At 51.2% G+C, this 138,297-nt stretch overlaps 7 protein-coding genes, 3 long non-coding RNA genes and 1 other non-coding gene across 13 annotated transcripts; 5 read left to right on the forward strand and 6 right to left on the reverse strand.

Annotated features, from left to right (window-relative positions):
* Positions 1-24,442: 24,442 nt before the first annotated feature.
* Positions 24,443-52,477, reverse strand: LOC106498835 (uncharacterized). The gene is made up of 5 exons (XR_001295056.2): positions 51,976-52,477; positions 48,194-48,458; positions 31,458-31,609; positions 26,967-27,218; positions 24,443-25,905 (listed from the first exon to the last, which is right to left on the reverse strand). It is a non-coding gene; the product is annotated as an uncharacterized lncRNA (long non-coding RNA).
* Positions 35,882-40,189, forward strand: LZTS1 (leucine zipper tumor suppressor 1). Its single transcript, XM_013960171.2, has 3 exons — positions 35,882-36,343; positions 36,852-37,667; positions 39,197-40,189. The coding sequence occupies exons 1-3, from the start codon at positions 35,993-35,995 to the stop codon at positions 39,875-39,877; spliced, it is 1,848 nt and encodes a 615-aa protein (XP_013815625.2). The 5' UTR covers positions 35,882-35,992; the 3' UTR covers positions 39,878-40,189.
* Positions 52,478-52,683: 206 nt separating the features above from the next.
* Positions 52,684-63,260, reverse strand: ATP6V1B2 (ATPase H+ transporting V1 subunit B2). Its single transcript, XM_067312533.1, has 14 exons — positions 63,147-63,260; positions 59,887-59,942; positions 59,057-59,155; positions 58,315-58,408; positions 58,137-58,214; positions 57,479-57,618; positions 57,237-57,338; positions 56,741-56,838; positions 56,366-56,489; positions 55,796-55,946; positions 55,336-55,418; positions 55,139-55,243; positions 54,465-54,594; positions 52,684-54,336 (listed from the first exon to the last, which is right to left on the reverse strand). The coding sequence occupies exons 1-14, from the start codon at positions 63,253-63,255 to the stop codon at positions 54,194-54,196; spliced, it is 1,512 nt and encodes a 503-aa protein (XP_067168634.1). The 5' UTR covers positions 63,256-63,260; the 3' UTR covers positions 52,684-54,193.
* Positions 63,261-69,273: 6,013 nt separating this feature from the next.
* On the forward strand, positions 69,274-78,306 carry SLC18A1 (solute carrier family 18 member A1). The gene is made up of 15 exons (XM_067312534.1): positions 69,274-69,523; positions 69,806-70,172; positions 71,031-71,089; positions 71,564-71,647; positions 71,940-72,032; positions 72,400-72,489; positions 73,484-73,527; positions 73,752-73,812; positions 73,960-74,055; positions 75,930-76,008; positions 76,116-76,167; positions 76,725-76,788; positions 76,893-77,012; positions 77,225-77,358; positions 77,666-78,306. The coding sequence occupies exons 1-15, from the start codon at positions 69,400-69,402 to the stop codon at positions 77,777-77,779; spliced, it is 1,581 nt and encodes a 526-aa protein (XP_067168635.1). The 5' UTR covers positions 69,274-69,399; the 3' UTR covers positions 77,780-78,306.
* LOC136994495 (uncharacterized) lies at positions 69,553-80,786 on the reverse strand. 2 transcript variants are annotated; one of them, XR_010886569.1, is made up of 5 exons: positions 79,759-80,786; positions 79,494-79,647; positions 76,065-76,240; positions 73,778-73,865; positions 69,553-69,596 (listed from the first exon to the last, which is right to left on the reverse strand). It is a non-coding gene; the product is annotated as an uncharacterized lncRNA (long non-coding RNA). The 2 variants fall into 2 exon arrangements; XR_010886570.1 differs by lacking the exon at positions 69,553-69,596 and adding an exon at positions 72,106-72,258.
* An 88-nt stretch (positions 80,787-80,874) lies between these two features.
* Positions 80,875-85,262, forward strand: MAK16 (MAK16 homolog). The gene is made up of 10 exons (XM_067312342.1): positions 80,875-80,937; positions 81,515-81,564; positions 81,796-81,905; positions 82,110-82,174; positions 82,320-82,471; positions 82,865-82,919; positions 83,001-83,075; positions 83,439-83,549; positions 84,304-84,360; positions 84,666-85,262. Exons 1-10 carry the CDS (start codon positions 80,923-80,925, stop codon positions 84,873-84,875), a joined length of 900 nt encoding a protein of 299 aa, XP_067168443.1. The 5' UTR covers positions 80,875-80,922; the 3' UTR covers positions 84,876-85,262.
* A 28-nt stretch (positions 85,263-85,290) lies between these two features.
* Positions 85,291-89,922, reverse strand: TTI2 (TELO2 interacting protein 2). Its single transcript, XM_013960166.2, has 7 exons — positions 89,120-89,922; positions 88,254-88,440; positions 87,247-87,339; positions 86,704-86,888; positions 86,453-86,596; positions 85,714-85,876; positions 85,291-85,431 (listed from the first exon to the last, which is right to left on the reverse strand). Exons 1-7 carry the CDS (start codon positions 89,920-89,922, stop codon positions 85,351-85,353), a joined length of 1,656 nt encoding a protein of 551 aa, XP_013815620.2. The 3' UTR covers positions 85,291-85,350.
* Positions 89,923-90,141: 219 nt separating this feature from the next.
* Positions 90,142-90,236, forward strand: LOC136994501 (small nucleolar RNA U13). The gene has a single exon (XR_010886575.1). It is a non-coding gene; the product is annotated as a small nucleolar RNA U13 (small nucleolar RNA).
* LOC136994474 (uncharacterized) lies at positions 90,157-100,655 on the forward strand. The gene is made up of 2 exons (XR_010886547.1): positions 90,157-90,643; positions 99,908-100,655. It is a non-coding gene; the product is annotated as an uncharacterized lncRNA (long non-coding RNA).
* RNF122 (ring finger protein 122) lies at positions 91,746-101,825 on the reverse strand. 2 transcript variants are annotated; one of them, XM_067312437.1, is made up of 6 exons: positions 101,727-101,825; positions 95,544-95,700; positions 93,263-93,308; positions 92,952-92,993; positions 92,478-92,557; positions 91,746-92,395 (listed from the first exon to the last, which is right to left on the reverse strand). In XM_067312437.1, the coding sequence occupies exons 1-6, from the start codon at positions 101,749-101,751 to the stop codon at positions 92,281-92,283; spliced, it is 465 nt and encodes a 154-aa protein (XP_067168538.1). In that variant the 5' UTR covers positions 101,752-101,825; the 3' UTR covers positions 91,746-92,280. The 2 variants fall into 2 exon arrangements, with proteins under 2 accessions (XP_067168538.1, XP_067168537.1); XM_067312436.1 differs by having other exon boundaries at positions 92,478-92,560.
* A 3,025-nt stretch (positions 101,826-104,850) lies between these two features.
* DUSP26 (dual specificity phosphatase 26) lies at positions 104,851-109,679 on the reverse strand. The gene is made up of 5 exons (XM_013960169.2): positions 109,661-109,679; positions 109,255-109,351; positions 106,840-107,112; positions 106,085-106,293; positions 104,851-105,610 (listed from the first exon to the last, which is right to left on the reverse strand). Exons 3-5 carry the CDS (start codon positions 107,016-107,018, stop codon positions 105,411-105,413), a joined length of 588 nt encoding a protein of 195 aa, XP_013815623.2. The 5' UTR covers positions 107,019-107,112; positions 109,255-109,351; positions 109,661-109,679; the 3' UTR covers positions 104,851-105,410.
* Between the last annotated feature and the right edge of the window lie 28,618 nt (positions 109,680-138,297).

Genomic DNA, 138,297 nt, shown 5'->3' on the forward strand with positions numbered 1-138,297 from the left:
TAAGTAAAAGCGAGACGCTGATGCACAGCCTACCTGGAAGGAAGGAAGAGCGGAGGGACACAATTTCGTTAGCACAAATCCCTCCTCCCTCTACGGAGACATGTACGTGCATGCAAAGCAGGAGAGAGCCGGAGGTGGCAGGGCATCACCGGGTACTACCCAAAGCCACCATGCCCATCTGGAGTCCACGTGCCTCCTCACCTTCGAGGCTTTCCGTCCTGCATCCGAGATCGTTCTGCCAGTGGAAATTCTCATCTCTTTCCAAATATTCTTAAGACTTCTTTTCTTCTGGCTAATGAAACAAAACCTTGGAGGAGGAGAACTTTTTTAAGCAGTCATCTTTTCAATAAGTAATCACCTTTAATGAATGGTCGTTGATACTGAGCCAGCTTCACGAAGCCTTTGACTTCGGCAGACCTCCCTCCTCACGCTGGCAGGAGGTGTCAGGCCGTGTCACCGCAGCTGGAGACCTGATCACCGACTGCAGGGAGCGAGTCGGGATTTGCACTGGTATAATGAGAGCAGAGTCCAGAGCGCTGCCTACAAAGCGCGTTAGGAGCTGGTACCCCGCGAGCTATTTAAGCTGTTAAGTTTCTCTACTTTTCAATGAGCTCGAGCACAGGAAGGAGTAAATTGGCATTTTTTTTCCATCCATTTTTCCATGGTTTTGAGGCCTGAGCCTCCCTTAGCCAGCACGGTGGCGTGCACCCGGGTGCAATCCTGTGCTGCAGCCGGGCAGCGGTGGAGGCGGCGGACAGGGCACCGGGATGCCCCACGCGCCCCTTTCCACCGGCACACCGGCCAGCGTTTCTCGCCACGTCCAGTGCACCGAGACGCTCAGACCTTGCTCTCCCACAGAGTGAGAGCGAGAGGGACGGTCGGGGGCCGTCACCCCGGGAAGGGAAATTAGCCCCCGGCTTCCGGGCTTGCGCTTTCCCTTCCCTTTCCGTCGGCGAAGAGCCGCAGCACTTTGGAGGAAGCTGCCCACAACGAGCACACGCTTGATTTACGGGCACGCCGCTCTGGAGACGCCTGCGTGGAGGGGTATACATCGCCGTAATTAATCCTCCGGGGGCTCTAATGGCGCAGGCAGCGCGGCTGGGCGTAACTCAGTCGCTGCTAAACAGCTTGTGTTATCTAACGAAGGAAGGTGTTTCACCCCCGTGAGCGTCCCTCGCGACCACGGCCGCTAAACCAGCTGTAAATCCGCCGTCGCCTCCAAGCGTGCGCGCGCGCGGACGAGCACGTGCGGGCCCAGGCGCCGAGCGAGCCGCCCTCGCTGCTGGCCCGCTCCGACCCCGCTCCCAGCGCTTTGCTTCCCCAACCAGGGAGACGTCGATTTTGTTGCAGGTTCCTGAGGACAGGAGCCACCTCTGCGGGTCAGTCCCGGTCACAGGGTCCTGCTATCCCGGACATACCCATGACCAAACGCTGCAGCCCAGACGGGCCCCGTTGGGTTCTGCACAACACCACCTTCCTTCCCCAAATTCACGCCTGCCATGGGGCGACAAGCAGCGAGCACCATCCTCCTGAAGCCGCCCGTGCTGCAGCCTCCCCGGGGCTGCGGGTGCCGACGTGCTCCGGATCAGCCAGGGCTTCGGCGTGATCTGCATGGAGATGCAGCCCGAGCTTTTTGAACACCGCTCTCGCGCGGAGATTTCCAGCTGAGCTGAGCTAAGGCTCGGCAAGCCCTTACAAATCTCAGCTGGATCCCCTCCTTCGGCTCCACCTGGGAGAAGCACTACAAAAGATGTCCTAGCAAGCTGCAGGACACAGCAGGATCACCGGCACCGCGGCGTGCTGCGATCGCCCTCGGAGCCGCAGCTCCCGGAGCCACGTGGTTACAGCAAATTCCCTCATTCTGTCTCTCCTCTTTCTTCTTTTTTTTGAGAGAGAGAGAGAGAGAGATCAAAACCAAAAGACCACATCATACTTAAAACCCGTGATACAACAATAACAAGCTCTATAATAATAACAAGCTCTGGGATGATGGAAAGAGAAAAACAGTAATATCTGAAATACCGAGTGAGCAACGTCCTTTCTTAGCTCAGTTAATACTGCTTATGACACCCGTATGCAGACAGCTCTGCCGCAGCAAGCCGGACGAAGGGAGAGCGTCAGCGGCGCCAGGGGCCCGGGCTGCGGGGCAGTTGCATTAGAGCGAGCGGCTAAACTCGGCGCGATCATCTGCTGCCAGAAACTGCTGTGTCCATTTATGTTCGTGGCGTGATGCTGCTTTGCGCCGACTGAGAGCCCAGCTCAAGCCTGCTGGAGATATACATGCGTACACACCGACACACAAAACACACTGGATTAAAAATCACTAGAGTATTGATTTTCATGATTCAGGCCATAATAACGGTCCGGGATGGGAACTGATATCTCCCCCTACCACGGTGCTGTCAGGCGCGTTACGGGCACGGGGGAGACGAGGGGGCCGGGCCCCGGGGCGCCGCGGCTGGAGATGCGATCCTGCACCTCGGACCGCTGCCCTGGCACGGCACGGCCGCTCCTATAGCAGCGACTCCTATAGCTTCGAGCTGCTTTGCAGCAATCCTGGTCTTTGCCGGGGGCTCGTCCACTATTTTTGGCCCCTTGGTCTCCCTGGAGGAGGAAGGGCCTCGTCGCTGAGGACGAGGGGTTTTATCTTCTTCGGAAGGAAGGCGCAGCGAGCTGCCTGTACGCCCAGGATAACAGCGAGGGCATTTTCTAGCAGGCAGTTCATGGAGGCAAAAGATTCATTTTGTAATCGGCTCTTCAAAAATTTCAGGGAGAACCCCACCACCCACAGCCTAAATTATCCTCTTTTCCAAAAAGGTATGCTTTGCTGGGGTTATGTACCCGCTTCAAGACAAAGATATTTAAGGGCAAAGAGAGAGAAAGGAAAAACAGTTCCGTGCCTAGGGAAATAGCCTGCAACTCGGGAAATACAGATTTAGTTCCCTGTCCCTGCCACGAACCCACCTGTAACCTGAGCAAGGTGCCCGGGATGTCCCTCTTCCCTGGGCAATGGGATAACGGTGCTTTTCTGCATCCCCCCTGTGCAAGGACGATGAATACCTAAAAGTCTGAAAAGCTGAGAAACCATGGGCATAGGGTGATAACAGACAGATTTATGGCTATAACGTCATTCTGGTTGAGGAGCAGAGGAAGAAAAATGTTGCAGTGTTCACACTGGCCTTTTAGGGCAGCATCAGGCATTTCCTGGAAAGGGCCTGGGGTCCAGCCCGTCCCCGCCAGCAACGGGGAGGAATTTCACGCGCCACGAGAAAGGCAGACAAATGTCAGATGCAGCCGGAGAAAAACTGGAAGATGCAAATGGGTTTCATCAACCACAGGCAATCAGCCGCGTTGCTTCTCGCGCCGCGGTTCTGTTCAACTTTCAAAATAGTTTTCTCTAGTCTCTCATTTTCCTTCCGCAATTACCTTTCCTTTCGAACAATCAGATACTTGCAAACAATCATCCAGAGGAACCAGGGAAGAGTTGTGCTAAATGTGGAGTCATAATAAAAAAAAAAAAAAAAAAAAAAACTTGTTAAAATATTACATTACCTTCCAGATATGTGCAATACCACTGAGCACGTTCTGACTGCAGCAGCACACACATCGCAGGATTACAGAGAAGCAAATTTGGCTCTGCAGATTAGCAGGGTATCGTCAGAAAGAATCCCTCCGTGTGTATGTACAATTTTATAGCCCAATTACCTCAGTAATATCTTTTCTCCGGACACACGCATTTAACTGTTTCAGAAGCCTTGCAATTGTACACGGTTGCGATTAGATATATGAGGCAGAGATACAGCTCTGCTTGGGGATTTTGGTAGTGACGTGCATTTTAAATGCAAGCCTTAAACGCTTTCTCGCCAGCTGGAATTTCCTCCCTTTGCCAGGTAGGAGGTTTTGCTGAGCATTATTTTAACTAACATCAGGCCTAGCTGAAGCAGAGGGCTGAATCCCTCGCTGCTGTGAAACACGGAGCGGGACGGTCGCCCTTGGGAGGGGGGTAACTCCGGAGAGAGACCAGAGCTGGGGGGAGAGCCGGGGCCACGAAGGACAAGGCTCTGCAGGGAAGGGGAAGACAACGGAAACTTTGAGACTTCGTTTTTTTGTAAGTGACAGAGAACTTTGCTGCAATTTTCCGAGGAGACGGGAGGCTCCTGCCTCCGGGAGTTTCCTTTTGTCGGCGTCGCAGGCAGAAGCGGAGGCTCTGCTGGGCTCTTCTGGATTAAAAGAGCTGCTGTTGCCTCCTGGAGATGCTTCAACAATTCTGTTTAGAAACAGTCTCCCTCTGTGTCACATAACTTCTCCATTCCTCCGCTTCAAAAGAGAGACGGGGAGAGGGCAGATTGTTGATTTTCACTAAGCCAGGACTATTCTCCCTTTCAGAGGATGACTGCCCGCTGCTAATTCCTGCTGGCTGCTGGAACCCCTCGTTTTTCTTGCAGAAACAGTTCTGTCTGAGTTTCGATTATGCTGCATGAATCCTGGCAGACACCGAGGCTTTTTTTCCTTCCATGCTCTTCAGGAGGATAAGGCTTTCAACAGCAACAGCAGCTTCCACCCCAAGACTTCGACAGGTTTTGCAAATGCGAGGGGATGGCCACCACTGTGCAGAAAGCCATCACAGGGACTTCAAACTTTAAGCATCCTTTAGCCGCTGACAGCAGATCATTCTTGCACGGTTGTGTTAAGAGCTACCACTAAAGACATGGCTTCCAAGCAGAGCCCTTCTCCCCAGGATCCAGAGGGAGGAAAAAGCAGGGAAACAAGAGCAGAGGGACAAGGTGGCTTGCCAGGGGGGGCACAGCAGGCAGGGGAACTAGCAAGCGATTACTGGTACCCAAAGCATCCTCGCTGCCGGTCCGTGCCGGTGGGATATGCTCAATGCAGAGCTGCTTGCGCAGGGCCCACACACTTTGATCAAACTGAACTTTCATCCCAGCTTACGTCTGGTCTCAGCACCTGCAGCCTCATCAGCCTGTGCAGTTCTCTGCTGCCGGGGTAACTGCTGCAGCGGGATTTTTGGAAGGACGGGGGAATATTCGCACCACTGATTGCTCCTAGAGCTAAGCAGCTTGGGCAGCGTTGCAAGGAAAATGATCCCAAACTCATTTGCGTGCCGGTTGCCTTCAGCAGCAGGGGGGAGACTTGCCGCACCGAACCTCGGAGAGCCAAATCTTCGGCTGGTGCAAATCACAACGCCAAGCTGAAGGAGCTCTTCTGGTTTACAGCAGCTGAGGAACCGGGACTGCACGAAACGGCACTCGAGGAGCACTTGAGAGGGATTTCCACTTTCTCCTGGAGCAGCTGGCAGTAAGCTGTTCCCCAGGCTGGGGCTCTCGGACCAGGGCTAGCAGCCGAGCCGGTGCGGTTCCCTGAAATAAAGGTTTTAGCATCCTTTTGAAAGAGCAAGGCAAAGCCACGCCACAGCCCCGGACGGAGTTTCACGCGGCACGGGAGCCAACGGCACCCCTGGCTACCGTGGTCCTGCTCCGGCGCGCCTCGCCTGAGTGCCGAGCAGGCCAGGGTGGACTGGAAAGGAGAGCAGTAAGAGCACCTGGAGTGCAATGTTTAGATATTAATACGGAAAATGTCTTACTGATAACTTTTTCTCATTATTTCCATGTTATCGTGATTTCATGCAAACTTCTCCTTTCCAGCACTGCTCCTGACTGCCGCTACACTTGTTCTGAGCTGGATCTGCCCCCCAGCAATGCTAATAACGGCTTCCGGATCATTTTTATTCATTTTGTGCGTTTCACTCACAGTACTTCATGTGACTTATGTATCCCCCGAAGCTCATATTTCTGTTTGAATTGCAGGGCAAGTACCGAGTTTTAACATTCTGCCTGCACACGCATCCTTCCTTCCCTCGAAATGAAAGATCATTTGAACTTTGAATTGCATTAGCATGACATTTTTCTACTAAATTACCCCGGCTGCACTCAACAGTCTGAAAGGAAACAAACCACTTTTAATTTTGTATAGGTTACGCGAATGTCTGAGCACCAGAGGTAGCGCGGGGGGGGGGGAAAGACCGGCAGGGGCAGCTGGTGCCCTGCCCCCGGGAGAGGCAAAGCCCATCTGCGGCTCCTCCACGTCTGAGCCTGATCCCTCTCCTCCAGGGCAGCCTTGGACCACCGAGGCCCGAGCATCAGTCACCACCTAACCGGCAGCCAGAGCAGCCGCGGCGCCAGCCCAGCTTCACGCCTGCTGTCCGCGAGGACCACACGGACCGGGGGCGACGGCAAAGTCGGCCCTTGAGCTGCTGCAGGCTGTGCAGCCAGCGGGACCCGGGGACGGGACTAGGAGTGTGAGAAAACACTCTCGGTATTTTGAGACTCGGCTCTCAAGCGCCCGCCCTGCCGGCTGCAAGCTCCCTGGTGGCAACGGCATCCCTGCTTCCCCCCCATCCCGGGAGGGTTTTGGGTTGCAGGATGCCAGATCCTGCTCCGTGCACACCTGTGCTCATGTTTCCTGTTACAGATAGCAGCGTAGGAGCCAGTTATTTTTAGGACAACCATGCGGTATCAACAGGTGACAAGTGCTTTAGGCCTGGAAAAATACTCCAGCAACTGCCTGTGCCATCCCAGCTTCCCGCTCCCTTCCTACCCGCTGCTTTATATCCCCATTCATCCGGCAGCGGCAGTTTGGTCCAAGTGACTCATGCACTTGACCACCACATTTTATTTTACGAGACACTTTTCCACGCCCAAACTGGCTTCTCGCAGGATGAATCTCCGGGCTCAGTAGACCTCTGCCTCTCGCATTTACAGGCAATGCATTTCCATCTGAAGAGGAATTTAAAAACTATTAGTCAGGGAACACAGCAGATAGTAACTATAGCAATGCATCAATCACAGCATGGTAATTACACACCGCCGGGTTGCCTGTAAAAGCTGGTCTACCTGGCAGAAAATGGCAGTAATCAGCCTATTGGCAGCAGACAATACAGCATCATTTGTAATTCTTGTGGCTGCATGGTCGTCGTTGCGCAGGGGCTGGATGCTAATCAATGCGTTGCCATGGTTACCCGCCGTCGCGGCCATCCGCGCACAACGAGGCGCACAACCGAGGGGGGCTTTTAGTCCCGGCTGCCGGGGAGGGCTCGGGGCCGCCGGCCTGCTTTAATCCCCCTCCGCCCCGCGCCCCGCCGGCTGGGAGCTCCCGCAGCTCGGGCAGGTGGTTCAAGCCCGGCTCCCGGCTTCTCCTCCGTCATCGAGGTGATGCCTCCAGACGCCACCAAGCAGCCGCCACCCGGCAGAGGTTCCCCGGAGCGGCGGAGGCGGCGAGCTCGGAGCCGTAGCGCATCCCTACGGAAGGGCGAGGAGCAGCCCCCATCCCGGCGAGCTCACGGCGCAGACACCGCTCCCAGGCCCAGGCTGGAAAAGGGAGGAACAGGGAGGCAAACGACGTTGTCAAGGTCACACGAGACATCCGCGGCAGAATCCGGAAGGGACCGTCCCGCATGCCCTAAGTGCTCGACCGTCCTTTCCGGGAGCCGCATACGACGCAGGGGAAGGGGCAGAAATGGCCTTTGGTGAAAACTGGCCCTGCAAACTCAGCCAAGGACGTCAGAAAGCAAAACCTGCCCCCAGGGCCGGAGACCCTTTCTCCTGGTCAGAGAGGGGTTACCAGAAATAGAGAGGGGTTTTGCTGATAATCAGATTACTTTAACACCCATCAGTATTAAAAAAAAGAAAATGACACTTGTTGCGTGCAGTTTCCTAGGTTGTTCTTAAAGTAATTAATTACCTATCGCATGGTGGGATCTCCTGGGAAACCAGGAGGTTTTTCCTTCCCCTTCTCAGGGTCCGAGTCACCGAGCTGCCAGGGACGAGCACAAGCTGGAGGCACTTCTGCCGGCGCCGTGAGCAGCGCGCACAGGAAGCAGGGTTCCCGGGATTAGCGCCGGGTTTAGGAAGCAGTTTGCTCTAGTGCAGCATCTCAACCGGTTTTAATTGAAGGGCATCTAAGCTTTTTCAAGAAAACCTCTCGATAGCAGCTAGCCTTTTCTAAAGCCATCTGGGGATTATCCTGCGCAGCGTTGCCCTTGTGTTTCATTTATAACCGCATAAAAGGGAGGCTGAACTTTGATTGCTCGTTCTGTCCGTCTCCGTTCCCTGGCTGCTCGAATGCGCAGGCGCATCCGTGAAAGGTAAACATCCACAGGGGTTTCACGGACCAACCACACCGAGTTTCGCAGATGAAATGAAGTAGAACAGAACGGAAAGAGCCCCTCGCCCAGCACGGAGAGGTGACACATCTGCTGACGACAGCAGGACACAGGCTTCAGGACCGGCGGTTCTTGACCCAGCGCTCAGACAGCGCAAAGGCCAGTGTCCGCAGCAGGTCGTAGGAGTAAAGAAATGGAGCATTTCTCCCCTACTCTGGTTTTCGGATTGATGGTCCCCCTTTCTGCGCTGTCACTCCTCAGCCAACGCAGAGGCCGAGATCCAAGGGCTGCTCTCCGCTGATGGGCACATGAAAGACACAGCGAAGCCCAGCGCGGGGTGGTGGTGTTTTATAGTCATCCAGCCCAAACTATTCACACGCAAAATGCATGAGCTCCAGCTATCAGCGGTGCCATCCTCAGGTGGCTCTCAGCAGGCCCCTCGGCAGGGAAGGAGGTTCGTTGATGTGAAATAACTAACACTGCAAACACGTTTTAGTATGCATGAGGATTCAGGCCAAAACCCACTCAGGACTGAGGCCAGGACTAGAAGAGGGGGTTCGCCAGAGCTCCCCTCCTAGCCCCTGTTAGCAGATACTCAGCAGCCCGTTCTGCTGAACGTGCCCATGGGAACAGAGATCCCAGATCTGAAAAACCCTCAAAAAGCCACCGAGCGGAACGGAAAGGTGCAACCTGCACCAGCGTGTGGGATCTGGGTGTCATCGGGGAATCCCTCCCCCCACCCTATCGCTGTTTACCCACCAGCCAGTCCCTCCGCTCTTCACATGGGGACACTTTTGCCCTATTCCCCAGGAATGGATGAATTTGTTCCCCTCAGCTGTTCCCACAGAAGAGACGAGGAAGGCTCACACGAGGGTGTCCTGCCTCAGCATCCCTTCCCAAGGGCAAGGGCCACCCATCGGCAAAGCACTTAGGCCAGCCTCTGAGAAAGCAACTTCTTGCTCCTTTCCGTTTTATCGCTGTGTTGTTTGAAGTGAGAATTAAAAAAAAAAAAAGAAAGGAGAAGCCAGCATCGGGGACGCTTTTGCACAGCACCAGCAGCCTCTCGTGGGCAAAGCGAGCCGTACAGCTGCGAGCGCTCGGACGTCGGGGCTGGAGTCGCCGGGAACGGTGCGAGCTGTTGCATTGCTCAGGGGAACAGGGAGCACTGGGGAAGGGAAGGCAAACAGCCAGGCCCTCAGCTGTCCCTCCTCCTTAAAAAGTTCGAGAGCTAAAAACAAAAGTAAACTAAATAACTATCCATTGGTAGGATGCTAACAGCCCATGCTCAACTCGGGAGTCCTGTCTCAATAAACCCTTCAAGCTTCAGCTCACCGCCTCCTGCGTTGTCCCTCTGTTCAGGGCACAGATCTGTTACCAAAACCAGGAATCAAGTGTGAAAGACTCGTTATGTTAGAAGGACTTTACCCAACAAAATCACCTGGTGACCAAGCAATTAAATCAGCTTCTTTGGTGCTCCCTACCTATTGCACTGTCTAGGCTGAGGGCTGACCTCGAGTCACGCTCTGCACAGGCAAGAGGGACCTCATCCATCCTGGTGGGAACCCATTTTCCTCTCCAGCGTCTCCCATTCTGGCATTACACGCTCATGTGTAGTGCAGAGCAAGGACCACGGAAGCCAGCTATAACTCAGCTTCCTCCAGGCTAACCTGGGATTTCCCTGCAGAGCACTGTCTTTAATCTGCACTCTGCTTATTAAACACACTGTAGACATAGCAAGAGAGCCCGCAAGTACTTTAGGATAAGGACTAAGCAGATGGGAAGGGGGAGAAGTATTTTGTCTGAGACCATCCAACGCCAAGAACAGGGTCAAAGCCAGCAGCTAATCCTGCCGGCTCGCAGCAAGCACAAAACTGCTAAACCGCGCTCCATCTCCCGCCGAGAATGGGCAGCAAAACCCGTCCGTCCCCACCTCTACGACCTTGTGCAATGATCTTTCCAGCTTGGATTTCCTAGTTTATCGCTTCAGATAAGATGGACCCGCCTGAGAGGATGTAAAGCTTTACTGCAGGGTGAGCAATTACTAGATTAAAAACTTTTTTTTTTATATCACTGAAGAGATCTGGACATCCCAAAGCAGCTGTTTCTTGCTCAATTTGGTTTTGGGCTGAAATGGCTCTGCACCCTGACTTTTTTATCCAGGCCTCAACTGGCATCTGTTCGAGGACTGGTTTCGGCTGTGGCAGCTACCTGGACGCCCCTTCTCGCGGCTGTTTTGGGGTGCAGCAGCCCGGATCGGGTGCACTAGTGCAGTGGGGCTGCGACCAGCAGAGAGCAGTGGAGGCTAAGGACAACCGGCTCCGGAGCCGAACAGTCTGAGCAAGACGCCCTGCCAGCCCCAAACCGGGACCTGACCGCCTGGGACCTGCGGCGAGCGGCGCCTTCTTCGCACCAGGACCCGCTCCGGGACCCGCTGCCTCTGCAGGGGCGGCGAGTCTCCTCTGCATGCAGCTTTCTCCCAAGAGATCGGTGCTTTGCTGGGTTTCCCGCGTTATTCTCGGCTCCCTCCAGGGCTTTGCGTTCATTAACCAGCCGGTTAAGCAGAGCTGCCGAGTGCAGAGGTGCCTGGCGGAGCGCAGGGCCAGCGCAAGCGGGACAGAAGAGCCCTCTCGCCCCGAGACCTCGCTGCCCCCATCGCCTTGGCTCCCACGAGCACGTTGCAGTGTGGATTCGCCAGTGGCTAATAAGAGGGGACCTTCGCCAGTGCAGGGTGGCTAAGGGGGCTTTCTTCCCCGATCAGCAGCCTCATTTTGCAGAGTCTGCAGAAAAATCAGCGTCTTGGGGATTTTTCTCCACCTGCCAAACACGATCAAAGCCAAACAGCTTTGATAACTTTTGAGCTGCCTCGGTCACCTGCGCCACAGCAGTCACATCTCCCTTCCCCGCGCTCTGGGAAGGATTAGGAGAGCAGCCAGGAAGGGGGTCTGCATCTCTGTTCCCGGTTTATTTTTTCCCTGGGCTGTTAATTGGAGAACGACACCCCCGCGCTCAGGTGGCTCCGTGGCTGCGGGTGGCTCTACACCGCCACGGGAGGGGTAACTGCAAGACACACAGTCCTGTGCACGTATGTTTTAGTCTAGTGAGGTAGGAAACAGAGGTAAAGCAGGTCAGAAACAGAGCGAGACGGTGCTGGGCTGCTTGGGAGCTCTGCACAAGCCCCTGCGGAGAGAGGCTTGCTTTAACCCCGAGCAGCCCTGCGCCACTTCCCTAATCCCCAAATCATCCTCCCAGACCCTGCTGCTCCCCCTGAGAAAAGCAGCCCAAATCCCAGCTCAGGCTTCTGCCTCGTGCATCTTTCCGAGAGCAACTTTGGCTTTCCGCAGGCTCTTACCTCTCCCTGCTCCAGACTTTTCCCTGTGGCGGAGAGACCCGTTGCTGCCGCGACTGCTGCTCTTGGGGCAGACGATGCTTCGTTACAAGCCGTCAGCCTCCGGCCCGAGGTCCGGCCACGGTTGTGCCGCGTGGATGTACGAACACGGGAGACGTGTTTCGGGGCAGGACACGTGCTTGCAGCACAGCGAGGTGGGAATAAATGTTTCCGCGGCCGGACCCGCAAGGGGACCCTGTCCCGCCGGGGCTGAGCACGCGGCCCCCAGCGGGACCACGCCGCCAAGGGGGTCACCGACCCCCTCGCAGGCTGAAGGTTTCGTTTAGCTCAAATAAACTTGAAACCGGTTTAAACTACTATGAAGGAAAGGCAGAAGAGAACGGCGGCTCCAGGTTTTGCTCTGGTTTAATGAAAACAGCTCGTGCTTGTGTTTACGCAGAGCCTCCTTCAGCAAATCCCTGGATTACTGATTGGGTTTACAAATGATTTAAGTTGGTTTAAGGGATTCAAGTTTGCAGCAGTGTAGCTAAATCAGTAAGTCTCACAAGGGCAAAATAAATAAACAGACCGGGGAGGAGAGCTGTTAGACGGTGCTAGAGCTGCTTCCACGCGCCCCGATCCCTGCTCTCCCCGGGGAAGCACAGCCAGCTCCTCGCGCGCCTCCGAATCCCCGAAACTGCCCCGGGGGCCTTTTAACCCCCTTTAAGCCTCCTTTATTTGAGATGGGCTAAAATCCGGGTCCGTGCGCCAGCCCGCCGCAGCCAGGGGCGGATGCTGCCCATTTCCCAGGGCTGTTTCACGTGCGGGTGCGGCGGACGCGGGAGCAGCTCCCGGGTCGGGTTCCCCCCGCGTTGCCCGAAGGACCAGCGGGCGCCGGCGTCTCCGCCGAGCCCCCGGCCGGCTGCTCCCGCTGCTCTGATTGCGCATCCGCGAGGTGGGGAGCTGCTGTAACCACAGCCCCGGCGCGCCATAAAAGCACATAAAGAGACGTACGCGGCCGTTATGCAAAGGACTCGCTCCTTTATGGGCTCTGGATTATGGTTTATAATGTACGAAGCTAAACTGCAAAGCACATTTGGGTTTTACGGCCATCGTAAACAAGGCCGGCAGCGTGCCGGGGAAGGAGGGCGCCGAGCTGGCGGCTCCGCGAGAGCCGCGTGGTCCCGGCCTCGCCGGGCGGTTTGGGGACCAGGGAGGCCAGGCGGAGGGGCAGGCGAGCAGCGCGGCGTCCCCCTTCAGTGGCAATATCCCCCGTGGCCGGCGCAACCATCTCCTCTTTTATTGTGATAATTACCAGTGCTCCCAGTGCCGTAAAAATCGAATTACGCTGTGCGGAGATAAGGCCTAGCCCCACCTTGAGGGAGGAAGGGGCAGCTGGGAGGGGGAAAGGACCTTTTATCACTGGGATGCAGAGGAGAAAGGGATGGGGAATATGAGGAGCGTGGTCAGGATTTAGCTGGGTTTTGCAGCCTGCAGGGCAGGGGAGGGAGTGACGGCCGGGGAAACGGAGAGGACCTGAGTGGCGCAAAGGCGTAAGGCGGCTTTGTCCTTGCCTTTGCTGCTTTCACCAGCTTTTCCTCCAAGGGAAATGCTCCTTCCCTCAGGCGGGCTGGATCTCAAGCTGCCTTTCCTAATAACGAAGCAGGCCCTGCATGCACGTGTGTGCGCATGCACATAGCTGTGTGCATGTGTGTTTGCACACATGTGTGTTTGCATGCGTGTGCGCACGTGCGTACCAGGCTCACGGCGCCCCTGTTGCAGCCGTTCTGGCCCGGGACAGGTTAATAATCCACAGCGTTGCCCCTGGGCTCCGGCGGGGGGTCGAGGCGAGGCGAACGCCCCCGGGGCTGTGCCTGCGGCCGAGGGCCGGGGCCGGGCTGGCGCTGCCGGCGATGCTGCAACGCAAGCGGCGGGAGCCTCTGAGCTGCCCAGATCCCAGCGGACCAGAGTTAAGAAGTGCCAGGAACAACTTCTTGCCCTGTGTGGGGCCATGGCAGGCCTTACCCTGGCCCGTCAGAGCCTTATTTTGAAATCCCACAAATCAGTGTAATTTTTTATTTAAACGGTCCCTTGGAAACGCAGGCGCATATGTCTGCTGAGCTAGAAAGCAGCCGGCTGCTGACATTCGTTGCTCAACGATTCCCCGTGGGAGAGTCATCTCCGGCGAAAGGGATTTGAAAGCACATCACGGGTTTCTCACATGCGGCTGCTTCCCAGCTCCAGCCTCCCCACGGCCGCCCCTCTCCTCGGCTGCCCCCGGCAAACAGGAAACCAAACCAGAGACTTTCTCCTCGTTTGCTCCCCTGCGCCGGCCGCTCGCGCAGCCCCAGGGTCGGGCTGCTGCAGCCGCTTGCCTCCCTGAGCAACCGGATCCCAAATATCTGCAGGGAGAAAAGAGAGGAGAAGCAACAGGTCTCGCCTCTGCTGTCCCCCCGCTTCCCGTTTCCCAGCCCTGGGAGCCGCCTGCCGCGCTCTGCCTGCAGGCTGGTCCCAGAGGAAATATTTGCACATCCCTTGCGCTGTCCCCTTTAACCCCACTCGCCGGGAAGTCCTGGCTACGGTCACACTTTGCCCCCCAAAACCTCCACCTTCGTGGGGCCCGCGGCAAAGGGAGACGCGAGAGACGCCCAGCCTGGATACGGGCGGTTGCTTCGGCATCTGGTGCCCGTCGGATGCATTAGCGTGGCTGCATCTCTCAGTCCTTATCCTACAGCCACGAAAACAGGAGCATCTGCTTGGCCTGATCAGAGGAAAACTCGGTGCTGAAAGGGAGTGAAGATCCCCCAAAGCTTTCCCTAATGGATGATGCAACCACGCTTCCCTCCACCCAGCCTCAAAGATCCGGGATGAATTATTCAGCCTTGGAGTGCAGCAGCTCTGCTGAATTATTTAGGGGAATCTGGATTTGTAGGCCAATGAAGCAGAAGCAGGCTGAGCTGAGCAGCACGTTGAATAATCCCAAGAGAAGGCCAAGTCTTTCTTCTTCCTCCTTTCCCCCGGTAGGAGGTGGAAAAGCAGGCTGTGCAATATTCGGGGTGAGTCCTGGGAGCAAGGCAGGCCGACGGAGTGAGACAAACTGCCCTCACCGCTTTCTCGAGCAGCATATTTTTGCTGCCCGACTGGTTACTCACATACGTGCAGGGCTCCGGGATCAGCATTACATAAGTCAGTGAGTAATGCCGGGGAGGAGCAGCCGGGCCGGGAGGAGCGGGCTGACAGCGGGAAAACCTCTGCGGCGATCGATCGGCCTGGCGAGGAGCGCGCCTGAGCTCCGGGGCAGGACAGCGCCGTGACTTGGGAGATTTCAGGTTTGCAGCTGATTTGTGCTTCCGAGCCACCCCCAAATGGTGGTGCTGGTTCCAGCTCCTCCCGTGGCTCCGAGTTATCTGCTCGCCATCACCACCTTCACCCACGTAAACACCGTGAGTCAACTCCCTCCGCAAATCACAGGCAGGGTTGGAGACCACGATGCTCTAAGAGATGATATATCTGAGGGTCTGTGTGCGTTCGCCTTTTGTCTTGGATGCCCCGAGGAGTCAAATTTTCAAGCTTTTCTTTCTGGCCCTGAGGACTAGAAACTGCTTATTATCAGGACTCCTGCAATGAAGTGGCTCCAGGACGATGCTCCAAGCTGCAGGAGATCTGAACGAGAAAAGCAAGACTTTGCGGCGTGGCCAGGGTGTCCAGCTGACAGATACCCAGATTAGCATCACCGCTCAATACCGAGAACCACTCAGCGATTTATCACTGTTTCGCAACTCTGCTGGGCAGAGAGGAAGCTGCTTTGTTTAACTGCACGAGCAAACTTTGCTCCGAGGCTCTGGGGACGCAGCCTGGGCTTGCCTCTCTTTTAGCATCAAGCAAAGAAGGAGCCTGGAGAGCTATCAAGCAGCTCGGAAATGGATGCACTGTTATCATTAATTTTAATGGGAAAGGAGCAGATAAATCCCAGAAGTGGAAGAGGAAATTTCAGCCTGTTTTCGTAAGCTCGGATGCGATATGCTTTTCTCATGACCTTTTGTCTTTTTTGCTGCTAAACAGGTTTGGACCGAAACCATGAATCAAAACACATCCAGACGCTGGGAGGGTGCCGAGGGCCTGGCCCGGGGATGGTTCCCAGCCCTCGTGGGCTGCCGCTGCCGTCGCTTCTGGGGTGCCTCAAAAGATAGCCGAGACACAGCCGTCGCCGGGAAAGCCACACGGAGTTTGCTTTCCATTCCAGCTTTGACTGGCTTTATTTTCCCTAAAAATCTGCTTTTGGCAGATTGGAAGTCCTTCCTGTGAACGGGTCCTGCCAACTCGCTCTCCCCCTCTGAATTAACGTTCCATCACGGCAACGCCGGCTCACTCGCCCAAGACGACCAGGCTCCGTTTTCCCGCAGGATCCTTAAAAGTTCATCTGACAGCTCGTAACTTCTGCAGCCCAGGCCGTCGAGGGCGCTGTGCCCGGAGCGGGGGCTTCGCGGCCCGTGGCGGACCCGGCCCCCAGGATTTGGCTCGTCTCACCCCGAACCCATTTGCAGGACGATGCGCTCCACAAACGAGGGCATCATTCCTCCTTGGCAAACCTTGTTTCACGGGGAACAACCAAACCCTCCTCATCCTCTCCGTGGCGCCTGCGCTGTTATAAACCACCTCGTCCCGAGGAGCTCACGGACCAGAGGGACGAGGCAGCGACAAGGCACGGGGGGACGGGGAGCGCAGAAGGAGCGAGCGGAGGAGCGCCGACGAGCGTCGCGTCCGTGCCGCATTGTTCGGCTTTGTTATTAAATCCGGTCGGGAAGGATACGGTAGGAGGGGATCAGCTAGATGGGTTCTGCCCTCCACCTCGACCAAAACGAAACAAATTTGCATTGCTGGCTGGAAACCGCTTTGTGCAGCACAACGAGGGCCGGCTCGCGGGCACCTCGCGGGTGTCAGCTGGTGCCTTGGCCGCAGCGGGGCTTCGCTGATGAATATGCATGTGCCCCCGGCGCTGCAGCCTTGCAAAGGCTTCGGGCAAAGCCCTCACGACAGGAGTAGCCACCGCTGGCGTGAACCACGACCCTCCTTGGCCGCACGCGGCAGCTCTTCTCGCCGCCTGGCGCATCTCCGCCGCGGCGTTTGCCCGCTAACAGGGCGGCCAAGCGGGCTGCGGATGTTGCCAAGCGCGGACCACGCACAGTCCCCCGCAGCTGAAGCCCCGAGTCCCAAATCTGCTGCCTCCCGCTTTCAGCAGCCCCCACGTCCCCTTCATCTCCACCCGCTCTGCAAAGCGGCGGGGGCTTCCTCCATCTCCCTCGCTCCAAAAGCCGGGGGAATCGCCCCCCGCTCGCCCCCCGCACGGCCACCGCGCAGCAGCCCCGCGGGGCCTCTGCAGCGCCCGGGCGGCAGCGCCTCCCCGCGCTTTCCCCCTCGAGCCCCCTCCGAGCGCAGGAGCCGGCTCCCCGCGGCGGCGCGCTGCCTCGCAAGCGGAGCCGCTGCCGGCTTCCCTGCTGCTTCCCTCCTCCGGCTGCAAGGGCAATACCTGGCAGGGCGGTTTTGCCAAGCAAAGCAGGACGTGTGGAGGCAAAGGAGCTCGCCCGGGCTGACGAGACACCGAGCCCGGCGTCGGGAGAGCACGGGGCCGCCTCCCGCGGCAGCCGCCTTCCCGCGTTCGGCCTCGGGGCTCCCTCCGGGGCGCCTTCACCGCCCCTCCCGGCCCTTGCACTGGAGGAGGCCAAATAACACGCGCTCTCGTATCGCACCGCCCTGGGCTTTGCTTTAAATGTGCTACCTCTATTGCTATTGCGAATTCACGTGCAAAAATACAGAGCGGGATTATCGTGTGGGCGCCCTCGCCCGTGGCGGGACTCACGCTCTTCCTCCGGGAGGCACCGGGCCCTTGCAAACCCCGGGCAGTTGCAGAGCTTCATTTCCTTTTCCCGGCCTTGCCTCACGTTTCCCGTATTGCTTCATAGGTCTGTAAGGGGAAGAGTCATTAATACTCCTACTTCTTGCTTTTATTGCTGATCTTATTGTCTTGTAATTCCCTTGCAGAGCAGTAAATTAGTATGAATTTAGGTTATATCCAATTTCAATGGATTTGTAAATAATTTGTTAGTAAAGAAAAAAGGAAAAAATCTTGTCTTTGTAATTTCTGCTTATCCTTTATCCTCAAATAGAAGAATAAAGGGGCTCTTATGCAATCTCTCCAGGCAAATCCACTTAGGGCTGCATTCAGGCTGACTACTCCGAGCAGTTAAGAAAGACTCTAGTATGAAGCCCAAGGGATCAGCGGCTGAGTCACTCGTGGCCTGTCGGGGCTGGCTCCGGCCCAGGCACCGGCAGGCGGAGGCGTGAGACCGAGCGGGGCCGGCGGCGCTCCCGGCCCTGCTCCCGCCCCGGGGCCAGGTCGCCGGCATTTCATCGCCTCTGTGCAGCGAGGGTGCAAAAGGTGGCCGGTCCCCTGGCCCTGTCCATGGCCAGGGCAGCGCAACGCTGAGCTAAATCACCGCAAAATAAGCCCAAGCCAGGACAATTCCTGAAAAGCTACAGATACAACCCACCACTGGCCCATCTGGTACGAATAACTTCTTGGCTTCTCCGTCCTGTTTTGTTTCGACTTACTATAGAAACACAAAGCTCCGCTTGACTGAAAATGAATCATCACTTTTTATGTTCCTTTCCCCCTCGAGTGAAATCCCGCTAAACCATTCCTCTGTGCTCGCATTAATATACTTTTTCTTCTTCTTCTTCTTCTTCCTCTTCTTCTTCTTCTTCCTCTCGTCAATTTTTAGGTCCTAAAATAGCAAATTCCAGCTGACTGCTTTCAAGGCAAGCAGGCAGCCCGCAGGATTGTGGGAGCGTTGCTCAAACCAGCAGAGAAACCAACTGGGCTGCCAGGAAGCAGCGTTCAAAGGAGAAGGGGGGGGGATCTCGTCTGCCGAGCGCTCGCTCCATAAATCACAGCGCTGCGGTCTGAGCAGAGCTAAGAGCTCGGCGCTCTCTCGTTCCACCCCACCGTAACTATTTCTGCTCGGTGTCAAATGCCCCGGCAGCGCGAGCCGAGGGCTGGGATTTGGGAGTGCGCTGGTGTACGGCAGGGCAGAAGCAGCCCTTGCTGCGCCAGGTTGCACTGCCCGGCTCTTGGTGTAAGACGTGCCACCCCCCTGGGCGCCCTTCCCGCTCCGTGCTCTGCTCCGACAGTGGGGAGCCCAAGGCCGGCGCCGCAGAGGTGTGCCGAGCCGGAGCGGCCCTCCCGCACCGCACACCTGGCTGGGCCGCGGCCGCATGGCACTGTGTGCGGGACAAGCCCGGATGTGCTGCCCACTGCCCGGCAAATTCCTCAGCGCGACGTCACCTCGGCGGTGGCGAGCAGGCCTGCCCGGCGGGAGCGGGGCAGGAAACCTGCCTCCACGGAGGGAGGGATTAGCGATGAGGTGAGGAGGAAGGAGGCGAACGGATTTCCCTGGAGGCAGGCTCGGCAGGCAGGCAGGGATGCGGGAAGGTAACTGCACCTCCAAGGCGGCTCCATCGCACGGGGCAGCAGCGGCCTGTCCTGCCCCGTGAGCGCAGGCACCCGGCAGCCACGGCAGGGCAGCTCGCACGCGATGCCTCGCTCGTGGAGCCGAAGGCAGCTAACCGAGCATCGGCCTGGGCGAGGTAAGGCAGGCACCTCGGTACGGTACCGTGCCTCAGTTTCCCGTCTGCACGGAGGACGGCTCTGGCCGTGGCCCCTGCAGCATCAGCCCCCAGGCTGGGGAACGCGTCCCTCCTTCTGCCAGCTGGACAGAGAGACGGTGCCTGAGCAGCCCCGCGGTCATCCCAGACAGGGGGCGTCGGGGGTCCTGCTTCGAGCCCCTGCTCCGAGCGGAGCAGAAGCACCAGCCCGGGCCTTTCCTGGCCTGGGGGGGCTCCGGAAGAGGCTCCAAGGGGGCCCCCGAGCCCCAGCGCGGGGCAGGAAGGGCGGCGGCAGCGGCGGCGGCAGCGGCGGCGGCAGCGCGGGGCGGGCGCGGGGCTCGGCGCTGCCGGCGCCGGCGGCACAAAGGCCGGGGGCTGCGCCCGCGCGGGCCAATGCGCGGAGCGCGGGGCGCCAGGCTCCTCCTCCCCCCCCCCTTCCTCCTCCTCCTCCTCCTCCTCCTCCTCCGCGCCGGGGATGCTGCTGCCGGCCACGCACCGGGGAGCCGCGCCGGGGGAAGCAGCCGGCGACTGAAGGTAGCGGCGGCTCCCGCGGCCGCGGAGCGGGGGCTGCGCGCCCGGGCAGGCGCCTCGGGGCCGGGCAGCGCCGCGTTTCCCACCGCGGCGACGGGGACGGGCGGTGGCGTTGCGCGGGGAGGGGGGGGGGACGCGCGGGGCCCCACGGCCCGGGACGTTGCTCTGGGTGGGTGAGTGGGGGGACGCGGAAACAAAGCGCGTCCCGGGGCAGAGCCCGCGGAGAGCGGCCGGGCCGGAGCCTCTCACCGTCTCCTCCGGTCTGGGAAACTTCTTTGCAAAGAGACTTGAGCAAACGCTGCGCGTCCGGCGCCCTCGGGCTGCCGCCGCTCGTACAGGAGTCCCCAAACTCCCGGGAAGAGGAGGAACCGAGCCCGGGGTTTCTTGTCGGCTTGGAGCCCTCCTCGGGAAGAGCGCTGCCCGCCCGCGTGGGAAATAGGTTACGGGCAGAGCCCGCGGGCGTGGGGGGCGGGTGGGCAGCGGGGGCGGAGGGGGACGAGCAGGTGGCGCGGAGGAGCGAGGCTGCGGCTCGCGTGGGCGTCTGCTACCTCTGGGCGCAAACAGCGATGTTGTATCGCTCCGTGCGAGCGCGCAGCCGGTATTTCTGGCTGGAAGTGTTCCGGCATTCGCTTGGGCGCACGGATGCGCGGCCGTGCACACCTGGGTGCTGATGCATTCCTCCGTGCGTGTATCCGCACACACGGGTACGTGCGGGTCGGGGCGGTTAGGGCTGACCAGCGGCTGCGCGGCTCGCGTGGTGCCTCTGCCTTATCTTCAGGCTCATCCGGATTTCATATGCAAGCGCTGCAAAGCCAGAGATTAATTTCTGCCTGTAAAAGCAACGCTTGACCATCTCCGTGGCAGAAGTCGGCTCAGGGCCATCGCTTCTCACAGCGCTGGTGCTTTGCACCCGATGCCGGAGCACCTGCACAGCCCAGCAGCCCCGCACGCCGGCGGGGGCAAGCGTGGGGCCGGGCCGCGGGCTCAGCGTGGCTGAGGCTGACTGATGAATTTGTGCCTTGCTGCTGCCTCCGAGGGGGGTTGATGCCTGCTCAGGCTTTGCAGAGAGCGTCTCTCTTTCTCACGGTCCAGGGGTATCAGGTCAAGGGTGCAAGTCCCCAGTGGGGTGGCAGGAAGGTCCAGCGCAGGCAAGCGTGCGCAAGCTTGGGCAGGAGCTCTGATAGCTCCACGCAGACCCTCTTCCCGCTCCAGCCCTGCACTTGTGCCCACACACCTCAATCCCGACCCGCAGCAGTGGTACCGCTACGTCGCTGGCACAAAGCCCTTCCTCCCAGGGGAGTTTGCATCTGCTTTCGTGTTATCCCCTTACGCTAACACTTCTGCCACGCTGGCGCTCAGCCCCTGCCAGCAGCGCTGTGCCCCTGCCCCTCAGGACTGTCTTCACCCCCGGCTGCCAAAGGAGAGCAGTTCTGGGGGGTTTCTTCCCCTCTCCCACGTCAACAAGTGAATTGAGACCTGTGAACTCCTCGCGTTTGTGTCTCAGGATGCCTGTGGCAAGTGAGCAGCGCCTGCCCCGTCTCCCTGAGCAGGCTTATGCTTATGCAGTAATTAATGTGGCCGTCCAAATTCCTCCCGAGCTGCTTTCCCTCACTGAAGGCTGCAGCAAGTGGAGCACGAGCAGGAGCGAAACTCCTCGCAAGTCTCTGCTGTCCGGCCTCCCGATGCCACTGCTCCAGGTGCCGATTAACCCCCTTTGAAATAGCTGCCGGGGGTCTGCGAGGCTCCCTGCGTGGAGCCAGCCTCCGGCACGGCCACGCTCCCGGCCCCGAGCCTGCGCAGGGCCCCCTCCATGCGGCACGGCCTGCCCAGCTCGCACCTACGCCTGGCGGCCAGCTGCAGCCTGGGGCTTTTTCAAGGGTCTGCAAAGCCCTCCAGTTAGCAGTTTTCCCTGCTGTCGGCTGCGGTATCACCCGCGCAATTAATCACCAGGGCCATTAATCAGTGGGACAAAGAACCGTAAGTGCAAAATCATCAGTGCAATCAGCAGTGGGGCAATTAATGGCAGCTGCGAAAGTGCACTCAGAAACACAATTGCACACGATGTGGGATGCTCTCAGCTCCCTGCCCGGCCTCCAGCCCCGTCTCCGCGGTGCGTGCGTGCGCGCTCGCGGGGCTGCGCTCGCAGCCGTGTCGGCTCCTCACCCTCAGAGCCCCAGCTGTGCCCGTGCCCCTCCTGCTCCCTGGGTGACCCCCTCCTCTTGGTGCTGCGGGCTGCTAAATTGGTCCCGAGTTGTTCTTTTCCACCCACCCTTTAGTCACTCTTCCCTGGCAGGCAGCGCTGCGGAGCGGTGGGAGGCAAATGAATGTGAGATTCAGGCAGGAAAATGAGATTTCAGGAAAAGCCAGCTCCCCTGCAAACTACCGAAGCGGGCTCAGGGACTCCCAGGGCAGCCTTTCCAAGCCAAGGGTGCGAGGTACAGACCCCTCCACCCCAGGTCGGCTTTGACAAAGGCAGCACTGGAGAAAGGGGGGATAAGCTCAGCCCTTGCAGATGCTCCGTTCCAGTGCAAGGCCAGGCAAAGAGAGGGCTGGTTCCTGGGGAAGGGGGGGGGCATCCTGAGAAGGGGCTTTCCCCAAGGCCCTTTGGAGCTGGAAGGGGAGCAGCCAAGTCTGGCTTCAACGCAATGCTCTCAGCTGCCTGGAGGAGCAGAGTGGAAAAGGCAGTTAGGGAAGGACGTGGGGAGGGAAGGATCAGTGGGTGGCAAAGGACCTGGAGGAACCAGGGAGGCAACTGCTCAGCTTTCTCTCTAAAAAGGAGAAAGGGAAAGTACCCCAGGGGACAAAACCTGACATCCTGTCGCTACAGGGAGCGACATCCTGACATCCATGTCACCAGGGACACCAGCAGGATCCCTTTGCCAGGTTCCCCCAGAGCTGCTCTGTGGGTAGCGGGGCAGAGCCAAGACCTAGTTGCACCCAGGCGCTATCTGCTAGCTGCCTGCTGCTCTGCCGTCTCGGGCCTCCCTTGACCCTTGCTTTGATGATCTTGTTAGCCTTAGATCCCTATTTTCCCTCTTTGAAAGCCTTTACTCTGCTGTGAGCAAGTACGGTCATGCTCAGCACGCTCTCAGGAGAGGCATCTGCGGCATGTGGAGAGGTGGGCAGACGGTCGCGGTGCAGCTGGGAGCAAACCCAGAAGGGCTGGTGCCACCCAGGTCACCTCCGCTCTTACCGGCGGCGTGCTGGCCACGGCATTCAGCGTGCTCACCAGGAGCCTGGCACGTATCACCCATCGTTCATTCCCAGCGCTGCTCCCCCGGGACTGGATCGTGCGTCTGCTGTCCCTGGGGACGTTCAAAAGCCCGTCCCCACCTCAGACAGCGAGAGCTGAGCTCCAGGCTCGCCAGCTTGTGCAGGAGGACACTCGCTCTTCCACAGACACCCCGGCAGAGCTCAGCGCCCATGGTGTAAAGTACTGCGTGGACAAGTGTGAAAAGATAGTATCACTGAAACCGTTAAAGGAAACGGGTGCTATAATTGCTCCTCAAAGCACAGACTGGTGTAAAAAGGATTATGTAGGGTGCTACTCGATAACGGAGCCATGCGTGCTTTGATCAGGCAGCACTGCACGTGCCCCGTACACCGAGGCACAGAACTTCAGTCCTACAGAGTTCAGAAAAAACTTAGCACTGATGGGAAACTCGGTGGTTTTTTTCTAGTCCCCCTTAATGTGGACTTTTGTGTGTGTGTTTATAAATATTTCTTTCTCGGTCATGTGCTTCTCTTTGGTTGGGAGGTCTTAGCAGTCACCCCCTGCCTAATTTATTTAACATTACATGTTTACCATGTTGGCCTTGGGCTCGTCTTTGTGGTTTTCTCCGGGAGACTGCTCCTAGGCACGCAGCCACAGAAAGCCCCTCCGTGGAAGCGGAAAGCAAGCTGCAGCGAGAGCCAGGACGCAGGGAGGCAACGTGAAGCACGCGAGCCTTTGGGTCTGCAGAGCACAGCGGTAACGGCGCGCAAAGGCGTGCGGCTGGGAGTGGGCAGGATCTAAGTGGATGGTTGCCATTAGGGACTAGTTAAAAATAGCAGGGAATGTACAAAGATTTGGCACGTGGGTCACAAAGCCTTTCCTACGTGGATTGTTTGTTACTATCGGGTTTTTATGTTGGCCTATGTTTAAAAAGGCCCCCCCTTGAGCAGAAAGGCTGAACAAATTCATTCTGAGAAGTCCTGAACGTATGCGCAAACGGCCATTCCCTAGTTTCAGAGAGCAAAATCCGGGGGGAAGCACACCATTGCCCAAGCGGGGCTGGGATGGCTCCTGAAGCTGCAGCACGGCCAAGGAGCTGCTTGGCCCGGCCCTGCGCTGCTTTTCACCCGGGACCCTGGGCAACACCAGCCTGCAGTTCAGACCTTCCTCAAACGCAGAAGTTTACCTCCTGTGGGCTAAGGGAGCTCTCCGTTAGCCCCATTTGCAGCGTAAGGCCTCTGTGAAAGCCAGTTCCTTCCAGCAGAGGGTAGCAATGCATGTACATGCTCCGCTGTGTCTTAGAATAAGGGTATTTTTAATTATTTATTAAATAAATCTTCTGAGCCACTTGCTTTTGGAGAAATGAGCATTTCTCCACCTTAGGGCACTGGTGTTGCTCAGGTCTGAGAGCTGCAGCTGGGTGCTTGCCTGCCTCTGGGGGTGAGAGGGAAGGTCCCCGAAAGGCTCATTTTAACTTGCCTTCTTGCAATAACACAAGGCCATTTGCCATCAGTGAAACTTTCTAAGGGAAATTTATTGAGGATTCATAAATGCAGACAGGATACATTTGGCCACTTGCCATACTGCATAAGCAAAGAAAACTATATCATAGGTTCTAATTCAGCATGAAAATTGGAAGGAACGTTTAGATCTTTAATTGCCTTTTAAAAGACATCAGTGCTAACAGCAGCAAAACCCAGAACTGATCAACAGCCTTGCTTCTCTGAAATGCAAGTGCCTGTGTTTATTTTTTTAGACAATTAAATAACATCCCTGTAAGCCAGTTACAGATGATCTTGTGTAAAGGTTAATTGAATATTACTTGCAACTTCGTACATTTCTCTTGTGAGAGAATTGTTACGTTTGAAAGCCAGGAATTAAAGGGGTGGTTTTCACAACAGGCCAAGCTTGAAAAAAGAGGAGGAGGAAAATCGGAAGAGAGAACTGAATTTGCCTTTTTTCCCCTCACTGTAGCGGCTGCATTGAAGCCTGGTTGAGCAGAGCAGGGATGAGGAAATGTAACGCGTGCTAGAAAGCGCGAGAGGGAGTTGAAGGAGGAAGAGACAGTGGCAGCACAGCAGATGCCTTTGCACAGCAAGGACCGAGATTGGCTCTCTATCAACATGCAGAAGTTGCCTTTTTTCAGCCCCCATTTGGCTGAGCATCATACAGGGTACAAAAATACCCTGTATTTAGACAAATCACAGGATAACTGGCATCACAAACAAGAATGGTAGCATAGATAGAAATTGCACAGTTTAATTTTGGAGGTCAGGTGCTGTGATGCTGAGCCTCGCCTTGCCAAGGAAAAGTTTAGTTTGTTGAAAAATCTTGAGGTCCTGCCTCAGAGCATTTCTTCATCTGATAACCACGGTCTCCTGCTAAGGACAGAGATTCAGGGTTTTCAGAGCTATTTTCCCTCCTCTTTCTTAAGGAAAGCAGCTAAAGCTTCCCACTGCAACAGGCAGTTTCCAGCTGATGATGTAGGATTCCTTCCTTCCGTCCTTCCTTCCGCTCTCTACCTCTTCAATTTCATTCCTGTCTCCCATCTTATGCACCATGCTGGGCTCCGCTCCTCCTACAGCAAATTCTCCCTTTAGGAATATATTCCAAGAGAACCAGCATCATCTCAGCCTTTGGCTGCTAATATCCTTACTGAACTGCCCATCACCAGTGAGGGGAGAGCCAGAGATAGCAGAAGGTAGGTCCGTAGAGCAGCAATTGCCGCGGGCTCTGCAAGCGCTCATGGTGCACGTGAACTGGAGGCCCTAGGCCCTGCAGGACTGAGAGAGAAGCTGCACTGATCTGCTCGGAGGTGCCAAAAGCCTAGAGAAGTTGAAAGACCAGGCAGCAGAGAGAGAGGGGAGCCAGCTGTGCCTCCCCAGCACTTACCTAGCCGCCGGGAGGGTGGGCAGGCTGGGCAGCGTCGGCCGGCCGGAGGACGGGAGGCGGGAAAGGGCAGGGACTCGCACACAGCGACTCCTGGCTGCTTTTCAGCTGCTTGGGAGAGGAGGAGAGACAATAAAAGACAAGAAGATTGCAAACAGAGCCCGGTCTCCATGGCAGCCTGCAGCTCCACTTCTAAATTTTCACTGTACATGAAGAGGCTACTTCTCTGTATATTTTGGGGAGAATTTTACAGTGCAAAAAAACTTAGATCAGTATTTCCTGGCAGTTAGCAATGACTAGTTTGTGGAAGAAACCTTTGGTGCTACCATCTTGTCATAACCTGGTGTGAAATGGGCTCCCTGTCCCTCATTACTGTGTTAGCTGTAGGTAGCAGGATGGAAGAAGGGAGACATGTAAAGCCCTGTGGGTTAACAGTGCAACCAGAAAGCTGGGAAGAAAAGTATTTAGGGCTCATCTCAAGTTACATGAGGCTCGTGCTATTTTTAACTGGGCAGGCAAACACTTCAGTTCAATTAGTCCTCAGCAAATCGGCATAGGAGCTGTACAGGATACAAGCCTCGCTAGTTTGGCCACTGACAGGGGCTACAGGTATTAATGCAGGCTACAGCTACTCGAATTACCACCAGCGCAGATCTCCTCTACAGACAGATTAAAGGGCAGTGTCTCTGCGACTTCGCAACCACGGTTCAGAGGCACCTGCAAGGAGGCACAGAGAGGCTGAGCTGCCTAGTGCCTTGGGCAAGCCAGACCCTTGCAATCATCTCTTCTGGATGCCCCCCTGCATGCTCACACCCTGGCAGATTGTGTTTTATAGGGTCAGAAATAGATGCGTGAAAAGGGGCCTCGCAGATCCGAAGCGAAAGCCACGCTCAGCTGTCGCCCACCTCGGCACCAGCTGCCAGCCCCAGACTGTTCCAGGCCCCAAAATAGCTCTCCTGTTGCGGGGACGCAAGGTCCCTTCACCCTCCTCTGAGAGAAGGAGCAGTCATTCTGCACCTGCCGGCCTTGCCGCGAAGGGCAGCGGCGAATGATATCGTCTGCAAGGTGCTCGCTGGGAACGTGCACCCCCTCTCCCCAACAGCACCCCCAGAGCTGATCCCCAGCTCTTTGTCACCGGAGAACTGCACAAACTTCTCCCAGAAACTTGCCCTGTTAAGAGAGGAGTCCTGCAAGCACTGAGTAGAGACTGAATTTCTGCCGGTAGCATGGGCGAGGTGCTTCGGAGCGGAGGGCTCTGGGTGCTAGCCCGGCTATTTCACGCTGGGCAATTGTGCCTGTTTTGGGAGGAGTGTGAATTCACTGCAATCCGGAGGTTGCGGCTATTTTCCAATGGCAGAGGGAACCACGAGCTCTCATTGCCATTCAGGTGTGCCTTCCAGATTCCCAAAGAGTCAGCAAACCTGCAAAAGACAAAAGCAGAGACCAGAACATTTCTGAGTTTCCAATTAGCAGAGCTTTAATTGCAGTATTAGTTGCTCATTAGTGGGAAAAGCCAGATGCTCTTAGGAATTAAATAAGCTGAAAAGATCATTCTCTCCAGCCCAGGAATATTTAACTCTGGCTCATACAAGCATTTCCTTTGTACTGGGAGCATGACTGATATGACTTGTGTGGGTGCAGTGCTCGGGTGTTGAATCACTGATGAGCTCCGAAATCCGTATGACGTGAGCTCCTGGCAAAAGTGGGGATGAAGCTGCAAGTAGATCTGGCTATTTCTGGGTGACCCACGTGGGGTTTCTTCACATGTGGTCAAGTGAAGGTTGGGAACTGTTTCCCCACCATAAGATCTTGTAAAAATATTATAGGGCAGTTTGTGACTCTAAGCTGGAGCCTTGTAGGTGGCACTTAAGGTCAGAAGACAGAGCAAGAAAGCTTTTGGGCTCTGATCTGAGCTGAGAATGGGGTAGCTAGGGATGTCACAGATAAGACTGAGGGTTATTTGCAGAAATATGTGGCATAAGGAGCATAAAGAAGTGCTATAGATCGAGATGGTGTGGTAATAACAGGTGAAGTGGAGGATCAGGCTCAAAGAGCAGTCTAGGGATATTCCCATGATGCCCTGCCATGATGACGTCTGCATCCAGCGCGTGCAGTGTGTTATACAGGGCTGAGCGCTCTTGGGAACGTGTAACGACCCCTCTTTGAGGTCAGATGGACCTGGTGTCCCTGCACGCTGAGGGCAAGGTACAGGGATGGCAGGAGGCTCTGGGACTGCTGGAGCCCAGCTCCTGATAACAGTGCTGTTTGGATTTGTGCACATGTGAAGCTATTTAATAACAACTGCAGCTGTGTGGGGGAGAGCTGAGGCATTTCGGCACTGGAAATCACTCCTTTCGTTCTGTGCACAGAAAACACGGACTGGCTTTGTAAACAGTGCTGTCTCTTTGAGGTCGATGCGAACGGTGCTTTCATGCTATACAGGCGAGGCAAGGACCGTTTGCTTCTCCGGTTCCTCAGGTGCAGGAAGTGCAGCCTTGTTTTAATAACACCATCGCTGCCCAGGCTCACAGGTGGAAGCAAGTTAAGCAGGTGCTGTTTTGTCCCCTCTTGCAGCATCACTCCGTGACCTTGTGCATGGCAATCGGCTCCTTCTCAGCCTTGCACTGTACAGCTCTGAGCAGGTCGCTGCGACGCTGCTCGCTGCAGCCCTCTCCACCTGCGTATGAAGCGATCGGCAGCCCTGGAGATGGGGCTCTCCCCAGGACGTGCGGTGCTCTGGCCAGACAAGGAGGATGCCAAGGGCCAGGCAAAGCAGCCTGTGCCGTGGGGATGTCGAGGAGTCCTACAGGGACCTTTCTGCTCATCCATCTCTTCAGTGGGGCTCAGCTGCTGATTCCCTGAAAATCAGTTACACAGCCCCCAGTCCAAATAGGTCACTCTGCTCATCTGACTTTCCCGTGGGCTTTAACAGATGCTGAACTCCTTGCAGGCTGCCAAAGCAAACACCAGCTTTTCCTGGGAACAAATGCCTGCTAGCTGAGGTTAAGGCCTTTTTGCCACCAGCTCCAAGCATTTCTGGTTTGTCTCATTTCTAAGTCCCTCTCAGGCTAGGGAGACAGAAAGAATAATAAACCACTTTTTCTAAGCCCACATATTTGCTTGTGTTATTAGTTTGTGCTCAGGCTAACTGTCCAGAAAGCATCTGCTGGTGAGAAAGTACAAGGCTCTGCAGAAATGCAGACATTTGAAGTCATGAGACTTTGCTGACTTGCATCAGCTTTCTGTAGATTGTGCAGTTGTCCCCAGCAGGGACCGGATCCTCTCCCTGCATCAGCAAGGGCTCCCGCACAGGGAAGCGCAGTGGTTTCCCCACGGAGGGATCAGACAGCACAGAAGTAGGCACAGCACAGCGGGTGGTGAGTAGATATCCTCTAAAACTCACTCTGCCAATATGATTCATCGTTAATTTGAGACATTCCTCTTATTCTAGTACTGGCTTCCCCAAACATAGCTTAATCCAATCGCCTCAGCGCCAGCTACATCATCACACTGACAGTTTCACCCTGCTCTCCCATTAAAGCCGCTTGTTTTAATTAGGGGGCTTTTGTAGCAGATTCACATCCAAACCTTCGAGAAACTGCAGAACATGTCACCACTAAAGTACAGCCCTGTTCCCTCACCATTAGGCAGCCCTGTGGTCCCTGCTCCCAAGGACGCTGGATAGGCGAGGTAATTTCCCAGGTTCCAGCTAGACAGCAGATGCTGGATGTGGTCCCTCAGGGCTAACCAGGCAAGTCCCTCTAGCAGCAAACAGATCTCTGCACATGACAGAGCAGAGGAGTCCATCTGTGCAGGGCCCAGGCGGAGGCTGGTGTCTCAGAGTACCTTGGATGGATGGGACATGCAGGATGCACATGTATGCAGCTCCCTCGAAGCTCTTTCCAAAGCTGGTGCCGAATTCAGCATTGATTTCTGGCTTTTCCGGCAGGGCTGGCAGGAAGAAGGGATGTTTAAGTGACCTCCCATCTGAGCAGTTCTCTAGCAGAAGTTTGGTGCAAAGAGGCAGTGCTCTACGCTGGTGATGGGTTTCAAAACTGATGAAGATTCCACTTCCTTGCTTTTTTCCTGCTTGAGCAATTACACCTTCATCTCCAGGGCTTGCAGCAGGATCACCGGTCATCACGTAAGAGCCCAGCTGCCAGGGGACACTGGCAGAGACACAGCACAATCTACTACTGCTGCACTGGCATTAAGCCCACCAAAATCACTGCCAAACCCACTGCTGGCTCTGCTAACAAGCTTCAGCCAGGGGGTGTGAATTCTCTTAGTGTTCATTGAAATAACATTAAGTGTGATGGACTCCTGGGCTATTAGAGTGGATGTAACATGTAATTGAGGCTGGTTATTCTTCATCTGGAGTGTCCCCCTTCACTAATGGCAAATCAGGACAGAACACATGGTGCGCGCTTTGTGAATCCCGGGCTCAATTCGCTCGCTGCCTCCGATCAAAATGATCCCAATGAATGTCAATGAATGAATGGGGGACAATGAATTAGAGTGAATGAAAGCCTTGTAATGGGGCCCTTCACTGGCACCGTGCGACAATTGAGCACCACAAGGATGGCGTCTGCCTGGGCGGTGTTTGAATTCATTCCCATTAGCATGATTAGGGTGAAGATTACAGGGTGGGGGCAAGGTCGGCTCGGCTGATGCGGCTCTCCAAACCCAATTGCTGCCATTTCTTTGGAGACTGAAATGAGCAGGTTTCTAAGACCTCGTCTCCAGCTGGGCACAGGAAGAGTGGGCTGAGCTTGTAAATCTGAAGAGACGCACACATGCTCACATAGCCCAGGGTCAGCGAGTCTCACTGGCCTGAAGTTTGTTAGGGTGTGGGATGTGGGGGCTGAGCTCTTCCAGAAATCAGAACCAACTACTCTTGGTTTTGATTCCAGATCCCAAACCCAGCTCAGTGCTTGTGGGATTGCTGCAGTCCAAGTTTTAGATCAGGCCATCTCTTCATTAAAACATAAGTTAGATGCTCTGGGTAGAATACGCACAGCTGTTTACCATGGAAATGCCCACATTTTACCCTGGGGCCGCAATTTTTAGTGTCTCAAAGACCCAAATCATTGAGCAGAACATGGGCACCTCACTTGACAGTGATCTACAGAAAGAGGAAAGAGACTTGTCCTGGATCAAGGCTCTTGGCAGCTGGATCTGTGCATCTCCCAACAAACACCCAAATGTGTGGGTGCATCCGCACAGAAATGATGAATAATAATGCAAGAGGGAAAAAGAGTAGGCGAGAAAGTGCAGAGGAGAGGGAAGCTTTCACATACCAAGGGGGGAAGAACAGGATCAGCAGGGAGGGAGTAACACTGTGAAGCCTGGAAAGAAATGAAGGCTTTTTACTAAGGTGATCTGTCTGGGGAAAGCAGAGAGAAAGCAAATGCCTGTGCAACTTTGCAAAGAAAAGGTGATGCATTTTAGGGAAAGGCTTCAAAGAAACTGTGCTGCGAGAAGATAAGATTAAATTCCTGCAACTCATTCAGAAAGGAGGTGATGGGGAGCGAGTTGTCTCGCCTGTGTGTAATTGCCGGGTAGGCATGACTGGATTTTGGAAAGGAATGTGGGATGCCATTCATTTTTTCCTCTCTGATTCTGCAAAAGCAAGAGTGGAACCATCCGCGCTTTCAGACCTGATCCTCCAGGTTTGGGCACGTCTGCACAGGCGTTTAGTGGTGGACTGTCCCCTGCATGATTCCCGCAGGATCCCTGTGCCTCTCAGCGCAGGTCAGGGGCCGATCCTGTCCTCAGCAGTGATCATTTTCTCTTGCATTGTATAATTCACCTGAAAGCAAGGGCAGGGGATGCTGCAGTTAGATGCTGTGTGTGCTCTAAATAGCCGGGAGCAGCAGGACCAAAGAGCGAACCCCACATATGGCTCGTTACCGCTCCACCTCAACCGATTTGTTAACAGGCCCTTGAAATCCCAGGAAGGGCCATCCAGGCACGGCTCCCTGCCTCCAAGCACAAAGTCTCAACTCCGTCACTTAACACCCAGCGCGCCGTCGCTCCGACACGCGCAGGCGGGGAACAAAGGCTGGGGATCCCGCGGCGCCGGCTCGCGGAGACGCGCAGCAAGGGCCGACCGACGCGGGGGCTTGTGTTGTCGCCTTAATCCCCCTCCCCGCGACCGGCGCGTACAAAAGAGCAAGGGGCGCTTTGAGGGGCTAATTTGCCGGAGGCGGCAGAGCAGGAGGGAAAGGCTTGTCTCTTTTCTGGCTTTCTGTCCTCGTTAATTGGTGAGTGACGGGGCAAATCACATTTTAAAGTAATCGCATTTAACACCGAGAGTCGGGCACAGCCAGGAGCAGAGCGGATGGAAATTTGCAGCATTCAGAAAGGTTAACGGCTTCGGGGCAAAGGCGCGCGCAGGGATGGGGTGATACAGTAGCACTGCCATCGCACGCTGACAAACACACGCAAACACACACCAGACGCACAAACACCGCAGACACGCACGGATCTAGCCCCCATCTTCACCCAGAGACACCCCACACGCTTATCCAGGCAACGTGCACCACTTGCAATGGTGCCAGTTCCCTCTTCGCACGCAGGAGCAGTGCCGCTTGCGCAACAGGGACCCAGCAACGCACAACGCACACCCTGCCTCCAGCACCCTTCCCCACCCAGCTGCTGCACGCTTGCACCCTGGTGTGCACAGGCTGATGCAGATACGGGCACCCACCACTGCCAAGACATTTTCAGATCCTGCACTCTCAGTGTCATTTTTTTTTTTTTTTTTTATTTTCAACCCCCTTTTATGGTGAGGGTGTCACTTTGCAATGTCTAACGTAACCATGGCAGTTGCCAATCATGCAAAAACCCTTCCAAAAATATGTATATAAAATGACTAGGTTTTGGTTGGCGCAGCAAGCTGATCTGGCTCCCTGGGGAGTCGCGCGGTCGCTAGATCTGACGCAGGGAAGACGTAAGCATGCACCACCGAGGCTGAATGAGGAAGGGGGACAAGTCAGGTCCCCCCTTTTGGAGATGACCTGAAGCTGGAGCACAAGACCAAGCCCTTTGCTAGCCCAGACGCGCGTGGTTTGCTTCCCCAGGCTCTGCGTTGCCAGCAGTCTGGCTGTCTCCAGAGCCCTTTGCTTTCTGCTAACGCTGTGCAGTGAATGCCAACTCCTCCACGGCTTTCAAAACGCTGATTTTTAAATCAAAAGAGGGAAGAAGAAGAAAAAGGTATACCCAGCCCTCTCAGGCACGCGTAGGAGGGTTGGGATTGATTGAAATGCCTCCTGCCAAGAGGCTGGAAAGTCCCAGCTTGCTCCCCTCGGCGTTTCTCCTGTCTTCTGCAGGCGCCCAAGGAACTAAGGGAGCATCCAAATAAAGGGCCTGGCTGCTCCCTGGCAAGGTGCTGTGGCCATAGCTCCGCACCCTGCGCCTGCCGGTGAGCCTGGCTCCCTCCGAGCGGCGGGTCTGCCCACCCTCCGCCGCTACTTGTTTTAATGCATCAAGCCTCCCTGATGCCTCTGCCATAGGTGTATGTAAATCTAATGGCTGCTTTCCCCTCTCCCGCTCGCACATGTTGAATACTGTCTCTGCGATGCTGTAGCTATAGTTGGCAGCTTTTATTCTGTGACACTGCCTTTTTCTTTTACAGACACATACACACAAACGTGGTGTCAGGAACACACGCTCGCGGAGCAGGCTTCTGTGCCAATTATCCTGTTCTCTGCAGCTATTCCTCCCCCTCCGTGCACACCATGCCTCTTCCCCTGTAAAAATGAATGAATCCAAAGTCATCGATCACTTTTAACATATCAACATCCAGACAACAGTTCAGACCTTGGTTCTTTGCTTCTCTTAATCTCCCCAAAATGGATTTAGGGATTGAAGTAGATATTCCGACTTCCTGGGACTTCTCTTTTGACACTTAATCAATCTGGGTCCTCAGGGCACAAAAGAAAAGCCTTCGCAGGGATGTGGTAGCTCTGTCAGTAGGAGCATTTAAGAAGTCTGTCGGACAAAACCCTCCAGAATAGGTGTGAAATGGGATATGTCTGACATGGGCTGGCAAAACGCAGAGGTTAGCGTGGCCTCTCTTGAACAGCAATGCCCGAAGGATCCCAGGCTGGAGCGGAGCTGAGGCAGGGCAGGCGAGGGGAGCTCTAAGGGCAAGCCGTGCCACGCAGCCCCCTCCACCTCCGTGCTCCTGACTACCTCTTTCCCTGCAGGACACGAGCCCTGTCCCCATCTTGGGGAGAGCTTTTACCCCTGGGCAGCCCTTGGCACCCGTGGGAAGCCCGTTCGGACAACAGGACCCCCAAAGGGGTGCCCACCCCGGAGAGGAGAGCCAGGCAGCGCAACACCCGGACCACGGAGGATGAAAGCTTTTAGCTATTTTGCATGCAGTGGAGAGCAGAAATGTTTCCGATTATTCACACTCCTGAAGTGACTCAGCCACCAAACAATTCCCCTTTCTCTCTCATCTTCCTGTGCAATCTGGATTTAGCTCATTTTGATTACGCTCTAATTTCTGCCTACCAGCAGCTCTTCCCCCTTCTCCCCACCTCACCCTTTAATTATCTAGATGGAAGGTGCATCTCGGTTATAACCCTGACGCTGGGAGCCAAGCATCGCGACGGCCATGAGGAGCTGCGTTTCTTTTTCTTTTCTTTTTTTTTTCCCCTATAGCAGAGAATTAATACACAGCGCTGCATACCTCTGAACCATAATCACAATACTTAGCACATACATAACGCCTCTCATCTTAAGTGCTGCACAGACATTAAGCGTAATTAAGCCTCACAGCATCCCCTTTCAGGTAGGTTAAGAGGAGCACTGAAAATTGGAGAGAAATCAGAGAGGCACAGGATGATGCAGGAGAGGTTAAGGCAACTGCAGCTTGCGCGGCTGCCAGTCTGACAACCAGAACCGTCGGCCCGGCACGAGGCACAGGCGCTTGCTGAAATTTGCACCTATTTCCTATTAAGTACCCAAAGATCACTACAAATCCCTTTTCCTCCCCTCCTTATTTTTAATTAAGGCAACAGCTGAGATTCCTTTGGAATCTCATAACCCCACCTGGTCTCATTTGTGCGGACACCAAGATGCACGCACCCAAGGGAGCTTCGTGCTCAGCGTGTTAGCCACCCTCGAGGTGCTTTCCCTATCGGCTACGAGGTGCCAAGGGCCAGGCACTGCAGTACCAGCAACACGAGCGCTGCGTGGCCGCATCCATGCCGCGAAGGGTCCCGAAGCGGCGGCCAAGCTGTGCTCGCCCTAGCCTGATGCCAAAGCAGCCTGGCTCTGGCAGCGAGGCCGCGTGCATGGGGAGGGCCAGCGCTCGAGTCAGCCTCGCTGGCAGACGAGGCCTTCGTCAGCAATAACCGGGCAAGCGGGGAGCAAGCACGGGCTGTCGCGGAGAGTGCGGTGTTCGGGATGAACTCACCCAGCTCGCTGAGGCCAGAGGCTGCCAAGGGAGGGGTGGCATCACCTTTCCCGGCAAGCTTCCAGGTGCAGGGCAGGAGGCATCCAGCCCGCCGGGAACCGTGCCGCGGAGGGTGGCAGCGCGGGTGCCAGCCAGCCTGGAGCACACCGGCAGCTTGTGGGAGGCTCCTGGAGCCTTCCCCAGCGGCAGGGGAAAGCCCTGCTCCTTCCCTGCGCTTCCCTGTCTGCCGCCCCCCCCTCGCGCAGGGCTTTCGCAGAGGAGAGGGGAAAAGCCACCCGTGGGCTGCCAGCCGGGCGCCTGCCTTGCTGCGCGGCTCCTTCGCCCTTTGCACGCACCCGAGAACCAGCGCATCTGCGCCAACACGCATGCACCCGGCACATGCTGACCAGCCCTGGACACCCGCAGGGAAACACACGCACGCCCTTCGCACAGGCGCTCGTGCCCTCACGTGCTGATGCCAGCTTTCACCTCGACAGACGCCTGTGCGAGGCGTGTGCTTATGCACTCACAGTCAGAAACTGTGTGCATCTCCTGCTGATGCCCAAAACGTGGGCTCAAATTGCGGCCCCCAACCCCAGCATACCTCCCAAACTGCTTTTTCTCACCCTGCTCTCTTTGCCTCCCTCAGGACTGCAGCTCCTGGGCGCAGGGAGGTCTTTGCTATGATTGCAGCACCAGCTGTCTCTTCCCGCTCCCCGGCCACCTCCCTGCGCAGTAAAGCCGGGGTCTCCTCTCTCCGCTATATGCCCCAAGCCCGGGAGCAGCATGGGGAGCGTCAGTAGCCTCATCTCCGGCCACAGCTTCCACAGCAAGCACTGCCGAGCCTCCCAGTACAAGCTGCGCAAGTCGTCCCACCTGAAAAAGCTGAACAGGTACTCGGACGGGCTGCTCCGCTTCGGCTTCTCCCAGGACTCCAGCCACAAGTCCAGCTCCAAAAGCAGCAAGAATGAGGACTTCTTTTATATCAAGGTCAGCCAGAAAACGCACGGCTCCCACCGGGCGGACTACACAGCGCTTTCCAGCGGGGAGCTGGGCAGCCAAGCCGGGACGAGCAGCATGGACTTTGGGACGTCCACACCTCAGAAACTGATGCCCTTTCCCAATCAGCTGGAACTGGTTAGTAGGGGAGAGCGTGTCCCAGAGACGCGCGGGTCCTTGTTTTCCCCCACCCCACGGCGGCTGCTCGGGGCTGGCAGCCGGCTCGTTTGTTAATACAGGGCTGTGTCCCCCCGACGATCCTTGCCTCAGCGTGGGTGCAGAGCCCACTGACAGGGCTATCCTGGCTTCTGGTCCAGGAGCAGGCTCAAAGAAAATAGCTGGTGCCAAGGGAATGGGAGAAGAGGGCCAGTGGGGAGGCGCTGAGGGCATCCTGCCACCCCCCCGCCTTTCCCAATTTGGGTCGGCAGTGTAGTCCATATCCTTTCAATTTCAGTCATGCCATTTTCCACCAAGAGAGGTGGTTCTAGCTGTCAGGTAGCAGCATCCTCCTGAGCTTTCAGCCCCTCTCCTAAGACCCCAGCCGTCCCTGCTCTGGGACCTCTGTCCTTGGAGACAGAAGGGACTGAGGAGAAAAGATTAAGTGATGCCAGTCTTCTGCGCTGACCAGCTCTTCTCTTCTCCCCAGGGCACAGAGAAGACTGCTGTGAGACCGACAGCCTTCAAACCAGTGCTGCCCCGGTCCGGTGCCATCCTCCACTCCTCCCCAGAGAATGGCAGTCACATCTCCCAGCAGCTGCACCCTCTGGACAAAGCCAAGGACCAAGAGCTCAAGCCGGTGCTGTGCTCTGGTGGGCTGTCTGACTCCGGCAGGAACTCCATGTCCAGCCTCCCGACCCACAGCACCAGCAGCAGCTACCAGCTCGACCCACTGGTCACCCCCATGGGACCCATCAGCCGCTTCGGCGGCTCAGCCCACAACATCACGCAGTGTGCTGTCATCCAAGACAGCAACATGATGAGCCTCAAGGCAATGTCCTTCTCCGACGGGGGCAACAAGATCATCAACCCTGGCAAAGCCCACCATGCCTCTGAGAAAGCCACTTGCATTCGTTCACCCATCTCCACGGATGAGTCCACCATCCAGGAGCTGGAGCAAAAGCTGCTAGAGAGGGAGGGAGAGCTGCAGGAGCTTCAGTCAAGCTTTGAGGAGAAGGAAGTCAGCTCCTGTCAGGTTTACGAAGAGAAGCAGAGGCGCTGCAAGGAAGAGCTAGAGGGCCTCAAGCAGAAATGCAACAGCAAGCTCAAGCAAACCTCACAGAAAACCCAGCGGACACAGCAAGTCCTTCACCTCCAGGTGTTCCAGCTGCAGCAGGAGAAGAAACAGCTCCGGGAGGAGCTGGAGAACCTCATGAAGGAGCAAAACCTGCTGGAGACCAAGCTGAGGTCCTATGAGAAGGAGAAGACCAGCTTTGCCCCAGCGCTGGAGGAGACTCAGTGGGAGGTAAGCATCACTGGAGCACATCAGAGCGCAGCCTCACAGACTGCAAATGCCAAAAGCAAAGGGTGTGCGTGGAACGAGGCGGCAGCACCAGCACCACAGACAAACCACGCACCTCTTCTCCGTTTCTATACCTGCATCCAGTCCTAGCCGTGGAAGGTCTGAGCAGTGCATGCAGGCAGGCGCGTGCACTAAGCACTGGCTGGAGAAGATATAGCTATTTAAACCAGGGAGAGCTCGTCTGTCACATGGAGGCTCTGTAAGTTGTTACTATCGATTGGCTCACTACCTCTTTTAGCAACTTAGCACCTCACATCATAAGGAAACAACTACTGCATAAAAAAAAAAAAAAATTCCAGTCATTAAAATAACTTAGCATTTCCAGCCTCCCGCGCAAGATTCTTCAGGCTGGCTGCCCCAAAGGAGCAGTAAAGCTGCCTTCCCATATGTAAATAGGAGCTACTTGGACTTGTCTTGGGCACTTATTACAGAGTAGTAAAACCTTCCAGTCCATGCTTGTACTTAACATTCTTACTGATTGGGTATCATTGAACAAAGACAGCTAAACTGCTGAAAATTCAGAAGCAAGCCTGCTCAGCCACATGAATAAAATAAATGGATATAGTTTCATTGCAACTAAGTATAGCTATTGTCTAATGTATTTAGAGGAGCATGATATTTACCTTTGCTCTCTTTCATCCTTTCAAGGATTTATAATTTAATTTTCAGTATTTCTATTTGCTCCCAAACTGACACTTCCCAAACCCTCAGGGTATGTTTTCAAATGATTCTGAGCTATCTTTTCTTGTTGCTTTCTGAACCCTACCAAAATTCCAGCTGTAGGCGCCTCAGCAAGAGTGGATGGAAGCTGATACCCCAAAATCTCTCCCGTGAGCCGATGTATCCAGCAACACTTTAGGACTCAGTTGGATATGTCAATGGGATTTACGTGCTTTGCTCCCAGCTGCAATTTTGCTGGGTTTTAGGGTGCAGTTGGGCGTTTGCTTGCGAAACAAGCTTAGCAAGTTTAACTGACCGTGTGAGCCTTCAGCGGTGGTTTCAGCAAACACATTGTACTGGGTGTTGAAACAGAGAGCTCCCTTGACACAGTCCATTTCCACATCTCAGCTGAGGGGTGTCAACTTCTTAAATCCTTATGGCTATTTCACAAGCAAACCTCTGCCTAGGCTGGGGATGTTCTTGCACAGAAAGGCCCCACAGAAGATCACGGTGTCACTTCCAGCTCACCCTGAGAGTCTAGGTGGCACGGGTTTTTCACCCCCTTTGCTGGAGCGCTTCTCTGAATGGTTTGGATGAGATGCAGAATATAAACAGTAGCTGGCAGTGTGAAAGCTGCGGCCAGAGCCAATCTCTCAGCCAGGATCTCTGCATTCAGATGCCCAAGCATGCCCTAGCTTTGCTTGCATGGCGCGACTGATCTGAAAGGTGGTTTGCAACTGCCTTGCCTGCTGTTAGCACGTGTTTTTTCTGAGTTTCAGCCCTAACTCCGGGTGCTGTGTCCCTCCCCACAGGTATGCCAGAAGTCTGGCGAAATCTCTCTCTTGAAGCAGCAGCTGAAGGAATCCCAGACTGAGCTCAACACCAAGACCACCGAGATCCTCAGCCTGAAAGCTCAGCTGAAAGAGGTGAGGGCAAAGATGGAAGGGCTGGAGATGAAAACCCGGGACCTGGAGGACTCTCTGCGCACCAAAGCCATGGAGCTGGAGGTCTGTGAAAACGAGCTCCAGCGTAAGAAGAACGAGTCCGAACTCCTGAGAGAGAAGGTAAACCTGCTGGAGCAAGAGATCGTGGACCTCCGAACAGAGCTCGCTATCCTCAAGGAGCAGCTGAGCGAAGTCCGAGACAGAGCCAGGTCTGCCTCCAGCCCAGCCCTGGGGATGGTGGATGACGCACAGGCCCTGCAGGGAGAGGTGGAGAGGCTGAAGGCAGAGCTGAAGGCTGAGCGGGACAACAACGAACAGATGACCTCCGGCTTCCAGCACGAGCGGCAGACATGGAAGGAAGAAAAGGAAAAGGTGATTCATTACCAGAAGCAGCTGCAACAGAGCTACCTACACATGTACAAAAGGAACCAGAACCTGGAGAAGATGCTCCAGCAGCTCGCCTCGGGGGAAGATGGCAAGGAGCCCATTGAGTTGGATATACCCGGTGCTGATGTCCCCTACGAAGACATCATCGCCACCGAGATCTGACCCAGGCCTTCCCTCTCCTCCATGCAGATGGACGTCTCTTCCAGGCAAGAAGTACTTCCTTGCGGCTCAGTTCGTGCTGGGTGCACCTTGTACAGTTCAGATGAGCCATGTATTTATTAGCTGAGCTGATTGCCTGGCCAGCTCGTGAGCCCTTCTCCCTTCCCAGTGTTGCACCGTGACGGTGCCCTACGCTGCCTGTCGTGTTACAGAGGTGAACAAGCAATTCGTGCCAATGGTGATGTGCCCAGCATCTGCCCCTCGTGTCCGATGCATCCTTGGCAGGATGCCTTCCGCTCATTTGTAGGACTGAGAAGCCGGAGACAAGGGCAATAAGGGAACAGGACTTTAGCAAAAAAAACTTCTTATCAGGTAACAAGATGATGCAAAACTCCCAAGGGCAAACTCTCCCCGCAGGGCGAATGCCGGAGCAATGAACGCTGGTTCAAAGGGAACCTGTGAGTAGCACAACTCTGGGAATGGGGATGCCACAGCCCTTCCTACCTTATTCAAGAGGAATAACGAACACCACATTTCCACCACTGGCCCCTGGCTCACAACCTGGAGAAAGCACTAAGCTGCTCTGACATTTATTTATCTTTCTCCAGTTGATTCTGATTTTCAGAGTGCAGTGGTAGCCAAGGAGCCAGCCCATAAGGAGCAAGAGGATTTGTATCATGCCATTGGCCCAGGCAAGAAATCCTGCTCTGCTTCTTCATTCCTTCAGCTATCCTAGAGTGCCTCAGGAATGACCCTACATGCGCACACATACACTAATTCAAGACTATGGAGGGGTAGCAACCTTAGATTTGTAGGGTTGACTCTCAGCTTTTTTCCCCCCAGTGCACACCACTGGAAAGCACCATCTTCTAAAAGGACTAGTGACTACAAGAGCTCACCCCAAGATACCTTAAAAGAGGCCTGGGTTTCCAAAAGGTGCCTCTTGGGAAACAAACTCTTCTCAACTTCATGAAGTTGAACAGCAAGAATGTAAGCAGCCAGAAATCAGCAGTTTGTTGGGGTTTTTTTCCTTAGAAAATCCCAAATTAATTGCTTCCCACCTTCTCCTTATCTTTTCAGAGTTGCAGCAACCAAAAATGTAGGATCTTTTCCCTTTCAGTTATCGCAACAGTAACTCCTGCCCCAGGCCGAGCCAGCATCTGGCAGCGAGCTCCTACCTTGTTACTGCAAATACCCACGTCGTAACTGCCTTTCACTAATGATCACGACCCACGTTGAATCCAAGCAGGTTTCCTGTCCCTCATCTACAGCTGCACCAGCACTTCCCTCCTGCGAGGCCAGGGACCTTCTCCCAATTTGCACCGTAAAGCATATCCATGGCGAGCCATCGCTCCTGTCTCTGAAGGACAAGGACTTAACATCCCTATTCTCCAGCTGCTAAACTGGTAACTGGATTTAAGGATTAACAGAAATTTCCAAACTGCAGCCAGCCCTGAAGAATCAAGAGTGAAATCAATTTTATTTACCCCAAAAAGGGACTCGGCCCAGCACACAGGCAGAAGGCAATGACCCCACACGCTCTCTCTTTTTCTCGCTGTGACTGATTCCCTCCCACTTTCTCTCCCACCAAACTGACTGCCTTATTTCCTCCCATGCCATTAAGTCTGCGGGTTCCTGCCGCAGCCATTGACAGGAGCTGGTAAGAGAAAATGCTCTCATTCTGTTTTCTACCCTCGCTCTTAAAAATTTCCTCCTGCCTTCAGCAAGCGAATGAAAAGGCTCCATTGCAGCAGCGGGCTCCAGCGGAGTCCGCACTCGCCGAGGGGCCCTGGGAGCAGCCCCTTTCCCGTCCCCCCACAGCTCGGCACAGGCCAGGAGGGAAATCGCCCGCCACACGCCTCCAGCAGGTGCCAAACACCCTGCGAGCCAGCCGCTGACGTGCGATAACCGATGTCCGGAGAACTGAGCTTGGCAGGGTGGAGGTTTCTAGCCGGGACCACTTTGTGCCAGTGCAATGGTATTTTTGCTGCAATATGTTAATTTATCCACTAGCAAGCTGGGCAAAAGCCCACGAAGCCCTCTCCCCCCAGGTTGAGGGGGAGCGTCACGTTCCTGTCCCTGTTCCCCACACGAATTTGGCCAAGGGCTCAAAGCCAGGCTGCCCTTGTGCTACCAGCCTCCCCCCAGCTAGCAGACTCTCAGCAAAAGGATTTCACATCCCTTGCCCCACTCCAGCCTGAAAAACCCAAAAATTGGAAACCAGTCTGTGCCTTCTGTACCTCCCCCCACGAGTAAGCCCGAGCCACGTGCCGCCCCACAAGCGATCCCTGTCCGGGCACACAGCACAAGCCCGTCCCAAGCCATCGTCTGCTGGAGAAAAGCAAACCTCCAATCTGGGTTTCAGCCCTGAGGCTCTAGGTCAGGGCCAGGGCAGGTCACTTTTCCTGCAAGCCACAGGGTAGGGGAGCAGTCCCAGCCCTTGCCCAAACCTGCTGAAAGGGTAGTTTAGGAGGACCAAAAGATCAGGGGCAAAAAGAGGATGGCAGACAGCTATCCAGCGCCCAAAGGAAACTCTGCATCCAACTCAGCTCTCACTTGAGAGGCCAGAAGGGATTTTCTGCATCATCCAAGCCATAGACCCTCTCCGAGTGGTTTTGTATCCCCTCCACATCCTGTGTCTGAGCCAGAGCACAGTTATCGGAAGCTCTTAAGCGCCAAATAAACGAGGCGCAGAAGGGAGCAGCGCTCTTCCCCACTGCCCCTTTTTAATAGCTCCTCACAAGGCATTGGCCTTCCCAGGCTTTCCAGCCCTGTTCCTGCCTTGCCCCTGCAGCCAACAGACTCCACTCCCACTGACTTTGAGGGCACCCCGTCCGATTTCCTCGTAGCACCAGCCCCGTATCCTCACCAACAAGCGCTGTACAACGTGATCGACTGGAGACATTGACTTGCTGCCTTTGCACAATGCTGTGTTTGACCGTATGCATTGCAGATGTGTCATTCCTTGGTGTGAGTAACGGCTGTCCTGCCCCACTCCAGGAGAGGCTAGGGTTCAGTCTGTATATATAATTATTTTTCTCCAGGTTTTTTGGATGTTACTTCTGGTGACTGATGTAAACTACTGGTAATTTTATGTTTTTATTTATAAATAAATTTTTTAAAACTTCCTTCGCGCTCTGTGAACGATATGAGCTATTTGGATTTTAAGACCAGAAGGCTGGTGGCCACGCTCACAGCTGCCCTTTTGCATAACGCAGACCAAACTCGCAGCCCAACGCATTAACCAGCACTAAAGGCAAACGCTGCTAACACGCCGCGCCGTGCCCTGAGGCCCCGAGGGATGGCACACACGAATTTCAGCCGTCTCTGCCCCAGGAGCGGTGGCTGTCAGCAGCTTTGGGGGCCGCAGAGCTGCCAGAGCCCAAATGAGCTGTGTCCTGGTCTCCCGGGGGTCTGGGATGGAGCAGGCGACGGGAACCAGCCCTCGGCTGTAAGCAAACACCGCTCGAGTTGCCTGGTGCAGCACAGCTGCCAGCAGGAGCTGCCAGAGGAAAAATAACCCAGGACGGATCGTGCGGCGGTACGCGGACGTGCGGGGAGATTGCAACGACACGTTGAGTGACACTTCAAGGGACACGCGCACGGGTGCGACCGACCAGTCCGTCAGCCAAGCCCCCTCCTGCGCGCTGCGTCTCCGCGGCGGTCGGCACCAAGCTCCCCCCTGCACACAACAGGGACGTGCCAGAAGCTTATGCTTCGACGGGGCCTGGGGCGCTCTGAACACAGTCCCGGCTCCAATGTGTGTTAGAGAAGCGGCTGCACCCTCTTTTGAGGGAGGCGTGGGTACGACCGTCACCGGCTTGTGGCTGAGAAAAACAGATTTTTTGTTCCTTTTGCACCCAGAAGACAGACACTTCTAGGGCTCCTATTGACTTTCCAAAGACAGAAGGGGAGAAATCTTGATGGGAAACACCAACAAGGGCCCTGTCTTCCCCACGCCAGGATCACGTTCGCAAATTGACTCATTCACACGTATTTCAGGCCTTCTCCAACTCCAAATCCCACCGAAGCGGACAAGCCCTCTCTTTGCAGCACTCCCTTCGCATTTGCACAGCAAGCCAAGGAATTACTGAAGCAAGATGCTGTTCAACCAGCTGCTTCATCTTTCCCCCTGGTCTGCGCTAACAAGAGCTCTGTTGCTGGCAGAATTCGGCCCCAGCTTCATGGGAAAGGAGCCGAGACCCTGGCGTCGCCTCCCAGGAGCTCTCGCAGCCTCCCCTGGGACTCCCTACGCTCTGGCTGCTGCAGGGAGTCTCCGATTTTGGCTTGTGCCGTAATTGCAAGCACCGTGGCCCAGGGACACCCCATTTATTGACTCCTTTAGCCTCTGATCTCTGCAAACCAGCTTGCAGTCGCTGCCGGTGGCAGATGCTGCCCCTCACGCACCTCTTTATTCACATCCCTCTGCTTTTGAGGAAGCCCCCCAGGGCAATGCCGCGGCCCGGCCCCATCTGCCACCGGGAGCGGGAGTCAGCCGAGCAGAGCGCCCGACCTGCCAGACACCAGCAGCGAAGACGCTCCAAAGCAAATAAAAGCTGCCAACCCAGGACGGCTCTTCCCTGCTCCGGGCATCGCACGGGCAGGGCCGCAAATGGGCTGCCTCCGGCGTGGCAATCCCCAAGCGCCCCTCAGCCTCTGCCCGTCTCCTGGGCATGGCACCCATCGAGCCCACAAAGAGTTTATCGCAGCGCGAGCCAAGGTCCCCTTTGGGGACTCCGTTCCACCCGGCCCTGTTTTTTTCCAGGCCTGCGAGCGCTTCATGATGTGGGCGAGTGTCACTATCTCGGCTTTGCAGCTGGGATAACCCATGCATGGAAAAAAGGCAGCTTGCCTCAAGCATACATCAGGGTATCAGAGAAAAGGAGATAATCTGCCTGGCCCGTGTCCCAGCCCTGCATGCCACAGGCTTCACCTGCCCAGCTCTGCAGATTCGTTTTCGTCCCAGCCCCATCCACCCCCGTTCCGCCAGGCCTGAGCTTGCGGACCTGACCCGCCACCTTCTCCCCCTCCTTTGGCAGGGCTCTGCAGAGGGGGCACATCTGCCCCTCCACCCGAGAGGGCCGCGAAAAACAGTCACACAGACAGAGATACAATGAAAACATCTTAACGAAAGCCGAGGATGTTTTGACTATTGAACAGGCTGTTTTCTTCCCAGAACTGATCCACCCAGAGCCTATTTGCACTGCCCAGATCTGACTGTTCCACAGGTCTAAACAGCGAGTGACGCTAGCAGTGAAACCAGGAGCCCCAGAGCGGGGCGGCAAGAGGATCTGCAAAGCGTCCTAATTGTCCACAGCAGAGCCACATCCAGCCCAGCCGCCTCTCCCTCCCTCCCTCCCTCCCTCCCACCCCGTCCCTTTCGATTAGAGGTAATTGGGACTTCAGCAGCCTTCATAAGAAGTGACAGGTGAAGCAATTTGTATTCCCAGCAACAAAAATAACAGGACAATTTTCTTGCCACAATCCATCACTAGGACCACTCGGAGACAGCTCCTGGGCTGCCCTATTAAAGGGAGGAGGCTGAGGAATAGGGGAAAAATATGGGGAACACTCAAATAGGGGGGGGAAAAAATATATATATAATCACACTGCTGCAATTCATCCCATCTCAGTGGCCCCATTCCCTGGGGTGCTGCCGGGAGCTTGGCCCCGCCGTAGTTCAGGGTGAAGGTCCCGAGCCCACCCACAGGCTGGCTTTGCAGCCCCCTCCTCCAGAAAGCGTGGCAGGGAGCAGGCAGCAGGTATTTGCACCAGGCACTGGGCTCCTGCCGACGCTTTCCAGGGAAATCTTGGCTTTGCTCACGCTGCCTGAGGCATGAGGGAAGTTTATTTTTAGAGCCTTTGAAAACTGCTGAGGAGGAAGGAGATAGAAAACCACGTGCGAGAGCTCTCCGTTTTCTCAACGGCACCTTCTATTACAAAATACCTCTGACTGTCACCTCCGCTCGGCTGCCTTCCCAGCTGCGGAGCCTGCTACACGAGGCCGCCTGCTCAGCCAAGCCCTTCCCAGCTTTTCCTAGGCCTACGCGTGTATTTGGATTAGGACAAAAAAGGACAAGGAGGCCCCTCAGTCTGGCTGTTATCCCAAGGTATCACAAGGAACGTCCCTGTCCCAGAGAGGTTACAACCGAAACGCAAAGGACATAGCAAGCTAGCAAAGCAGGGGAACTCACCCACAGCCGCGCAGGTCTCGTAAGCGTAGCGCTGCGTCCCTGACGGGCTGTCCTCGAGGCAGACGTGCTGTAAGGACTGCTTCCCAGCAGAGCCCGGGCACCCCAGGAAGCCACAGCCCCACGGCTGTGGGTAGCTGTGTCTGGCAGCTCAGCACAGGGCTGGGTCAGACTGGGATCCCCTGGGGTAAACCAGGCTGCTTCTTCCATAAAAGCAGCTGAAAAGTCCACTCATGCCCATTTTGCACCAAAACCCAATGGCTTTTTAATCACTTTTTAAAGCCCTCTTCATCTGTTTGTTGCCTTTTCCTTGGGGCAAACATCTCACTTGCCCAACGATTAGATGTGAGAAGGCACCTAGAAGGACAACAGCACGGCCCTGAAGCACAGCCGCTCAAGGAGGGCTCAAGGGCTCTTGGGACAGCTTCACTTTAATGAGCTAACTGGCAATTAGTGATGCCACTTGAGGAGGGAGCTTAGAAACAGCACAAGCAGCAGGGGTCAGGGAGAGAGAAACTGGGAGAGAGCTAGAGGGAGCAGAGATCTGCAATTGTCAAGTCAACCCAAAAGAAGCTAACGATCAGAAAGAGCTGTGTCCTCTAAGCAGGCGAGCTCAGAGCACCCTCTGCCTCAGGCAGCAGCAGCAGTTAAATACTCAGCATTACAGAGTATTGCCCTTTCCTCACAAGGCTGTTATGCATAAGGAGCAGGACTAACTGAGGTACAGCTCCAGGGTTAGGGTAGTGGGGTAGACTGCAAGAAGGAAAGCAAGCTGCACAGTGCATCTCGGGGAAGAGGGTCCCGCAAGGCTCAGTGCTCTCCAAAGCACAGGCTGCAGAGCTGTGGCCAAATTGTGGACACAGCCGGCTGCCAGGGTGACCTGGTTCCAGCTGCAATTCCTCCCTGTTGCTCTTGCACCTGAGAGGCGGCAGGTTCTGGAAGGAGCAGAGAGCCCTGATAACACTGGGTTAAAGTCATTCCCTCTAATGCTTCCCCTGCAGCAGGCTGAACACGAAAGGGATGGCATCTGCGAGTGCCACTTGCCGGCTGAGCTCGAGGTTCCCAGGCTAACGAAGCATCTAAACACAAGGGGCAAGGTTAGCTCAAACTCCCTTGCACCAAGCAACGGGATGTCGTACAAGAGAAGCAACAGCTCCTTCATTTCTTTCCACAATCAGTCATGTTTCCTGCTTCATCTGTGCTTTAGGCTAGCTCTGAATTCAGCCACTTCTCCAGCTGCCCTAGTGCTAATCATCATCAAACAGAAGGAGAGCTGTTAAACTAATCAACACAAATAAGCTTCAAGACAGAGGAAAGTTGATTTGCATCTTTTCTTAACACACCAGTGCAACTGCACCAGTTTCTGGCTATGGGGGGCTGAATCACACCTAAAATCTCAGCACAGACAAGACCAGATCTGCCTTTGAAAGAGCAATTAAATCAAGCCACCTTGCGCACACAGGGCGATAGAGGGTAGGAGGCAAAGCCTCTTTTGATGTGCAAATAACCTGCAGCCACTTTCCTAACCACAGCAGCTCTCCCCACCAGCCCCGTCCCCTGCCTTACATCTGCCAGTCCAAACTAAAAACCCAAGGGGAAGGGTGGGGGGAAACACGTCCAATGTTTGCTCTCCTCCCTTCCCTAAATGAACCGACAGCTGTTGTGTGCTTCTCAGAGAGACCTGACTGGCTGAAATCAGTTGGCAAAGGGGGATAAGACCCCCAGGCAGCCCTCATTAGTCATTACCGAAAAAAAAAATTAAGAAAACAGCATGTAAATGCACTAAGGCAGCAGATGTGAGATCAGCACGTCCCATTTAGCTTGGTACCTGCTGTCTCCATGCAATGAAATATTGGTCTGTTTGTTTAGCACCCGGCTAAGCACCGGCTCTGTGAGGCAGGAGGAGCAAGACGACGGGATGACGGCTGCCGTGCTGGCTGTGCGGACAGGAGGAGCGAGCCTGGCTCGCTCTGGCAATAGTGGCCTGCTCCCTGCCGGCACCACCATGCCCACTCACGCCAGCTAAGCTGAAATAACACCTTGCATTATGTTTTCACTGTAGAGAGTGTCTCTCACGTGGACAAACAGCCTCAAATTGATGCTAACATGGGGCTTCTAAAGTACTCACCCATAACCCAGCGGAGGAGTGGAAACAGTCCAGGATCCCATGTGATCAGTTGATCCTAGTCCAAGACATGGCCACACATCTCTGCCTAGGTCTCTCTTCTGTTTAGTGGCTGCTTGCTGGCACAGGGCAGGAGCGAGCAGGCTGCTAGTTTGCGGAGACAGCATTGCATCAAGTGATGAAGGAAGTGGAAGACCAGGCTTGCCTGCTCTCATGGCTGGAGGATGCTACCCAAGCAGCTCAGCTTTCACATCTAAAGAGGCTTTTCCTAAAGAAAGGACATACACACAGTGGGACTGCAGCACAAAACCAGGCAGGGAGAAGTGATGAAACCTTAAGAAGTTTTAGAAGGATTCTGGCAGCAAAGACTCAATTCTTACTATTCTTTCCCTCTTTGGTACAGGTGGAGAAAGCAGGCACATGAATACTAGTTAGCACCACTGGACTGCTGCAATACAGGCGATGGTGCCCCCTTCCCGGGGCAGCATTTATTTTCCTATCAGCAACCCCTGGCCTGGGGTGCAACAGGATAGCCGTGGGCAGTATGGCCGCGGGTTGGGTTACAAGATGCCGTTTCCAAAGGGCTTACCTGCACCAGAAAGACTGGTGACGGTTCCCGTTACCACCGACCATCCTACTGTGCAAGAGGAGATAGGCTGCACAAGAACATGCCTTAGTTGTTGCTGGTTGAGGTGAGGATCAGCTGATCAGTTCCTGTAGCTGAAGCCCTGCCTAGCAAAGCTTGGCTTGCTCTCTGCTGGCAGTAGGGCAGCTATATTAACCTTCTTTTCCACACACAATAATTCCTCTTTGCCTGCGGCTCCTCTCATGATGATTGCAGACCCTTGGGTCCCCAGCTGCCCCCAGAAAAAGTCCCTGTTGTCTAACGGTCTGGGTGCTAGCCCAGGGCTCACTGTCAGCATGGAGATCTTGTCATTCTCAGGACACCAGCTACGAGAAGCATCACATACACTGCAGCCAGGCAGGGGAAGCAAAAACCAAGCAGGCAGCAAGGTTACAGCTTGCAACACAGCCCAACGTGCCAGTCACAGAGTGGCATCCCCTTCCTCCAGGTTTGTGAGGCCCCATTCACTCTGCCACCCCCTTCTCCTGGGGAAGGTCTGTGTTCTCAGCTCAACGCTAAAACAGCTGCGCAACAAGCCCCAGCCCGTGCCTATGGCCTCCGGCTGATGCTAGCTGAAGTTATTTTTGTCATTCCTCTCTTCCAGGGCCCTGTGCCAGGTTCAGACTATTTGCTACCTGGATAGCTTCTAGTCTGTAGGACAGGCTCTTTTGTAACCTGGGGGAACTTGCCCATACACGCAGGGTGACAACGATACTGTGCCCACGTTGACAGATGTGTCTCCTCCAGTAGTCCAGGAGCATGAGCCAGGAGGAAAATGGAGATTTCTGCCCCGCTTCTAATCTCCCGACCTTACGGAAAGCAGGCTCAGACATGCCTGGTGATCGCAGTGGTAGCGGCAAAGCGCTGCACAGCGTGAGAGCCAGACCAGGCGTCACCGCGGGAGAGGAGCAACACCGCGGGCAGCGCAGGCAGAGCAGCCCACCCACTTGCTGGGCCCAAGTCTGAGGAGTGAGGGGGCAGTTCAGACCCAGAGACTGTCAGGTGAAACAAACCTCTGTCTGCCTCTGCCAGACACACACCCCTCATCAGAGCAGAGGTCCTGCAGGTTCAAACAGCAAGTAAGGCCGATTTTATTTTCCCCGACAAGGAATGAAGAGTCTCAGCAGGTCGTTTTTGTGTCTATATGCAGAAGCCTTCTCCCTTGACCTTACAATGCCAAATGAACCAGAACCAGCCCTTCCTCACTATTCCCCACCACCCATCATTCAAAAACTCAGTTCATTTATAGTCAGCAGCATCCTAACAAACTAAGAAGCCTCACTGCATGCTGTGCTGCTTCCAGTGGGTCCAGTAATTAAGCTTTTGAAGTAATAACTGCTATGCAAACATTTAACAGAAAGAAATGTTAATTCCAGGTGATACAGGATCTGAAACAACCATGCCTTTCTGGACTGCAGTAACATGCCTGACTTGGGAGCTGACATGTGACGGCTAACTGCATCCCCTCTCCTCTCCGCCTGCGAGCCCAGGCCAGGCCAGCACTGCCGCTGTGTGGCTGCCTGGCTTCATCACACTGCTCTGCAGAGCTGAAAAGCCTCCCCCGGCGGGCACTGTGCAGGCTGAACACAACTCCTGTGGGTTGCAGACAACAGCTGTTTCATCCCCAGTAACCCCAGGCTGCCAGGGACCACCCCAGGCACAAAACCACCTACCAGCACCCTCATTAATTAAATTCAGCTTCAACCTCTATTTGGCTCAGATCAGCCACGCTATCATTGGCAAGGCTTTGCTGATTAGCCTGGGTCTGAGCTTCTCACTGACCTGCCATTAGCCTTGTGAGAGCAGGGAAACCTCTCATCTTTCCCACTTTGCTCCCATAGAGTGCAAATTAGGAAGTCTAATTGCAGAGAATACTGTTATGATGGCAGAATTTATTCTGCTGTGTAACACAGCCACATTCAGGAGCCACTTTCATCAGTATACAAACACTTCCAGGTATCTTGTGAAAGGTAGCTGCCTTGCTCTCCAGCGTTCAACATGGTAGCAAGGATGCTCATTCAACCTTTGTCCCCAAAACTCACCACTCATTAAAAGGCTTCCAGAATTCAGCACTCATTGCCCTCTTGGTAGCTCAGAGTATTTTGCTCCCAAGATCAGCACCGGACTTTGGAATTTCTTCTCTTACTCAAGTTTTCGAACCAAGCCCAGCCTTACTATTTACAGGTATTACTGAATACTGACTGCTGCCACCCGCTAATTAAGTTATTTTAGTGGATTAACCATAGGCCTTCCCCTCAAGATGTAAAGCTATTTTGGGATTCCCTCAGTCTATGATTAATTTGTATCAGTTCCTCAGCATAGCTGACTGCTTTAAAAAGGTCGAGTTTGACTCTGGGAAGGGACAAGAAGATTTGGAAATAATGGGACATTGGTGAAACCACCTTATACAAACCAGCTCAAAAGCTGGACACCTGACAGTCCAACTTCAAAGACAACCCAGTGGTCTACTTATAAAACCATTCTTTCCCCCTTTTTCCACTTACAGATTATAAAATATTTGTTTAAAGCAGTTGCCATTATTCTAATTTTTTCAGCTAGGTAAACTGAGGCACTTATAATATTAAGCTAGCTGAGTCAGTGGAACAGAACTCCATCCTGCTTGCTCCAACTTTTTTTTAATTATTAAAAAAACATGCTGTCTTCTAACATACTATATATCCTCCTTTCCCATTCTCCACAGCATTAAATGAACAGTCTTTCAAGCTCTCTGGGACAATCATAAAGCCATTATTAATATTGAGAAAACAGGATTTGTAATTTTGATACTGCAGTGACTTCCAGCAAAAGACATATTGCAAGAACAAGTTTGGACATTTAAATAAGTTTTTAAAAAATGAGCTAGTCTCCTCATCTCCCTCAAGGACTACTTGTACTTCTGTACATCTTCTATGAGTTTTACCATAGAATGATATTTAATTGGGGAGAAGACCTGAGACAGCCTCAGGTTTTTATCAGTCAGAACAAACCCTTGTTTACAGAGACAGTGTCACTGCAGCTTGGGAAATCAGGGAACAGTTCTTAAAAATGAATAGCAAAATCAAAAGAAAGGAAAGGTGTTCTCTTTCCTCATTAAGTGAATAAAGGCAGACTGGTTTTGATGTGCACATTTTTCAGTGAAGGAAGGTAAGTTTGGGTTTACCTCAGCTCTCTGGAGCACCTCTAGGAGAATCCTGGATCTCACTGTTTCACACTGTTCTCTTCTCAAATTCTGCCACCTTCACCAGACATGTGCTGCAAACCCCAGCCTCCAGCATGAAAACAGTTACGACAAAATAGTTAATTCACGTGGAGGGACTTATACCAGTGATTTAAGTAGAATCATGCCCCAGGCTGTCTTTGCAGAATACTAGAATAAATCTGCTCAGGCCCTAGGATCCTGCTCACCCTTAGTATGATTTGTATAGAAAACGTAAAGTCAACACGTCCCCTAAGTTGACTTTCAAGGAGCCTTTTAAGGATACTTTCCCAGCCTCCTCTAGCGCAAACTAACAATTGAGATGCAGGTGGAAGCACCAGTATCACATTACCCTCTAACATTCCCATAATGTCTTTACCCCTCAGTTGCAACATTCCTCTCACCCACTTTACCAGCACAAAGCATTCAGTCCTAAAGCTGAAGCCCATTCAAATCCCGACTATTGAAAGCTATCAACTCCAGTAACAACGTGCGGGTGTCCCCAGAGACCCTCTCTCCGGACATCGAAATGGAAGTGAAAAATGCTTCTGTCCTTTTAGCAGATTATGAAGTATTTTCATGTAAACAGGAACCCCAGTGGCAAAGGACATCTAAGCACTCCTGCAGAATGACCCAAAATTGTTTCTTACCACAGAATCACAAAAGCTTCCATTTCATTCAACACCTTTCATATTTAATTTATTTAGATATTTTCTACATTAAAGTATTCTCATGCCAATACTTCCAACCTCCCATCCCCACCTCAAGAAAAATAGACTTGACACAGCTTTAGGGTGGAATGCACTGGAATAAAGTTGCTATTGCATCCAAGTTACAGAGAACACTGAACAAACTATAGAAAGAACTGCACATAAGGAAACATCAGGGAATTCTGGAGTTATTACACTATAGTGCAAGCTATGTTAGCACCTTCCTAGACAAGCACCGAGGAAGTTTAGAGAGATGCAACATGCTTTGGTTTAGCTAAACCAGAGCTTAGACTACATTAAGCCTGGGGGAAAAAAAAGCAAGAAAGCCTGCCAGCACTGGGCTCTGAGCCTCATTTAAACCAGTTAAAAAATACAACACTGAATTGACTAGCCAAGTTGGAAGTGGTTGGGAATGCTGAGCTCTCCTGGCTAGCCAAATCTGTGTCTAGAGTGCAATCCACAGCAGTTTCAAACATGATTCAGGACCCAGTGCCACCTAGAGCATGCTTTATAACAGAATTCAAAATATCCATCCACACATTAAGTTTCCTTCTCTTGCAACATTTAGTACAAGACATTTTAAAAGCTGACCTCCCACCAGTACAACTGTGTCAGGTTTAATAGTTTGTCACACCACACATGGTCCCCTTCAGTAGCAGCATGAAGCCTTGAATTATCTATAGTTTGCCCATTGGGACACTACTGACCTTGGAATGCTTTAGCCGCTGTTTTGTGTCTCTGGCATTTCTAGAATTCAAGGAATAAAATGGGTGAGTAGGAAACTTTAGTTTGCAAACTTCAATTTAAAACCTTTAATTCAGTAATCGAGTCCTAACATGCTCCCCTCGGGTAGCAACCCACTGCCTATGACCTCTGAAAAGACCCTTTTCTAGTGGAAAAGCACTAGTATGCTCACTAGTGTCCTTATTTCATGCACATCTAAGAATCTTAAGCCATACTTAAAAATCAGTGACTTGCATTTTTCAGAGATGTATGTTGCACCACACTTTCCACATATTAGCCTGGTCTTCAAGCACAACAGCAGCACAAAGTGCCATCTGTTCTACCATCAGCATGGCAACTAAGTATGATAGAGCAGATGCTTTGGACAAAGGAAGTCATTTGCTCCTTCATGTTTTCTAAACCGCATGTTCCTGGTTTGAAAGTAAGGATTTGCAGTTTCTGATAACTCTCAGACATTCTTTTAAAATGTCTACAAAAGGTCCAGTTCCAAAAAGCAAGCTTCATGATAGCTATTGCACATTTGTAAGAGCTGGCCTAAAGATTTTCCTGAAGATCCAGGCTTTGGAAGAAGGGATATTTTAAAAACTGGTATCAGTGTACATAGGAACACTGGCACAAATGTCACCTATTCTTGGTTTTAATTACAAGGGCGACAAGTAAACACCAACACATGAAGAAAGAAAACAAACAGCATTTCACAGAGCAAGGAGCTAGTGATGAAGCTGCAGCTAGTGCTTTGCAGTCGAATCCCGAGGATAGAATTCAGCCAGTGTTGTCTGTGGAATTCTCTTCAACATCTCCTTGGGGAAGATTCGCAAAAGCTGCCATCCAATGTCCAAGGTCTCGTAAACAGTACGATTTTCATAAGGACCTACAGATTGTAACCACAGATTGAATTATGAAGCAGGAAGAAGTCTCATCAACAGCCAGATCTTAAAATAAGACCTAAACCTTCTAGGTATTAAGGAATACTGTGATGTTGCTGAAACAGACACTTACCCTGAGCAATGAAGTTCTTCTCAAACTTCTGCAGAAACTCCAGATAAAGAAGATCATCTGAGGTAAGAGCTTCCTCACCAACTACAGCCTTCATAGCCTGCACATCCTTTCCAATAGCGTAGCAGGCATACTAGAAGGGAGCAAAACAGAGGAATAAGTACTTTTACCTTGGTAACTAAAATACTTCCTCAGTTTAACAGCAGGTGAGGTGGCCTTTTGGAAGGATAACATCTGAGGTCCCTTTCCAGTCCTTTATTACTTTAAGTGACTAAGGCTACTGCAGCTGACAACATGACATTATTATAGTATTATACAGTGACAGATGCAGTAAGCCTAGATCACCTTCTATTCAATTAATATAGAAAAAGAACAGTTTATTTAGTATATGCTGGAGAACATTACATGTTCTACACCATACAGTGCACATTTATCATGCTGCAAAGAATCATGTGGCAGTAACCCACAGTTACACAGCATCTCTGTACAAACATTTCTGTTCAAATCCAAACCAAATGGTGTCACTTGACTAGACTAAGTACTCAGAGTCAATGCTTTAAAGCAGTCAGAAGTGCACTCAGTTGCAACTGTTCGGCATGCTCTTTACAGGCTGCTTAGCAAAAGATGTGTATTTGAAATAATATGCCCCTGGTTCTCAGATGAGGTTTTTTGCATACCAGTTGGTTGGACACATCCGCGTGATCCTTCCTGGTCATGCCCTCTCCAATAGCTGACTTCATCAGTCGAGACAAGGAGGGCAGGACATTAATAGGTGGGTATATCTGGAGGAAAGAGACATCCAACAAGCTCGGCATTATTACTTCAACAAGTGCAGGAGTATTCTTAAATGTGTTCTAACTAGTCTGGTACGCACCTGTCTGTTATGCAGCTGTCTATCCACATAAATTTGTCCCTCAGTGATGTATCCAGTCAAGTCAGGGATGGGATGAGTAATATCTGAGGAAAGTAGTGGTTTGTCAGTTTTCAGACCTTTCATATCCATTCTGGCAGTGATGTGCCAACTTTGAGACACTTAACACAGTATAGCAGTGGATCTAATGAATGGCATTTTACTTTAGACACCATTTAAGTGCTCTTATGCAAGGATTACAGCTGTAGATACTCCTAATAAAGGGCTGCAGGACAGTTCTGAAGTCTGAACTGGGCAAAGCATTTCTAGTAAGGACAGACACAGGCAGACAAGAACTGCAATGTCTAAAAGAAAACCTAAATGCCATGCTCTTATCTTGCTGTGTGTCCAAAATAAGGTAGCATGCTCTAAAGGAGTCCTTTAAAGCGCTAGTTACTAAAAACATATCTGAAAAATAACTCACCATCATTGGGCATGGTAAGAATAGGAATCTGAGTAATAGAACCATTTCTGCCTTCCACACGCCCAGCACGCTCATATATAGTAGCCAAGTCAGTGTACATGTAACCTGGGAAACCGCGGCGGCCAGGCACTTCCTCTCTAGCTGCCGAAACCTGCAGACAATCCAGAAAAACGTTTCCAGGAAGCTGGATCACTCACACAGACTAGCAGTCTCCTCTAATGCAAGCAGAGTGGTGAGTTAAGATATCTCTTCCTGGGGGTGATACCAAGATACAACCACCCAAATCCTCATATCGTGGATGAGCAGTATCGTGCATGACAAGATGCTATGGCAATTAATAAATTGTAATATGAAACTGCTGAATTTAAGCAGCCAAATGAGTTTAAATATCATACCAGCAAGAAAACTGACTGCCGAACATAACTCTAACCAACCAATAAATAGCTAAAAGCCTCACTGTGTAATTTAAGAACATTGTAACGAATACTTTCTGCTTGAGCAGAAATTCACATTTCTATTTTATACTATCAATCCCTTCTGCCAACACCCAGCATTTGAATTAATGCATACCTCTCGCAGAGCTTCAGCATAGGAGCTCATATCTGTCAGAATGACCAGTACATGCTTCTCACACTGATATGCCAAGAACTCTGCTGTTGTTAGAGCTAGACGAGGCGTGATAATGCGTTCAATGCTGAAATAGAACAGCATGGCACATTCACAACAAGCACTTTAAGGTTGGAAGGTAACAGTTTGAAGTTGCAAATACTTTAAAACCCCCTGGAAATCTGCTAAATGCACTATCTGGAGCACCAGCATTACATATTCCAATTTACTGCAAAATGTTGACATAAATGATATCTGGCAGGTCACTAGTGAGGCTTCAGATTCCAGTTTACTTGTTTTTCTCTGCTTTTTCCCAACTGATATAGTTTAACTACTTACGTTGGATCATTAGCCAAATTCAAGAACAGACACACATTGTCCATGGACCCATTTTCCTCAAAGTCTGATTTGAAGAACCGAGCAGTTTCCATGTTCACCTAAACCACAGCATTAAGATATCAATTCAAGACCAGATTTTAGCATGCTATATTTTTGCATCATATGAAAGTCTAAACACCTCATTATTAATCCATATAAACAGTCAAAGTTCTCTGTATCACAAAAACTCCCCTACAATCTTGACAAAAATTGAGTTATTTCCAGAAGTCTAGGCTAGAGTCCAAGTTTAAAATACTTTATCCTAATTAAAGAGGCACTCGCTTTGTTACTGTACTACTGGCCATTTGGGTTTTTCAGCCAGCCAGCCTATTTAGCACTGTTTTATTATGCATAAGATCTATCTAGAAAATTTTCAAAAGTAGTAATGTTCAACTACCACTCAACATTGTCTTATTTAATATTCAAGCACCATTTTCCTCCCATAATAGTGACTTACACCCATAGCAGCAAACACAATAGCAAAATTTTCTTCACTGTAGTCCATCACATCTTTGGATTTCTTCACCAAGCCAGCTTGGCGACATATCTGAGCTGCAATCTAGAAAAGAGAACCAGGTTAGTCTGTCTGTATATTTGATGCTATTACACAGACCAGAATTTAACTTAACTCGCTCTTTAACCCCAGGTAAATGCAAACAGCTTCAACAGTTTTGAAAATAGCTTTGCTTGAGTACCAACCTCATTATGGGGCAAACCAGCAGCTGAGAATATGGGGATTTTCTGCCCCCTGGCAATACTGTTCATACCATCTATAGCAGAAATGCCAGTCTGAATCATTTCTTCTGGATAGATTCGACACTGAGGATTGATTGGTTGACCTGTTGTATTTTAAAAAGAACACGTTATTGCATGTACTAGTTTAAAACATGATCAAACTAGCACTGATCTGAAGCACTGGACTAAGGCTCATGTCTAAAGCTACAAAACACAACTTTAGGCTTGGGGATCTTTAGCCACTCCTGGACAAATCCAAGCCTTTTACAGATCCCAAGACTTTGGCATTATATATTCATGCAAACAGCAAGAATGCTTTCAGGAAAAGCTTGTCAGGTTACTAGCTTCTTGTCTTCGGAGGCTGATTAAGATACTCTACATATATTTCAAAGAAAAGCTTCCAAGCATTATGACAAAGTTATTTTCTACTACCTCATCTTACTTCACTTATGCATCTTTGATTTATTTGATGCTACATACGTACTTAAGAACAATATCTCCTTTAACAAAACTCTCCCTAACAGTTAGACCTCAGGTTCAAAAACAAATCTATTGTAACATTCAGAAATCAGAAGACAAGATTTGTCTTCAACTCCACACTAGAAATGGATTAAGAACATACCCATTATGTCAAGATAATCTTCAGCTAAAACAATGGGGCCTCTGTCTATAGGTTTTCCTGATCCATTAAATACTCGACCTGCAAGACACAACAATAAAATTGAAGAGTTTGTTGCTGTGAAAATAAGTTAGTATGCGATAAGTCTGTTTAGTTTTCAAAGCAAGATGCAAGTACTTACCAAGCATATCTTCAGAGACAGGGGTTCGAAGAATATCCCCAGTAAACTCACAAGACGTTTTCTTAGCATCAATACCTGAAGTTCCCTCAAATACCTGTACACATACCAGAAGAAACACCAGGCAAAAAGGAGTAAGTATTGTGCTTTACAGAATACAGTAATGCAGTAGAATGGTGCTTCACATCTTGAACAGCTGACGGGCCACAGGAAGGAAAAAGCAAGGCAGTCCTGTGCAAGCAGGGTTTCGAAGCGCATTTAAAGAGCAACTCACTAGTACAAAACATGACATAAAAACCTAGTTTAAACAAAACCCAAAGTGTATCAGCAGCAACCAACAAAACCTGGCGCTATACCTTTGCTCTCAAGTATCTGCTTTTGCCAACAGGGTAAAGGTCTTCAGATAAGAAGAACTAATATTATCAAGAAACAGCTGCTTAGAAGGAAAACATAAATATCCGCATAGCATAGGAGTTAATCCTGAATCTAATACTGTAGAAATACGATTCCCTTACATCTAGCTACAAAGGAACTAATGGAGCAGATGCAAATAAAGTCACACAGAACTCCAACTTTCAGTCTTCTAAATCATTTATGCCACTTGCAATAAGTGGGTGTTTTTTATTTACAGTATCTAGAATTATCAAAGGAAGATATCACAAGACGGATTTGACATGGCTCAGACACACGCCTATTAATGAAATACTTCTGTCGTATCAAGAGACTCTCCCGTTTCTAGTCTTACCTGAACTACAGCTTTGGAGCCACTGACTTCTAGAACCTGCCCACTTCTCCTTGTACCATCAGGAAGAGTCAAGTGGACGATCTCTGCATACCTAGGAAACTGAGGATGAACAAGGACAGTAGAAAACATCAAAATTCAGAGGACAAGTCAAGAAATAAAATTACCACAGTTTCAAGCAAGCTTAAAACTCTAGCAACTACTAAATCTTTTAATAGTTTTCTCATCAGAACAAAATTCATTCCAAGTCAGCCAAAATTTATCAAATTAAAGCCATTTTCATGGCAACTATACAAAATTTGCCTAGAGTTGCAGACTGAAGAAAGTCTTGCCTGAAACTGTTTTAAGGACCCCAGCAGTCCCAACATGCTTATTCAAAGCCATCTACTGCTAGGCACAATGTACTATAAGAAAAACCTGGCTTTTGCCCGTACACAGCACTGGTTTTGCCTTCAAAAATAACTTGCCAGCACAGTGCTGCAATAAACAAAAACTGTTTATAGTTCCCTTTTACAGAGCAACTGTATTATGGTAACAAAAACAGCAAGAACAAAGTGAATTCATGTTTCTACATTCAAGTTTAGACAAGGTTTTCAGCAGTTTGGTAGAACTGAAACAGTTTCCCTTCTTTCCTACAACAGCCCCTCCATTTCCAGAACACTGACAGCTTTCCTTAGCTTTACAACAAATCTGAGTATTTTCATTTACCTCAGCAGTCAGAAACTACCTTGTATATAAATTGCTCAGTGAATTCATGACAATCGGGATTTAACCTGTCACATCTTTCCTGGAAAATCTCCTTCAAAGTCTGATTCATGAAGAATAATCTTTACCTTAACTTGATCCAAGATTACCAGGGGACCATTGACACCTGATACAGTTTTATATGCTGAAAGAAAGAAAACCACAAGTCAGGTACTTCCTCAGAACATCAGAATTTTCCTACATGAAGTGGTTAGGTTTTGATGTTTCACTCCTATCTCCAGTCTCAGGTTTGCAGGTTTGGGACTCAAATCTGTACCACTTCTACGCTTATTATGAACTCTAGAAGAGGATAAAGTATCGAATTGTGTTACCAGCATTTTTGCCACTACCTGGTAAGCACCTGAGATAATGTTACGATACACCATATTGCCATTTTCTGATCCGTCACGTAAGCTTGCATCCATGAATTTCTATGTCTGAGTACAATCAGAATGCTATTTAAGTTCTGCATTGCCACCAGAGACACCAGTATAATGTAAAGTTATCATTTTAGGCCATAAGACAAGTATTTCATGAGTAATACAGATTTTTTTTTTCTATTAAAATATACACAATTGCAGGATGCTTAAAAAAGCAGGGATAATGATTTCTGTAACTTGTGATAAGGAAGTAATTATGGGTGCCTCCACAATTTATATCCAACATACAGAGATTTCTCATATAGTGAGAAGGCTAGAATATCAATACTCAACTTCAAGGGTTTTTGTTTTTTTGTTTTGTTTTGTTTTAAACCAAAGAAGTGTCCTGCTTCATGACACAGAAATAGAGCATGCTTTAAAATGTGTACTTAGCAAAGGAAGCAGGTCTCATGCTCTAAAGCTGATCAGCAGAGCATCTACAGTAAGTTTTATTTTTTGGCACACTGAAAACATTACTGCTGCAAGGAAACCTTACAACACCTTTCTCTGTCTCCCAAGAAAAGTCAAAGGACTATACTGTAAAAGGCTGAATTTCACTTTAGCCAAATGCCTCCAATTCTTGGGTTATCCTGGTTTGACTTAAGGATTGATACCTGATACAAGGCCACAGCTAGCCAGTTTGTCTCAGAGGGCTCATGCCTTAAACACTAGCAGCTCCTAAGCATTAGTGCTATATAGTACATTCTTGAGTACCAGTGTGCCCAAAAGTTAGAAGACTCTTTCATTACCCTGAAATCAGCACATTAGAAAAGCTGTGAAGATGTAAACAGGCCTCCTTTACTGCTCTAAGGGCATACTGGTATCCCAGCATCACTTGATCCACAGATACAAGCAACATTTTAAGTCAAAGCTTATCAGAGTCACAAGGGAACAGTGACCAAGAGAGTGATTATTAATCACTTATCCCTGGGGGAAGAAGTGAACAAGTGGAGCCATTTACAGAACAGGAAAGAAACCAGCACCCTTTCCTGATCATGCTGCAGAGCAGAGGAAATGGGCATTCATGATACTACGGAAAGATCACAAATTCCACCAACATCAAGCTACAGGGTATCATCTGGCTTAGATACTCCGCAATATGCCCAAGTTTGACAAGCATACAGTGTGTTGTATAGACTGTCAACAATAAGGTATTTGCACTTAAGCAAATAGTTTAAACCGTTGCAGTATAATCTCCAGTGATGTCAAAACGCAATAATCAAAAACTTAGATGGCATTAAATAAGGAATGAGAGTCATTCTGTCAGATGTGCCCGGTATAAGGTTGGAACGCCTCTTCTCTCAGTTTTAATACTTGTCAAAACCCTTCTATAGGATATGAGACATATCATGTGGTCCTAAATTAGTCTAAATTGAAAGCACAAACTTGTCTGCTCATTTCACTTGAGCCGGGAGAATTAGGTAAGACTTTATACTACACTGAGGACTACTTAGACTGCAAGTGTTTGCAGCCCACTGTCTGCAAGAAGTGGAAAACACCGTCTTGAGCAATACTACATTTCATCTCATGACTGTCTCATCAGCATTTCTTCCTCAATCAACAGGAAAGAGGTTATTCCTAGCTTTTTCCACATGAGGATGCTACATGTTCCCTTGATATAAGACACCATCGATTCCCTACTTCAAAACTAGCCTGCCACTGACTCAAAACCCAGGCTTCCATTAAGATCAACCAATTCTATGACAAATCAGAACCAACTGAAATATTTTTTTTCATGTATAACTTGCAAGCAGTGTCAGTTTTGGCAAAAGCCAAAATCTAAATAGAAAAGAGCAATCAAGGTTCCAGTGAGAGAAGCCAGCACAGCGCTGCAATAAATTTCTATAACAGTCTCCATGAGGAGTAAGCACTTCAGGATCTTATCAAGTCACATTGACTTGCATGAACATCTACCTTGAAAATCTTGAGTGTAATTTGAATAGGAAGTCACCTTGGCTCCAACCTTGACAGAAACCTTCGCTTCAGAATAAAGCAGAAGAATCAGCTTCTGGGCAGATCACAATTATTAATTTGGATTTCAAACCAGTCTGAAATTTTTAAAGAACGCATAGAAGAAAAGTTCCCTGGCTATAGTTTTGAAAGTATTCATGCTATTTAAGTGTACGGGTACAGTCAGGCATGTAATTGCTACCTAGATCAAAAAGGCTAGGCAAAACGCACCTTCAAAAAATTTTGACCTTCCCCTTACTATGCTGCAATAAAGGTTTTACAAGACTGTTATTTCCCCTTTTTCACCAGATTTCCCAACATCGTTTTAATGGAACAAAATCCATCCCATCTCCCACAATTCACAGCAATTTTCAGTTCCTGCCAAAAAGGGAAGTTTGTCATGAAGGACACCAAAACGGCCTATTTTACCCAGTGGAAAATATGTTAACGTTTCCAAAACGTGACCAATTTAAGTATTTGGATAGAATAAAGTCATTAAAAGGACTACTTGTGCATCCAGTGAAATTAGAAATCCACACTTAAGCGCGACACCAGGTCTTCTGGCACGCTGGCTCGCGATATCTCGGCCAACCTTCGCACCCTCCCCGGGGCAGCCTGACCCCCGTTTCGAGGCGGATACGCAGACTCCCCTGGCTCCAGCTGCGGAGACTCCGCGCCAGGAGGAAAACCGCGGGCGCGGGCCTGCTGCTCTCACCCCGCCGGCAGCACAGCAGCCGCAGCAGCAGCCCCCGCCGCCCCCGGCTCCTCAAGCAGCCTTGGGGACAGGGGCCGCGCGCGCGCGACCGCCCGGGACCCCCCCCACACCCCGGGGCCGCCGCCCGTAGCACCGCGACCGCGGCCCGCCGCGGCCTCAGGGCCCGGCCCCACCGGGCTTCCCACAGCACCGCCGCCGCCGCGGCCCCCCCAGCCCCCCCCGCGGCCCCGGCCCCCCCAGCCCCCCCCGCGGCCCCGGCACTCACTGAGGCGCGGCTGGGAGAGGTAGTCGCGGGTCAGGGCCGCCGCCTGTTCCCGCGGGCCGCCGGGCCCGGCGCCGTTCACCAGCCCGCGCATCGCCCGCACCGCCGCCATCTTGTCTGCCGCCGCCGCCGCCGCCCGCCGCGCGCACGCGCAGATATAGGCGCGCCCCGCCCCGCCCCGCCCCCGCGGCGCCGGCGAGCGCGTCCCCGGCACCGGGCGGGAGGGGGAGCGCGGGCAGGGAGCTGTCCGCGGTGCTGGGGCTCAGGGGCGCGGAGGGGGAGAGCGGCGAAGGAAAGGGAAAGGAAGAAAAACAGAAAGCAAGAGAGAAAGGAAGAAAGAAAAAACAAAGAAAGAGAAAACAAAGAAAGAAAATAAGAAAATAAGAAATAGAAAGAGAGCAAAAGAGATACAGAGAGAAAGAGAGCAAAAGAGGAAATGGAAGAAGTAGAAGTAGGAGGAGAAGTAGAAGAGAAAGAGAAAGAGGAAAAAGAGAAAAAAGGAAAAGAGCAGAGGAAGAGTTAAATAGCAGAGAAGGAAAGAGAAGCGGGAAGGGCTCTGCCGGGGGGGGGGGGGAGACAGGGCCCTGGCCCCTCCAGGTGCCCCCTAACAGCCCCCAGGCCCGCGTGGGGCAGAGCTGGGCTGGGTGAGGGGCAGGTTGGGCTCCCTCTGCCCCCCTGCCCCTGCTCACGGTGGGACACCCGGGCTGGGCCCTGAGCTGGGCCTTGGTGCTCCCCACGCTCTGCGGGTGTCCTTGCACTCCAAGCATGCTTTTACTAATATGCTCCAATTTAAAGCAGCACTTTGATCTAAGAGTGTAACAGTAGCTTCTTTGGGGAGATAGGAGATAAGAAATAAAATATAAATGGGCGATGAGGTATGACTATCAATGGAAAAACCCTACTTATTTGATACAGGCATACTTGCAATGTCAAGGGCAGATGGGTGCATTTTTATGTTTAAAGGAGAGTTAGAGTTGCCTTATATCCTAAACTTCTAATTTAATAAAAAATGGCAGTTATCTGTAAACACCTTCATTCCAGGAAATCACTAGTCTGTCAGACTTCCACTTCCTTACAGATTATGTATCTTATCTCTTTACACAGGTTAAATTTTAATAGTTGGTGCTTGTTCTCCTCCATGCTCAGCCACGGGATAGAATTATTTGATGCTGTAAAACAGTATTCTATTAAAACTAGAAACATTTGGTGGGGGAATGCATTTTCAGAGAGATATTGGCAATTCTGTGCGTGTTTAGAGGAGCAGCAAAGTACCAGGGACTGATGGGACTGATGGAAAAGCTTAGCAATCAGACAAAGAATTGTTTAGCTAAGGAGGGAGTAAACACAGAATAAGTAATTCCCAGGCAAACGGACAACACAGTCCAGTGGATTAAATATAAAAGTAGACTGCTTTGGCCAGGTTTCAGCTCTCCTATTGCAATGCGACCTTGAGGACATCACCTAGCTTTTCTGTTTGCTAAAAGCTGGAAGGACTTAACAATATACAAACCAGCAAGACACGCTGAATGACAACCTCTTCGGTTACTTTTATGGTCACCATTTTGTAAACAGAAGCTGCTCCCGCTTGCTCTCAAAGCCTGGCTAAAAGGTGCCCCCCAAGGAACCAGGGACACTAACTGCAATTGCTTGAGGCAGCTCAGCTCATTTGTGTTCTAAATATTTTTAATCTGTTCTTACAGTTCTCGCAGGCTGAGAATGTTTGCCTCATCACCTAAAAATAAAATAGCATTTGACAAAACCATGCAAATTCACCTACTGTATATGCATATATAGCATAAGGCAACAGGCAGCCTGAAGCAACCACCACAAGGCTAGCAATTTGTGTGGCGGGTAATATAAAACTTCCATTATTTAACAGCAAAGGAGACACGTAGCAGAAACTGACTTTAAAGAAAAGTACGGTTTTATGGGGGTCTGTTCCAATTTCTATTTATGCGGTGGGGTTCATCTGACCCAGAAGTGCCAGTATTACATCTATAGGCCATTTGTCAAATGCCACTTTCTAAAATGCTGCTTTGTGCTGCTTGTACTGGTACACAGGAGCCCTCGTTGCATAGCTAATATATTTTACGGCACCTTTGAGGTGAGGCAGCAGCAGACAGCAATCTAGCCAAGCAAAGCCTGCTGTCAATTGAATTCACTAGGAGTGTGATCAGCCTGTGGAGCAATCAGGAGGTCTGCTATCAGTGATGTTTCAGGTCCACGTAAGATGGGTTTGAGGCATCCTATAAAGTCTATTATACTTCCAGGATATCAGAAACGTTCATTACACTTTACTACTTCAGCCGGGCCAGCAGGAAAATTGTAGTCTTTTTTTCCACAGGGTTGTTGGAAAAACAAATTCATTGCAAACATTTATAATGGTTAAAAAAACCCCCAAAACTCAAAGAGAACTGTCTGGAAATATCTGATGGACGCATGCAAATATTTCCACAGCACATCTGAGTAAGCTTTCCCACCTAGCCTGCAGAAGAAGTGACACAACACTGCAATTTGCTTTGGCTGCTTAGGTCCTCACTCTGCCGAATGAGATGGTGTCCTGACTTTGGGGCCTACAGAGAAAAACCCCCTTTGTCCCCACATGCCACTCTTCACTTACAGGGAAATCTCCCTGAAGTATTTTCTACACAGAGCCCATGGTATAGCTGAGCAATTCTGAGCTCACTCAGTAGATGGTAGTGGTGCACTGCTCATCCTCTACTACTTTGCAGATATTTAGAAAGTAATTTCTAGGCCTAGACATTCAATTCTCAGCTCACAAAACACATTTAAAGGCTTCTACTTCTGCTCTAATGCACAACCAGGGAATTCCTCGGTAGGATGCACTCACCTCACGTTACTGACAACAGTTTTTGGCTATGCAGAAGTCAGATAAATGGCCTCAATGGCAGATTTACGTGTCAACAGAGAAAAGGTGAATATGTTTAGGATTTATTTTCTTTCACTGCAGTAAATCTCTGTATCCTGAATGAATGATGGTATCAAGTTTGGTTTAAAAAAGAAATCATAGAGCTCCATGTCAAAAGTTTAAGAAAACAGAAGCAACAAAGAAATCACATTTTAAACAACATTCGCAGTACCTCGCTCATGCATGGATATAATTTTCCATCCAGCTTTGTTTATGAGAAATCAGCCTTGTTAGTCTGAGAAGTATCTCCTTCTCCCTGGAGATAAAGCAGACAGCACGACGGCCTAGGGAAAGGCTGTGTATGAAGCAGCCCACTGCCAGCACCCTTCGGTGGGCAGGAAGCAAGGGCCAGTGGAGGGACCATCGCCTTTCAAATCTGTTGGTATCCAGGGAAGAGGTGAGATTCACCCATATCGCTCAGAGATCGTGGCCTAGATCAGTGGATCCTGACCTTTAAAATTATCTCCATCCACTGGGAACCCTTATCATCCCACTTTTATTTTGGAAATCCTAAAAAACTGATCTGCATTGCGGATTAGGTAAAGGCAGTTTGCCAGAGCCTTGTGGACAAGCCCACAGTTTGTGAATTCGTGACATAAATGTTTCTGTATTCCTTTTGAGGAAGAGCTGCTTGCATTTTTTTTTTCTTCCAGTGCTAGACACACTCAGCACGTAACGGGAAAACCTAGCAGAGACTGGATCCTTTGGAGTGAGCTCCTTGTATTACATCCCTTGGGAGAAGCAGCTGCTCTTTTACTGCCTGTTGCAGGGATTATCTGACATGCATCTCTTTATTCTCCATTTGTAGGCTTTAAGGGAACACAGATCTCACTGAAAGACCCAAACACAGACCCTTGGCAAAAATCCATAGACACTGCCTTTTCCTCTGCGTGTGCTGAAGAATCTCTCTTCCACAGCCATGGTGAGTCCCTCCCTGCTCCATCTGCAGACGCAGCCTCCCTCACCACGTGCACGGTGCACGTACGGCCCGCATCCCTCAAACACGCACGCACTCAGCCCGCACATGGGCATCCGCTCCCAACACGCACCTGCTCGACCCAGTCAACGTACACATACTGCCCGTAGCGATGCCCAGAAAGAGGGAGAGGGGGAGAGCAACTGATGGAATATCCCTCTTTCTTAAAACGGTGTTCCCTGAAAGCTGGATGACGGTTAACCACAAATCCCCAGGGTGCTGCAGGCCTCATCAGTGACATCTGCTTGTTTTTACTCCCGGATGTGTAACAGGAAGTCCAAGTTTGAACAAGGATAGCTGTACCAAAGACAAGCAGCTTTCAGCAGCAACAGAACAAGTCCACCTCAGAGCCTGTCCTTCCACTGAGCTGCACCATCCCCAGATGAAGAGTTAGATTTAAGGGTCGGTGAACAGTCCAGGTTATAGGGCCATTATACAGAGGGGGCTGGAAACCAACAGCTAATCCTATTTGTTGTCCGCTGTAAACACCAGGCTGAGAATTACCAGTTGTCTGTGAAAGGGCACTGGAATAGCCATCAGATGAGACTGGCTATCAGCCACTGGAGAGTAGTCCAAGATCTAGACTATTAGTTATTTTAAAGATCCACTTCCCATGACTATTTAACTAAGCTGGCCATTCTTCCTAATGGATGAATTCATAAACTATTATTCATAAACTGCCTCATAAACTACCAGCCGTTGTGGTAGAGCAGACCTGCACACCATGCAAGAGAGGATGGAAGTCCCAGAGCAGTGTTCAGCGTACTGAGACCCAGGCAACAGTTAAGGTGCTTGGAGGGAGATAAGCATTGATAAAAGCCTGGAGAGTGGGTGCCTCCTTCTGCAGATCAACACCGCATCCTCTCTCCTCCCCGCCCCGCTCAGCCCACCCCACCCCACCGTCCTGCCTCTGACGCAGAGGGAGCTGCAAGGCTGAATGAAACTTGTTTGAGGTTCCAATTAAATCTCCATGGAAGAAGGACATTCATATCCTCTTCTGATAAAAGGTAATAATAAATCCTCCAGGAGCAGCGGTTTCAGACCACACTGCCACTACCACCTGCAGCAGCAGCCAGCTCCTCACCCCAAGATGCGCTCCAGGGTAAGAGTTCGTTTTGCTCTGCTCTGTGCAACAGGTTTGCGTTGAGATGGGGGACAGCATGGCTTGAGATTTAAACGTGACGCTAATTTACTTTACTGGCTTCATTTTACATGCTACTTTCTCTTTTATCTCTCTCTGTGTGAATACATATATATATATCTCTTTATATATTCTCTTGCATTAATTGCATTATTTGGAACATCTTTGCTGGGACTTGGTGGTACAGTGGAAGCCATCCCTGTTTCCCAGCTCAGCGACTTGTGTGGCACCCATGCTAGATGACAGAGGGTTTTGGGGGGGTCGCTTTTTTTTATGAATATTATCGCCTGGGATTTCAGAAAACCACAGGAGTATAGGAAAAAGTGACAGTTTGGACTCAGCTCATTTCGCCTTGCCACTTAGTCTCTGAGGTACAGTCTCTGAGCTGTTAGAATGTAAAGGGCTAATTTAACAGATTTGTGACTGATATTTTCAGTGTGACTGAGCAAGCAATCTTTTTCTCAGCCCCTCTTGAGCCCTGATCTTAATCACGTATGTTAGGCTTTTAAGTCCTGTATCTGGCCATGACATTTCAATTAGGTTAAATGAAAAGACATGTAAGGTAAATGAATTTCCTTTGAGACCTAATTTAATCTCCAAAGAACATGGAATAACAGATCTAGAGATTACTATAGATAAGCCACTGGCTTGATTTGTGCTTTGAGTCCTTGAAAGAAGACTTAAATGATGCCTTGAAGCAGGGACAAGATGTCTCAGGAGACTAGAAATGGGTTATAGAGCACTCCATCTCCTGACTACAGTTTTAAATGCAGGGTTGACAAAACTACCGTCTTTGGCAGAAAGCTGGTGGTCCCATTCCCAGGGAATAGCACCCACCTCTTACAGGACATAGACACTAACTGACCTCAGGAGTCGCTTTCCCAAGGGAGAAGCCATGGGAGGTCATAACCCAGAAAAAGACTTTTGGGACCCTGCACTGAGCTTCCTGGCTTCCCCTGCTCTGTTACCCTGCAAAAGAGCCTCTGAAATAAGACACAGTTAAAGTTCATTAGAGATACAGACAAAAGCCTGTGAAGTAAATGGAAGGATTTCTGTTACCTTCACTGCCTGAGATGAAGCTGTATGTATCCCACCGGACATTTTCGCAGAGTGTGTTCCTTAAAGGTTATAGGAGATCGTCAGCCTTAAGCAGCAGGAGGGACAGACGAGGAGCCAGAAGGACTGAAACTGCCCTCCTGGCTTTCCAGAGATGCCCCAGCCTGCAGAGTACGTCCCCTGGCGCTGGCTGAAGGAGAGCAGGGAGTCTCGGACGCTGGTGTTGGTGGTGGTATTCGTCGCGCTGCTGCTGGATAACATGCTGCTCACTGTTGTGGGTACGTTGTGTGTCTTCTGCTGTGTTGTACATGCTGCCTGTCAGGAATACAGCTCCACAAGACCCGTAGGTACCTGTAACCAGGGGAATGACTTCGGTTGGTCTCCAGCCCAGCTGAAAGAGCCCCAGCAGGGTCTCCCCACAAGAGCCACGGGGAGGGTTGGCAGCAGGGAGATACCCGGACACCTACATCTAGCCAGTACCGATCAGTTCAATTGTGTACCAAGCCAGAAATTTGACAAAAATCACTAACTAAACCCTCCCCTGTTTTTTTTTTTTCCAGTACCTATTGTCCCCACCTTCCTTTATACAACTGAATACGAAGGTGCTAACAGCTCTGCTACCCCAGACCAGACGGAGTCTGCTCCTTTCGCCTTCAAGGCTCCTCGTTTCTCCTCCATGTTCTCCTATTTTGACAACACCACAGTGACCATCTTGGACTACTCTGCCGACAGCACCACGGAGCAGGCGAACGTGACTGAAAGCAGCAGCTTGCCTCAGCTCCCTGAGACCAGCCCACCACCAAAAAGCAGCTGCCTGGAGGGCGAGGAGTTCCTCACCAACGAAAATGTCCGTGTGGGGCTGCTGTTTGCCTCCAAGGCTCTCATACAGCTCATCGTCAACCCATTTGTGGGTCCCCTGACCAACAGGTATGTCGGAGACCTGCTTAGCATGCCTAAATTTGTACCAGGGCTTAGCCTTTCAACGACACTAGCCAACTGCTGCCTGTTAATGCAGGCACTCTTGGCTGAGCAGGAAAGGTCTGTGCTACACATATGAAGCCACTGCAATCACACAAGTACAGGAGGTGGTGAGTGGAATACCAAGGGGGAGAATATATGCATCAGAATAGCCATGAATTTTACCTTTTTAAAAAAAAAAACATGAATGACTTGCAGGTTTGCATTAAAAAATAAGCCTCAGTAATGCTCTTTTCAGGTGTGAACAGATGCTACTTAACACCAGTAACTATCAAATAAACAAACAAATATTTGCAAGCAAATGGCATTTCCATCCCCCTCTGAATACAGTATCTATGCAGGAGCTATTGTTCAGATTTTCTGTCCCTGAGTTTTTCTTCGCCTTTGCCTCTAAGAGACATGCGTGAGGTGGAGCTGGTCTGGCTGGGCAGATGAACTGGCAAAACAGAGCTGTGTCTCTGGGCGCACTTGACAATATTGCCTGAGCACACACTGGAGGCTTCCATGTACTAAACACACAGGTACAGCCACGCTGTAGTCACTCACGTTTCCACGTACAACTATAATTTAAGTGCATGGCATGCACATGCAAGCCATACTCACCAAAAGATACCAACTGACACAAACACCCCGTGAACATACCTAAATGCACACAGGCACATGTACTAAACATATTTCCCCATCTACACATCAAGACATGCTTACAGGCTCACAGAGATGTGCGTATTAAGGCTAGGTAGCAAGATCCAGACCTTGACCCGAACTGAGGAATTTTCTTTGAGTTCTTGCCTTTTTTTCCCTTTCTAGGATAGGATACCACATCCCCATGTTCATTGGATTCATCATCATGTTTCTCTCCACAGTCAGTGAGTATTTCCCTCCGGTCTGCCTTTCATATCACAGCAGCGTGCTGGGCCAGGGACCCAGGCACTAATCTGAGGTAAGAGTAGCACAGGACAAAATATGTCCGGTCTATGCTTGTCCCACCATCCTCACACGTAAGATGAGTAAAGAGTGAGAGCAGGGCAACTGATCTCAGAAACAGGCAACAAGGCCAAGCAGCATCTAGTGTCATACCACGTCCAAGCTAGGTGTAGGCTGAGGCCACTGCTCACCCTTTGGACCTCTCTAAGCCTGGGCTCTGTGGCCGTTATTTAAAGGCTCCAGGAAGGAAAGCCTTCTGTCTCCGAAGCTGATAATTTCCTTTCACATAGGGGAAGGGAAGACAGCAGCCACCAGTGAGTGTCAAGGTTTGTGAGTGTCAAGGGAGGTAACCAAGGGTTTAACTCAAGCCTGAACCAGGTGCGATTCTGCCTGATGCTGTGTTTCTCTCTTCTCAGTGTTTGCTTTCTCAGGCACCTATACCTTGCTGTTCATTTCTCGAGCACTCCAAGGCATTGGTTCATCATTTTCATCAGTTGCAGGTAAATGTTTTAGCTCATTGCATGACACATTCAGTCTCGACTTCTGCCCTAGTCCTTAGTGTCCCTTTTAGCTCTCCTTGTCTGGGTTCAACTGTTGTCTCACAAACAATCAGCAGCTCGGACTCCTCCTCCTCACTGCGCCTGCCTGGCTCGTGCAGACAGAGCACACCAAATACAACCCACTCGACAAGCAGATAAATCCACAAGAAATGCCTGGGTGGGTTTCAGAGAGGTGTCCAACAGCAGGCCACAAGCCAGACTCACGTAGCCTCTGCTTTCTCTCTGCTCCCAGGCCTGGGCATGCTGGCCAGTGTGTACACGGATGACTCTGAGAGAGGCAATGCAATGGGGATCGCTCTAGGAGGCCTGGCCTTGGGTGTGCTGAGTAAGTAAACCTTGTTCCCAACAGGGTTTGCATCAATGGCATCTCCGATTCCTCGCTGGCCATCACTTACTGCTTTCAGTACGCGTGGCTGTGTCCCTTCCCCAGCCTGCAGCTCCAAAGGCTGGTCTTCCCGCCGTTCTTCAGCATTCCCATTCTCTGCTCACTCTCCACAGCCACAGTCTGCTGGTTCTGACACCTTCTCCTGCGGCTATCGCTCAACAGGCAGCTGCTTTAATATGACTCATCATTATATGCAAGCAGGGCGATGCAGAAAAAACCACGATGCCAGGGTACTAACACCTGCTGCCTGGATGTTCGTGGCAGGAAGCCAGCACTGCTGCTGTGTGACAAAGCCTTTCCCTTGCAGTTGGGGCCCCCTTTGGAAGCGTGATGTACGAATTTGTTGGGAAATCATCTCCCTTTCTGATCCTGGCATTCTTAGCCTTGCTGGATGGAGGTGAGAAGCCAAATGGTCTAATCTGACCAAAAAAAAAAAAACCTCACATGAAAAGATTTAAATATATCTATCTGAGAAACAATCTCTCAGGGCTTGTGTGAAGGAAGAGGCAGATTAATATGAAGCAGGTGATATCATCATTTTCAGTTATTCTAACTGTTATTGCTAAATTATATATTTTCTATCACCAAATGCATGACACAGCAACATACTAAGAATTAGTCCCTCATTACTTAATAAACTACTTGATTGCTTTTATAAGGTTGAATAACACATTCAGTAAAGCTCTTTGAACTGAATATTCTTTGAAAAGGCACGCTTGGTACTTTCTGCAATCTCTTCGCCATAACCACATACAAATTAGTCTTTGCCAGTGTAAATGGTGGTTCTTGTTCATTCCCAGAAAGCTGTATTATAAATGCAGGTCATGATGGCTTTCAGAGTGTAATGGCAAAGTTATAAATAGTGGAAATGTGTATTTTTAGAGGCAATTATTAAGCTAATTTAATTATAGTCACAGTTACAATCTTTGCCTAGACGTAATGTAAGACATCTTTAATGAAGCATGTAAGAGCCTTTGGAAGATGAAACGTAGATTCCCCTACATATGGAACTTTTTTTTTTTTAATCTTACTCTTTTCCACGTCTAATTCCTGTCATGCTCTAGTTGTGGCTCCCTAGCAGGCAACCAGCAGCCTGACAGAGAGCATTTGCATCTTTGCCCGCGTCATGCCTTGATAAAGCAACTCCAACACAATCGCTGGCTCCTGCTTCCACTTAAGTCAATGGGAATTTTGCTGCTAACTTCAGTGGAAGCAGGCCTGGGACCTAACTCTCTCCTCGCCTGTTTGAATCGTGTCCCACTGGCACATTTACTGCATCCCTGGGGTCTCTGTCAATGAGAGGGGTCCTGCCGCAGGAAAAGCCAGAGGGAAATGTGGATTGAAGTGATGCCATCTCAAGAAGTAAGTAAACAACAGTGTTTTTTCCGTAGCTTTACAGCTTTGCATACTGCAGCCCTCTAAGATCTCCCCTGAGGTAAGCACAAATATGCGCATGTATGTGATCTTGTGCCAGACTGTGAACAACACAGGCCTGGATTCCCCAGAGGGGAAGGCTGCAGAGACGCTGCCTGCTTCACACCGAGCGCGGATCTGAACGCGCCCGAGCGAGCGCGCAGCCTGGCGCGGCACACTTGGTGCTCACGCTCCCCCTCTCGCTGCCTCCCCTGTAAACCGCTCCCCCCCGTTCCTGTCACGCAGGGCACCAAAGGCACACCTGTACTCACCTTGCTGCGAGACCCCTACATCCTGGCTGCTGCAGGTAAAAGCAGATGTCAGCACGCCACCGTGCTCCTCTCTGGGTACCTGTGCCTGCTGATTAGAGAGACTCACTTGTGGCATCTGCTGTATTTGAAATCGCAGCAGGGGAAGGCTTAAGTAGAGCATTTCTCTATTTTCTCCCCGCCAGGAGCCCTCTGCTTTGCTAACATGGGGGTGGCCATGCTCGAACCCACCTTGCCCATCTGGATGATGCAAACCATGTGCTCCCCGAAATGGCAGCTAGGTAGGTGCCTTGCTTTGTGGTCTTAACCTGTGAATGACTGTTCAATACTGCTTAGCTAGAATAGGTCCTGTTTCGGCACTGTGAGAGGGATTAAACGATCTCTTCAGTCCCATTTTCTATCTTTCTAAAAGGAAATAAACATATACTGTCACCTGCCCAGAGCGAGTGATCCCAGGCTGTGTATTGCTCCAATTTCAGCGGAAATGTCCTTAGGGGTTGCTATACAATGTGCTTTCTCTCTATTATTGCAAAAACCATGTAGGATCAGACTCCCCACAACAGCAGTAACAGTGGAAAAAAGGCTGCTTCATGCAGACAAGCCTTTTGAATCCTGTGCCCTGCAGGGCAGATAATCGTACTGTGCTGGGGTGAAATCATGGCTGGCCAGATGGATTTTGCATAGGCAGCTTTGAGTAAAATAAGGCCATTTAGAGAGTCCCAGGGAGGGCAGGATGGCACATGCTAATTACCAGCTGCCTAAGAAATGTGATATGGAGATAGTATTGTCTGTGTTTGCTACAAAAATAAAACTAATCATTATAAAATCCAATTGGCTGAGGAATGACCTGGGGGATGCCCCAGGCTACACTTAGCTCCCAAATTGAATTGCAACCAGGGAGCAGCAGGGCTGAGAAAGCAACTAATCGAGTTATTCTTCAGGCAGGCAGGAGCATCCATCCAGATAAGAGTCCCTGATGCTTTGCTTGAGCAAGTGACTGAGCAAGGACGGGTGAGGGCAAAGCAGACTCCCAAGGCTTGTGGCAGTGGGGAGAAGGGACAGCTTAGCTGCCGTACAGCTACAATAGCTATAGGCTGAGAAATGCCCTCAGAGCTACCCTGGTCACCACTGAACTCAAGGGGAATCTTTGCAGTGACTCAGTAGGCACCAGAGTCAGACCCCCTGGAGACGAAGTGACACACGGGGGAATAAGAGGTTAGCAGACATCAGAGAAAACCCCAGGTAAATTTACTAGATTTTCAGGTAGCTCAGATTTGGGAACAGTTTGGATTTAGATACAATTCAACCAAAAGTCACCAATCTAAAAAACAATTATAAACTCAAGGGGTTTGCTTTGGGTTGCCCACTCCCATAATTCTGGAAGAAACCAAAAAAGCTTGGACTAAACCTGCAGGATTAACTGTGTTTTGCAGCTGTTAAAGAGAGGAAAGAAAATTAAACATAAATTGGCGTGTTTCAATAAGGAAGTTGTCTTAGTGAGATAGAGCTGATCAGCTTTATTTATAGTCTCTGGGAGAGTATATTAAAAATAAACAACTGGTAAATCAGCAAGCAGTTCAAATATTTAATTTGGACTACATAATGATCCCTAAGATTTTTATTTAAGCAGTTATGTTATTCCTCTATTTTGTGAGCTAAAAGATGGAGGCAAGGGGAGAAAGGTGGAAGAGGAAGAAACTATGCCAGAAGAGAAGGATGAGCTTACTAAAGCAGGGGGAACAAAAAGTTCTGGCTTTAGTTTCTGGTTGTCTCACAGATTTTCTGGGTGAATAACTGCACCCCTGTGTGCCTCCGTTTCTCACCTCTGCAACAAGCACACTTCTTTCTGTGCCTCCCTCTGACTGTCTTTACGGAGAGCCTCCACCCCAGGTTTGTGCAGGGCCCAGAGCAAGGGGGCAGCTAGAGCAGCTCTGCCGTAACACAGATGCGCGGCAATGGTCACAGCGGAAAAAGAGAAGCACCACTGCACCGAAGGGCACCCACAGCGTCTGCGCTGGACATTGGCTGCCTGGGTCACGTGCCAATATTCTCTACATGAACCCTCCTAAAGCGGCAGTTAGTGAACACTTTTGCAAATTCTTGCAGATCTCCTGTTTTTGCTTAAGGATTACGCACTCCTTTCTTTCTCTCTCAGGGATGGCATTCCTTCCTGCCAGTATATCCTACCTCATTGGCACCAATCTCTTTGGGGTTCTGGCTCACAAAATGGGGCGGTAAGTGGAAAACAGAGATTTCAGAACAGCCCAGTCTTGTGTTTTCAGTGACTTACGTTCATGCTGCTGCGCACGTCTTCGCTTTCCTAACTCCGGCCTCGTTGCAGGTGGCTCTGCTCTCTCATCGGAATGGTTGTGGTGGGAATTAGTCTCCTTTGCGTAAGTCATAAGAGAACTCCGAGACTGTTCTGTCACAGGATCAGCAGGGGTAACGCGGGCGATGCCGTCCCTTCTGCAGAGACAGGAGAGTAAAGCCCCCAGCATTTATAAACTTCTCTTAAACACAGCAGTTCAGGTCATAGGGGATTTTTTCCATGGAACAATAGCGGAACAGGTTGTGCCTGCTCCGCAGGACCGGAGACAGGAAAAGCAGTGGGTATTGCGGATTAGAGTCAACACATTCAGCCTAAGCAAAAACGCCCTAAGGTCCCTCTCTGCAACCCTAACGGTAGTATAGATGCCGAGTGCACCGCAAAGGCAATGGGTACGAGGCTGCAAAGGAGAAAGAGGGAAGCTTCTCTCCTTGCACCAAGACCTCTGCTACTCACGCTGCGAGGTTGATCCCTGGACTCTGAAACTGGGTTACATGTCTGGCAGTTAGCAGATGTCCAGTGGTTGCACTATCTATTTCAGAGATCTGTTACACCTCAAAGGGCTTTCTACAACTCAGACAACTCTTCTGGCCTCATTCACGTGTTCTCTCCTTCCTCTCAAAGGTACCTCTGGCAAAAAACATTTATGGGCTGATTGCCCCAAACGGTGGCCTTGGCTTTGCCATAGGTAAGCTGTCAGTGCTCAGTCAGTACAGCACAGTCCAAATGCAGCTCCCGTCACCATCCCTGGGGGAGGCAATGACTGACCAGGTTGTTCTTGCTTCGGGGCAGGAATGGTGGACTCCTCAATGATGCCTATCATGGGTTACCTGGTGGACCTTCGCCACACCTCTGTCTATGGCAGCATCTACGCCATAGCTGATGTCGCCTTCTGCATGGGCTTTGCTATCGGTATGCACTAACTCTTACCCATACGATGACCTACGCAGTGTAGGTCTTCGCTCCATTTATCGTTCCCTCTTCTCCACCCAGTGTTCACATGAAGCAACTAGCACTAAATCTGTGATCACTGGGTTGAAGACTCATAGAGCCTCTCCAAACCGGAAAGGCACCTTTTGCTCTCTTTCTGTCATCTTAGCCATTTTTAATTTTTAAACGTGCAGGTCCATCCACAGGAGGCGCAATTGTACGAGCTATTGGATTTCCCTGGCTGATGGTCATCATAGGAGTTATCAACATTGCTTACGCTCCTCTTTGCTGGTATCTGCGCAGCCCTCCCGCTAAAGAGGAGAAGATTGTGAGTTTATCCTTAAAGCATAGGGTCTTGAAAATCCAGAGATTTTTTTGTGGAACTATAAAAAATTGCCTGGGATTGTACTTTCCCTTTTGGGCTCTACTCTGCCCTTAACAAGGGGACAGAAAATTTAAACAATAAAACCCAGAAGAGTTTGGAGCTATGGTCCCTCCCTTAACTCACAGGTTGTATTCCCTGGGCAAAAACTGTTGACTGCTTTGGATTTCTCTCAGAGTGATAATGTTCACATGAATTACTAAAATTAACTACCATTTTTACTAAAGCATGATTTTTTTTCTCCTTTACATAGGCAATTTTAAGCCAGGAATGCCCCATGCAAACCAAAAGCTTCACCACGCAGAAATCGCTGAGAGATTTCCCTCTCACAGATGACAGTGATGTGGAGGCAGAAAATGCAGAATAGCAAGTGCAAAGACGTGTGCCCTGTTTTGAAGCTGTATTATGTTTACAGAGCCATGGGCATATTAGCACTCAAGAATAATAACTTAGCTTCTCACAAAACTTGCGGACACAGGGCAGACACAGGAATCCTGGGCTGTATCGTTCATCTGTTCTCTTGGCCATGCAAGCCCCATTAAGGAAAAAAGAACCAGGATTTGGGGGCTCTATATGTTTAGCTATGCCACTCATTTGCTGTGTGACCTCTAGGCAAGTCACCCAACTTCATCATGTCTCATCTGTTAAAAGGTTACAAAGACGGGAAAATTGTATCATCCTCTCCTACAGAAGAGCATTTTCCCGGGCACAGTCCACCCACATTATAAGGGGTAATATCAACATCTCTCCCAGACAATTTCAGTGACATTTGTTAATGTCTTTAAAGAGCTTACTGCTCTTAGAAGAAAAGCAATGGAGAAGACTAATATAAAATCATCAGCAGCAACTTTGGAAGACTTCTTTCTCTGCAATTCTGCTAATGCCCAGCACAAACTCTGGCTGTAACAGCAGGGCACCATCCATCTCTGTCACTGCCAGTCTGCCAATAAAGATATCATTATACCATTAATGTGCTTCATGCTCACCTGAAGTTTGTTTAAAAAAAAGAAATCCACTGTTATCTTGGTATAGCTTTATGTACTGTGCTATCTACAAGCTATTTACGGATCTTTGGGTGTCTCTATCATTCAATAAATTAATTCATTTTCTTTGAGGAATTCTAAGAAATCCAGGCATAACTAAGGCTGAAACCAGTTTTAGACCCTTAGACACAGACATGGCCAATGAAGCCAATTAGACCACTGGTGATGATAAGCGACTAATAGCAAATTTTTTAAAATCACCACTTCTCAGCTGAGACAGGGTAACAGACTGTCTTTGTGATTCTAGCCTACTGCAATGAAAAGTACCATCAATTGGTTTAATTGCCATTTTGCAATTAACCGACCACACATTTAGAAAGAGAGCAGCTGCATTAATTACATGAATTATTAAATATAAAAACATTAAAAAACATGGTAGTGATGTAAAGAGAGAGAGTTAAATAATAGAAGTCACCAAATTAATTATATAATTAATATAGATGGGAACATAGAAACTCCCATGATCTCATTTTTTCCACTCAAACCTCAAACCTGGAACTTCTCCGCATCCAGCATTAGCAATACATAAATGTTCATTTCTGTTTTGAATGAGCAGTTGTGCAATGCACAGACATTTCACTTGCCAGAAAGAATAGCTGGTTCACCATTCTGCAGCCCTAGAACAATGCAGATGCTCTTGCCAGCGTGGTAACAGGAGGATAATAACAATTCATCAAGATATGGTACCTTATGACTCATTACCAAAGGTCATAAACAGTAAATGGCTGTTGTCAGGCAATCCCACATTCATGATGGGCCCATCTCACCTTGCATGTGCAAGACACAATTGTATTTCTTAGGCTGACTGGAAATGACTAATGTTAATCCTGTTCTCAAAAACTGGTTATTTTTATCTTCCACCTGTTTCCTTGTTTTGCCAAGAATAAAAAGAAAAATGTGTTTGCTTTCTGTGATGGAAGGAAAAAACTGAACCATTCTACGTGGGGATTTATTCACACCTCCACACTACATCTCCCAGTTAAATATTAACTCTCAGCTTGCATACATGCCTGGTGGCTGGTTGCTTTGGAAACTCACCCCTTGTGACTAACATGAAAGCAGCCAAGCCTTCGATTCCTACCAGGTGGGCTCCTTGCCAGCCAACCATCCCCTGGGTGTCTCATCCGGCAGCTTATTCTTCACATCAGGAATGCAAGTCAGATTCCTTCTGCTAGCACTGGCAGTCAAGACTCTGTAATTAATAAATTAGTTGCAGTGCCAATAATATTGATGGAGTTTCCCTGCTCTGAGAGATGAATTAGGTCGCAATCTTTGAATCAAACGAACCAAAGTTTTTACTAACCCTGCTGAAAGCACTAATCTGTTTAATTCCTGACTGCATTAACAGTGTTGTAAACTGGTATCACGAGCTCTGCAGCTTCAGGAGGCAGAGGGAGCCAAGGGGGCGTCTCAGCAGCTGTGGAGGAAAGGATCTGCTTTGGGCCAGGCTTTGCAGACAGACATTTCCCTCGCAGCAGCCTGTCTGCTCAGGGCAAAACTGGAAAGGATCAGTCTGCATCGGGAGCTGATTGCATCAGTCATTCTCTCAGTCTCTGTCACTGAGGCAGCTGCAATTTCCTATTTTGCAGAGCTTTAGCGGAAGAGCAGACACAGCCTATGGCCAGACCCCTTTCTGCTGTGATCCTGGCGCACCCAGCCAGAAATGGGCCTTTTCCAGCACCGGGAGGAGCGATGTCCAGAGACAAGGCCTCGACGCGGGGGCTCGGTCAGGGCGCTCTCCTGGCCCAGCCGGCGCCACACCCCGAGGGCAACAGGCCCCAGAGGCAGCTGCCTTTCGGGTGGGCTGAAAAAGGGGCATCTTGAGGTCAGTAACACGACAAGCCTCACAGACAACGTGTGCCAACATCATGACCTCTTTCAAACGCACTTCTATTTCCTTCCCTGAAGCTCTTCTGAAGCTCCGCACTGCCTCCAGACTGGACCCCATTCCCGTCACTGCTCCCTAACCACTTCCGAGCGCTCTGCAGGGCCCGGCTCCGGCTCCTGGGCCTACGCCACAGCCGGCTCCTGACCCCACCGGCTTTGCCCGGGAACAAGAGCGCTGTACGACATCGCACCGTCTTTTAGGCGGGCCAAGCTGAGGTGACGACAAGAAGAAAACGCTGCCAGGGCCCTGGGGCGCGGGAAATACCGTGTTACAGAAAAAGCGCGTAGTTCAGACCAACGCTCTGGTGACTACAGCGGCGCAGGTGCCCTTTTATAAATGCTTTTCCTCCTACGAGTCGGGGAAGGGGGCTGGATCCTGCGGGTGAACCTCGTCACCGAAAGGGGAGAAGCGCTGCGCCGCCTCCCTGCAGCCGCAGCCGCAGCCGCCGCCATCTTGGCGCCCGGCCCCCGTCCGCCCCGCCCCGCCCAGCTCTCGCGAGACCCCGCGCTCTCGCGAGCGCCGCGGCGCCGCCCCGCCCCTTCCGGCCATGGCGGCGCGCTGAGGGCGCGAGCTGTCACCATGCACTCGGACGACGTGAGTCCCCCCCCGCTCGGCCCGGTCGCGTCCGCCCCGGGCAGGCGGCTGCTCCGCAGCCAATCGGCGCCCGCGCCGCCGTTGAGTCGGTTGCGTCCGGCCGGGGCGTTCCCCCCCCCCTCCCCCGGCGGAGGCGGCGGGGCACGTGGCTGCCCCCCCCCCCCCGGGGCAGATACACCTGGATGGGGGGCGAATATATCCGGGGGGGAGGGGTTGAACCTGGGTAGGGGGCAAATATACCCGGGGGGGGAGGGGTTGAATCTGGATCGGGGGCAAATATACCCGGGGGGGGGGGGGGGGTTACATATGCCTGGAGGAAAGGTGGATATAGTGGGGGGGGCAGATAGGCTGCAGCAGGGCAGGGGAAAATGCCCGGAGAGGAGGCAGATGCACCTTGGGGGGGGGGGGAGAAATACACCTGGAGGGAGCAAATACACCAGAGGGGGGCAGGTATTGCTTGGGGGGGGGTATGGTCGGAAGGAGGCAGCGATTCCTGGGAGGAGTAAACGGGAATTGGGCGGGGGGCGATGCGCTGCCCGGGGGTGCTGCCTGCGCCATTCCCTCCTTGTCCTCGCAGGTCGTGTGGGACACGCTCGGGAACAAGCAGTTCTGCTCCTACAAGATCAAGTGAGTTCGCGTGCGGCCGGCGTCGGCCCGGAGGGGCAGATTTGGTGCCTCTGAGGTCCTGCGCGTTCCCCTGAAGCAGCGTGCCGGGTCTCGCTCGTGTCTCTGCTGCCGCGACCGAGGCGTGAGAGTCGCAGAGCCAGACGCGACCATCCCCGCGCGTGCCGGGCGATGCAGGCTGCGCAGCGTGGTGCTCCGGCCCTGGCAGTTCATCTCACATCTCTTTTTTTCCAGGACAAAAACCCAAAACTTTTGCCGCAATGAGTATAACCTGACTGGCCTGTGCAACCGTTCCTCCTGCCCGCTGGCGAACAGCCAGTACGCGACCATCAGGGAGGAGAAAGGTGAGAGTCTGGCAGCGCCCACCAGCAGCTCCCTTGGAGCCGAGGTCCAGGGTTGTGATGAAAAACCTGCTGGGTGGGGAGGGGGCGAATCCTGACTGCCGGGAGGGCACGTGTCCCGGCGGCTCTGAACACTCACCCAGCTGCAGGAATACGCTCAGTGTTTCTGCTGGGCGTCAGGTGGGCTCACGGTCCTCTTTTCTTTAGGTCGGTGCTACCTGTACATGAAGACGATAGAGCGGGCAGCCTTTCCCAGTCGACTTTGGGAGCGGGTGAGTTAATGAGAGCAGACCGTTAACCAAGTGTGCTTCAGTATAACACATCGATGGGCAGGTGGTGATAGGACTCTCCCCAAAGGCAGAAGTATCTCTGCTTTGCTGCTGCTCCATGGCTTGAAACTCTTCCTCTTTCCCCCAGGTCCTGCTGAGCAGGAACTATGAGAAAGCGCTGGAAGAGATAGATGAGAATCTCATCTACTGGCCACGGTTCATCCGGCATAAATGCAAGCAGCGATTTACTAAGATCACGCAGTACCTTATCCGCATCCGGAAGCTGACACTCAAGCGACAGTAAGTGATGCTACTTTGCTTTTGCTTTTCCCCCTTCTGCTTCCTGGGACCTTCAGGAGAAGCGCGTAACCAGAAGGGATCGTGTCAGTTTGGCTTCCCAAGCCGTTGCCCATCCACTGAGCTGTGGTCACTGGCCACGTATACAACCCTTTCCTGCCTCTGTGCAGCTACAGATATTTGCTCTAGTGGTTTTCCTGGTGGCTGGAAGCTTTGGCAGGCCTGGAAATGAACCCAGTTGAAACCAGTTTAACTCAGCATATGTAGATGCACTTAAACTGGTTGCAATCACCCTTCTAATGATATAGCTGCTTCCAAAAGGCTGGCTGTTGTCCTGAATGAACATTTGCTCCAAGGCTGAAAGATTCATTAACTGGCCCTTGTTGTTTCTTGTAGGAGGAAGCTTGTTCCTTTAAGCAGAAAGATTGAAAGGCGAGAGAAGAGAAGAGAGGTAATAGACTCTTCCATATAATTTGTCTGATGGTCCGTGTGTCTTTAAAACAACTGACCCAGCTCCTCTTTGCTTTATTAGGAGAAAGCTCTGATTGCTGCTCAACTGGATAATGCCATTGAGAAGGAATTACTGGAGAGACTGAAACAGGATACAGTAAGGATCGTTGCCCTCAGAGCACAGCCGGAAAACTGCTCTTACTGCTCTGTCCTGCTGATTCTCTGTGGAGGGGCACGTGTGTGGGTGTGAAAGAAGCACCACCCATGTCAGAGGGGTAGGGGACCATCGCATCCTGCCCTTGTATGCCTTCGTAACGGGCTGGAGAACTTGCTTCCCCAAAAGTCTGGGCCCCTCACTTTCTATGCCAGAGTGTGTACTTCTGAATTAGGGAAGGGGCTGGACCACAAGTTCAGCCTAGTTTGATACTGCCTCCATGCAAGCCGTAGGCTTTAGATAATCCTACCGCCAACAGCTGTTTATCTTGTATGACTTAAAGAAAACCCGTGTTTTCCTTTTCAGTACGGAGACATCTACAACTTCCCCATTCACGCTTTTGACAAAGCTTTGCAACAGCAGGATGCAGAGAGTGAGAGTGACTCTGATGTGGAGAAGGAAGAGGAGGAAGATGAGGTAATGTTTTCAGCAGAGTACCACAATTAATCCTTCCCTGACCCAGTGCGGCCCCCCCTGTGTGCCTGCGTGCTGAGAATCTCCGTGTGAATGCCAGGCTGAGAGGAACAGATTAGGGGAGGTGAACGGAGGAAAAGTGTGCGTGTGCAAGTGAATGATCACGTGTCCCTGTCCCCTTCTCTTGTTCTTTGTTAGCTGGTGTGCAGTCAAGCACAAAGATTGTCTTGCTCACCTGGTCCGTTCCTGGGGTCACATTGACTGCTCTTAGGAGTGTTTATGCTCAGCAATTCCCTCTCATGAACAAGGAGCCAGGTTCTTTCTGCCTCTTCATTTCTCCTGTTAGTTGCCATAAATCTCTTCCTACTGCGGCTCCATTACGTGCAGGTCTGCAACCCACTGCAGGCTTTAGTTTCATTGGTAACGTCCAGGGCAGCAACAGGCTCGTAGCCCACAGAAGAGCAGATGTTAACCACTTGCAGAAGGTGCCTGCTGCATACTGCTTTTGCAGATGGGCTGGTGCTAAACCTGAACGCCAAATACATCCTGATAGCTGCTGGCACGAGTCATTGCTGTGGTGACAGCAGCGTGGCTGTCTCCCCCTGCTTTTCACTGTATAGGGGACAACAGTCTATGCTCCGGGTTGTCCTATGCAGGTGGGCAGTCCAGGGCTGCTAATTGACACTAATTCCTTTGTGGGTACTGACAATGTGTTGTGTTCAGTGTGCACCCGCTAGCTTCTGACCCTTTCTTACAGGACACAGATAAGAGAGAGTTTGTGGAAGCAGATGACAGTGACCTCAGTGATTTTGAGGTAGGTGAAGCACCATCTATTAACTGTAAGCACAGTGGAAAGATAAGCTGCTTAAAAGTAACCTCCACCAGGCTGGTGTCTCTGGTGATGGGATAAGAGCCAATGCAATCAGATTTGTGAAGTTTAATGGTACAGTTGGACTGCGCTGTATCTGTTACACCTGAAGTCTGCTGGCTAGACAGCTGGGAGCCGGGAATTGTAAAAGTGGAATTGGATACGCATCATTTTGCAGAAAGTGGAGGTTAAGTTACACAGCCTGCTTTGACATTACTGCAAGCATTAAATCTCTTGTCTTTCTTACTCAGGACATGGATAAGTTGGAAACAAGTAGTGAGGAAGAGCAGGAAGACAAGTCCTTCAGCGAGGAAGAAGAGGAAGAAAGAGAGAAGAAAGCTGCTCACTCCAAATCCAAGGGGAAAACTCCCCTGAAAGGACCGGCCAGGAGAAAACGACCCTACATTGAAATAGAGTATGAAGAAGAAACAGAGCCAGCCACTAAAACAAAAACCACCTGACTCCTTCCTGGACTTGCATTTTGTACTGAATGACAGGACTCCAGATCTGTCACTAAAACTCCTCCAGCTTCCACTCATCTGAGCAGGAGCCTCAAAAAAATCCCCCCGCTCCCCAGCATTCTAGATTATTAATTTTCTTTCTCCAAGATGAGAAGGATTTCTGTCCCCCCCCCCAGGAAACTGAGGTGAGTTTGTGCAGCTCCTGCATTAAGTACTGTTTAGTGAAGAAGACTACCCACCTTCTTTGCAGCTACACTAGGCTGAGCCCAGACTGTGCTCCAGGGAAGAACCTGGACTGGGGACACCATTGCTTTGTTCTAAAGCTGGAAAAGCCTGGATGTGACAAGGAATACACAATTGTACCTTGTTCGGAGAGGTATGGGGCTAACAGAGAAAAGAGCACAAAGACAGTAACTTTAAATAAAAAAATATTTTACTGTACAAAAAGCAGGGTGAACATTGGATCAGCCGTGCCTCACGTGTTCTCTTGCACTTTCCTGATGCACTCCCGTACACGGCCTTCCTCACAGCTGCTGTACACTCCTTCCAGGAGGACCTGAAACAGGGAAACCATCAGCTTTCAGTTCCTTGGCATTCTCAGATTTATGATGTTGCCTCCTCCCACCTATCTGTTGGAGGAGAATGGTATAAAACGTAGTATCTGTTGATAGGTGACTTGATACGTATCAAGTCAAGTACAAGTGTTGGGTGGAACTGATGCTTTGGAAACAGTGTTGGACTAAGGAAGCAGGTGGGCTCTTGTATGCACCACACTGCCCATTTCTTTTACAAGGAAAGACAGCAGAGATTAAGCAGTAGTGCTGGGTCCCAGGCCCACCTTCACTTGCCCCTCAGAGCACCGATCCAGCAGGATGAGGCATTCGGTGGCTCCCTGCAGCAAGGCTGCTTTCACTGGCTCTGGTGTTGAACCTTGGTCGGTATGTACATCCCAGATCATCTTCAGCAGGGCCTTGAGGAGCACAGGGAGCCTGCACGGCATTCTGCAAAGGGAAAGGGCAAGTGCTCCTTATTCTAAGTGCTCTTTGCAAGCCAGGGGAAAGCCCAGCCTTGCCTAGCGGTTCCTAGACAGTTCTAGGAGAGCTGTTAGTTGCCATTTAGATGTTGAGCAGGACTGTAGCTCCTGAGACAAGCTACTGCTTCACCAATGAGGCTGAAGGAAGCTGCCTCTTCCAGTATGCCCGCCAGAGGGAGGACACAGGCCCCGAGCACAGAGGAAACCTAAGCACAGCATATCAAGAACGCCTGTCAACATCGAGGCAGCCTACTTCTCAGCACAGGGCTTACTTCACAATTTTGCCACACAGAAAACAGATTTAGTTTTTCTCCAAGGTGATGCTTATAGAACAGGCAAAAAGTAGACCAAAATGAGGACCCAGCTTAGCTTAACTTTTGAGCCAAGTTTTCAGCAAAGCAGTAGTGCCAGTGATTCTACACTGCGACAGAGACTCTCCCTCAGGATTTCAGGGACTTTTTCTCAGATACCGGTAGCTTTGGCTCTGCAAGGGTGACAGGACTCAGGCCATGCTTTTACAGTGTCATTCACCCCAGAAAGGTACCTGGGCCAGGCATGCTCTATGGTACATCGCAGTGTCTCCAGTATTCCCAGCCGAGCTTCCTCCTCAGGGCCATCGCAGACCTCCAGATACCCCAGGATAACCCGTTCCAGCCTCTTCAGGTGCCGGGCTATCTGGATGCCAAGTCTGCCAACACGGAGAAGCACACACCGAGGGCGGTACGTACCAAGGAGGAAGGCTCCAGTCAGCAAGGCCAAAGCGAGCCACTGCAGGGTGGCAGTTGCTGCCCTCACCTCTGCACAAAGGCTGGCAGGGCCCTGGCATAGACCCGCCGCAGTGCAAGGCGATGCTCTGCCTCCATGTGGGTGAGAACCAGCTGCAAGACCTCATCGCAGGGGGTGGTTGGCCGGGTCTCCTTCTGGTGCCGCTGGGCTCTCTCCAGGACAGGCAGCAAGTCCAGCAGGCACAGCAGCACCGCCTGGTTCAGTACGAGACACAGGGAATGTAGGCAGCCTCTTGGAGAGCACCAGTAACTTCCAGCCTCCCCAACCACACACAGCTGCTGCAGTTCACCCAACAGACCTGACTGTTTCTGCTGTTACCCCACCTGGAAGAGGACAGGGAGCAAGAGATCTTCCCTCTCCCTTGAGATCTTTCTGAAATCTAACCAGTTACTTTGTCTCTTGACAGCAAGCATCAGCTAGTAATAACCTTAAGTTAGACCAGGACTTCCTGCAAGGAGACAGAGGGTCTGCCGCCCTCTGCCTTGAGCTGGGCCACTCAGGATGGACCTACAATACTGTAAGGCAGATTCACGTTAATCTCTGCTGTCCTACCTCAATGAGAGGGGCCTCGCGCGAATAGAGATGGTTGTACAGGGCATGGTACACAACTTGAGCTCTGTTGAACTGGCACAGATCAGCAGCTGGCTGCAATGACAGAGAGAGCAACAGAATATTATTCCCATGCATCACATTCAGCACCCACTTAACCTAATCAAAGAGAACAGCCCTCCCAAAACCAGGTTTTATAAGAATAACCCTCTCACATACTGTACGTTAGGAGCATTATTTACTTGTTATAGAAAAGTGGGAGCAGGCTGTAAGAGCTGCAGTTTATTCATGGTCTTATCTGTGGTATCTGGCCAGTCTCCTAATGCTCTGTGCCTCACGTGTACACTCTTTACAAGCAGGCAAATATTCACAGAAGTGGAAAAGAAGATATTTGTTGTCTCTGAGGTGCACTGGCAGACAGGTGAAGGGCTCAGCAAAAGGCTAAGCATCAGACTATTACTGCTACTATCCCAGTCACAAGACAGTGTATGCCCCCCCCGACCAGTCTGTCATAAGCAAAAACCAGAAAGGTAACCCAGGCAATGGGGCAGAACTGAACACGCTTTAAGACTCGCTCAGCAGTTTTATAAGTAGTGCTGAGCAGCATCCCTTGGTTATGATTCACATGCAGGTGGACAAGGATGTTTTCCAGTTGCCCTATTAAATGCAGGCTGAACTCTGCGGTGCATAGGAGCACCCGCTTTCCCTGGCCTCCCTGGCTGCTGTTTTGCAGTTCCCCTGCTGCTCATTTAATATCCTGCCCTGCAAACCATTCTCAGGCTGAGGTATGAATCAGCTGAGTTCAGAAGACTGTAAAGCAGTTCCTCACTTAACATAACAGATGCAAGAAATACAAATATGTAAACACACAGGGACACTATGGAGGATACAGCAAAATCATTAGGTTAAAGGCAGAGCCAGGAATAGAAGTTAGGAATTGTAACAGGCCTCCCACCCATCCTTCCCTCACACAACCATCAGCAAGGGATCTAATTTCTCGAATCCCTTACCACATTGAGAATGATATGATGCAGGCAGCGCACACCCAGGATTTTATTCTCCTCCTGATAGTCGTCCGAGATGAGCAGCGATGGTGGGAGAACACTCTCCAGGTAATGGCTAAGCCAGGGCCGGGTGATGTGAAGCAGCGTCCAGGAGAACACGTGCTTTGTGGCAGGGTTGCGCTTCCAAGCGTCTCTGAAAATACAAACACAAGCTCAGTGAAAACTGGAACTAATGAATTCTCATTTCCTATGGATTTGGGCCTCTCTGCTGACAGCAAACTCTGACTGATTTTTCTTTTTCCCCCCCATGACTGGGGTATTTGTAAAGTCTCTCTCCCATGTTTATCATCCAGTGTCTTGTAACATGTGAACTCACATAGCTACATTCCCCCTGCAGAAAGGCTCAGTCTTTTCCTCTATCCCGTTATCTCTTTTCAGCAAACTCATGTAAATGTAATCATCTTTGCAGACTTTGCCCCCTATCAGCTAGGGCTTAACTGGTTGTTGGACTCGCAACAAAGATGGAGACACAGTTGATGGCATCATCTTTGCTTCCTTAGGAATCCAGCCGATTCTCCACAGAGCTCCTCATGGAGCCAGTGCCGAGGTTGTCAACGCCTGCACAGCAGAGTCACTGCACCCACAGTTACTCCAGGAAGGCTTCAGTAGGCTCCCTGTTTACCTCGGAGGCACAGGACGGACCAGGCCAGAGAGGCAGCCAGCAGCCTTTGCTGCTGCCACCTGCTAACGCAGAGCTTCCCACAAGCCAGCAAGGCCTCCACGATCCCCCCACCCGCCCCATTTAAAACCTGCAAGGGTCTTGGTATTTCCTACGTAGGGACACGCCACCCTCTGCACCCTGTCCTACTCACTTGGTCAGCTCCTGCTTCAGGAGCCCCATCACTGCAGCAAACCTTCCTTCCTCATCCTCATTCCTCCCGCGGAGGAATTCAGCCACCGACCCGCAGCCCGTAGCCCGAAGCAGCTCCGCCAGCAGCTCCCGCGCCACCGACTGCGACCTCGCGCTCGTCCAGGGCCTCTCCGCAGCGTGGGTGGCCGCGAAGACGTAGACGGGCCCCAGCACGCTGCGGAGGCGCAGCCCCGCCGCGGGGAGCCCCGGAGCCTCCCGCCCCTCGGCCGCTGCCAGCCCGGCCAGGAGCAGGAGGAGCACGGAGCCCGCGTCCGCCGCCCTCTCGGGCAGGTCCCCCGCGTCCTGCTGCCGCTCCGGCGGCGCCGCGTGGCCGCCCAGCGCCGCCGCCAGCGCGCCCAGCGCCGCCGGGCTCAGGCCCTCGAGGAGCCAGCGGCAGTCGGCCGCCTCCAGGCGGGCGCGCAGGCCCCGCACCGCCGCGGCCCGGGCGCTGCCGCTCGCCCCCTCTGACAGGAGCGGCCCGAGCTGCGCCAGGGCCGCCTCGGCCTCGGCCCCGGCCCGCTGCCCCCCGGGTCTCGGGGCCTGCGACAGCCTGCCGAGCTCCGGGGCCCGCCCGCCCGGGGGCCCCTCCCGCTCCAGAGCCCCCGCTCGCCGGCGCAGGGCCCCCCCGGCCCCCGAGAGAAGGGGTCGGCTGCCGCCACCGCCCCTAACGGACAACGCCGGCGCCGCAAACCGCGCCGCACCCGCGACACTGTCGCGAACACCGCCGTAAAGGTGGAGGGGAGGGGGCGTGGCGGATAGGTGCATAAATTAGCATGTTTAATATCGTGCTGTGCTGCCGCCGCCGCGGGCCCGTTTGCGGGGCAGAGGGGCGCTGAGGGCCCCGAAGGGGGCGAAGGAAGCGGGGGACGCGCGGAGGGAGCGCGGGATGGGGCGGAGCGGGGGCGGCAGGGAGTCTTTCGCCTCGCCGTGACCTAGGGGCAGGGGGCGCGGCGGGGTGGGCGGCGCGCGGGAAACGAACGGGTGATCCTTCCGGTTCGTTGCAAATGATGAATGGGAGCGTCACGCGCATGCGTGAAATGTGCCGACCTGGTTACGACAGGGCACAGCCCCATCTGAGCGGCCGGGGGGAAGTGCGCGGGGGCCCGCGTCACGCGAACGTCATTTTTCCGCGAAAAAGGGGGGGATTTTGCTCAGGGAATGGAAAGGGTGGGAAAAAATCAGTGTGTTAGTGATGAACTCAGCGGAGCAGCGCGCTTTGGGGGCTAAACGCTGCTGGAGAGGACACCAAAACACAGCTGGGCCCCCCCCTTGCTGAGCACAAGTGGATCCTTCCACCCCTCCCTAAGTTGGGAGGGCTGAGCACAACTTGGGGGGCCCCCAGGCACAGCTGGATGGGACCCCAGGCACAGCTGGACCGCAGTGCGCTATAGTGGGGTCACAGCTGGGTGAAACCCCAGCGTGCAGCAGTGGGGACCCCTGGGCACCGTCGGGGCCGCAGGCACAGCTGGATGGGGGCCCAGCCACGGTAAGCAGGGGGTTCCCCCCCAGGCACAGCTTTTGGGGAACCCCCTGGGCCCCGGTGGGGCAGGCGCACCCAGATGGGGACCCCCAAGCACAGCTCCATGCAGGCCTGCGCCCTCCCTGTTCCTTGTTGGAAACAGTCAAAACCACCCTCGTGCCGTTTCCAGCTCGGTGCTAACCTCTGTGCTACTTCCCCTTTGGAGCTATTTCCAGCTTGAGGCTATTTCAGGCACTTTGGAAACTCACCGGCCACATCCGGCTGCGAGGCGGCCGTTCCCAGCCTGCCCCGACAGGGTCGCAGCCCCTCGTGCAGCCTCGGCAGAGTCCCCACAGCCTGCTGGCCCCCCGCACCCCCCCCGATCAGCATGAAACGCTGCCAGGGCCATGCTGGGCTCCCCGCACTCATGGGGACAGGCGCAGGCACAGGCTCCCCTGGGGAAAAGGGGCTGAAACTCGGAGCCTTGCGCCTAAAGAAACACCTCAGCCCTTGACTGCGTGCTCCGTTAAGCGTGTCTTTTGCCTGCAAAGTAACACTTGATGTTGTGCTTAAAAAAAAAGCATTCCTCTGTGCCAGGCGAGGTGGTACCAGGCTCCGTCTCCCACTTTTCTGGCTGTCTCCGTATGTGCAATACGGACACTTCACGCTGCCAGACGCCAGCACACTGCGGCGGCAGCAAAGGCACGTCCAAGTCGCGTCTGTTCACCAGGGAACCGCTTGTTACCGCCACGCGTCCCGGAGGTTGCACATTACTGCTTTGCCCGCAGCTCGGCGAGGGGCTTCCCGGGCTGCTCACTGTCCTTTAGAAGCAAAATCTGCCCATAAACCATTTGGTAGGTGCAAAGGCTGCCGCTGCACTGCCAGCGCAACAGCCTTCTCGCGCTGGCAGCTGGTGACACGGGGAGGGTGACTTGTCACCGTGTCACCCCGTGCTGCAGCGGGCCAGGGGAGCTGGCCCAGACGAGGGGATTGGGGTGGATGTGGACCGGGCACAGCTTCGTCCTGAGCCTCTTGTTTCCTTTAGAAGCAACAACATATTTTTTTGTGCTTCCCCAAAACACTGCCAGGCTCTCCTGGCCCCCAGCAAGCACTCACAGCTGAAACCGGCTGAGAAATCTTCCATTTAATCAGTGTTTTACACAAAACTGTACATCCTCCACCCTCCCGGGTGTGTAGGAAGCCTGAGAACGTCTGGAGAAGATTACGTACAAAAATACTATGTACAGTGAAAGGCAGCGGGAGGAGACGGGGAGCGCGGGGGCACGAGCCCGCGGCCCGGCGCCCTCCCCGCCTCCACGACGCGGCTTTGCTTTTCGCGCGCAAACCCGGAGCTGCCAGAGCAGTTCCCCTGCCCCGGGGCGTCCCTGGGGGGAAGCCAGGGACAGCCTGGGGGGGGGAAAAAAAAAAAAAGAGAAGAAAAACCAACAAACAACAACCTCCGAGTTAAAAATCCCAACTAAACGAACCCGAACTGCACCTTAGAGCTGAGCTGTCAAATCCCGGCTGCCCTCGGGGCTGCAGGGCAGCTCTTGGTGCTGCTCAGCCCCTCGCGGGCAGCAGTGCAGAGCCCCTCGCGGTCCCTCGCGGCCGGCCCCGGAGAGCCCCTCGCGGTCCTGCGCAGACCGCCGGGAGCAGCGGGCCCCTCACACCAGCTCGTCCAGGAGGGTCCCGCCGCCCGCGCGGGGCTCCGCGCCGCCCGCCATGGGCTTGTTGCACATGGGGCAGACGCAGCGAACCTCCAGCCACTTCACCAGGCACCTGCAGCCGGGAAAGCCGGAGGTAGGAAGGGGAGGAGGGTGCCAGTCCCCGCCGAGGAAACCCCCCGCCGGCCCCCACTCACTTTCGGTGGAAGGCGTGCTGGCACGGCAGCACGCCCAGCTCCTCTCGCGCTCTGAAATCCTCCAGGCACACGGCACAGGTCTGCTGCGGAGGCGACGCCAGGACGGTGAGGAGGGCCGGTGCCGACACGCGGGACCCGGCACGATGCCTTCCCGCCACACCGTGTCCCAGGGAGCCCCTCTCCAGGGTGTTTCCAGATGGGAATTTGGCTCAGTTCCCAAACTGTCTGCAGGAAGGGTGCTTCCCTCCCCAACCTGGCCACGTTCCCCATTGGGTGCGACAGCCTGGCCTCATTCTGCTCGCAAACTGCCCCAACCCCACAAAGCGGCAGAGAGGTCGCCCCCGGGCAGCCGTCCCCATGAGCCCCAACCCCCCGGCGGCTCCGGACGCCTCGAGCCACGCAGCTTCGAGGCCCTGCTCATGGCCTCTGCCGAGCGCAGGGCCCTGGGTGCCCCCAAGCCGCTGTCCCACTCACCCCGTGCACGTTCAGCTTCCTGGCGTCGCCTTTCAACACCACCTGCACGGGAGAAGGAGGCGGCACATTTAAACCCAGCGCGGCCAGAGAACAATCCCGGCAGCTGTTTTAATTAAGCGAGCGTTTAACGCAAGCCCAGACCTGCAGCCCAAGCCCAGCGGCAGGCCGGCAGGTCCCGCGTGCCCCAGCACTGCGGGGAGCAGCCCCCTACCCCGCTGCTGCCATCCCCAGCACTGTCCGACCCGCTCGAAAGCCCCCAGCTCAGCCTTGAATCTCAGGGGACACATTTAGGAGCCAACCGTAAACTTTACCTCCTTGTATCCGAATCTTTCACTCTGAGCCTGATGCCGAAGTTTGCTAGTGAGGGAGAGAAAAAGCACGCAGTGAGTTTCAGAGCATCCTCCAGGGAGCTGGTTAGTTGGGGACAGTCGCTTCTGGACAGTCCAGCCCCAAAAATTCATACTGTAGAGCCAATGCGTATCAGTGCCCCGGCCGTCGCCCCGCGTGGGGCTGTCACAGCCCCGCAGCCCCGTGCCGGCTCCGGCGGGCCCCTGCCGCGCTGCCTGTGCCGCGCAGCACCCCACGCCGCCGCGGGGCCCGCAGGAACCGGCGGCCAGCGGGCGATAAGGTCTCCCCGCCGCAGCCCCGATTGTTTCGTTTCGGAAGTCATTAGAGGTCCAGGAAGCGCTGTATTTTCAGCACTCGCCGGCTGGTCGGCAGCTCCCAGCCCAGCCGCCGCAGCCTGGAGCCGAGCAGAGGGGGCTGGGGAAAAATGTCCTGCAGGAAAATCCAGCAAGATGCTAACGCTGGGGGCAGGACGCTGCCCACAGGCCTTTGCTTCTGCTGCTGAGGCACAACGTGCTTCCACTTGTACCTGTGCCGGGGTTTCACAAAAACGCCTCTTGGCTAGGAGACGCTTTTCCCTTTGCTTTGCAGAGCTGCTGCGGCAGCCCAGCGGGCTCCTCCCCAGTGACCACCCTCCCTCGGACCGGGCACGGGCTGGGACATGGCTGGGTGCGGGACATCTTTGCAGGAGGCTCTGAAGGACAGCAAGGCCAAATGCAGGGTATTCCTCCAAAATCCAGTGTCTTGCTACCACTCATGCGCACGCAGCCCACCCCGCGGCCCCCTCCGAGCCCAGCAGCTGGTTTACGTCAGCACAACCCAAGGGCTGGCCCGGCGCCACGGCAGGGGACGGGGACGGCGCAGGGAGCTGCCGTGCAGCACCAGCTCTTGCTGGCCCCGGAGGGTCCCAGGGGTCAGAGCTGTTTTGCTCCCTGCTGCCAGCAAAAGCCCTTTGCAGACGTGCACGGGCAACGGCGGAGCTGGGGCTTCCCGCAGCAAAGGACTGAGCTCCTTGGGCCCCAGAGGAAAAGCCAGCTGCTGCCTCGACTCCGAGTTTAAAAATAGCCCTCTCTGCGCAGGGAGGGTAATGCAAAGACACATCCTCTCGCGCGCAGCACAGCCCCGGCCCCTGCCCACACAATGCGGCCGTCCAGGAGCCCCTTCCTGCCGCTTCCTGCCCTGCTCCGGCCCCGGCAGGAGCGTGGGGCTCTGGGGATCCCGCCTGGAGCGCCTGAGCCCCCTCCTTGGGGCAGCGGCGCAGATGCTCCTGGCAAACCCTTCCTAGCACTTTGGGGGGGAAAACAAGGAGGCAGCAGCAAGGGCTGGGGGGGCCCTGGCGTCCCAGGCGGTGCTATCGGTGCCCCGGGTGCGGGTGCAGCTGCAGCCCCGGCAGCACGGCGGGACGAAATGGTCCGGCACTGCAGACACCCTGGGGAGCACTCAGGGATGGGGATGCCACTCGGTCACCATCCGGCTGCTCCAAGAGGGATCAGGTGGCAAAAGCTTGTCGAAGGTAAAAGGGAAGCTGCTGCTCAGAGCCAGCCCCTGACATTTAACGGTGCGGAGGAACACAACCCCTGAAGCCCGCCAGATAACTTTTCGGAGCCGCAGGCTGAGTGCTCCCAGCGCCGTGCCCCACGGTCACACCTCGCACCGCCCCGGGGCCAGCAAGGGTCACCTCCAGAAGCTGTAAGGAAAGCAGGCACATGGCTCAAGTGGGGCCAACAGGTCCTGGCAACACAGGGGGAGATTAAATGGTTCTAATTTGCTTAATAAAAATAATAGCTATCAGGATCTAAGTGGAGGTTACAGGAGGCCTTGGAGAGACTATTAATGGCAGCCAAAATTGGCCTCTGATCCCTCGGCCGCTGTTCGTGCCGTGCTCACTGCTCCCTGCGTGCCCGTGGCTGTGCCCGGGGCCACTCTGCCACCAGCGTCCCTGAGTGCAGCCCGCTGGGACTGCGACAGCCCTTGGCTAAGCCCGAAGGCACCTCCATGCCACCAGTGGGACCAGGACCTCCGGCAAGGACATCTCACCTGAACCACCAACCTGCCCAAGGCACCAGGAGGGGGATCAGCATCTTCTCTCCAGGCTGTGAGTACCGGCACCGTGGGCTGTCACCTCCCTCGGTACAAGTCTCAGTTTTCTTTCAGCCAAATCCCAGCCAGCTGGCCGGAGAGCCATGTCCCCAGGCTGCACGTGTCCCCATGGCACGGAGCCACCTTCCCCAGCAGGCCCCAGCTCACCTGATGAAGTAGCAGCAGAAGATGAGGCTGAGCACGAAGACGAAGATGCCAGTGCCAAAAATGACCATGTAGATGTTCAGCGGCAGGTCCTGGAAAGTGATGGGAGGCATCGTGCACGATTTATTGGTATAAATCAGCCCCAGACCGCAGAAGCACCCTTTGCAGGGGGGAGAGAGAGAAAAAGCAGCATTTAGAATGAAAGAGGGGAAAAAGAGGGGAGGAATGGAAGAAGATTAAGACTTACCCTTTATCATGCCATACAAATATCCAAGATAACCCACTGTGCTCTGTATGGAGCTCTGTACGGAGCACAGAGAGAGGGACGTGGGCTGCAAAGTGCCAGAGCCTGGGGCCAGCGCGGGCTGCGTCTCTCGGAGCCCAGGACCCAGGGCTGCACAACGGCAGCTCGTTACTGTGCTCTGCGGGCTCTCGTTAGCCTCTGGAGACCCTGCAGGCGGCTCCTCACACGCAGGCTGCTTTGCGGGTCATGCAGAGGGGCTGCAAACCTCCTGCTCTGGTTTCCCAGGGCAGCATCCCCAGCCGACGGCAGCCGTGCCGGGAAGCCCCGACGGGGAGCAGCCGCTCCGTGCCCTGAGCCCCGTCCTCGGAGCTGCCGCGGCCCCCGGGAGCAATCCTGCCTGCTCCATCCCCTGCATCGCCTAGCAAATTGCTATCCAGAGCGACTGCAGGTTTACTGTGAAAGCGGAGAGCGCCTGGGCTGATTACTAAGTCCCCTCTGGAGTCTGCAAAGTGGGCAGAAAATATAAAACCAAGACATCATCCTGTGGCCTGTAAATCGAAGATCTCTCCAGGAGCAGCAGCAGCCCCTTAGAGCGAGGCCGCGCCAGCACTGACAACAGCCACCGCTGTGTTACCAACCGCAATGACTAAACCATCCTCCGGCAGCATGAACGTACCCAGGGCAGAATCCAGGCACCTGAAGAAAAGGAGGCCCCATGTATTCATCTCCATAGGAATACATGGAAGTCAAACGGGGATTTATGCAAGGACAGAGGGGGAAAAAAAAAAAGCTTGAAAAACAAGAACAGCTTGTCACTGCCTTGCAGGAGCCAGAAGCAGCAAGTGACTGGGTCCTTCTCAGCTCCAGGAGAAGCGATGGGTCCGCACGTCCCAGCGCTGGGAGCACGTGGCAGCACCCCTAGCAAATTCCCCTCTGGAGCAAAGACGCGGCCCCCAGCACCCGCCTGACACAAGCCGCTACTTCGGCTGCTGCCTCTCCCTCCGAGTCTGACACCGTGGTGGAATATGGAGGAGGGTGTTACAAAATACCCAGGAACAGCGAGAAAAGATGAGAAGGGTTCACACCTAGCAAAGGAGGAAAAACACAAGGAAAACACCAAACCCACTGCAAACTGCCTCTTCTGGGAGTTGCTGCAAAGTCAAATTCTAGCACAATAAGCACAGTTTTTTGTGTCTCAGAATCATGCTGACCCCACAGAACCAGAAGCTTTGATTTCACGTTAGATCTCGCTCACATGGGACTTTAAAGGAGAGCAGCCTCCGAAGGGAGGCCCCATCTGTGCTCCAGAGAGCATCTGCCCCCACCCTTCCCGCTCCAGCACCCTCTGTTCCTGCTCTGCGGAATCTCATTAAAAAACTCCTAAAGAAACACTTATGGTTTTAATTACAGCCCATTAAAATCCTCCTCCTGCTTCTCATCAGAGGATGAAATTTGCTTTCCACCACCAGAGGCAGAAAGCGAATGGGTGGCAGGGCCGAACTCTGCACAAACAGAGAAAGCCTGAGGTTTCGTCTGCCTGGTTTCCTCCCCATTGCAGACAGGGAGAAAATCTCCAGTCCAGTAACAGTGTCTACAATGTGCTAGAAGACCAGGAAAGGGAGTATTTGTTTGTAGGGTCCAAAATCCCTGCATTCCTCCTGCGCTTCCAGCTTCCTGCTCTCAAGACTACCAGGTGCAGGAAAAGTTGTGGTTTTTTTTTTTCCCCATTTCCCTGCTGGAAATGATTGAGAAATGCTCACAAAAAATATAAATTAGATCAACTGTTAAAAAAACCCACTGAACAAGTAAATGAGATAATGATGGTATCCACGGTGGCCTCAAATGGGACACAGGCTGCGCAGCAGCTGTTGATGGATACAGGAAGGCTCATTTGAAGTCAGCCAAAAAGAGCTGTGGATTGTGGTAGCAATAACGGGGCATAAACGTGTAGAAGACTGGATAAAAACAATGAAGCTTCCTAAGAGTATCTGAGGACTGAGAGCTATTCCAAGAATCTGCTGAAGAGCACCAGCCATCGGCCTCTGCGCCACAAGAGCAGGGACGAGAGAAACTGCCCCAAACCAGGTTATAACCCCATCGTGGGGCCGGGCGAGCGGCGGCTGGGCGAGCGGCCTCCCTCGGGCCCCAGGCAGCGACTGCTCTGCCGCAGGACGGGTTCGTGCTCAGGAGGCGCAGGCTGAGGCCCTGCGGCTGCTGGAGGGGAAGGGCAGCCCGGCTGTGAAGCCCCTAGCCAAGGATTCGGGGATTTGGGGGTTCTGCTTTCCAGCTCTGGCCATAACCCCGGAAAGCAGTGCCCAGAAGGCAGGCTTTGCACTGGGACCGTTTAATACCACCTTTTCTCTGCTACCTGCTTGCAGGAGACGTTCAAAACAGCGTTCGGACGCCCAGCACAACGCACTGTGGCCAAACCGTTCCGCCGCCGAGCCCCTGTGCGGGGGCTCTGCCCTCGGAGCCCTGTCCCGCGGGGCACAAACTCGCTCCCGACACCGCAAGCTGCTCGCCGAGGGCTGCTCCGTGCTCCAGGCCCAGGTTCCCCACGGGTGGCAACAGCTGTGTGTAAAAGACACCCATCAGCATTTCAAATCGCTGCTTCATCAGGAGCCGTAATACTGGTAACAGCGGGCTCAGCTGCGTCGGAGGAGCTGGCATGGGCACGGAGCGATGGGCCGGCAAACCAGCAGTAGGGCAAAATTGGGGTGGAAGGAGAGAAGCTACAACTTACAGCCCTGTACCGAAGGAAGCAGGGAAGAGCTGGACTAACATGTTCCTGCCAGCTGCAACACAGCTGGCGAGGCTAATTTTAGATTCACCAGCTTAGCAAGGCTCGTTCTTGCTAAATAGGCTCTAAAGAATTCATGAGTTCCCGTCAGAAGTGCCAAAAAGTGAGCGCGGTGCTGGGAAAGTGTCCTTTTCGAGTCAGAGGGCCAGGACAAGGTCCTGCTAGGAGCAGCCCTAGTGCAGTGAGTCTGAACGAGGCAATGCAGCCACGTACTTGGACCCGGCTCGCCCAGACCCCCAACCTGCCCAAAAAACAAGCTTCTCCCTGGTCCGGCCAGCTCCTTCAGCCTCCTCCTCCTCCACACAGAGTTTATCGAGAGTGAGCAAGTTAGCTTAGCTATGGTTTTGATTAGTGCAAACCCTTTTGTCTGACAAAGACATTCTTATTTTTGCTTGAAAAGGAATAGATCAAACTTATTTTTAACCAACACTAAGATATAGGCCTGCTAGGCACCAAAACCAAACCAAAAGAACCCACCTCACCAGCTTCAATCTACCCAGGGCCAATTTTGCACCAGAAACCAGAAGTCTTGAGAGCAGTACGCTGGAACCATTATTTAGCCAAAAAAGATAAGGAGAGCTCCCTGGATATCCATGAAAGTATCTACAGACATGCACTGACCTTCTGGGCCCTTCCTAGTCCAAGACGGGTACTCAGAAAGGAGGCTTATTTTGCCGGCACAATGTTTTTTCACGCGAACCGCAAAAACGCCCCTTGCAAGCCCAACCAGCAGAGGTGCAGCTGGGGGTTTCTGCCAGCGCAGGGCACCTCCTCCTCCGACCCACACGGCTCCTGGCAGATCTGAGCTGGCCTGAATAGTCTTTCTGCAAGGCGAGGTACAAGCACCCAGGCAGGTTTTAAGTCAGTCCCACAGCCCTGCTCCCCCCAGCCCCTGGGAAACGGCAAGGCGCTTGGTTTTGCGCAGCCGGACCAGGAACTGCTCGCTTGGCCCTTGGCTGGGAAAGGCTCTCCCGGCCTGGTTTAACTCAGCTGGGGTTCAAACGCATATAGAGGCTTGTCCCATCGCGCCCCACGCTCGGGGAGTACCGACACATCCCGAGGACCCGTGCAAGACGCCCAGCTACGCACCCGCTGCAGACGGGCGCAGCCGGCACCACCCCGCTGTGGTTGCGGACCAGATGCCTGCAGATGAGCCGCTGGCACTGCGAGGGTTTAAACGAAGTTGGAGGCAATGTAGAAATATTGCTTTCTTTTACTTAAGCAAACTGTCTCATTAGCACAAGCAGGAATTATCCTCTCCGGGTCCTTTCTTTCCTACAGAGGAAAACCACAGCACTTAACCGCGTCCCCTTCTCGTTGCAGGCTGACGCTGCAACACTCCTGGGAACACGCCGGGAGCCCCAAGGCTGCTCTCTTCCCCAAAACAACCAACAGAGAGATGTGTGGTCCAGGGGACTTGCCTTTGCTATAAGTCTATGGGCAGAGCTTGGGAGCCAGGGAGTTTGGCAGCCAAACGGCACGACTTTAACGTTCGCAACCCCCCTCTACCAGCCTGGCTGAACGCAGGCCCTGCTCCTCCAGCGAGGCCGCGCAGCTCGGCCCTCCGGACACAACAGTCTGCAGTCGCCGAGCCCACGTTACGTCGAGTCAGGGCAGACCCACGTCTCTCCCCGTACTGTGCAGGCACGGGGTTTTTGCTGAGCAGAGCTTCTCCCTCACCCCAGTTCTTGTTCAATAAAACAAATGGAAAACTCAGCAGGTCATTAAATAAAACCATTCTTTCTACTCCCACACAAAAGCTGTGGGCTTTGCATTCAAAAATTGAAAGCAGCATCCGTAAAATTTTTGCTGTGATGCTAGAACAGGCTTGCTGCAAAAGTCATCCCTAAACCAAGCAGTTTACAGTGGGGATAACCAGTTCCCCTCCAGATAAAGTTACCTGGCTCGTGCTTGGTGACTAGAGTCCATCAAACTACAGCTAGAACAACAGGAGGGAAAAGGGTGAAGCATTGAATCTCTGCAAAAGAGGAGCTGAAATTCCATCTGTACCAGCACAGAGTTCACTTCTGTTAAGAAATTTTGAATACACCTATTTATGTTGAAAACTTGATTTGTTTACTGGGTCTTGGATTTATTTACACCAACAGCCCCAATTCTGCAGAAGCCTTCAACAGTTCGTGGATAAGTAATTTTTCTGGACTTCACTGATTTGCAAGGTCAGGGCTTAAAGCCAAAATGTACAAGTCAGATGCCTATGGCTAGTCTCCCAAACCCACGTTCTGACCTTCGAACAAGGGTGGGCTCTGTTCTCGGTGCTTCCCAGAACCCACACCCTGGGAAGCTGGAGAGAGCTGTGGTTGCTCAGAGCCTCTAAAAGCAAAGTCTCCCTTATTTAGGAGGTTTCCTTTATACAGCCAAGTTTGCATTTTCTGCTGTGGTGCATTTACATGTACCCATTTAAAGGAAATCCAGGCACTCACCACATGTCCACAGCTAACTGCCCGCAGGACCGATGGCTTCTCACCCCCCAGCTTGCACAACACACAAGGTGTGTGTTACAGGAGAGGAAGCCACTGGTTGCATTATATTTAGCTTCAAAGGCTGCAACTCTTCCATAAATTAAAATAATCCAGCCTTTGTTGCTCAGGCATGGCTTTGATGGTGGAATTCCCAGCACAGCTTCCCAACTACTTAGTCATAAAAACAAACCACTTTTTATTTAACCAGAAACCCCTCGCATGTGCAAACTCAGTTCCACGTTCATGTGAACTTCTTACGGCTAACACCAAAGAGAGGAGCCAAGGCCTTGCCTGGGGTCCTCCTAAAAGAGGTTTATCCCCTTTCTGCCACACGTGAAGGAGGGATTTTTCGTTTTAAATAGAGTAAGAAGCGAAAGCACCGCCAGTTAACTTAGGAACTAGCTTTACTCCCGGGAGCTGAGCAGGATGCGCCGCTGCCCGAGCAAAGCGATCCCCGGCTCGGCCGCGGCTCCCTGCGGATCGGGGGGAGCCCCGAGCCCCGCGGGGGCCGCGCGGAGGCCAAAGCCCCGTCGGGGGCTGGGGCTCGGCCCCGCTCGCCGTCGCCGCCGCGGGAGGGAGGCAGGCAGGGAGGGAAGCAAGCAGCGGCCCCCCCGCCCCAAACCCGCCCGCCCCCCCCCCTCCGCGGCGCAGCCCGCTCTCACCGTTGCACCACTGGACAGGGGACATGCAGGGGCCGCGGGGCGCCGCTCGCCGCGGCCGGGAGCGGGGCCGGGGCGGCTCCGCCGTGCGCGGCGCGGGGCCATGGCCGGGCGCGGCCCTGCCCGCAAACCCCGCCCCGGAGCCGCCCCGGCGCGCAGCTCCCCGCGGCGTGCGCAGCGCCGAGCACCGCGAGCTCTGCGGGGGGGGGGGGGACGAGGGCTGAGAAAGCCGGGGCCCCGGGGCGGCTTCTGCGCTGGGTGCTGCTGCAATAGCACGCTCCTGCGCCGGGCGTTCTTGCGACGCGCATCGCTGCGGTCCGTGTGCCCGCGATGCACCTCTCCGCCGCGCGCAGCCAGGAGCTCTGCTCCGCGTACAGCGCGACGGCTCCATCGCCCCGCAGAAACGCTCCGCGCGCCTCCCCAGTTTTGATTACCTGCTTCGCCTGCCACAGGCTGGAACTCACGCAGCCCTCGCGTATGGACCCGGCCCTTTGGAAGAGCCTCCCTGAAGGTGCTGACCTCAGGGTTGCTCTGCCTTGTGCAGGGCATGCGGAGGAGGTTTGGATGTGATCAGCATCTGTCCAAACTTTGGCTCCTGCAGGTGACCGGGGACCACGAGGGCGGCAGGACTGGCAGCACGGGGCTGTGAAACTGCTTGCTGTTCCCCCATGTGCCCCGTGCGTGGGGCAGCAGCACTGCGGGCTCTGTGCATCATCCTGCACTAACAGTCCTGGGGCCCGGGCAGGTCTGTGCCCCTGGTGGCTGGGCCTCTGCAGACAGACGGCCCTCCGGAAATCCGGGTGCTTTCCCAAGCGACACAACGACCCCTCGACACAGGCATCCAACCACTGCAAGCACACGGGGGGTACAGCACACCCCAAGCTCTGTCAGTGATTTCCCGCTCTGGATTAGTTTGCTGATCCTCAAACAAATGCAATCTCCCCTTGTGCTCTGAGCCTCCCTGATCCCAGCTTTACTGCACAATGGCAGCACTCGGAGTTCGGGGCCTGATCAGCAGCAGGCTGCACAAAGGGAGCTGCGCGTAGTGGCAAGGAGCACAAAGCAGAATTGCAAAACCAGACAGGAGGCATTTTACAACAACCCTGGGACCTTGCCAAGCTGCACGCACACCCCTTGAAGCTTCTGGAGTCTCCCACAGCCCTAGCAACACCCAGTGCCGCAGCAGAGTGCAACCAACCCCTACGCATTGCCCAACACCGGCCCCTCCTTGCCTCTGAGGCTGCAGCCCTCCATCCAGGTAACCTCGGCTCTGGCGCCAGCAGTCAGATCTGTTGTTCTCTCTGCTGGTGCCTTGCTGGGCTGGCGCCATGCCCCGAACACCCTGGGGCACATCAGGGTCCTGTATGAGCAGAGTCCCTAAAACAGGAGTTGGGCAACATGTTAGCAGGTTCTCAGGGCTGTGGCAAACTAAAGAGTTGAGCTTGAGTGCAATCGGGAGAGCAAAGAAAGGCATTCCCGGGAGCAGCACCACTTGGAGGCACCCGCTGGCAGGGATGGGGTGCTCTAGCACAGGCCTCAGAGCGCTCTATTTACTCCTCAAAACCCCCGTGAAGTACAAGTAGATTCAATCCTTCACCCTCGACCAACATCACATAAACACGCTCTGTGCTGACAAAAGCAAGGGGGTGCTTCTCCCCACGTCTCCCCGGCAGCCAGACAGGCCCCATGGCACCCCCAGACGCAGGCTGGGTACGTGGGGGAGCCCCATGCAGGCAGGCTGCACCCTGAGACCAGCAGCTCACTCCCTGTGGCCATCAGGCTCATCACTACATGTTTATGAGATCTGGGCACGAGATGCAGCCGGCAGCCAAGTCGCGCTTCGCACGTTCTCCAGAAGCGGAGGAAGAACGGAGCGATAATAAGGGCGGGCGGCAATGAGTGCTGGCAGCATGCAGGGACAGCCCAGGGGGCCCGGCCACCACCTTCGCCGCTGGCTCCCGACCCTGGTGCCTGCTCTCCCCAGGGCCCAGCTCGCCTGTCCTGCCCCCCGCAAGCAGGGAAGCTGCTTTTCACAGGCCTGTGGGGAGCTAGTCTTTCGGCTAGCCTCAGTGGATAGCTAGCGTCTGCTTGCTTTTGGGAGATCAACATCGCCATCTCGTGATGGATGGAAACCCTGGCAGCAGGCTGAGCACCCCTGTGCACCCGCTACCCCACACGCGGGCACTGCAGCCTGGGGTGCTGCGCTTTTCCTTCCCTGCCGAGCTGGGGGCTTCAGGGCCTCCACTGCAGGGGCGTCTTCATCAGGGAGGGCCCCCCACCCGGGTTTTGCCTCTCCAGATGGAGCCATGCAGGGCCTGGCCCAGCAGGACAGGCTGGGGCCACCCTGCCCTCACTGGCATCCCGGGAGGAAGGCAAAGCCCCCCGACCCTGCTGCCAGCCCAGGCAGATGTGAGAGCAGCTGGGCTGGAGCCACCTACCCCAGGCTGCCAGGAGGGCAGGCAGCATATGCAGCCAAGTGGAGCAGGGCTGGCATCTCTCCCAGCAGCATTGCCAAGAAGCAGAAGATGCTGGTCCTGGGCCCGTGCTGGCCTCCCATGGCCTCATAAGCTTGGATCCCCGTGCTGGATTGAAGGATGCTTTTCCCTCATATGAACATCTCTCTCTGCTTTGGTCCAGTGCTGATCTGTATCCAAGGAGAAGTTCACTTCTCGCTCTTCTCTCCCCTGCTTCCTACTGGAATTTGGGGCTGAGAGCTTTAATAAGGAATCCATACTTGAGCACACAAAAGCCACCTCTCGCCTTCATCAGTCCTGTCCTCTCTGCTCACAACCTCCCAAAGTAGTGAGAAATCTTAACAACCCTGCGAAGCACAGGCAGAGCTGGTGCACTGCCAGACAGGCTCTACTCAGAGCTCCCCTTTCTGTCCCCACTACTGGAGAAAACCAGACTGGGGCGGCTCAGCACAGGCACCAGCTACCAGTGGGGTCTCAGTAAAAAAAGTTCAGCCTCTGACCTGAACCTCTGGACCCAGCATTCGGGAGGATTTGGGCCTATCTCAGCCCAGAGCATCCAGAGTGATGCTCTCCCTCAAACTCCTATGAAGAAGCCCAACACGGATTATGTCCCAAAACAGAGGAGAAATGGCCAGACTTTTTCCTTAGCAGTGTCTTTATTCTTACATGTTAACACTAGGCACGGAGGACATCCAAACACTATGACAAAAGGCCTGTTTAACACAGCCCACACGCCAGGCCTGAGTCACATTGCCACACACAGACCAAAAAATGAATGGAAAACAAGGAACACAGAGCTTGGATCTCCTGGGAGAGAGGGATGGGACTGGCCTGGTGAATGCGTCCGCCAGGTGAGAGAACCAACCCTTGAAGGCTTCCCAGAGCCAGCAGGGATAGAGAATAACCTGAAATGTGGGTCTAAGGGATCCCTCCGGATACATCTTTGAGTGAGCAGGCTGGGAAGGAGGCTATATATTAGGCCTACCTAGGTGGCAAGATTGCAGGTCGAGGGCTTATGCTTTACCACTGGGAATAGCTCGCGTATCTGGGGTACCCCTTAGCTGGGGGGTCGGGGGGCCACTTGCATATAACCCATTAGCTGCCAAGCATCTGCACCATAAGGAAAGCCCTATCTCTGCCACTCAGCAGGCACCGGGGTCAGGTGCACACTGCACACGCAACGCCCGCACTGCGCAGCCCTTCGCGTCCTCCTTCACATGCTCCTCTTCAGCCTCAGGGCGTTGTCCAGGGCGACCAGTTGGCGCAAGAAACCCCGATTGGGGATGATACCGCGGTGGTCCTTGACCGTCTTTATGGCTTCTACCAGGGGCATGTGGTGGCGGATCATGAGGTAGGCGAGGACCAAGGTGGCCGACCTGCTCACCCCAACAGCACAGTGCACAAGGATTCTTCCTGGGGGGTGGAGGGAAACAGAGTGGCTGTGTCACAGCAGGCCAAATGTCCCAATTTCAGAAAAAAACCTATTCAGAATCTAACTATTTGCCATGGTACATCCTGGAGCCGTGGCTCAGGTGTGCTGCCCTCCTGGGTTAGACATTGGGCCTTGGTGAGACTATGACTCTGTGATGCACTGAGGTCCCTCGGCAAGGGGTATCTGTGCATCATCGTCTTTCAAAACAACCTAAACAGGACCAGTCACAGCCAAGGACACTGGCTGGGACTGCAACCTGGGAGGCCAGCGCCCTGACCTAGCCTAATTCCTCTTTGGAAGAGGCGATCCTATGCAGGAAACACCACCCAGGCTAGAAATCCTTTTTTTCCCTTGTATGTTTAACAACAAGGATTTCAAACCAGCTTCCCACCTGCCCAGGTGAGTTTCTTCCCCCCCTGCTCCCCACTTCTCTCCTAGTCGTCTCTGCCACCAACCTTCATTCAGCGCCTGGTGGATGAAGTCAGCTGCAGGATAGAAGTAGGGGCTCATGTCAAAGGAAGGCGAGTCATGGGCCTCAATGCCCAGGTAGCGGATGCCCGTGCCCTCGTAGTACTCAGCACCTCCTCTCCATTTACTGTGCGAGGCGTTGAGGATGTGGGTGATCCGCAGGTGAGCCAGCTCGCGCCGGTTAGCTGCTATATCTCTGCAAGGAAGGAGGAAAGTGCAGAAGGTGAAGAACAGATGCATAAGTTTAGCAAAAAGGTTCCTGGTTTAACTGATGGTGTATCAGAGACCCCTCACACTGCACAGTGATGGCACTGCTTTAACCACAGGCCTAACATCTGTCTCAAATTCAGAGACAAAGCCGGTTATCACCCAAGAAACTTAGCTTTCATTAAAGAAATGTTTCCAAGGACAGTTCAAGGGCTGTCCTAGGCACACATTTATGGCTGAGAAACCACGGGGGCAAAGGAAAAATGCCACAGATTCTTGAATTTTAAGTCAGTCTCATGGTCCCTGTCTCCTGGGGTTGGCTGCAGAACAGCCACCCACCCTACCAAAGAGCACTCCAAATGCTCCCTACAGCAGTGCTACTGTCCATCCTCCTCCTCCTCTCCATATCAAATCCATCATGTCCTGCCTTGCCTCACATCCTTTTCTCCCCCTCACACTTCCCATCCTTCCTCTCCCAGATTTCCCAATTTCACACATCCCTGAACGCCCAAGTTCAGGCCCATATGACACATACTGATCTCCCAGGTAGAGTCCTGGCCAGACCTCATCAGCATGATTACAGGCAGTCTTTCCTGTGTACAGCAACCTTTCAAGCTCGAAGACGCTGAGGATGGGGTGGTTGTTGCGCTCTTCCCGTGAGCCCCGGCTCGGTGACCTGGTGCCATTCCTGGAGAACCTGGACAGGAAAGCCATTGGAGCTGCCGAGACCCACAAGGCATACCTGTGGGTTCGCGAAGGCCGGAGAGTGGCCTGGAGGTCGCTTCTGCTGCTGCTGCCACCCACGGTCCTGTCACGGAAACAGTGGAGATCCCATTAGAAGAACTGGGGACCTCTCATTCCATCCCCTGTGTAGAAATACTGGCCCAAAGCAGCCAAGTCTGATCTTCTTGATGAGGTGGCCATGTAAAGCCAGCTACCCAATCATTCCCAGTGCAAAAAAGAGTATCACCTATACTCCCTTCCAAGAAGCAACAGGAAGAAGTTTATGATGCCAGGGCTGGTGAGTCAATCTGGAGAGGCAGCCAGATTGCTGAGTCTCCGTGGGCTGAGGTACTGTTGCAGCCTCATGTCTTTGGGTTGAGGCCATATTGGCAAGAGATGCTTTATACAGGACCACCTTCCTTCTGAGCTGGCTCGGGGGCTCTGCCTGCCAGCATGACAATGCCAGCTCAAGAGCTGATGCTGCCAACCTGCGATCAGAAGCGATGAAAGGCAGCCAGGGCTCTGGGCAAGACACCAGGATTGGGGAGGAGAGGAAAAACCCCAAACAGGTGGAGGATTCCACGCGGCACCCTGAGGAGCCTGGCCAGGACCCAGCCTCCCACAGACCAGGCAGAAAAGTCTGCAGGGAGGGAGCAGCTGGATTAACCCCCCAAGTACAGCAGTCCTCCTGCTGCATTTAAACATCTAGGACTGGGTTGGGGTGGGAAGAGTTAATTTCAGGGGATGAGAAAGCTCCTTTTACAGAGCAGATCCTTTAGGATGCAGTTCTGCTCTCAAACCTTTAGATCATCCTGATACTTGTTACCCATCTGCAGGAAACCTCCCTGGACGGTCTTACCCATGCAGAGCAGTAACTCAGCCCTGCAGGCAAACGTTAGTCACAGCCGCCTTTTTTGCTTGCTTGCTGCTGCCCCTCTAACTGGCACTGACTGAAGCCCCCCCAGATGAGAATATAACTCTCCCTCTCCAGCCACCACACTGCTGCCCTGAGCTGCCTTGGAGGGGCTGGGAACCTGTCCAAGGGGCATCCCATCGCAATCCTCTCCTCAGCAGCAGCTCAGCACCAGCCGCTTGTCTTTGGGGCTCGGGAGAAGGCAATGCAATGACCTTGGACTGGCCAGGCTGGATCAGAGCGCTGGTCTGTCTGCTTTGACATTTTGCCTAAGGCACCGGCCAGCAGCCAACAGTACAGAAAGAAGAAGCCTCTAGCCACCTTCTTGGCAGTGCACAAAGGAGGAAAACATTGCAAGGGCATGGAGGAACTCAGAGGGAGTCCAGAGGCCCACAGATGCCTCTCTCCCTGCTCCCTGTTGCAGATGGGCCAGCTCCGACCCTGCCTTTGGCGCACCGGGGTGCAGCACAGGAGCGGGCTGCGCTGCCAGGACTGCTCGCAGCTGGCACTCAGCTTAACACACGCTTCCCCAGCATGGGGCACAGGTCAGGTCTGACCCTGACACATCGCCCCTGCCCTGATGAATTTTGGATTCTTTAATGCTGGGAATTAAGACTTGGCAAACTGCACCTGGAAAAGACATTCAGCGTGACAGAGTGACAGGGCCCTGCAAATGGAGCAGGCCCTTAAACCTTGTGTGACCTTGGCTGCAGCCGAGCCAAATGCCACCAGCTCCACAATGCCCTGGGCAACTTTAGGAAGCAAATAGCAGAGGGGTCTGAAAAACACCGAATCATCGGTGTGAGGCTATAACTAGCCTAATAGCAAACCCTCTTATTGCTACGGCCGGCTAGTACAATAGCAAACCACACCTATTCTGGGATGCAGCTCTAGAAATCTCAGGCATGAAGCTGCCCTCCAGCATTCCACCCCACAACACCCCGCCACGCCAGCGCCCAGAAAGCTCTGCAAGGGAAGAGAAACCACCCCATGCCCAGGACCTCAGAAGAGGTCCCAAAGCACTCCTGGCACTTAAACCCCTCGGAAGCATCAGCTGCACCCCCCGCTGGGCGGCCGAGCCCAGGGGCTTGCACCCCACTCTCCCACGCACACTGCCGGCTGCCTCTTGAGCCCCTGCCAGTTGTGCCATGCTCGGAGGGAGGGAAGAGAGAAACAGCCGGAGCCTGCCTAGACACACAGAGCGAGCTCTGAAGAAGCACTGCTGAACAAGCGCAGGCTGCTCAACCCCACACATTCTGCAGAGACAGACAGACAGACACGCAGGAGGAAGGAGACGCCCACCCGTTACTCTACCTTTGTGAGGGCTGTGATTTCTCGGCTCAAACTGAGTGTTGTAGTCAGATCCAGTCGGCCATGTCTTCCTGCTGCTGCTGCTGCCGCCGTGGAAAGGCTGATGTATGAACATCTATTTTAAGCCATGACATGTCCAGAGGCAGGTTTGTTTATATCATGCCGTGCATGGATGGATACAGGGGGAAAGAGGGAGATGGACACAAATACAGAGATCACATACAGGCATGCACAGACATGCATATACATTCACATTACTACGCAGACAAATAAACAACAGCCACAATAACATCAAAATTCTCCTGCTGGCTTTGCTCTCACTTCTCCTCCCCCAGCAAACCAAAAGCCACAGGCACACAGAGAAAGAGAGAAGAAAAAGCCAATAAAGTGGTACTTATGACATGATTACCTATATTGCAAGTCTGCAGCTGTCTCCAGAGGATGCTCCTTCATTTCTTTTTTTATAGTTGACCTTGTCCAGCCCCCTTGCTAGGGTCTGTTTGGCAGAGCCAGGGCTTGGTGATATTTTCTTCATTTGCTAATAAGCCTTTGTGAGGAGCTGGGGGGACTTAAAACTATTCACAAATTCATGTCTAAGGGAATACTTTTACCTGGAAAAAAAAAGAAAAAAAGAGGAAACACTCAAAAGATTGAAGCTTTTTGTTTTGACATATTCTAAATGACACCACTCATTTCAGAAATGCTGAAATATTTCAGTTAAATATTTTCCAGGCAGAAATTTTTCCTTTTCCCTTTGAAGTGCTGTCTTTCAATTTAAAAGTTTGACTCAAATTAGAAAGGAATGTTCAGTGGGAAAAATAACTGAGGAAGAATCAAAAAAATGCTGTTCCAGGCCAAACAACATATTCTAAGAAGATCCAAAATGACATTTATGGCATTCCCTCCCTCACTCCTCTTTGACTAAAAATTGTGAAATTTGCCTGTTTTGTTTTTAGCTGAACCTGTGACCAGCCCTGGATGCAACCCCAGAAGCTTCAAGGACGAACTCACCATTACCAGACACCCATCCTCTCCCATCTGCACCAGAGTACATATATGCAATGAGGTTTAGCCGGGCATTTTCAACACGTGCCACTGACAGCACAGGTCCCAGAAGCGCAACCTCAAAGCAGCTCACACCTTTCAGTAGGTCACAGACCTTGTTTTTTCCCTCCCCGCCCCCCACTTTGGTGCATAGCTAAATGATAGGACAATGTTGTCAGAGCAGCTGTGGTAGAGGCTAAGAGCATATATGGGTTCAACTGGCTTTGGACACACACCACCTCCAGGCACAGATAGACAGAGCTAACAGATACAGCCCAGCTGCCTGGCCAGGAGCCACCTTTCACCTCCTAGCATGGGCTCCAAAAGCTTCTGCCCTCAAGAAATCCTACCCTGCAGCCAGCTGCCTCTGCTCCCAGGCGGCAAGGAGCAGTCACTGATCCCACCCTTTGGCTCCCATTCAAAGTGTGAGAATTGGCACCCAGAGACCTGATTTATTTTCCCCTCCGCAGTTTGTTCCAGCTCCTCCATGCCCAGGCTCCTGGGGTGCACAGACGACAGTGAGGGAGAGATATACCAGGAGGCCTTGGGAGAGCAAGCTGACCTTGCTCACTGAACTAGCCGTACTTCTGCTGTGTGATGCTGCCAGCTTGGGAAAAGCCTGTCCTTTGTCCTGAATAAGGGTTTTGATTCCACTTACCTGCAGAAAGGTTGAACTTTTCACTTCTGCCTGGCAGCACTCCTCCAGCTCCTGGCAAATGATGTAAAGGTAAGTTTGCATTTTCACAGCTCTGTGAGACACCTTCAGTGTGGGCAAGCAGCGGCCCTCTCCCTTTCTGCACCAAGGAAGCATGCTCTCAGTAGCCTGCAATGTACTTCTAAACAGAAGTGCCTCCAACCCCCATCAAAAAAGGTTAAAACTGAATCCAAAAAAATCTACATGGAAAAATCAGGTGGATAAATGGTTTGGCAGAGTGTTGCTTGCAGGGAACTTGCTGGTCATTTAAACAGAGAATTAGTGGTTCATATGTTTTTATACCAATAATAATAATAATCAAAATGCTTTGTAAAACAGCCTGAAGTTCCCAGCAAAGCCAGTGACTGCTTCTTAGATAATGAAATCTCAGGCACTTTGAAATGCCTGGACAGCTGCATCAAGGAAAAGTGTTAGCAATCTGTTTTTATAAGGGAAGTTTCTCAGACAAAACAGACCTCTCTGCCTCACCTCCTCTCCCTGTTTTCCATAAACATCATTGCTGTAGCAGAGACTGATTCACTCCCTTGCTCCCTGGTAGGATTTATCAGCTTGGTGCATTGCTTCTGAAGCTCCTGTCCTTAAAGGCAAGGAGCAGCTCAGAGCAGTGGAACTGGGCTGCAGGCTCGGTGGGGGCACAAATACCATTAGGGGTTTGCTGTGACTTTCCCATATGTCTTGCTCAGTTTCCCCAGCTCCCTTTATCACTCCGGGGTGAAAATTCTGTCTCTCATGTGTTTTGCCCCGGAGGGCTCTGAGAAGCAAGAATCATTCTGAGAACTAATCATCAAGGCAGGGAGAGAGAATTTAAAAGACAAACACGAAAGAAACATCAGAAGGCCCTTTTCTTCCTCCTCTCCCCAAGTCACATCTTAGTTCTTTCCCTCTCTCCTGCCAGCAGTGACTCTCAAAGCTGCTCTCTCTGGGAAGCATCCAGCTGCCAGGACTGGCCACGAAGACACCCAGCAACCTCACTTTCCAAGGAGCTTTATCACTCTGTGATGCCTGAGCCCAGTAACTGAGCAGGGCCACCTGGTCCTTAGCAGATAAAGATTATGTGGGAGCATAGCCACAGGAGAGGTAGGGCCCAGGTTCCCCCTGGTCATGGGCACTGCTGTAGAGCACCATGTAGGGCTGGATTGTTTTTAATGATAGTGCCGACACAGATTTGCTGCACCCCGACTGGCAGAAGTCCCTGCTGCGGAGGGTGTGCTGCTGTTACAAGAGGGGCGGGATGCTGGCAGAGGCGGCTCTGGCATCCCTGCATCTCAGCTATTGTCAAGAACTGCTGTGCACAGCAGGCCCGCGGCAGCGAGGATGGAGCAGCTGTTTTCAGCTCAATTAGCGATGGAATCTGCTCCCAGCAGAATAACCAGGGAACACGCTGCTCCCAGCTCTCCTCCCTTCTCCTAAAGTGAGCTCGGAGCAGGCAGAAATCAGGATTAGGGGTCTGCAAAACCCACAAGTGAGCTGAAGATAAAAGGGCAGCTTGGAAGAGTTCACAGATCCAACCACTGGAGGCTGCTCTGGTTATACATAAATCACTACTCTGCATCGTCAAACATGGAAAACTCAACACAAGGAAATAAAGGGCAGGGGCTAGAGAGTATCAGAGCTGCTGTTTCCTAGCTTTATACTCCACATGCATGCAAATTCACTATGGTTTTCACAGCCCTGTTTTAAAGATCAGAGATCAATCACTTCATGCCCTAAATGCTGCATGTCCAAAAGCCACCTGGAAGGCACAGTCACCAGACTTTATTATACTCAGTCATAAACAGAAAGAATTTATGTATTTCATCCAACATGTACCACTTGATAGACCCACTGAAGAGGGGGGTGACAGAAGGAGGGAGTGCAGAGGGCACAGAGAGCTGTAGCATAACAAGGTAAAATTAAGCTTGCTCTAAGTTAAGAGTCAGGGTGGCCTTGTCGAAGGGGGTAGTGCAGGGTCAAAGAGCAGCATTATGGCAGCATACTAAAAGGGATTTGAGAAAGCATGATTTACATGGCACTGAAACAGCCCAGGAGCAATTGCACGCTCAGCTGAGGGGGCAGTAATTACCAGCTGAGGGGAGGTAAATCCACCACTCAGACTGTGTTGCAGGCACTTCTCTAACCGCAGCTTGAAGAAAGCTTTACAGAGGGGGCATCTGTTGCAGGCTGCCTCAGAAAGTATCATAGAAAAGAGATCTGCAAAGGCCTTTAAGAGCTCATGTAGCAAGTCAGTCCAAGGCAGGATCAACTCTATCAAAGCAAAGAAGTAATAAAGAGTAATCTTCACTCTCCTCTTGCCTGTATTTAGGTCAGGGATAAGGGTTTCTTCTGGGGCTCCATACATGCTCTAGCTGACTGGAAGGAAATTGCAAAACTCAAGGTTACTACCTTTCCAGGAGCTCTCCCAAATCCAACCCACACTCCCCAGCCTCTCCATTCTCAGCACCTCTGGGACTGCAGGTTGGTGCTATTAAATCCTTCCCCTCACCCCCCAAATAAAAAATGTGCTTCCCTGTAAGAAATGTGATCGAAGGTAATAAACCCTTGGAAAGGAGGATGTGCGAGTAACACAACCCCTCTGTGCCAATTCCGGGAGCGACAGCCAGAAGAGAAGTTAAAGCCTAGTCACTTGGCTGTATTGATTCACTGCTAGAGGGGGCCGCTTGAGTCCTGGTAATGCTGAGATATTTTCCATTAAAAGAAAGAAAGAGGAAAAAAGAGAGAGAAGAGAAGGAGAGAACAGGCAGAGTCATTGTCCAACAGCTGTAAAACCCACAGAGCCTCAATTTGTGAGGAAGCAGCCCTTGTCCAGGCAGAAAGACAGCTGCTTGCTTTGTTGCAAACTTGCAGTGTTTATGATTACTTAGCAGGGAGAGTCTGAATTGCTTGTGGACACGTTTTGCCTGTCATCCACTGTCTTGATAATGTCAGTAGAAGCCTAGGATAGATTTCAGTTGCTAGAATGCTAAGAGGAAAAAAAAAAAAAAAGAAAAAAACAGCTGAAAAAACAAGTTGCTGGCAAAATATGCTGTGAAATCCTGATGCTTTCTGTCTAACTGTTCACTTCAGCTTGTCACATCTTGTTAGCAGAGCAGGCTGGGGCACAGTCCAAAGCTGCTTGAAGCCGGTGGGAGGTTTGCTGTTGACCTGATACACTTTGAGTTTAAACACTCAGAAAGATGCCAAATGGAAGAGAACTTTCCACACCTACTCTGGAAAGGAGCAGAGCTAAGACGTTCATGATGCCCATTAGCAGGCAATCTGAGCTACTGGCACATTTTAAAGGCTAATCTTAAGATGAAGGGCACATCCATCTTGCATAGCAAAGTGATCCTCAAAACAGAGCTAATCAACACTAGAAATCAGTACCTCAAAGGCAGAGGCTTGGGAACACAGTGTAGGTCCATCTGCACAGGTCTGCTCTTCAACTAACTACCACCTCTGCACAGTGCTGCTCAAAGCCACATGAGCAAAGCTGCACGCTCCCACAGCTGAGGGCTGCTGATCTGTGTGACACCTCTGCCTCCAGAAGCTCATAAACTTCACTCTTGCAAATCCAAAATGCTTAGGAAAATCTGCTTTGGGGAAAAAAAAAGGAGTTACATCTGCAATCAGGGTAGAAACTGGGGCCAGATCACTAGGAGATTTGTACTGACTTCAGAGAGGCCAGGACCTGTCTGTGATTATTTCTCCTCTTCAGTGTTTTTTGGACCAAGAACTAATCATTATGAACATGGACAGGCAACAGCATTGCCTTTTTAAGGCCTGTAGCTACTATTAACACAATACATTTCTATTCACTGCAACTATGGTACTAAGCACCTCAGCAGCACAGCTATAATTTCCAAAGCAGCAAGAGCAATTCAGGAGCTCAAATACAAAGTCAGCAAGAGTTGGGTGCCTAATTCCTTTCAATCTTCTTTGTAACTCCTAGCCTTAGGGCTTTGAGGAAGTGGCTGGTTTGATTTGATGAAGGAAAAAGCTGTTCCATTAGCAGGTCTGATGTTTGAGAGTTTTCTTTCAGTCTGTGATGAATCCCAGCACCTTCTACCAGACCACACTTGCTGCTAGATCATATTTTCCCTTCAGTGACATTATGTCTTAAACAGGCTTTCATTGTAATAACATTTGCAGTAATGAAATCACCCAGCTGTACGGTCTTATTTTAACAGCAAAAATATCTGAGTTGGCTACAAAGGGAGATTTAAATGTCACAGAGAATGTGCTGTATGTGTCCATCAAAAGATAAGGTTTCTCTTTGTTGGGGAATGGAGACGCAATGGTGACTGCTGGGCATTTGGAGCACAAAGGCTCACCGCGGTTCCTTGAATGGGAAATGAGGAGGCTTGTGGGGAGCGGGATATGGTACAAGGGAGAAATGGCTAAAACAGAGAGCTTTTAAGATCCCACACCTGTTATAGGGTTCCTAAAGATATAACAATGGCAATGCACTAAGCTTGCAAGCTAAACGAAGCAAAATCAGCTCTTGTCTTGCCTTCCAAGTTCAGGGTTTGCTCTCTAACGGCAGCTGGTGGTAGAGAAGGCAGGAAGCGAGAGGAAAGGATCTCTGAGCTGGGTGAGACTGACCTTAGCAATGGTGACAGCTTGTCACAGGCCTTGGTGATTCAACACAGTTAAGGCATATTAACTTCAATATCCAAAGGCCCAGAAGAGAGTGGCATAGCTAGAGTTCACATTCAGCCTTTTCAGGGCTCCCTAACTCAAACAGCCAGCAACTTTTTACAGCTGTGTCACGTGAGACATGTCTCTACTGTCCATTTTGAGCAAAGCTGGAACCCAGACACTCTGGATCTGTAGCAAGTTACCTTAATCATGAGAATGTAAAGTCCAACTATGATCTTTGTCTTCCTTCTACAATTCAACCAGGTGGATGCCCCTGAAGTCAATGTCTTAACACCCACATGAAACCAGCACAAGATAGACCAGAATCCACATGGGAACTTCATACGCACAGAGGAATTTTTGGCTTATTGTCAAATGAAAAACGTCAGTAGGGAAAAAAATTACACGGGGTCAACCCCAAATGAACAATTTAAGCTAACAAACTGCAATAAAATGTTTTGCCATTCCTAAATTGTTCATTTTCTTAGAACAAATGTAGGCACATTGTGTTTCCCCAGCAGATGGAAATTGTTTTTTGTTGCATGCACTCAAAATTATTTGGGCCCGATTTGCTTCAGCTGATTAGACCCCAAACTGATGTTTTCAAATTAGATTGCCAGAAATACTACTTCTTTGGAAAACTGGGCTCCTTAATTTCATAGTATGGGAATCATTTCCTGCTTATCCCTAGGAAAGCTGTAATTTGATTTACTCCAATAAAAAGATTAAAAATTCCCAGTTCCATCAAAGCCAGCTGTAGAACTCTCAACATCTTAAAGACAAGATTTTTATCATTACACTTAGTTCCTCTGTGTGTAGAAACAGCTCTCTCAATGACTTGAAGGGTTACACTGGAAACCATTACATTTTGCTGCTGGCTGTTAATGGTAACATGACTTGTACCTCCAACCTGGCTTTCCATCTGCTACCAGCAGAGACAGTAATGTTACAGTCGACATGGAAAATACTCATGTTTCAAGGAGAGGATAGTAATAATGAAAGAAGGAAAACATTAGAGCTGATAATTTAGTCTGAGAAAGGGCATATCATATCATCTGATACGCCATGTAGGAAGGCTATGAAAGGAATAACCTTTCCATTGCAGGAATGTTTGATGCAACGGGAAGAGGGACCAATTTCCACCTTTGTTTTTTGTATAAATGTTAATTTTAGCAGGAGAACTAAAGGTCATGAAGGACAAAAGACTGGGAGGTGGTAAAAAACAAGCCTCCTCCTCCCTCCCCAAAGACCTGACAGTCTGAGCTGCTTTGCCTAATGGAAACAGGCAGCAAAGAACAGTTTTGGTTTTAATAATTCTAATTATTCCACAGTATTGTGAAATAAATTAGAAACCCAAATGAAATCAGTGTCCCATGGCACTAGGAAATGTACAGTCACAGAATGCAGGTATCTAAATCTATTCCGAGTTCTGTCTTGCATAGACAAGACAAAATAATGGAAAATACGCTGAGGAACAGGAGAGAAGATTAAAGCACAGACTTCTGCACAGTGACTGGTGCAAAGTCATGCAGGAAGCTGGAGCAAAAGCAGGCCCCAAACCCAACCCCCTGCACACCACTCCCATACCCTACCTTTGTTTTTCTCATCTTTTCTTTAAGTGATGAAGATCTTTCCCTGTTTCCCTCTCTGCCTTTTTCCTGAGGGATATGGAGCTATGATTCCTTGCCCTGGAAGTTACAACAGCTGTGAGTCTTTCAGGAACGTTGTGCCTTGGGAGCTGGGGAACGCCGAGGGACTGGGCACTTAATGGGCTGCAAAATCCATGAAGATTTGACGCAGCCAGAACATGAATCCCTGATGCTCCCACAGGGGCGTCCATGAGACTCCACTGCAGACACTGCCTCACTGGACGGACCTGATGGCAAGCACAGGGAAGAAACTCACTTTTATTTACAGCAGAGGAGCAGGAAATCCCCAGGCTTTTCTATAAGGGGCAGCTTTAACCCTGGGCACAGCATTCAAAGATCCAGAAGTCTTTAACAGTTATTCATGAAGCAGGTGAGCAGGAAGACCGTTCACACAGTCACATATGAGAGCTAAGTACCAAAAATAGCCTTTCTCACAGAGGCAGCAGTTTATCAGTATCCTCGTCCATCATGTTGAAGCATGAAAGGCCAAATAAATGACCCTGCTACTGGCTGCTATTATTCCAGGACTGCACACAGGAAGGAAAATGCCTTGAAAGAAGCTGGCAGAGCCTGGGGCTGGGAGCCGAGGCCACAGCCCACCCTCCATAAAGCACTGGGACTAGAGGGAGACGACAGCAGGTAAATAAATGCATCCGGGGAGGCCAACCTGGCAAGGAGAGCGTTCCTAATGTGCAGCAGCTCTCAGCTGATTTATTCTGCCCACAGGTAGGAGGTGGGATGAAGGTCTTTCTCCAGCTCCACAGCATGCTTCTCACTGAAAGCAGTGCTGACCTAGCCTCAGCAGACTGCTATCTCCCCACACAGACCTCAGGAGAGCTGGTGTTTAAGAAAAAAACCCTTTCCATTTTTCTCAGTAAAACAACAACATAGAATTAGTGGCATCTGTTTGACTGTGGTCCTTCCCATTCTGCCAAGGGGCAATTTTACCTACCACCATCCATCCCTCCTTTCTCAGACAGTCCCGGAGCCATGGCAGAAATCCAGAGAACAGCCATTCCTGCAGGGCCTGCCTTTATCTCCTCAACACACCCGGCAGGTATTCATGGGAATGCTCTTACAGCTGAGGCTGATGGTGCCTCAGCAAGGGAGGATGAGCCACCTGTGGCATGTGTTCAAACGATTCCCCAGGGGAAGAAGGATAACAGCAAGTGCTGCCATCCCCATCATTAAAATACAGAGACCATGACACAGACACTGTGGGAAAAATCCACAAAGATCATTTGCAGGTTCCTAAGTGCTACCAGGTGACTTACAAAGGGGAACTATCTCACTCTTTGGCCAGTGCCTAAAGGACCCCTGCTCTGTAAAAGCGCCTCCCCTGCATATGCACAAGCAGCTGCCTAGAGCTGTGTTGTTTGCACTCTGTTGGATAGTTCCTGTGTGCTTTGGGCAGTACCGGTTGAGCGCTGCAATGTCCATCTATCTCTGTGTTTCTCGCTTTCAGTGATTTACACCGTCACATGGAAGCCTGAGGCAGAACAGGAAATTAAAGCAGATTTCCCAGTGTGACCCAATCTTTGAATCCCTCTTCACCTCACCAGTGGGCTTACACAGACTCGCAGGGATAAAGCTAAATCGGTGTGTGGCACTGCTTGCAGTATTCTCCCTGCCTTGCCTCCAGCTCTTTATACAGGATAAGAAAAGATTTTCAGCTACACACACACACACACACACCCCCTGAACTGTGGCATCCTGATCTTTACCAAATTATTTAAACACAAGGCTTTCCTGGCCACAGTCTAAGTGTGTAAAAGACTGGTGCTGCACTGCACCCCACCACAGACTATATGGTCGTTGTCTGCCAACAGGGGTACGGCACTGTACTTTCAAAGCACCTCTGCCTTTTTCAGAGAGGGAGCAGGAGGAAGAAACAACCCTCCCAATTTTGCTGTGATTTCTATCTCCCATTGACTCAATACGTGACCAAAGCCATTACCATCTGGCGCCTGTTTAGCGACTGGTGGGAGAAAATTCCCCCACGCCAGGCTTGAAAAAAGACCTATTAGGACCATCTTGTCTGTCCCCTTGGCCAGCACAAGATTGCTCTGCACAGTCTGTTTCCTAGTGCTCAATCCAGATCATACTTAAAGGAGTGAATAATGTTTTTCCTCTGTGTGAGACAAAAATGTCTCCATCCAGGTCTGAACTGTCCCTCAGCAACACATAAGTGTGCCTGTGAACTGTCGAATAAGCCACAGCCTCTGCCTGGGCTATGTATAAACATAAGAATAATCCTCACTTATGTACAGGTTCACTTCTAGTATTTTGGTAGTGATAGCCTGCTTAAAGGGAGAGTCAGAGCAGGGTCAGAAGGCCTGGCTTCATATGACAATTGCCTCTCCTATTTGCAGGATTATATGTCCATTTTATATGCACTACCACACAGCAGTGCATACGGGATCCAGACAAGGACAGGGTCTTCTTGAGCTATGTGCTATACATGTACAGTGGGAGACAGTTCCTCTCCCTAAAAATTTGAATATCAGTAGCCAAGAGAGAATAGAGAGGCAGTATTTCTGTTTTACAGATAGGGAACTAAGACATGAAGAGATTAAATGATTTGCACCATCCATGTAAGAAATCTGACATAATTAAGGAAGAAAGCCAGCTCTCCTGAGTCGAAGCCCTTACCTACGAAGACATCCTTGTCAGTCACCTAGCCACCTGACTGCGAGCATCCGATACGGCAGTGCAGGCCAGCATTTTAGTGGCATCCTCTGCTCTAACACGGGGTTGAAGAGCTGAAGCTTTGCATCATGTAGCCCCATTCCCAGCTTTACTGCCGTCACACTCTGACAGGTATTTTATGAGCCTGGGGACCCAACTCCTTCTGTTCATTTCAAAAACACTTTGCTGAGCAAACGGAGGCAAGGGGTGAGCAGAGCCGGTGCATCTCCCAGGCAAAGCTTCTTTTGGGTTGAATCTTTTGTTCTTTTTCCTCATTGCTTTTGCTGGCTTTGGTGATCTTTCTTCATAAGTTTCCAAAAAGTGACAAGGGCAATTTATTATGTGCGCACAAGGCCTTGGGAATCTCCTGGAGACATATCATTCCTGCTATTATCCTCCTCACATGAGGAGCGGTTGTTCTTGTCAAGCTCGCTCGCTTCCTCCCTTGCAAAGAGAAGAAAGGATGCTGGGGATTTTTCATTAATCATTTTTATGCCGAGAGCTGCAGCTTCCGTCTGCATTCTGATCACTTCTGATCTCTGCCACCATTTTTCATGGTAGCACTTATGAGGATTGTTTTATACTGCTGATTCGAGGCGCGTTAATGACCGACCATTCAGTGTCCACAGCAAAGCCTTAAATTTAATGTACACTCCAGTGGGGAAAATCTATTACAGCTATACATTTTCTTTCTTGCTATTGTTCTTCAAGTAAGGTGCTAGTTGCAGAGAGTGGGAGGAATGGAGGGGGAAAGGGTGGCAGGAGGGATTTGGTTTATGGCAAAAAGGAGAGAGAAGCAAGTGGAGGTTTCTGCATTTGAGCTACAGCTAAGAGCTGTTGTGGGGTGAAAACTGGAATATCTGATCAAGGAACGGACAAGAGGGAAGGGAGAACACGGCCAGAACATAATGGTTTCAACTGATGGGAGCTCAGCATGCCCTAATTTCTGGTCCATGAGGTAAAGCAGCTGCTGACAATGTACCAAGGTCTCTGAGCCTCATCTTTGATGACTGCTTTTATTGCGCGTTGGGACAGCACCAAGCACAGCGCGCTTCAGTCTCAGTCATGGTCTCTTTGCACAGATCTCTCAGTATAACAGAGCCAGTCCTCAAGGATCCACAAGATTGAAGTGGAATTAATTTGGTTCTGCTCAGTCTCTGATTTCCTGACTTCCCTGTGCATTCCCAGTCCCTAACTACCGCACTGATGAGTCCAATAGGTGGTTATTAATAATGACAAAAAGGTTTAACTTTTTCTGTCAGCAGAGCACCAAGTCCTTTAGAAAAGGCAGTGGTATCATGCAGCTTTCTCCAAGTTCCTCTCCAGAGAGTGGTGAAAATGTGCTATATCCAAAAATAACACTAAAACTGGACCTTGAATAAGTTGCTTCCTTTTGCTGTGCCTCTGGATGCCTCCCAGCCACTGTCTGTCTTGTGTGCTAATTTTATGCCTGAAACAGAACATCAGACCCTGATCTTGGCATCTGGGATCAATGCCCCTTCTTTAATGTGTGAGTACTGGCACCTCCATCCATGCAGAATTAATCTCAAATGTAATCTTGTCTTTTTACACGAGGGTCAGGAACTGGCTCTTACTCTGTGTGTGCATGACTGAATACAGAGTGTATTGCAATTCAGACCCTTTGACATCTCATTTTAATACAGTAAGAGTGAAACAGAAGCAAGAGACTAGAAGAGGCCTTCTGGACCATGAAGTTCAGCTCTTTGAGAAAAAATCCCATTCGTACCCATATCAAATTCTCTCTTAAAACCATTAGGCTTTCTCTCCCTGTGCCATTAGTCCAGGATTAGTCTTTTCAATGGTTAGAAATCTCTCTAATTTCCAGCCTAAGTTTATTCACAGTGAGGTTATACACATTTGTTCTTGTACTAAAAGTGTCCTTTGGCTTAAATAGCAACTCCAATGCTAACACTAATAGTTAATTATGAGCTCAGAGGGGCTGTTGCTGGGAACAAAAATAACCCTGGTAATAGCCCAATGTATTTAAGTTGGGGGATGGTAATAAATAACATCTTCAGGTTCATCTGCAATAAAATGGCATGTCCAAGAATCCAGGAGGGTGGAGAGATGCAGGAATGAGTGGAAAGTGGTGAGGCAGGCTCCTAGGGCAGCTGCTCAATGCAGGTGTGGTTGGACAAAGAAAAATGTGAGAAGGAAAGGAAAGAAACCTTATTCCCCAGTGTGGAGCAATTTACAGACAGCTGCTTGGTCCCCTAGGACCAGGCAGAGGCAGGGAGACAGAAAGACATTCTCGCTGCCTTTCAGGCTGGACCTACATCAAACTTGTTAATGTCAACAGGAGGGAAATTGAACCGAGCTTTGTTGTAACCCTAATGAATCCTTTGCCGATTACAGTAAATTTATTCTTTTGATTTCCCTTTCTCCCCCCAATCTTGTTTCATGTGTTTTTTTTTCTTTCTCCTTTTATTTTATGTTCCTTTTCTGACAGCTTCTTCTTTTTATTTCTCTCCAATTTAAAACACAGTTAAAAAGCTGTGGTTGATTCCAATTAAATACCCCCTTTGGGATTACTAGAACACACACACACACAGAGACCCCTCTTTGATTGTTTCCACGGCAACATATTTAAATATCTCATTCACGGTGTCCAAGTGAAGAGCTGAAGGATTTGGAGAAGCTTTTTCTTTTTCTACTCCCTCGCCTCCCTCCTCCCAGAAATTACTCATGCTATAGCAGTAACTGGTGTGATAAACATATTGCACTCGCCAAGCTTTGGCTAGAACTCAGAATATATCTGGAATACATATATATATTCCTGGAATTCCAGAGAAGGTGGAGAATTAAGCCAATAATATATGTCTTACAGTAGCCCAGAGCTATTGTAATTACATAGGAAAGGTGGAAATAATAGGAAAGTATTGTGTCAGTAACAAGCCAGGTCAAATTCTGCTGTTCTGTAAAATAGTGCATCTGCAAAGTAACTCTGTTGGGACTCACAGGGCTGCATTGGTGTGGAGGTGGTGTAAGAAAGAAGTGGAAAGCAGCTGATCTCTGATGATGTAACAACCAGAAATGAACAACGGCAAACTAAGGCAAGGAAACTCATCTGCTGAGATCTGCCCTTCCTCAGCACAGACGCAGGACCCGCTTTCCCACTTACACCTCTCACACTGTAATAGAGATGTATATTTGAGCTTTCTTGTGGGCTTATTTCTAAAACATTCTGCCGGGAGCAAGTTCAGAGCAGCTTCCCCAGTGAAAATAAGACCCTAATTTGGCAATATGTAGTCAAGGTACCCCTCTGAAAGGTGGGGGAAGAAACTGGAGCCTGCCTCTTCACTTGGCAGTGGGCAACGCAAGTTCCAGGTCCTGATTCTGTCCCTGCTTACCCTTGTGTGTGCCAGATTTGCACTGAAACCAGCGAGAATCCAGATGAACAACTGTTCCTTCAAATGCAGGTTCAAGGGAAGTAAAGAAAGTTTCCTTCTCCTTTTCAGCAAAGAGGTCACAGTGTTGAAATGCAGACCCATACTGAGTGACTGGGTTACCAGAAAGCCACTGGAAAGACTCAGGACGTAAAATACCTGGCCTGAGGTTTCCAGCACAGTCTCAGCAATTCTGGGAGGAGCTGATTCAGAAACACCCGTTAGTGCCAGAAGATCACTCTTTCACTGTTAACCGAGTTCTTACAGAACACAAAACTATAGTGACTTTTCTGACTGAAAATTTTCCAGTGTCCTGTCATACATTTCCGTAGGAAGTGCTTGAATTTTCCTTTTGTCTGTTGGCTCAGCAATGTGTTCTGCGTGTGCACACAGGCTGCTGTGTCCTCCTCCTGCCTGTATCCCAAGGACTGCAATTCATACACACTGCAAAGCCAGTACCTCAACATTCATGCTGTGCAAGGAGGTCGGTCTGCGAGTAGTCTTCCTGTCACCTTCTTCTGCAAGGTCCTTGAGAGGCTGGACCACTGCAGCTGCTATCAGAGGAGCTGGCATGGTTTTAGCCTTTCAGCGTTCCTGCTATCTTTTGGATGGGGAGCAAAGCTCAAGCATATCTCTGTGGTTGTGTGCAGGGCTGCGTATTTCTGAGGTTGGCGCAGTCCTGTGTGAGTTCATGTAATGGCATATTGATGTGTGTAATAACATATGTTTATGTTAGCACATGTACCTGTTCACACTTACGTACACAGTGGCCACAGTGACATGGTTGTTGCAGCTCCAGCACTGCCAGATGAAGGGATAGATTTCACTGCGTCTCACAAAAGACCAAGCATGTTAATAGCTGTGGCGTGCATGTGTCACCTATCCACACACATGCAGACGAGTGTGTAGCCCTGGATCTGCAGTTTGTGTATGTACCTGGGCATGAGCAATCTATAAACCTGCCCTTAAACATAGGTGAGAGCAGGCTGGGAGGAAATCACAACACCTGCTGCACCCTTGACATTTTCCCCCTTCCTTCTACGCTTAAGAAGCTGACTCCATTGTGAACCGTTTGCTTTGAAGCTGTTAAATATTAGTTCTACTTTTAAAAAGGTAGTATTTTGTTTTTAAGTGTTCTATCTCCAAGGAGGGGAAAAAAAAACCAAAAGCAAAAGCACACGAGCCAAATCATCACTGCAGTAATGAGAGGAGGTCTCCTGCAAGGCACTCATTTTACCTGCTGTTCTTTTCCCTTTCTGGTGCTTTGTGTTCACTCACTTCTTGACTACAAGAAACAGTGTTTCTGGCTGAGTTTTCCACACCCACACAATTGGCCAAATTTAGGGTATGAAAATTTATAATGCAGAGAGGCTGTTTTATGTGTGGCCAATATGATTCCTGATTGCTTTTGAGCATTTCACATAGCAGACAAGGCCTCTGTCTGTCTGTCACTTATAAGCCATTTTTCTTTCAGAAACAAATAGCTGATATAAACACAGAATTTTCTTTTCAGAGGGAAAATATCCGACCCCTTTGGGCTTGGTCAGGCAGACTGGCATTCTTTGCAACTACAGGCCTGTGTTTCTTAATCCATGAGGGGTTACAAAACAGCGTGGGCTCTGGGGCTGTCTTCAAAGAGCAGGGAAGGGAATAATCAAGTTAAGGGACGTGTGATCTGGTTGTTAAAACAGTTCAGTAACCAACATGAGCTTTTTAGTGACCTGGTCTCTTACTTTGATTCCTTAATGGGAACAAAACAGCTCTGAAGCGCTTTCCCTCCTGGGCTTGTTCCAAATCCCACTGAAGTCAATGCATCAGAACCTAGGACTCCCTGTAGCCACTGCTGATTTAACAGAGTGCATCTGCAGTTTTCATTTTTCCTTGTTCTTCTTGTCTTGGAAGCAGTGAGGAAAGAACAACTTTCAAACAGAGCTGGCCAGACTCCTTGGAGATTAGGGTTTTGCAAGACTTCTAAATTAATCTAGGGTGGTGTAGCAGTATTGCCTTGTTTTGCTATTTTATCATGGGGCTCAGCTCTGACGTTTTTCTTAAAATTTCAGTAGCTGAATCATGACAAGAACATAATTTCAACTTTTCTTAGAAAAAGAGAGACTGAATGACAAAAGCTTGAAAACACGAAATAAAAGCAACTTGAAGAATCAGAAATCAGAAGGCAAACATGACGTATTATAACAGTTAAACTTGTGACTTTTTTAAAAAAGACCAAGATATTTCTGGATGAGACTCATAATTTCTCAATGCTTGGGAGAGGCCACAGAGACTTGCGAAATGGTTCTAATCTGTAAATATTTTATTCCTGTGACTAAAGTTCATGTGATTTATGCACACACTACACCATGTTCTAGTACAAGGACTGAATAATAAATGAACATATTGGAAACTTTCTCAATGCGCGTATGTGTGTGTAGCTGACTATGAGAAGTGAGATGTTGGTGAGAGAAAGAAAGAAGTCTGGTGGCTCATCACAGATCTACTCAGGGAACTCTGCAAAGACAAACGTTTTGTGCAACTTTCCCCTTTGCCTGTTGTATTCCATTTCTGGGCTGTCATTTCAGCAACATTTTTAACAAATGAAAAACTTCTGTGGAGTCAATAGTAATTATAGGAATTTATCACAATTGCCAATCAAGGTGTGTTGGAGAGACTCATCTTTCTTGTTTAAATTAGCTTTCACTGCACACAAACCACGAGTCATCTTCAGGAAATCAATTGCAGGAAAATTACTGCTTTCATGGTGTGACATGACCTCACTAGCCATCCTGCAGCTTAATTTCTCTCCCCAGGAACTTGGGTGGCCTCATACTAGCTGCTGTCTGGGTTAGAAGGAGACTATAGCCCTCAACTCAAAGCCTGAAATAATCTCTATGCATCTGAAAGCAATGATGGTATCAAACAAAGTGCAGACTCACTTTGGCCAGTTTTGTAAATGAATGTGAGAAGGAGTTGGCCATGTTTACACTTCAAACGGATTCTGGTTTGCTGTTCCAAACCATGCTGCCACGTATCTGCCTTTGGCTGTGCTGATACAGCTCCCATTTTAAACGGAGGCCAAGCTGACGCACCTCAAGACACAGTTCAACTGTGCCTGTAGCTGCAAACATTTCCTCCTAGATGATTAATGCACATATGTAAGGAGTTTCTTCTCCCTTGATAATGCTGCAATGGGCAAGATCCTTCAGCTGATATATGTCACGTTGAGATCTGTCTCCGTAGGAAAGTACAGGTAAGCAATTCAAACCAATAAGGGTTTGATGATTTCATTCTGCTGATAGAGTTTATACTCCTGTCTCATCCACAGTTATCCTGCCACCCACATACTCCCATTTCTAGATTTTGGCCAAGTACATATGTCAGGGACTATATGAACCACAGACTGACACACTTGAGAAATTAAATTAGATCATAAAATGGCCTAGGGATTGCTGAGTCCCTCCCTTGACCTAGCTGGACATTTGGAAACAATTTATTGCTTGAGTTTTACATCTCAACAAACCCTTTAGTCTGAAGTAGAGCCCTGTCCTGCATTTGCTTATGCAGATGTGCAGTGAGACTGGGATCACCTGTGGGGCAACTTTAGAAGAAAACAACAGGGCCATAGCAAACCATTCCCTGGTTGCTTCTTACATTTCTGTCCCAGATGAATATCTGTTGCAGTCAATGGGAACCTTTCCACTGACTTCACTGGCTTTCAGAAAGAGCTGCTGTATTTAAAGAATTTTAGGTATCTAACTGCTGTTGATATCAACGACTGTTAGGCACCCAACTGACTTTTAAAATTCTAGGCCTCAGTGATTTTTACATTGGCATAGCCAGTTACCTTCCAGGAGGGTTATTGCTGTTATACATTGCTCTAGACAAGCTAAGGACAGTGGTCACCATTCACCTGTAAGGCCTTGGTCAACTCTGAGTAGCTTATCCTGTGGTCTAACACATCCTCAGGGAGTGATATCGTCAGCCCCCGGCGCTCCTCCATCTTTACCTTGTCCTAGCGCTGCTCTTTCCCGCTGCTGCCGCCAGCACCACTTCTGCACAACACTCGTTCTTCCATGTTTACTGATTGGCTTTTGTCTGATTCTGACACCCATCCTGGAAGGGGAGCGATTAATTAATAGGGCTCATCATTTCACAGGAGCTACATAAGCAAGTACCTTTTCCTGCATCTTTGAGTTTTCGGAGTGCAGTTTATTCTTCCAAGGTACCTAAGTGACAGCTGCTTAAAAATCATATGGATGCCTGGCAGCTCAAACAGGAGACCGCACCGTGTCGACTATTGTGTTAACAAAAGTAAACGCACTTAACAATTTACCTTTCCCAGGCACAATATGGAGCTTGTCATTTGTGGGGGAGTAGTGCAGCTGCGAACACACTGGGGTGTTATGCAAAAATAACTTGGGCTCCAGCTCTGCTGACAAGAGTTGCTCAGGGAAAGAAAAAAAGTAGTTGAGATTTAATGGCTCAAAGATCAAGGAAGACACAAGGTGAAAAATAAAATGAAGTTTATGGAATGATCACTCCTATCCACAGCTTGTCTGTTCCAGAGGGTGAGCCACATCAGCTCCCATAAACTGTCACAACTGATGGAGTGATTTAAAATGGCAGTGGAGAAGTACAAAAGAATTTAAAGAGCTGTGAATAATTACTGTTGTGGGTGGCTGCAGACTGTACAGGCAGTGACTTGCAGATGAGACAAGCTCTGCACTGCTGCTAGCAGTGCAGCTACCAGTGAGGTTTCTTCTTCTCCCATCTGGAAGGGTGACTGCAGACAGTGACAGTCTTGGAGTAAATCTCAGCAGGGGCTGTGTGCTGCACATGAAGAAATGACGTTCCTTTTATTTACTCCCATGCATACTGGGAGTCACTCCACTAAGCCAGTGCCTTTGTGCTTGTGTATAAACACGGCATCAATTTTGCACAGATGCATTGATCTTATGGATAAAAATGAGATGTTGGAGGTCTTTGTCTGGTTCCTGACCCTATACGCAAAACACTTAATGAGGCACTGAGAGGCATAACCAAACCACCTACCATGATGCCTAAGTTCAAGACAGCAATGAGGGATGTAGATCACATACTATTCAGAGATGTCAGATCCAGAGGAGAAAAGTAATAACACCGTCTCTTGGAGGTTACTTATGTAAGAGATGCAACTACTTCTTTCCAGGGGTAGTTTTACTGTAGTAGGGGTAGTTCCATTAATGGTCTCTGTCTTAAAACTTTTACATAATCTAGATACTCTTCCCCATTAAATCCCAGTATATATCCAAGCCTCGATAAAACACTCAATTCCAGCACAGCAGCATTGAGTTCTACTTTGAAGCTTAGAGACAGACGCTAATGCATGGCCCTGTTAGCAGGATGTCAAGCCTGAACCGTTCTCCAGCACTGCCCTCCCATGCAATCTTGCAGTCTGCCCCCTCAACTTTTAAGCCCATAAGCTTGTACCTCACACATCCTTCTGTAAAATACTACCATTATTCTATAGATACTACTACAAATCTTGATTGTTTCTTCAAAGCCACATAAACATGGTGCATCAACAGGTCAGGAGCACAAAATTATGGGCTCTGTTAGATGACTTTTTTCTCAGCTAATGAGGTGTAAAGCAAACAAGTGCTTTAAAAGGCATCTGATAGCCAGAAGAGCTTTACAGCAGCAGACACTTGGAGGAACACTGTGACCTTTGATTATGTGGAACATTTCCTTGAGCTCACTTTGGTCCATAAAGCACCCTGCAAACCCCACCTCTCCCCAAAGTCTGCGTTCCCTGCCTTCAGCTGGTAAGCTGATATCTCCTCCTAATTAAAGTCAGCAGAACTGTAATGTCCATTAAGTAAACAATTTCCAGTTCAGCAGCGTGGAGGTGGGGACAGATGCATAATGTATCACTGGAGATGAAGAGGACTGTACAATTCAGGGGGGAGGTGAGTATCCAAGGGATGTGAAATTAAAAAGCCAGAACAGAAGAGGTCATCATTTAAATTCACCAGTTTCAATTTTGCGAGGTGCTTCTTAGCTGCTGCTAAATATGCCAGGAGGGGCTGAGAGATAAATGGGTCAAACTCAGCCTTTGTCAGCACTCTTGCATCTCTAAATCTCCAGGATCCTTCCATTGCTGTAATTGTTTACTGGATTCCCAGACTAAGGGAGGCATTTCCTGCATAAAAAATAGCACCTCTCTTCTCCTTCCCCTAGAGTCTCTTTCTTGGTCGATAATCACTGAGGAAGACAGTTTTCCCTGCAGAGAGATTATATTTCCTCACCCTAAAATACATTCAAATTCAAAAGATATGAAACAGTTTCCTCACAGTCCTAAAACTGAGGGATTCAGTATCCCCTGTGCTAGAAGAGAAAGACGGAGTGTAAGAAGAGGATCCTTTATGGAGGCTGCTGGCCACACTGGGGTCTGACCCTCTCCAGCTCGCAGCCCACGCTGAGGAAAGGCACCACAGAGATGCAGTGACAGATCTGGTCTCATCCTCAGCAGCCGCAGGACCTGATCCACACTCAGCATCCGCCCAGCTGAGTGCTGGGGACCAGGCACTGGAGAAGCCTGAGGTCTTTTACACAGCACGTAGGTGTCAGAGGTACAAAGCCAGGCAGCATTTTAAGTGCAATATTTCAGTGCTCTTGGCACTTGCCAAAGCTATGTGGTAAGCTTGTGCAGAACAGGAGAGACCGCTGCACTCACTCATCTCTTAAGTCCAGGAAAACCTGCCTGCAGGTCTGGGCTGAAGCACAGGAGCCGTTGCCAACCTTCCCTCTCTGTGAAACGGGCGCTAAGGCCAGTCCGGGAGCAATCCGGCTGCAGCGGCCCCACTCTTGCCTACAGTCTGTGCACTGGGTTATTAGAGTTACTTTGAAAAAGTCATCAGCTGCCTATTGCTGATCACTGAGTATGAGAAGTTACAGGTTACGTGTCACTGCCTGCTGCCTCTCAGAAGATTGCTGATCACTCTGGTATGACACACGTAGACTGTGGCCGCACGGGTGCCATGACAACACCAGCACCCTTTCAGCTCCATCAGGAGAGGGAGGCACTGCTGCTATTTAGCCAAAAAGCCCTTTGCTTGCTTCTGAGAAAAGCACAAAAACACAACAAAATGAAACACTGGTGTCATTGCAATATAAAGCAGTCAGGGCTCTGTCCAGCCTGTAATAAACATTGGTAGAAGCACAGTGGCTGTGAAACATATACATAGGGGTGAGGAGAAATCCTGAAGTCACAGGAGAAAAACATCATGAGAATTGAGGCCAGGGGACTGTGGAGATCAGAGTCCCTTAAGTCAGCGGGAAATGACCTGTGCTGCCAGGATTTCACCCCTGTTGAGTACCATGCCTAAAGGAGCAGGCAGTGATACGGAGCCAGCTGCACCAGGGCCCACAGTGGCCCAGGGCTCACATGAGGCACTAATGCCATCGTGGTTCTTGCACCACGACTGGCGGGAGTTCAGTCCTCTGCCACCGCCAGCCCTTGGCAGGCATACGGGAGGGATCTGGGGCTGCAGGGGAGCTTTTGTTCAGTGCACAGATCAGGGTAACCTGGGTGCTGTTCCTGTGTGTGTGGACATGGGAAAATTTGCCAGCCCAGGAGAGCTAGTGCACGCAGGAGCTTTCCAAACAGTGGTGGGACAGCAGGCAGTGAGATTTCTAACCTCTTAATGCCTAGACCTGTGGTAGTTTAGTCCAGCAGCTTGTTAGTCTCTCTCTGATACAAATATTGAACAATTTCAATACTATTTAATGTGCTAAATGTCCAGAGATGAAAGCCCAAGGCAGTATCTAGGTCACCTTAATATTGTTGGTGACTTCTAACATGATGCTTTGCTCATGGTTTTACATACTTCCAGCCTCAGACTTTGCTGTATTTTCCTGGCATATGGCAGCTGAGCCTCCACTGATTTCTCTGCCATTACAGCACTGTCAGATCGGGGCAATACAGGTGAAAACAGAACCCTTGAATTTGAAAGTTAGTACAGGGATAAAACAGCAAACCAAAGCACACTCCTCCTCCTTGTAACTACTCCTGTTATCCAAACGTGATTCCTCTATCTTTCAAGTACTAAAAAGGTCTCCAGATCTAGAAGAGAACAAATAAAAGTTGTTCCACTCCCCCAAGCATCTGCTTCATGTGCTGGTGTTCTCAGCTTGCTTTAAATGACTATCTCCCGCACTTTGTTAATTACGTGATTACAGCATCCATTGACAATGAGAAAATTAAAACTCCATGCTGCCTTTCAGACAACAGTTTATTACTCTGCAAAAGAGGCTGAATGCAATTTAGCAAAGCGCTGTGCTAACAACCGGAATTGTTCTCTTCCACAGGCTTCCTCCTCCACTCCCACTGTTTCCCCAGAGACAGCAGTGTTTGCAGAGGATTAATAAAGCAGGAAAGAGAGCAGGTGTGAAAGGAAACATCAATTACCATTAGCCCTGACAATCCTGGACAATCCCACCCATGGAGAAGGAGCAATGGTAGTCAATTCTGTATTTCTTTCTACGCAGATAACTAAGCACTTTGCTTTTCTTGTAAGGGCAAAGCTGGTCAGGACTTTGGGATGGAAGGGAGGTAGGGATTGCTGTTAATCATATTTGTGCCACTGTTATGACTCTAGGCCTAGACTGAGCTCAGAAGTCCACAGACTATCCCTCTCCTGAAGACCTTGCAACCTAAATACATGGAATAACTAATGGTTCTGCCTGCACAACTCATTAGAGATGAGGAATTAGTGGCCAGATATTCAAAGGTGCTCAGGAACAGGTCTTTTACAGGACCTTTAGAGGAGCTGAGCCCCTAACAGCTTCTGATTAAGAACCAGGTTTTCCAGAGTCCAGGATCCCTCAAGATCCTTGGGGAGGAAATAAATGACACCGGGTTCTTTGGCAGCCGGGCCACAATGCAGAAGCTGAGTGCTTCACAAAGTCTGGCCCAAAGAGAATCGCCCAAACCCTCACAGGCAGAGCCTTTGGTACTGTTTCCCCATTATCATCCTCTTCCCCTAACTTGGATATTTCCTTGCAGCAAATTTCAGAGGTCCTCCAATAGCTAATGGGAGGTATTTATTTCCATTCCTTTGGTGCTTCCCTTATAACTACAGCAATAATTCAGTGTATCTCATTTTGGGGGAATGAAAGATTACCCTTATTTTCAGCTCTTTTTTGTGTGTTTTATTTCTTTCTCTCTCTTTTTTATTGAGCTCTGAACATTAATAATCAGCCCTCATTAACTCAGTTAATTCTTTAAATCCTCATATTCTTCATGTCCAGCACTATAAAGCCAAAGAGGAGACTAATGAAAGCTAAAGAAACGGTAAGAGCTATTAAAAATAATTTCTTTTTATTTGGTAACCCTGGAGGTGTTAATACGCTCATATCACATCTTCACAATGTCACTCCTCCCAGAGGAACCCTAAGAGCTTTGTGGATTTGCTAGACACAGGAGGGCTTCCCTTCCACGTCTCTGGGAACATTTTTGAAGTGTTACAGTCGCATATAAGTCATGATGTTACAGGACCTTTTCCCAAAAGGCATATTCCTGCTTCCTTGAGGACTGTCGACCTCCCTAGAGTGTGGGAAGGGTAAAGGGGGAGTTTTGCAGTCCAGAAGACTGCTGTGCATTGGTGTCCACCCTCCCTACAGGTGTTTTCACTGGGGCCAGCACAGGGGAGGGTCAGGAAGAGACTGCTGCGAGTGAGGGACCGGAGCCTCCCACGGTCCTGGCAGGCTGCGACTAACACATTGGCTCTGGCATGGGCAGAGAAGCAGCCTGGGCTCCTGCCTTTCATTTGAAGAGATTAGTGATAATGGAAAATGCAGAACATTAAACAGTGGAGTGATTACATTGCGGAGGAGGGCTGGCAAACAGATTTGTCCCAATGCAAGGATGTGAAAAAGGGGTCACAAAGCTGATTTTCCTTCAAGCTTAAGAAGCAAGAGAGAGAGATTTTTCAGCAATTCATTCCTGTCTTGTTTTCGGTCTGACTTCATTCCCTCCATGTGCCTTTCCTTTTGGCAGCACCTTTAATTCACAAATGCATTTAGATGCCCTTTGGTCACCAGTCCTAATGACTCATCCCTCCTGTTTCATTTGTTGGGGATGAGTCCGAGTGTTCCCCTCCAAATCCTACACATTAAAACAGGGTCCTATATAGGACCCTATATAGGATGCCTATATAGGCATGAGAGGGGAAAGTAAAACCAGCAAAGAACAGAGATTTCCGCTTCCCTTCACAGGGCAAGACAGGCGAGGAGGCAGAGCTGGCTTAGGAGTGAGGAAGGAAAAAAGGGAACTGAAAAGCTGGCCACTATAGCAGGTCTCCAGCTGGTGATCTTTATGGGGTCTGTGGAAGCGCGTTATCTATGTGATCTCATACTTGTTATTATCATCATATCTGAGAGGAGGCACCATGGCAACCAATGCATTCTCACTCCCCTCATCTTTTGGATGATGCTTCTTCAGCTTGTGAGTCCCCTCTCTGGTGAATGGGTGACAAATCCCTTTGCCCAAGGGAGAGAAACATCCTTTTGCCAGCAGCCTCTTTCCTCTAACGCACAGCAGAGAACAGGCCTGGAAAAAACCCTCTTGGAGTGGGTGATCTATTAGCTTTCAGTCCCACTTCTGTGGGGCTGAAATTCAGAACTAGTGCGCATTTGCCCTGAAAGAGGGGCCAAAAGACTTTGTGGGTGCAGGACTACTGTGGCATTAAGCTCCTTTCCTTCCAGTGCATCTTTGATGCCTCCTACATCAGATTTCACCTACCAGAGTGATTCTCAAGGGGATTTCTATTGTGCATGCTGGCCAGGTTCCTGCGGAATTCACTTTTAAATCTCTTTTCAAACAGATAATTAAAACATAACGGTGTTTACATTACAGATGGAGCTGAGAGAAAAATAATAATAGTAATAATAATCATAATAAACACTACTTTGCCACTCAGGGGAATTTGTCAAATGGCTCTTGGAGAGGCTAGGCACAATTTAATGAGTTTAAAGAAGAGGATTTACACTGAGCGAACTTACTCAATTGTTCACACGCGACTGGTGAGGTGAAGCATTCAGAAGCATGCAACTGGAGCAGCCAGCACCGAGTCTACAGCAGGACAAAAAAAAAAAAAGGAAAAGGTATTAAAACCCCATAACTTTTACTGCAGTGGATGTGTAGAATGGAACTGCAGCTCTGCAGAGTCCAGAAGCTATTCTGAATTAAAGGCTTGGTTTTTCCAGTCCATTCAAACAAGCTCATTTCATGCAAGATAAATTACAGGACCCTGCCACCCTCACTCCCTGAAGAGAGCTTTTTATAATTCACGGTGTGTGTGCAAGGGAAAGGACGGTTGGATTTTCTGACAGATATCCTGTGGCACACTGACCTGCTCCGGAGGCTGCAATATTTGATTCACCCAACACCAGCTGGAGCAACAAGTGACTGTCAAGCAAAAGGAGAAAAGGACTGAAAGCAAGCTTCCAGTACAGCCAGCGAAAACAACTCCATGAGAAATAAAGGAGACTTTGCTGTAGACGTGTCTTCTAAAAATTGGATGGCCTCCTCCAGCCTTCTTTTGTGGGACAAAACAAGAAATGGTTCATCTAGTAGTGGAGTCTAGTAGAAGAGAGGTGGCTTATGTACTGGTCTGACCTTAATCCCATTGCAACAGAAATAGAGTCCTAATCTAAAAAGGCTAGAAATCCAGTAGCTGTATGGCTGGGATTTCTTTTCTCCTTATTTTTGAATGGTGTTAGAATTGGCTCAATCAACCTAAACAGCACATTATTAGAGTGAAGAGCTTGACCCCCTGCTTTTCTTACTTTGGAGAAGCTTGAGAGGCAATAGCAAATATCCAGTGGACTTTGCCTCTAAGCACACCCTCTTTCCCCTTCTGCCAACACCATCCTTGTCGCTCCAATTATGTGTGTTTTGTCACCCATTTGGGCCACTTAATTACATTCCCTTTTCTTTTGGAAAAAGCTGACATGTAATTACTTTCATGATTAACACTCTTGTGCAGCTAATTGTAATTATACCTTATAATCACAGTTATGATCGTCAATTACTCATCTTTGCCTCATTTGAATGTTTTTCTTTATCTGAGTTTCTGGAAGTTGTCTTGACTGAATACACATGCACAACAAACTAGCCTAACTTTCCCAACTTCTCTGTTTTTTTCCAGAGGAATTAATTTGAGGCCATAATAATGAATAAAGGCCAGATCATTGGTTGGTGTAAATCAGCGCAGCTTCACTTGTGTCAATGCAGCAACGCTGATTTACAGCAGTTGAGATGTCAGATATTTTACTAAGAAACTGGTGTCCTCTAAGAAAATATATTTTCCTTAGAGCCATCATTTGATATAGTTTTCATGTATTGAGCAATGCATATTTTTTCTTTTTATAACTCTATCTTCTTATATATTCTGGGGAACTAAGAAAAATCCAACCATCCCATATATGTACTAAGTTGTATATTACGCAGCATTTTGAAAGGCATTTCATTCTACACCTTGAAAATACACAGGGGACTGATTCTCCTTTTGCTCATGTCAATTTTAATGTGGTGTAGCTGTCAGTTTGAATCCAGTGGTTCCTGGTTTACACCCTAGTGAGCGTAAACAGCATCAGTCACAGAATGAATATATCAGTTTTACAGGGAAGATACTAGCATAAATTCTAATCCAAGCCACATACAGGAAGTTCAATAGTCAAAGCCACGTACTTATGACTTACAAAACAATGTGACTTCCAGCCCAAAGCCCTGGTCAGGGAGTTTTGCCTTTTTCCAAAGGGGGCCAGAATTTCACACCCTCCGTCCAAGGGTCTCTTGTAGTTGCCCAGGTTAATTCCAGTACATTGACAGGCTTGCTCTGAACCATGGACAGGTGACCATAGACTCATTATTTGTAGTGGGATAGTCCCAAGAGTTTAGACTCAAGACTTAATGGACCTGGACTATGCTGGGTACTGCAGAAATACAAAAGGGACATAATGTAAAAGCCTGGTGGAAAACTGTCAGTGTAGTTTCCTTCCTCCATCCTTCCCTGCCCTCTTTGGGCAAGTGCTTTAATTCTGTGCACTGTGCTTTGAGCTGGTTCCTGCCAGCCAGAGCACGTGCAGAACAGAAGCGAAGCTGCTGCTTTAAAACTCATTTCCCATTCCCAAAGAATTGGATGAATGAGTAAGGAGGTGAACTCCCAACCTGGAGATTACTGCTGCATTAATAAAGCAACTGTGAACGAATTGTCTCGGCTGCCTGAGCCAACCAGGATTATTAAACCAGGTCCCTGATTTAATTAGAGTGCTTAAAACTCATGCTAAAAACAGAAATGCAGCTCTCAGCTAGAACATGGGCCTTGAGTAGGAAGGGTCACTGCAAAGGTCAGCTTTTCCCACAGTTTATTCAGGATTATTGAATCAAATGCTAAGGTGGAGCCGGACGACTCCACTGACAGGGGGCAGGGAAGGAGAGCTGCTGTCCCTGCAATACAGCTCTGAGCACTGCCTGAGGCCAGCAGACAACACCCATTATTTCTGCCTGCCCAGCAACTTGCGTGAAATGGCCTGAAAGAACAGGGTCTACGCTGGATTAAAAAAAAAATGCACGTGCACCAGGACTGCCAGCCTTGTTACAATGCAAACAGAGGGATCCAGGACAGAATGGTGTGACTGGAATCTTCTTTGAGCCTAAAGATCCTCCCTCCAAGGCAGGCCTGAGGGGCACTGGCAGGGCGACACGTTAGCCAAAGCTGCGTGGCCCACACTGATTTACCGTGCTGTGCCTCCCTGCAGAACTTGTGACACCCTGAACTGGCAATGCAGTTTCTCACCAATGCCAAATCAATTAGATGCCCCTAGCCTGACTAGCAGAAAATGGACCTAAAGTAATGACTTGTGACTGGCTAAGCATTACACACTGTTTATTCTTTAACTCTTAGTCTGAATTTGAACTGTGACTACAGGAGAAAGCCACTGCTGCTTTCCGATACGGAGCTTTTTTCCTTTTGAAGAAAACCAATTTTCAGACTTCAAAGGCTCCATACTTCAACTGCTTTTTCCTGGCCTAAAACTCTGCTGCATGTTCTTCCTCAACTGTCTAAAAACATTAGCATGACAGGGAGTTACTACAGCATCTGCAGACTGCCATAAATGATGCCTCTGCCATCTCTGCCAGCCTTGGTAGCCCAACTGCATCCTCTGTAACACACCAGGTCGAGATCAGAGCACAAACTCCCTTTAATAATGTCAAGAATTAATAAGAAGGTGCAGGCAAGTTAAACTTCACAAAAGAAAAGTTAAATGATTCTATTGTTATCTGAGTAGTTTCCAAATGGACCCATCAAAATAGTGTTTTGAGAATTGTTTTAACTGATAGCTACAGATTGACAATAAGATAAATAGAGAGATTAGAAAACAACCGTCACACTCAGCTGAGGCTGCAGGAAATTTTCAGTCTCAGCTAATTGTTCCATTTTGCAGTTTTAATTAAGTGCAGCCTCCTGAACTGAACTATTCCAGATAGCATCTGAATCTGTGCATACCAGATGCACCCAAAGTTTCCTGAATATGCTTTTAACTCCTTATGACCTTAGAGACCGGAGTTGGACAGTAATACTGGGTGAAAGTCGTCATTATGCAGAGAGCTAGCATCCAAACAATGAATTTAAGGGAGTGTCTACAGGGTCAGCTCCAGGCAGATGTGAGCCAGCTCCAGGCCAAAAGAGGTGGAAAGGTTTTAGAGCGATGCTGAGCCAGCCCAGGGCAATACGTCCAGCCTCCCAGGAGAGTTTACTGGCCTCATGCTGGCACCATGCTATATCGCCTCCACTTCAGGCCTGGCTCACATCCAGCTGGCCCTGCACATGGGCAAAGCACGCTTGCAGCTGTAGACATAACCTGAGATCTCTGCATCGTGCAGAGA

The sequence above is a fragment of the Apteryx mantelli genome, chromosome 29 (genome assembly GCF_036417845.1).
Source record: "Apteryx mantelli isolate bAptMan1 chromosome 29, bAptMan1.hap1, whole genome shotgun sequence".
Taxonomy (NCBI): Eukaryota; Metazoa; Chordata; class Aves; order Apterygiformes; family Apterygidae; genus Apteryx; species Apteryx mantelli.

Coding starts and splice junctions, on each gene's coding strand:
- LZTS1 (XM_013960171.2), top strand. CDS start 35,993: ATGGGGAGCGTCAGTAGCCTCATCTCCGGCCACAGCTTCCACAGCAAG. Junction 36,344..36,851: donor TTCCCAATCAGCTGGAACTG/GTTAGTAGGGGA, acceptor TCTTCTCCCCAG/GGCACAGAGAAGACTGCTGT. Junction 37,668..39,196: donor TGGAGGAGACTCAGTGGGAG/GTAAGCATCACT, acceptor CCCTCCCCACAG/GTATGCCAGAAGTCTGGCGA.
- ATP6V1B2 (XM_067312533.1), bottom strand. CDS start 63,255: ATGGCGGCGGTGCGGGCGATGCGCGGGCTGGTGAACGGCGCCGGGCCC. Junction 58,215..58,314: donor TGTCTCTGAAGATATGCTTG/GTAAGTACTTGC, acceptor TGTGTCTTGCAG/GTCGAGTATTTAATGGATCA. Junction 56,490..56,740: donor AATTTGGCTAATGATCCAAC/GTAAGTAGTTAA, acceptor GTTCTATTTCAG/CATTGAACGCATTATCACGC.
- SLC18A1 (XM_067312534.1), top strand. CDS start 69,400: ATGCCCCAGCCTGCAGAGTACGTCCCCTGGCGCTGGCTGAAGGAGAGC. Junction 76,168..76,724: donor TGGGAATTAGTCTCCTTTGC/GTAAGTCATAAG, acceptor TTCCTCTCAAAG/GTACCTCTGGCAAAAAACAT. Junction 76,789..76,892: donor TGGCCTTGGCTTTGCCATAG/GTAAGCTGTCAG, acceptor GCTTCGGGGCAG/GAATGGTGGACTCCTCAATG.
- MAK16 (XM_067312342.1), top strand. Junction 81,565..81,795: donor TTCTGCTCCTACAAGATCAA/GTGAGTTCGCGT, acceptor CTTTTTTTCCAG/GACAAAAACCCAAAACTTTT. Junction 83,076..83,438: donor AGAGACTGAAACAGGATACA/GTAAGGATCGTT, acceptor TTTCCTTTTCAG/TACGGAGACATCTACAACTT.
- TTI2 (XM_013960166.2), bottom strand. CDS start 89,922: ATGCACCTATCCGCCACGCCCCCTCCCCTCCACCTTTACGGCGGTGTT. Junction 88,441..89,119: donor CTGAAGCAGGAGCTGACCAA/GTGAGTAGGACA, acceptor TTGTATTTTCAG/AGACGCTTGGAAGCGCAACC. Junction 86,597..86,703: donor CTGCCAGCCTTTGTGCAGAG/GTGAGGGCAGCA, acceptor CCGTGTTGGCAG/ACTTGGCATCCAGATAGCCC.
- RNF122 (XM_067312436.1), bottom strand. CDS start 101,751: ATGTCCCCTGTCCAGTGGTGCAACG. Junction 93,309..95,543: donor TTCTGCTGCTACTTCATCAG/GTGAGCTGGGGC, acceptor CTCCCTCACTAG/CAAACTTCGGCATCAGGCTC. Junction 92,994..93,262: donor AAAGATTCGGATACAAGGAG/GTAAAGTTTACG, acceptor TCTCCCGTGCAG/GTGGTGTTGAAAGGCGACGC.
- DUSP26 (XM_013960169.2), bottom strand. CDS start 107,018: ATGGCTTTCCTGTCCAGGTTCTCCAGGAATGGCACCAGGTCACCGAGC. Junction 106,294..106,839: donor GGACTCTACCTGGGAGATCA/GTATGTGTCATA, acceptor CCTTCCTTGCAG/AGATATAGCAGCTAACCGGC. Junction 105,611..106,084: donor CCACCAGGCGCTGAATGAAG/GTTGGTGGCAGA, acceptor TCCACCCCCCAG/GAAGAATCCTTGTGCACTGT.